We start from the raw sequence: 137,265 nt of genomic DNA on the forward strand, positions 1-137,265 counted from the left end.
GACACGACGCGGCGTGCTTCAGAGGGGGTTGGTCCAACGACATCTGAAAACAAAAACCTAAAGCTGTGTCGTGCCAGCTTAACAGGTTAGCAACCTCGAGGAAATCCTCCACATAACGCTCCAAGCTCCGGCCGCCTTGCCGCAAACGCGTCACAGCCTCCTCAGCGTTCATGCTGCTTTGTGGTCGGTGATTTCTGTCAGGCTGTCGAGGAACGATCTGATTGGCTGGCAGGTGTGCAGTAAAACTGTTTATTGCACAGGTAGTTCCAAGTCAGTCAATAACCGTTTTATATTAATGCACTGCTTTAATGAGTGTGCACCAAGCAACAACCTCCCACTCTCTCTATCGAAACCAACACAGAACTGACTTAAACTGCAATTCATTGACTGGCCTCTAGAGACTGGCGCCAAAAGGAAGTCAATCCCATAGACTCCCCATGTTAAAATGCCCAGCTTTACAGCAGAAAAAAAATATGTTTACAGCCTGGTACAAAAAGTGGTTTTGGTCTATATAGCTAATTTTGCCCTTCATGTCAACTGTGAGGGGGGTGAATTTTTTTATAACTCATCCGTTTAAATTATATCAAGCCTTAAAGTTCTGCATAATTTTGGACGTGGCCGCTTGAGTGACAGGTGGATTGCCGCTGCTGTCACCACCATCACGCTAAGCGGGCATGGTTTCAGCAACCAGCTCCACCCACGTCCTGCCTCTTTGCCCATTTTCAATTATTCGGGAGTGACATGCAGTGACGCGATTCCAAGATGGTGACGGCCGACTCCCGCCCACTAAGAGCTTCAAAAATGCTCTTCAGAACCCTATGGGGGACGTCACAGACACTACGTCCATATTTTTTACAGTCTATGCTTTGCACACAAAGGTGCACACTCACACACACCTACAGAGAGGGAGAGGTCTGAGATCGCATTACGCTGCATACATACATAAACTTGTCAACTCTTCCCTGCAATTCTTATTAATAAAACAGCCTTGATACTAGATCGCTACATTATATTCCTCGGCAACGAGATGGTAAAATTGCAGTTTTTGAATTAATTTGTTGTTTGTAGAGAGAGATGTGCAGACGCAGCTTGGGATTCCACTACGCTATTTTGAACCCTATCTCACAGGCAGGTCTTTCAGGGTGGCCTGGGGAGGGGAGGTATCCAAAGCATATCAGCTGGTCACTGGGGTTTCTCAGGGATCAGTTCTTAGACCCCTCCTCTTCTACATATACTGTACACTACATCATTGGGACCCATCATACAGGCACATGGCTTCTCCTGCAGTTGCAGTGCTGATGACACACAGCTCTATCTTTCATTTCAATGAGAAGATCTAACAGTAGCTGCACGGATCTCAGGCTGCCTGGCAGACATCTCAGCGTGAATGAAAGAACATCCCCTACAGCTCAACCTGGCAAAGACTGAGCTCCACACTGCAAAAACTGCTTAATCTCGCAGGTTTGCATTTCACAACATCAGAAAGATCAGGCCCTTCCTACCGGAGCATGCTGCGCAACTTCATGTCCAGGCCCTGGTCAATTCTAGCCCAGACTACAGCAGTGGTCTTCTAGCTGGACTTCAATCATGCACAATTCAATCTCTACAACTGATTCAGAATGCAGCAGCACGACTGGTCTTCAACAAGCCCAAAAGGGCCCATGTCTCACCTCTCTTTATCTCCCTGCACTGGTTGCCGGTTGCAGCTCACATCAAGTCCAAGACACTAATGCTTGCATGTAGAACAGCCACAGGCTCAGCGCCCGCCTACCTCCACTCACTGCTACCAATCTACACTCCCTCCAGAAGTCTGAGATTTACTAGTGAGCGACGCATCATTGTACCATCACAGAGAGGCACAAAATCACTTTCCAGAACATTTTCTTTAATCAATACTGGCTGGTGGAATGATCTTCCCACCAGCTTCCCACTCATAAAACATGGCATTATGAGCACTTCCTGTGTTTATTTACTAGGGATGTGACGAGACCAATCGGATCTCGCAAGATCTCATGATGAAATCTTTGTAAAACATTTTGCAGTATTTCTATTAAAGCTGCACGATTAATCCTTAAAATATGGAGATCTTGATTCAAACATCCATGTGATCTTATTCCTGAATGACAACGATGTAGCTATGTCTATTAGGACTGTTTCACATCGGGAGTGTCAGTGGAGCGTGAGAAGCAGGTTTTGTCGCTGCCCATGTGAATGAATCAGAGGCATTATTTCTGAGTTACAGACATTTAAATAACAGAAGTGCTGGGATAAAAGTTTATAGTTTACGTAGAAACACGTATTGTCTACAGTAGCGATCAAAACGAAGCTATCTTGTATGTATAGTAACACTTATCCTCTTCCACCAGAAGGTGGCGACAATTGCCCATTTAAAAAAAGTATGTCATTGAATCATTCTTTCAGGAGATTTCAATAGTCAAACAAGTCTTGAAGTGAGAAATTAATTGAGACACTGACTCCTTCATTGAATGCTTTTTGTTTGTTTGTTTGTTTTTTGTTTAAATGAATATAATTTTTAAGAGACTTAAACAATAACCAGTTTGTCAGAACCACTAGTAAATTGTTATTTTAATTAGTTTCTAATCTTTTTTCTCCAGAATCGTGAGAGAATCGTGAGCTCCAATTTATTAATTCTCAATTTATCCAGAATCGTGAAGCTCTTGTTTAAATGTTGTGTATTACTGCATATGATTCATTAAAATGGAAGGTTAATTTCATAAAGTTCAAAATGTACCTACATTTTTTGGGATTTTGTCTCATGTCTCGTCTCGTGGGATAGTGTCTCGTCACACCCCTACTATTTACCTCTTTAAGATGAATCACTTGATGTATGGATATAAGCATCTGCTAAATGAATTAATGTAAAATGTAAATGTAACAACCACTGACTCTACACCAATATGCCTAGACTCACTAGTTGAGATTTATGTGCCCCCCAGAACTTGTCTTGTGCAAGTGAATACTGCCTCGTGGTGCCAATCCCAACGTCACAAAATCATTCTTCTGCCTATCTCATTTCAATCAGCTTAAGCCATTCTCAAAAAACACAACATATTTTCTAGAGGTGCAGTGCTATGTGTATTCATACCGAACGGTTTACAGTTGAAACTCCAAATGGAAGTGATCATCCCTGTGCCCTACTCCCTTCAAAATGCAGAGCTCTTGGAGTTTAGACTTTGGATTAGCAGTGCACATTTGTGCCATTTTGTAGACGTTTGAAATGCACTTGGCAAAGGGAGCGACATAATTTCCTCATTATCTTCAGCTGGCATGTTCCCGTGACAACACAGCATGGTGTCCGTCAGCAGTTGTCACTGTTTTAATGGCATAACTTAAGCATAACGCATAACTGTTGCAAATAAACATACATTTTATATTTTAAAAAGTTTTATATTCAATTTTATGTATCATATAACATATTTTAAAACCTTTTTAAAATATAAAATGTATGTTTATTTGCAACAGTTATGCGTTACAGTTACAAGTATATATAACTGCAAACCAGAAATCTCCAAAAATGGGCAGAACCTCCAAAATGGGACGGGGTGTCGTCACGCAAAGACTTTCCCCATTGGCTCTGGGTTTCAGCCTATTGCTATTGACTTACATTTCAAAATTACTACAAATTAAACATTGTTTGTAGTTCATCGCAAATAAAATAAGCTATACTATATAAATAAATACGCTCAGCGAGAGCAGAGCCCCGTGGGAATCACCCACGAAATCTCCCATGAGCCGCGAACCAATCAATTCTTTAAAATCAGCTGTGGGGCGGAGTTTGCACTGAAGTGGATTGGGGGAAAAATTGCACTTGCGTGTCATGTGCCTGTCTGTCAAAAGAAGGAAGCCACACCCTATTTTGGAGTGCCCACCCCAAGTTCCCACCCCCCATCTGGAGATCTCCAGGCTGCAGTTATATACCCCTCATTCTTTAAGCTTAAGTGCCCTGCTCACTCCAAAGTCTAAACTCTCTCAAAGGGAGTAGGGCATAAGGATGATTATTTACAGTTACAGGAATTTACCCTGTGAACCATTCGGTATGAATACAAGTATCGGTGCACCCCTAATATATTGCCCTTGGGGTGCCATCTCAAAGAGGCACAAAATCACTCTCACAAACCTTTTCCTGGACTGTTGTCAGCTGGTGAAACGACCTGCCTATCTCATTTCAACCAGCTTTAGCCATTAAAAAAAAAAAAAAAAACGTCTAAAGACAAACCTTTTGTCAGCACTGGACCAATTCATACTAGCACTTCTATTCTATTCTATTCTATTCTATTTATAAAAATAATATCTTGCTATGTGTACTGTACTAGACTGAGACTTGCTACTGGTCTTTTATATTGTTGCCCTCTTGTTGATTTGATTGCTTCTATTGTTCTATTGTGCTTCATTTGCAAATCGCTTTGGATAAAAGCATCTGCTAAATTATTAAATCTAAATCTAAATGCAAACAGTTGATAGTAACCATTGACTTCCACAGTATTTTCTTCCTACATTTTTCAAAATTTCTAATGCAGTGGTTCTCAACTCCAGACCTCGTGTACCACCACTCTGCACATTTTGTATCTCTTAGTCTTATCACTTCAGATGCTTGTTCTATTTGACTGTAAGTGTCCTGCAAAGTGGACATCACAGGATATTGCATCATGATTCCAGTTCGAAGGGAGGGTACATCTTCCATTCAAAGGGCTTTAAATGATCCTAATAATAAGAGAGACATGCAAAATATGCAGAGCAGTAGTACGTTAGGACTGGAATTGAGAAGTGTTCAACAAAAGAAATAAACTCAAACAGGTTTGAAACTACTTAAGGGTACGTAAATGTGAGATTTTTTTTTTCTTTTTTGAGTGAACTATCCCTTTAATGGAACAAGTTGTCTCAAATAGGCTTCAGCAAGTAGTTTATTACCATTCATTGGGGAAAGTGTTGTGAATTTTTTTCTTAGAGACCAGGAGATATTTTTGAATATCTTGAAGCAGAAGTTTCTCTTTATTCAGATACTCGCTGCTTGGCACTGCAGTCATCAAAAAGTCTTCTTCTCAAAGCTCAGCACAGCAGAGTATATACAGTAGGTTTTGTTAGGGGAAATACAGTTAAAACCCAAAGTGTAGGTGTGTGGTAATGAAGGCCAGGAGTCAGCGATGTAGTCAATCGAAGAAAATTTTACTGAAGAAGATAGTTTGCAGTTTCATCAGCAGAAGCCAGCTTCAACACTCTCGACGGAGTTCGTAGGCCGCTCTGCGTACATGTTAAAATCACCAGTAGTTATACTCTAACACAAGTTGCTAACTACGCAAATACATAGGTCAGGAAGATTCTGATTGGTTCGAATCCAGATAAACTTAGTAAATCTCCACATATGGACGTCAAACTCAACGCATATCTATACATGATTATCTAAGCGACAACCGAACCCGGATCAGACGCAACAGGTCGTTCCCGAGACCTATTTCTGAACAGGATGCCAATGTAGTCAGCTCTGCTGTGTTCCTAGACAAAGACACAGAGACAGATACACACACACATACAATCAAACTCTTATCCATCTTCCAAGGTTGGCTAGTCCTGGCAGGGATCTTATCAGTATGGTTGGATACACATCCCACTATGCGAACAGCATCAAGGAAAAGGCATACAAAATGAACTAAAGTTTACTTTAATATATGGTTAAAACTCTCAGATCTTTGTAACAGTTGTTCCGGTCACTCATGGATCTCCTAGGTCAGGGGTCCTCCTTGACCCCCCCTCCACTTACATCGTGACAACTTGACCCTAGGAGAAAATAGAACTCAGCAGGAAAAAGACACACACACTCTATTTGATCAAAGAAGGGTGAATGGGACAGATTACTTGTAGTCTCTTATTAACATCAAATCAACCGTATTAAAATCAAGCATATTATTAATCTTCAATAATGATTAGACAAATATTAATATAATTATGAAGGTCCAGATGGATTCAGGCAACCACTCCTTCAGTTTGAAGGGGGAGGAGTACATAGAGGTGGAAGCAATCTAAACAAAGCATGCAAATGTGGTACAGGAAAACAGCTCAGTTAAAGATTTTTCCCAGCCTTGATCTATTTAGCATACAAGTGTCATTCAAATGCATAGGTGCTTAAACAAAAGGCACAGTTGTACCTTGAGATTAGAATTCACACTTAACTTGGGAAAACCTGCCAGATGTTCAGGAATTGAAAGGTTACTGTCTCAGGGCCTGGGCTGCCTGCTCTTAGACTGTCACAATATACATAACTTTTTCAGTTCATGTTGTTATATTGGAACCTATAACAAATATGCATAGGATCAGCATATTTTAAACAGATTCTTAAATTTGTAATCCTTCAGTCCCCCCTTTGAGAGTTCTAATAACTCTCACATAATACAAATTTAAACCTCCATAAATCCCTTCTATAGCATATGTTTGTTAACATTAAGCCACATCTTCCATTCATGTAACTTGAAATAGTTACAGGCACATATATCTTATTCCGTGCCTTGTCCTAGATTTAATTAGGTGTAATAGTTCTTTTCAGAACCATAACTGTTGACACATACGACATGGATGGTAACATGTTGTACAAGCTACATGTTGACACAGAAAACCATGTAGCGTAAGAGTGGAAGTCCTGATGTCCATGGCACCTGAATAGCTGTGTAGTCTGTAGTTTTCTGTAGTCCATTTCCCACGTAGATTCACTCAGATGACTCTTTGTCCTCATGAAGCTTGTTCATGGATGTCTGAGGTGATGCTTTACTCCAGGATGCTGCTTTTGAAGACATCATGGCATGTACACATACCTGCAACACAAGAAAACAGAGAAACAGCAGACCAGCAGTATTCATGCACAGACATTTTTAGACTTCTGTTGATCATATAGTGGTTTTAAGTCTGGTGATCGTATAGTGTTTTGTTGACCTAGTCTTAAGTCATTTGACACCTATGGACCAGTGAGGTGGGGACAAACTGATGAGGGGAAAAACCTATGAGGAAATCTTCACCACAGGGTTGGCACCCGAGGCCTGTTGCACTTCGGTTCTTCCCTGGGCTCCTCACTGGCCTGTGTGTCCTAGTCTGTCCCTGTAGTTAGTGTGCGAACTTAACTGTGCAATCACTTCATCCTCTAATGAAACATCAGTCATAGCAAACATCATAACCCATAGAGGATAGGTGACTGTAGTGTACTGTAATATTGTTTTTGGCTGTGAGTGTACTTAACCAGAGTCCCCCAGTGGGAGTAAGTCAACTTCCTTTTGTTCTATTTACAAAGAATCTTTTCATCTTTGTTGTAGATTACTGGGGTAATTAAGAACTCACAGCCTTAACAGTTAAGCTGCCCCACGAGTTTGGTGTAGTAGCGAGGGTCTGCTTCAGAGTTGCAAGCAGACTGAGTAAGAGCTGATTTATACTGTTCATTTCTCTTACATCATTCTCTTACATTTCTCTTGGTTAAATATTCTTACTGTCAGTTAACAAATTTACAATAGAATTTAGCTTTGCTTCCCAGATAGTAACAGGGTCTGGGCCAAATCTGGCTTACATTTGGCACTTGTTTTTTATTCACAGTATTGTATTCATGAAATCAATTACTATCTTTAAAAAATAGCAGTAAATTAAAGTGCTGTTTTTGTGCGGTCTGTCATATTTCAGTAGCTATTTACAGCAAAACTACAGCACTTCCATTAGGCTATTTTTTTACGAAGCTGTCAACGCTGTAAACTCTGATGGCATGCAATCAGTTGACAAACACCCATTCATATATAGATTATGTTATTTAATTTTATGTATAAATTATTTTATTTAAAAATTTCGTGTTTTCCTTGTTTTATTCATTCAACATTCTGAAACAGGTGCCATTGTTTTTTAAAAAAATGTTTTTCAAGAAAGAATTCAACCCCCCTAACCCCCCAAAATATGAGATAAACCCAGCCCTGTACATTATACTGATTTTTGTTGCCAAATTGGTTTGGAAGAGTGGTTGAATAAACAATTAAACTGGACTTTTATGCCTGTATGACTGACAATTTAATTGATCACTGAGAGAGCATTGACTTGGTATGATGTTGGTTCAATAGAAAAATGAAAATGTAAAAAATAGCTAAGATGTAGTAAACTACTTTTGCCATGTTGCTGTAGCTTAGCTTGCTACATTACCCAAGGCTGTAGCTTTAGTGTAGTTAAGCTTCATTTAATGAAGAGTAACTGTTAGCTTAGCTCACTACATTTTCCAAGTAGCTTGCCCAACACTGTGAATGATGTGTAAACTAGCCAATCAAACAACGATACGTCACGGGCGGATGACGTCATCGACCAGGAATCATAAAAGCATGTGCGACGCTGCCGGCGTCAGCTTTTGTGGATGAAGCGAGCGCTCAGCAGGGATGCCGGAAGGATGGACCGTATTGGGACACCAGACATAAGAGCTTTTGAAGTGGCCATAGCACGGGTAGAGTGAGCCCAGAGGTGAGGGGAGGTCAGAGGACTCGTAAGCCATAAATATAGCATCTACAATCCATCTACTCAGAGTTTCTTTCGAAGCAGGATACCCCTTCTTAGCGGGGCCATAACAGACGAACAACTGTTCTGATTTACGCCACAGGGCAGCTCTGTGGACATAGGCATCCAAGGCACGTACGGGACACATACAATTTAGCTTCTGCTGGTCGGGCTCCCGAAAGGGAGGAGGACAAAAAGCCTGGAGCACAACTGGCTGTGGTGTATTAGTGGGGACCTTAGGAACATACCCTGGCCTGGGGTAAAGGAAGGCTTTGATCATGCCGGGAGAAAACTCTAAATGAGAAGGGGCCACCGAAAGGGCCTGCAGGTCCCCAACCCGCTTGAGGGAGGTAAGAGCTAGCAGTAGCACTGTCTTAATAGTGAGGAATCGATCCGGAATCTCTTCTATAGGCTCGAATGGCAGCCTACAGAGAGCCTCAAGCACCACAGCCAGGTCCCATGTAGGGACACGGGGTCGTGTCGGAGGCCTCAGCCTCAGCACACCGAGGAGGAAATGTACAACCAGGGGGCTTTTACCCACTGGCATGCCACCAAGAGGGGCGTGGTAGGCCGAGATTGCCACCACGTAGACCTTCAGGGTAGAGTGGGCTAACCCTGTGGAGAAACGAGCCTGCAAAAACTCCAGTACTGTACCGACTGGGCAGTTAGCTGGGTCTTGCTGGCGTTCTCCACACCACACCATGAAGTAAACAGCTTCCACTTCAGGGCATACAGTTTCCTCGTAGAGGGAGCTCTGGATTGGAGGATGGTCTCAACAACCTCAGTTGAGAGACCGGAAGCTATGAGTTGTGCCCCCTCAGGGGCCACACCCACAGCTTCCACAGCTCCGGGCGGGGGTGAAGAATGGTGCACACATTTCTTGGCGTTTAGTCTTAACCCCAACGTTTTCATGTGCACGAGAACGACATCTCGATGTGGAGCCGCTAAACTCTCGGACGCTGCTAGGATCAGCCAGTCGTTGATGTAGTTCAGTATGCGAATGCCCTGGAGTCGAAGAGGGACCAGGGCAGCATCTATGCATTTCGTAAACATGCGGGGTGAGAGTGCTAAGCCGAAGGGAAGAACACGATACTGGTAAGCTTCGCCCCTGAAAGTGAACCTCAGGAACTTCCTGTGTTGAGGAAGGATGGAGACATGAAAGTAAGCGCCTTTCACATCTATTGTCACAAACCAGTCCTCGGACCTGATTTGTGACACTACTTGCTTGACTGTAAGCATCTTGAACTTCAGTTTCATAATTGAGGCGGCGGAGATCTATGATGGGCCGCAGCCCTCCATCCTTCTTTGGAACAATGAAGTACCGACTGTAGAACCCGGATTCTCTTTCGTGAGGAGGGACCACCTTGATGGCCTCCTTCCTCAGAAGGGTCTCTACTTCCTGCTCCATGACCAGAGCCTGCTTGGGGCCCACCAGAGTGGGAAAAACCCTGTCGAAAGGTGGCGGCAGCGGAGCGCCAAACTGAATAGTATAGCCTTTTTCTACAGTGCGCAGAACCCATACAGACACGTTTGGCAGTAGCTTCCACGCTGCTAAATAGTCTACTAAGGGAACCAGCCTCTCGAGGCTGGCCTCTGGTGTTGACTGAACTACTGGCTCGGAGACCTGTAACGGCGGACCGGCAGGAGACTGCCGAGCTAACTGTTCTAGAGACCCCCGAGGGGGTGACGAGCGCCCAGTTCCGTTACGTTCTCGGGAAAAATCCAGGACATAAGTTTGCTGGAGGTCGTTGTGCCCTGTATCACTGGCAGAGACAACAGACTGACCTCCCGAGGGCACCGAGGAGAGACGGACACCGTGTAATGTGGTGCTACCCGCTCTCTACTCCGCAGCGGACCTGCCGGGTAAGGAAGGAGATAGGGGTCACCCGTCTCCATTTCCTCCAACAGGTTCATCTGCGAACCCCAAGAGTGTAGCGCCTGCTCCGCCTTGGCGGAAACAGGGCCAGCACCCTGGGGAATGCTAGTGAAGGCTCCCTCCTCAAAGAGAGCCTTCCAGGAGCGGAGCACCCACAAAGGAAGCGATTAACAATGCGGGCAGTCAGCCCCCTCAAGGGCTGACATAGCGTGCTCCCAAGCAGACCACGCACATGCTGTGTGAATCCCCGCTTGTGATATAGTGTTTACAAGGGGGAACACACAGCCTGAAACGTGGCCCGCTCTCTCCACTCTTAACTAATTGCTTTTCTTTATGGCTTTGAGACATTATCCTCAAAAAGAAAGCTGTGCTAACTTGCACAAAAAAGGAGGATAACAAAGACACAAACACACAGAGTGCTCCGCTGAAAGACAGAAGCTGACGCCGGCAGCGTCGCACATGCTTTTATGCTTCCTGGTCGATGACCGCCCGTGACGTATCGTTGTTTGATTGGCTAGTTTACACATCATTCAGAGCATGGTTCCGCCAAAGGCGTTCCCAAAGCGTCTCCGGATGCAGCTCGAGTTCCTGAAGGGGAACTGTTGTTAACCTTCTCTGGCAAAGCAGAGGAAAACCTAGTTAATACACATCATGTATTCAACCTTCTCTGGCAAAGCAGAGGATTCCTGAACATAAACTACTAGCACTTTACGCTAATCTTCTCTGCCTAAAACAGAGGATAACAGATATTAGCACATAATGCTAATCTTCTCTACCTGAATAGAGGAAAACTAGTCTGTTAACCAAACCCTGCAGCTGTTTGTTAACACTTCTCTGGCGGAGCAGAGGCTAACCACATGTACTGGTCTGTAGTGGTTCTTTGAATAGAGTAACACTCACCAAATCGTTGTTGAGCTGAAAAAAAGTTTCTGGAATTTAGTCTGGAACAATGTCTGGCGAGAAGCTCTATCCGGGTCACGGCACCAAAACTGTTGTGAATTTTTTTCTTAGAGACCAGGAGACGTTTTTGGATATCTTGAAGCAGAAGTTTCTCTTTATTCAGATACTCGCTGCTTGGCACTGCAGTCATCAAAAAGTCTTCTTCTCAAAATTTGTAATCCTTCAATACTCACATGGTCAAAATCCAGTATCCAGAAACCTTTGTGTAGTAAAGCAGCTCTTCAGCAGTTCTTTTGTCAAGCCATTCTTTTTTTGTTTTGTCTCTCACTACTAAACCCTCCTAGACCCTCACTTTCCACAACCCCCCCACCTATATCCTGGAACTAAAAGACCATCAGGAACAGGTCCAACATAATGTTGCATTCTTAAAGCTTTACAGGGTAACTCAACAGTACTGATTTTTTCAATCTCTGATAACCTTCTTATTATCTGTGCAAATTCTGGCTTTCTCACAAACTTCTTCAGTGTACAAAGGTAATTTTCATATGGAAACGCTGAGATGGAGTCTAAAAAACCATGCAGTTTGGCATCACCTGACAGGTGGACCAAGGGACTGAGGACTGACAAGGATGCACATACCTGTATAAAATAACAAAGTTATTATACAAAGCACAATCTAAGTATGGTGCCAGAGCAACAGAACTAGTATACAACAGAAACTGTCTAAGTTCGGTAACTTTCCAATGGTCCAGTTCTCTCAAAGATCTTGGCTTTCTTGCAAAGTCAACTGGTATGTATACACGCATCTGAGACAGACTTTGAGAAATACGGTCTACACTACCGGAGGACAAGCGGAATTTCAAAGGACCTTTCAGCCAAAACTGTAACAACTTGCGCATGACACCTAAACATGCAAGGTGCATGTAATCTAGAGGGAATCTGGTCACCATGTCCACATCTAGACCAGAAAACCCATGTGGTCCGTCATGATGATGGTCCTCGACAGCTCTCTCTGCAAATGATACATCAGTCCGTAACACAAAGTAATTCTGGGGGTTTGTCATTCTGTTGTTCAAATAAACACCTGGCTGGCAACACTTGTCACACCCATAACCATTGTGAGCCTTTGTGTTTTTTACAAAAGCTCTAGCAGGGGTATCACATACAACAGAATCCAGTTCAAAGAAAAACGTTTTTTCTTTAAAACAGACTCCTTCCTGCTGCTGCTTTAACTCGTGGGTAAAGTCTCTCAAAACATTGGGTTTTTTTGTACCACAAAAGAGCCCGATAACAACAGGTTCTTTCATTGGGACATTTACCAAAAGTCCTAAAATGGCCCATAACTGTAAAATTGTACTCTTAAACAATGGCAAGCCATCAATATTTATCTGCAATTAGAAGGTAAAGCCATCTGCAACCTTTTCAATTAGCTGGGTTAGGGTGTTACCGATAGCTGTCAGGATACCTCTATAATGATACATGCCACCACATTTTTGTTGGACTTTATATTCAGTTTTTGTTTTAAGGATGGTTCGAGCATCCTTTAGGAGTTCTTCGTGGTACACTCTCAACAAACTAAGGAGGGCTGTGAGGGCAACTAAACACCAAACTGTATAGACCAGTTGGCTATACTTTCAACCAGGCTGACTGGCTCATCTGCAACCTCTGATTCAGATTCAGAGTCAGGCTCTGAAACATTTTGTGTTTCAGTCAATCCTCCAACATCATCTGTGCAAACAGATTCTAAATGCTCATCTGTCCGAAAGAGTCTTGAGTCATTGTCATAGTTGGCTCTGGCTGTAAGTCTTTTGCAATGTTAAGCAGTCGTTTTTCACTCGAGCTCTCCGTCTGACTCCAGAGCTTGTTAAAGGCAGTTCCCTCCTTTTCATTGTCTCTAAAAAAGATTATGACCAAAAAAATTTTCACAGTGTTTGATACTTTACAGTGTTTGACAATCAGCAAATTTATTTACCTGTTATTTCACACATACAGTCTATACTGGTAAATTGCCATTAAGAGATCATGTGTGAACAGGATGTTTCTGACAATTTACTGAAATGAGAAGTTGTAACATTACCAGTAAATTACCAGTAATCTCCTCTGCAAGAATGCAAAATTAGATTACCGGTATGAGCATGTACTTGTTCAGAACACGGTGACTCAAGACATCTACATTAGGCCAATCATAACAATATGAAGCAGATACATTTATGCATTTACTGACGCTGTGTAGTTCGGTTTGTGGTTGTCTAAAACAGTGTTTCCCAATCAGGGGCGACGGCACTCTGGGGTCCCATCTGTCGAGAGAAGGGGTGCCGTGCAAAAATCCTTTAAGATTTTTAAATTGCTAAAGTGATCAAAAAATTATCTATTGTATAATACCCATGTCTGATGTCACAAAATATTAGCGATCCTCCGAAATTCTGGTTGCCGAAAATGAGTTCACTTTCACGTGGTGTGACGCTCTGCATAGGCTATGATCCCACTCATATGGCATTCATTTTCATCAGAACAGCAAAGTCCACTCAGTCCAAATGAGCCAACAGGAAACATATATGTATATGGACAACTCAGGTACTGCTGCCATCTCATTCATTGATCTGCTAATCTCTACATTATGTTCACGTGTTCGGATAATAATAGCTTTCTAGGACTTAACATTATTTGTATAATTGGCAAAAAACAAAACAAAAACAAAACAAACAAAAAAACAACAACTGTATAGCAGTATATTCTGCAGTTCTATACTTTTCAAGGTATTAGGGCTACACAAATTAATCAAATTTCTAATTGTGAATTAAAATTGTGAATAAAATTACAGACGCCACAATTATAAATAGTTCAAAGGAACAATTACAAAAAGAATAAATAAATAAAAGTCCAGTTACATTATTCTGCTTTCTTAACTGTGTGTGTGTGTGTGTGAGAGAGAGAGAGAGAGTGTATTTTTCTTACAGGTTATCTTAAGGGTTTTATTTCTGTTTCATTTTTTTATATTTAAACAAGAAACTTAAAATATGGCATGCGGTTGCTTCCAACAATAGTATAAAACTATTTAAAACATCATTCAATGTAAATTGTAATATAGTAATATATAATATATTATATATTGTAATATTTTATTTTTCCATTTTAATTTTTCCTTTTTAATGGTTAAATTCAATTGTATTAATCAAAGAGCATGTCTAATTATTTGAATGCATACTTAATTTATTCAAATTTATTCTTAAAATAGCCTTATGAAAGATTTTTTTACCCTCAAAAATTCTGTGTTGTGTATTTAAAGTGTTCTGGTTATCAAATGAAGGCATAAAACATTAATTTCATTTATCTTTAATTACTGAAATTTAAGCAAACTTTTTTTTTGCCAAACAAAGGGGAATTTACCATTAAATGAAAACATGGAAGAAATGTTGTGTGATTATAACCTAACGATGACTTCAAGTTAAACCGGACTTTTATTTTGACAGATTGCTGTCTACCTTTACATTTCTGTGTGTATATGATATAATGCTAGTTTTTCTAAAATGGAATGGTCAAATGCTCATGAAGTAGACACTGTCTCAGCAGACACTGTTCATGTATTTATGTCCTCATTTAGTGAGACAACAGACGCTGAAATCATCGTGTGCGTCACAAACTCTTCAGTGTGTGTAATAAACAAAACCGTTCGTCTGCTCCATTCATTAAAACAGAGACACACAGAACATGTAGGATTCACATTTAAATGGTATTTTTGCGGCATAATATTTACAGATACTAGTCCATATTGCGGTTTGATTTAAGTGTGATGACCTACTTTTGATTAATTCATTCAAACTTTGACAAATTCCTAACAATCCGCGTTATTCAGGATATTCGGTTTTTATGACTGGATTCCACGATTCCGTCCGCGTTTTCCGCATCACGGAAATCATAGGGCCCTACGTTAGTAAACAAGATGCTTTCGCTCTGAAACCACCTGCAAGTTACATTCTTAGCGACTCACAAAACAAACCACCAGCATATAAAAGAAACTACTCTCTCTCTTAGCTTATTACATAAAGTATGTAAACAAACTTACACCACCGTTTCAATCCAGCCGGCCAGCTAAGTGGGGTTTTGAGCCACACTGACCGCTTTTACCAATCGTTGATACCACAGGGCCCCACCTAATCCCATCAGCAGAATCCCTGTTTTCAAAGTTCCGAATAAATAAATATCTTCAATATCCTCCAGGGACACACCACTTCTCCCACCCATCCATCATCTATCCAGCTGCAAACGTTCCTGCAGGACAGTTGGGTTCCCCCGAACCCAGGCTTCTCGTGGAGAAAATGGTGTCAGTTGAGTTCAGAGACCAGTTGATCAAATCCATAATTCCTTTTTTGTTTTGAGAGCAGGGCAAAGAGAGTCTCAGAGATAGAAACTAACAAGACGAGACAAGAGGAGCCAGCAAGGAGAGATAGGGGAGGGAGAGGAAAAAGGATGCAACCGCCTTCGCCGAGAGCAAAGTAAAGTAAAAGTTAAAAAGCCCATTCACACCAACGATGATGTCTATAATGAAACAATAAAGATATAATTCTAAAAATGTCAAAAAAAAAAAAAAGTTCAGACAGCTATAACGATATAGAGAAACAATATAATTGGGATCACTTTTACATTTTTTCCAGCTGCTACATGATCAAACATTGACATTTGAATTAATTCGCATATTTAAAGCAGCAGAAAACATTGCAGAAAAGCTCTTTGTCACCACTGGTTATACCATCAGAATGAATGGTAAAAGTGTTAATGGAGATAAGATCATTATGCCAGTCTAGAAAATAGTATAATTAAACATAGCATCTCAGGGAACCAGCACTAGTTTCAACATTTTTGTCTTGTCTCCTTTAAAGTTGCAGTGAAAAGAACACAACACAACATTATTTCCATTCCACTACATTGACTAAGTTAGCAAAACTGACTGCTGGATTGGATAGATTCACAGTTTGGATGCAATAAAAACGTAGCATGCTGAGGACATCGGCTGGTTACATCAATGTAAATGCAACAGCAGGAAATGAAATCTGATGCAACACTAAGAATAATGCTGAATTCTCCCACATCCTCTCATCTACTCATAAGCACAGTTTTTTTTTTACCAATGGTGTCTCAATGAAACATAAAGCAGCTGCAGATCACATCCACTTTGAAACTGCAGCACACAGGCTTAGAATAAGCACATTGTTATAGTTCTGCTTATAGTTCTCCTTCTTGGAGCAAATGGGCCTTCAGTCTTTAGCAAGCTTTTGTTATTGGGGATGCTGGTATGCTGTTCACCACAGTGATCACGGACATGTTTTCCATGACACATCAGTCACACACTATCTTTAATCAGTAGCTTGAGTTGATAAATTGCTTGTGCTTAAATGACACATACACTGCTAGATAGTGATCAACCGATATTGATTTTTATTACCGATACCAATTTTTTGCATAATTTTGTGCCCGATAACCGATATGCAGAACCGATATTTATTTACTGTTATAAAGTAAATCAGTGAATTAAGTCCATACTTCACTTTGGTTTTTCCTCCTTTAAGTCACCTTAAAAAGTGTTGAAAATTAGCATATACCAAACAAATATAACAAACAAAACATCATATTTTGTTGTATTTCTCAACTGGTATGTTATATCAGAATTACTAATATTGTTTTCGTCGTTCTATTCTGAAATGCCTATTTAGAACCTATTAAATATGTATTTCTACATATTTAGAAGTGTATTAGAAAAATAATGGTTATATAGTAAATGTTAATATAATTGAGGCAGTGGCGATTTCTTTAAGACTGCAAGGGAAGCTCAGCTTCCCCTATAATGTCACAAAATTAATGGTCAAATTATGTACTATTGTATTAACATTTTATTGACTAAAAATGCGTTAGAAAACGTTCATCTCAAAGACGAGTTCGTTCAGAATCAGTTAGATATAGCAGGTCGGCTGACTTGATTTTCTTCTCATACATTCCCGTAGCGTCACAGTGCATTTCCCCGTTGAAGCCCAGCGTCCATTGACTTCAATGCGGCTGCTTTGAACGTTTTTTTTCAGTGCTTTGAAACTAGACGGTCATTGGATAAACGCTGCGATTATGTCCCGCCCACGGACGCTCAGCGTCTCTGGGGGTGAATGAGGAGCAAATGAGGAGTGGGCTGGCCTGGACGCCGAGCTTCTGCGTGATGATTGGAGGGTCTGTCGAAAGATTGCATCTCCTTTTGACTGACAGCGGTTTTGTACTATAAGGAATCGCTGAAGCTATTCGCGCTCAGTCACATCGCGGATTTCTCAAGTTCAGTCGAAATAAAAACTGCTGCAACCTATTTCTTTATATTTGCTTGGCGAAATTGCTTGATTTTCATCATACATTTCACACAATTATACACCACATTCCTTGTTTCACTTTTACAGAGATACCTAGCGTAATAGCCGAAAATGAGCTTCCCCTATTTGACAGACCAGTAGCCGCCACTGAATTGAGGGTGTTTTAAACAAGTGAATCTTGTTAAAAGTTACATGCCGTAGCTATCAGAGCATCAACCCATGAGTGAATGTAACCTGCATTTCACCCCGAGCCTGATGGGCCCCGACTTTTTTACGTCCCCATAGGGCCGGGCTTCGGCCAATATTCACGTCATACCTCAGACGCGGGCCGGGCTTCGGGTCTGTTTCATGCTTTTTCTTATTTTTATACTTTTGACATCCACAATTAATGGTGATGAAAAATTTCCGCGCTGGTGGAAACAACACAAAACTTCACTTCCACTTTCACTTTTGAGACCGGCTCGGAAGACGTTTAGCATCTCCATCAGCAGCAGCAGCAGCAGCGAGCGCCATCAACGCAGAGGGAATTAAGAGATCAGCGTTCAAGCACGCAATAGGCTAAAGCTTGCTGCAAAGCAGTGGCAAAAGTAATTATTACTATGAATGTGTTGAGGGGATTTTTTTAATTATTTATTAATAAACTAGTGTTTTGATTTGCCGATCCGGACTCGCCATCTTCTCTTTGGACGCGCCGTTACAAAGAAAAGCATCATTACAGAGTACATAATGAAAGAGTTTTTGTTTTCGATTTGATTTATTTCGTTAAGTAATGACTTACTTTCTATAGGTATATTTATCATGTCTGTGTGGTTTGTATTCGCTGAGTTTCGGTTTATTTTTGTGAAGCTCCTGTTGAGACAACAGAAAGCACATAATGATTGTTTTATTAAAGCACCGTTTGCAGCGTTTTGTTGATATTGTGAGTACACACAAATAAAAGTATACCCTTTACAGTTCCAAATGATGTATTACACTACCTTTATGAGCAAAAATGACGAAATAATTAAATTGTTTCCACTGAAAGAAATGTGATTAGAGATCGCGCTGGTGCTTAGCTTCCACTCTCCCCACAAAGCATTGAGTATGTGCCTAATAGCGCACATTTATCCAAGTTTAACATTGAAACTAACATTGCTTTATACTTTAACTCTTTTAGGCCTATATCTATAGATTTTATTTAAGGCAAGGATTATTAAATGAGTTCGAGCTATTTCTTATGACGGTGTGCTTATGTGTGACTTCATAAGATTAATGAACATACAACAGAGAGAGAATTAAATTCAGCGCTTTAATTTACAACATGTGCTCATTCATGGCTGTACATTATTTAATTCAGGCAAAGTTATGTTTATTGGGACTTGAATTAATTTACATGACTGTAAGTTTGTCTCTATTTCTTAGAGGCAAGCTGCATAAACTAGTTAAATATCAGACATTTATGTATCACATCTAATATGAGGATTAATGGCTGTTATATTAAATAAAGTTGACTAATTATAGCAAAGCAAGAAAGTACGCTATGCTTTACCTTTACACTGGGGTGTCTCGGTTGTCTGGTCTCCCCTCAGGCGTGCTGCATGCACGCAATTCTCAAAACACCCACAAGATGGCGGCGTTTATCGGTGAACCCGATATTACAAAACCAATAACCGATTATGGTAAATCCTCAAATATCAGAAAAATATCGGTAAATCAATATATCGGTCGATCTCTACTGCTAGATGACACTGTCAAGACAGGTATACTGTTAAGGATGCTTAGTGTGAAGTTGGTTTAATGAGCATTTCTCCAGAAAAACTGCAACCCTTAATCGAGCCCTAACAAACAGCATGTTTTGAACAGCACTAGCTGTAATTTTATCAGACACTCATTATTATCAATATTTAATTATACAAAGCCACATTCATATAGTTTGAATTACTCAACTAAATTAAAAAAAAAAAAACAAAGAGACTTACCCTACTATTTAGAGTCCTGGTTCTCTGGTGGAAATCTGAAATGGAGACACATTGTTATAGGGTGTTACTGGACAATTTCTCAATTAAGTCGTTGTTTACTATCTAGCCAACCATGCTGAATTTCACTCTCAATGCGTAAGTCAATCATCTCAGTTAATCGTAATCTCACAAACTTCAAAATTAACACAGCTTCAACCACATCAAATTATCTGTTATCACATTATCATATCTTTTAAAGCAGTGGTTCTTCACTAAATTAAATATAAATTAATGTTAAAACACAATGGGCTGGTTTCACAGACAGGTCTTAGATTAAGCCAGGATTAGACCATCGTCCAATTCAATCATCGTGTCTTATAAAAGATATTACTGGTGTGCATCTTGAGATGAAACAAGGCAACTAACGTACAGTATTTCAGGATCAATCAGTGCAGGTTTTTTCAGTTGAAACGGCTAAGACTTGCATTTTAGTCTGGGAATAGGCTTAGGCCTTGTCTTTAAAACTGGTGAAATACATTTTAGTGTAATCTTTATTTGAGTCAAGTGTTTGTTTATTTATTGTTCTACATTTAAGTACAGTATTTTATTTTATTTAATATTTAATATTAATATTTACATTTTTATGTAACTTTTAGTTAAACACATTTGAATTTAATCATTATTTAAGTTTTATTTTTGATTATTTGTTTGTAAGCACAGTGCAGTGTTAATATTCAAACTGCTAAAGTAGCTGACAACAAAAAAATATTCTTATCATTAATAAAACTGCCTCATTTTTTAACTGTGAAGAGCTGTAGCTGAATAGTTAGGCATACTACTGTCAGAACTGTGTGTACCGTTTGGACTGTTTGGTGTGTTGTTTTCCCCATGTTTGCCCATATTTGGTCTTCCTGTTCCTGTTCTAGTTAATTACGACATACGTCTCTTTGTCTTACCCTGATTGGTTCCTTTTGTGTATTTAAGGTTTGGTTTTGTTAGTCAAGTTTGTCGGTGATTGTATTGTCTTTCCTTGCTGTTTGTCCAAGTTTATGTTTGTTTGGATTACCCCGCCGTTCCTGTCTGTTCCTGCCTCCTATGTGGATTTAATAAATAAAGTGTGTGCATTGGACTCTTTCGTATGCCGAAAGAAATCAGAAATCACCGACCCTAACAAGAACAACATGAATGCTGAGGAGGCTGTGACGCGTTTGCGGCAAGGTGGCCAGAGCTTGGAGCGGTATATGAAGGATTTCCTCGAGATAGCTAACCAACTAAGCTGGCACAACGCGGCTTTAGGTTTTTGTTTTCAGACGGGGTTGGATGAAGACATAATTCGTTGCGATCTTCCCGTTTGTAATTATCCCCTGATCGAACTGATTAATGTGGTCCTTTAAACGGATCTGATTTTGAAGTTGAGGAGTGCCACATGTCTAATCGTCCAACCCCCTTTAAAATATGCCGCGTCGTGTCAGACAATGACACCTCAGGAACCCCCGCATGCCGCGCCAAGGGTTCGGCTAGCCAGCCCCGCCACAAACCAACCCCCCTGGTTCAAACCACCATTCACCTCCTCAGCCCAGAACCGCCGACCATGGGCAACACTTGGACGCCGCCCACGGCTCACAAGAAGGTGGCAAAGAGAAGGCGCCGAAAGGGCTTAGTTACGGCAGCGGTTCCTGAATTAAGTCAAGTTGCAGCCGTGTTTACAGAGTCAAGTGAAGTTGCAGCTGCGCTTTCCGAGTCAAGTCAAGTTTCCGCTGCATGCACGGAGTCCAGTCACGTTGCAGCTGTGTTTACTGAGTCGAGTCAAGTTACGGCTGCACTCCCTGAGTCAAGTCATGTTGCAGCTGCGTGTACTAAGTCTAGTCAAGTGACGGCTGCGTTTTCTGAGGCTAGTCAAGTTGCAGCTGCATCTCCTGAGTCAAGTCAATTTCCAGGTGCGTCTTCTAAGTCAAGTGTCGGCTGCATTTCCCGAGACAAGTCAAGTCGCAGCTGCGGTTCCTGAGTTAAGTCAAGTTTCTGAGTCCAGTCAAGTTGCAGTTGCGTTGCCTGAGTCAAGTCAAGTTTCTGAGTCCAGTCAGGTCGCAGCTGTGTTTCTCGAGTCAAGTCAAGCTACCGCTGCTGTTTCAGTGTCAAGTCAAGTTAGAGATGTGTTTCCTGCGTCAAGTCAAGTCAGAGCTGCTTTTCCTAAGGCAAGTCAAGTTAAAGCTGTGTTTCCTGTGTCAAGTCAAGTCAGAACTGTTGTGTCTGTGTCTAGTCAAATTACAGCCATCGCTCCTGTCTCAAGTCAAGTTACAGCCGTCTTTCCTGAGCCAAGCACTGTCAAGATGGCCGCCACGCCAGAGCCTTTCCCATTCACTGAAATTCACTGCAGTCCTGTATCCAGATACACAGCCCTACTAGCAACCACACCATGTACCCTAGCAACCACCTTGTGTACCTTGGCCCTAGCAACCATATAGCAACACTCTAGCAACTACACAGAACGTATTATCAACCACACAGCAAGTAACTTAGCAACCATATAGCAACAGCCTAGCAAGCACCTTAGCAACTACATAGAAACACTCTAGAAACCACCCAGAATATCCTAGACACTACATAGTAACACCCCAGAAACCACATTGAGTGTCTTAGCAACTGCATAGCAACCACCCAAGTACCTTGACAACTACATGGCAACTCCCTAGCAACCACCCTGAGTACATTGGCAACTGCATAGCAACCACCCAAGTACCTTGACAACTACATGGTAACTCCCTAGCAACCACCCTGAGTACATTGGCAACTGCATAGCAACCATCCAAGTACCTTGACAACTACATAGCAACTCCCTAGCAACCACCCTGTATACATTAGCAACTGCATAACAACAGTTTGTTGACTGTCTGAATGTGTGTGTGTGTGTGTGTGTTTTCTAGTGTGGATCATGGAGGACAATCCAGGATTACAGCAGGACTGAAGAAATGTACGTCTACAAACACACACACACACACACACACACACACACAAACACATGTTGTGTTTACATGTTTTATGGGGACATTCCTTAGGCGTAATGGTTTTTACTGTACAAACCATATTTTCTATCACCCTACACCTACCCTACACCTAAACCTAGCCCTCACAGGAGACTGTGCACACTTTTACTTTCTCAAAAAAACTCATTCTGTACGATTTATAAGCCTGTTTCCTCACAAATGTCCCCACAAGGTCAAAATTTACTGGTATTACTATCCTTGTGGGGACATTTGGTCCCCACACACACACACACACACACACACACACACATACACACAGCTGTAGTGATTGTTGTTGTGTTATAAATGTGTCTGTTTTTGTGTTCAGATGCCTGTTTTCTCACACTGGATCCAAACACAGCAAACGAATATCTCATTCTGTCTGAGGAGAACAGAAAGGTGACACGTGTGTTTGAGATACAGTCATATCCTGATCATCCAGACAGATTTGATGTTGTGTGTCAGGTGTTGTGTAGAGAGAGTGTGTGTGGACGCTGTTACTGGGAGATTGAGTGGAGTGGAGATGAGGGTGTGTGTATATCAGTGTCATATAAGAGCATCAGCAGGAAGGGACGGGGTGTTGAGTGTTTGTTTGGATATAATGATCAGTCCTGGAGTTTGATCTGCTCTCACTCCAGTTACTCAGTCATACACAATAAGATGAAGACTGATCTCCCTGTAAAGTCCATCATCAGTCAGTAGTGAGTGATGTGATGATATCTATAGAATAGGAGTGTATGTGGATGTGAGTGCAGGAACTCTGTCCTTCTACAGCGTCTCTGACACAATGAGTCTCATCCACACAGAACAGACCACATTCACTCAGCCGCTCTATCCTGGGTTTTGGGTTTATTATGGATCATCAGTGAAACTGTGTTGATGAATGAGAATAGACTGATGAGAGATTCTACCCATAATGCTTTGAGCTGATGATGAATCAGTAAGAGTGAGATGTTATTGAGTCTCTTCATGACATTAATACTGCAGCTCAACTTCTGTCACTCAAATAACAGAATAAATGTGTCAGAAATCACCATATAGACAGAAACATCAGTGTGTGTATATTTGTGATTTTTTTATTGTTGTGTCTCATCAATCATTTGTTTTATTACAAAGTGTCAAAATGTCACAATCATGATTGATGAAGAACATGTTAATTAATTTCTCTATTTTTTTGTACAGAAATAATAAAACAATGAAAAATCAACTTGAGATTTTAATTGATGTTTGTATCATGAATATAATCGATTCCTCACAAGACTGAAATGAGTTTCTGACATTATAAAATATGACATTAATCACAGCATTTAATAAAATATATTATTGTAACTACAGTAAAGCTGTAATAAATGATTATAAGATTTTTTTAATAAGTGAAAGAAGCTGTCAGAATATATTTTAAAATATTTTCTGAGATTCATGTTTTAATCACAGTATATTTATAGACAAAAATCATATTTTTTATTTACTGTTTTTTTTTACTTTTTGTATATTGAATTGATATGAACAAGTATTATATTATAGATATAATGCAAACATTACTTCAGCTGACATATTTGTATCAACACTTTTTATTAATTTTAATTATTTCAAATTCAATTATTGCAATTATAACAAATCAATAAAAATGTTCTGGTTATAATAATACTCCTGTGCTCTTAAATAAATAGTATGTATGTAATAATGCATTTATTAATAATAATAACATTAATAATAAAATAATAACAATAATAAATATTAATTTTATATAAATAAAAACTGTAATACTATGAATATTACAATAATCATATATCATTAAAAGTCAGCATTTTAATAATAAAATAAAATTATTTTGTATAATGTAAATTATAATAAATATTATAATAAAAAAAGTAATAAAATAATAATAAAAAAGCAATAAACATAACAAATTTATCAGTAAAATTAATTATAATTCAATTATTCAAATTACAAAGACAAAACTTAATGCAACAATACTACTTCAATATTTTCTTTAATGAAAAGTCAATAGATATCTTCTTTTTTATTCAGTAAAAGCCAAAATATTATTTAATATAAGATGATAATAAAATAAAGCTGTTGTAATTGCAATAATAATATTGTAATATAAAAAAGTAAAAACTCAATATTCATTAATAATAATAATAATAATAATAATAATAAGAATTTAAATACAGATTTTTTTTTTTTTTTTTTTTTTTTTTTTTTACTTACAACTACAAATTTTATGGATTTGTTATCATTTAAATAGTATTTAGCAAAGCTCTATTATTATTATTATTATTATTATTGTTGTTGTTGTTGTTGTTTTTGTTGATTTGTTTGTTATATTAAAGAAAAACAGTTTTACAATACTATTTTAGATATTATTATTACATTATTAAATACTCCCTTTTTATTTTACAGAACAGTTGGATTATTGCAATTGTATTTTTTTTTCTCATTTGTTAAATTGATTAAAATAAAAAGTTTAGTTATTATTATTTTTGTTATTATTATTATTATTATTATTATTAAATACTGAAATTTTATTTTACAGTGCAATATGTAACAGTAATTTAAGAGTTTTTATTTTTATTTTGCATAATTGGTATATTTACAATAAAGTAAAATAATATTTTAATAATTACTATAAAATAATAATAATGATAATAATAATAATAATAATGATGTTGATGTACAAATTGCAATTACAAAATAATGTTTATCTATAACAATAATAAAATTATTATAAATTTAATAAATTATATTTTATTTAATAATAAAATAATAATAATAATAATAATAAAATAATATTTATATTTTTGTATTTTTGCTTAATATTATAACAATTACAATGAATAATAATTATAATAATAATAGTTGATATTAATGTACATATTTAAATTCCAACATAATTTGTTATCTTTTGATAATAAAATAAAATTAAATAAATAACAATAAATAATAATAATAATAATAATAATAAATATTGATGTACATCCATCATATTTGTTATTTTCTTATTATAGCATTTAATTGTATTTTTCCTTAATATAATAAAACTGACTAAATAATATGCAATAAGATTTTTTATATTAATTATATTTTTGAATTTAAATACAAAAACAATATAATTTATTTTTAAAATTTTTTTTAATTAAATAAATTAATATTTTGTTTATTATTAATAAATATATTTGTTATTATTTAAATTAATAATATTAGCAATAAGAACTTTTATTGATTTGTTAATTTTTGTAATTTAAATAATAATAATAATAATAATAATAATAATATAATTTAATTTAATTAATGTTATGATTGCAGTAATCCTATCACACTGTAAAATAAAAAGGAAGTATTTAATGATAACAAAAATATTAATTATATATTTTAATTATTTAAATTATAACATTTACTATTACAATATTCTTGTTACACTGTAAAATAAAGTCAGTATTATTATTATTATTTTATTTATTTATTTTTTTACTGACGTTTTCTTTACAGTACAATGTAATTCTTGCAGTAACTTTTTATTGTTTAAATATCATTTAAAAATAAAGTTAAATTATATTTTGTTGTTATAATTAACAAATTATTATTTAAAATATACCAATAAACAAATCAATAAAAACCTTGATATTGCAGTAATCATACTGCACTTAAAAAAATAGTATTTAACAACAACAACAATAATAATGTATTATTATTAAATTAAATTAAATTAAAATGGTACAATTGCTGTAAAATAAAGTCAGTATTTTAATTCTACTATTATTGTTATTATTAATGCATATTAATATTTTCTTTTTTATATTTTAATAATATTATTGCATTTTTAACATCTTTATGCTATCATCTTATAATAAAATAAAATTAGTTATTAATACAGATTTTTAATTGAATAAATATTACAATAATATTATTGCAATAATAACAGTTTTGATAGATTTTTTAAATAGTTGTAATTTAAATAATAAAGTTATAATTAATTATTATATTGTTGATATTTTTGTTATGACTTGCAATCATAACATATTTCTATATTTCAATATTTATATATTTGTTATAATTTAAATGACAATAATACCTAAAAATATGAATTTTATTTTATTGTTAAATACTATTACAATAATCATATTGCACTGTGAAATAAAATGTCAGTATGTAATAATAATAATAATAATAATAATAATAATAACAAAATAATTATTTTATTTTGTTTTATTATAACAATAAAGAAATGTTATGATTGCAGTAATCCTATCATACTGTAAAATAAAAAGTATTTTTAAAAAAAACAAAATATTAATTATATTTTATTAATTAAATTATAAATTACTATTACAATAATCCTGTTGCACTGTAAAATAATATCAGTGTTAATATTACTATTATTATTATTATTATTTTTATTATTGTCTACTGACTTTCTATTTACAGTACAATGATTTAAGTGATAAAATTAAAACAGTAAAATTAATATTAAACTTTTTCAACAGATTTATAAACGCTTCTCATTACAAATGTGGAGATATGGTTTATATAATAATAATAATAATAATAATAATAATAATAATAATGACAAAAATAATTTTATTTTATTATGACACTGTAAGATAAAGAAGTAATTAATAATAACCAACATATTAACTATGTACATTTCATTTAAATTATAACTACTATTACTATTAAAATAATTCTGCTGCACTCTAAAATAAAGTCAGTATGTATTATTATTATTATTATTACTACTATATACTGATCTTCTATTTACAGTACAATGATTTCTTTAAGTAATAAAATTAACACAAAGTAAAATTAATATTTGTTAATAATAAAAACAGTTTTGTGTTCAACAGATTTATAAACACTTCTCATTACAGATGTGTGAAGATGGTTGATGTGTGTTGTGTTTTAAATGTATGTTATAAACGACTCAAACTCTGTTCATTCATTGAATAAATCGATTTGAAATTTATTTGAAAAACACAGCATGTTTTCCTCTGTTTGATTTGTGAAGATTATTTGTATTTGTAGAGTTTTTATTCACACATGTTGATCAGGACATTTGAATCACTGAGAAAAATCTTTTCAGATTTGCAAACTTGTAGATTTATTTGTGTCTCACAAACACAAGAGTTTCATCTTGTCAAACTCTTCACTGCAGGAGCACAAATCCTGTTCTGTCAATCACAAATCAACAAACTCAATTGGAAGGGTTGTTTAAACAATTGCAGATTCCAAAGAAACTGTTCGTAGCCTCCATATAAAAACAAAATTAAATGTTATAGAAAGACCAATTACTAAGATCTGTATGTTGGTGGAAAACCCTGTATGATGATTCAGTGAAATTGCTTACGTTTCTTATCTAGAATATGTTTGGACTTGTATACAAACCATTTGAATGAACTTTGACTAATTGACAATCTGCATTATAATTTGAATATGAATTATATTATGAGTTGTGTGTATACAGTGGGGCAAAAAAGTATTTAGTCAGCCACCAATTGTGCAAGTTCTCCCACTTAAAAAGATGAGAGAGGCCTGTAATTTTCATCATAGGTATACCTCAACTATGAGAGACAAAATGAGAAAAAAAAAAAAAATCCAGAAAATCACATTGTCTGATTTTTAAAGAATTTATTTGCAAATTATGGTGGAAAATAAGTATTTGGTCAATAACAAAAGTTCATCTCAATACTTTGTTATATACCCTTTGTTGGCAATGACAGAGGTCAAACGTCTTCACAAGGTTTTCACACACTGTTGCTGGTATTTTGGCCCATTCCTCCGTGCAGATCTCCTCTAGAGCAGTGATGTTTTGGGGCTGTCGCTGGGCAACACAGACTTTCAACTCCTTCCAAAGATTTTCTATGGGGTTGAGATCTGGAGACTGGCTAGACCACTCCAGGACCTTGAAATACTTCTTACGAAGCCACTCCTTCGTTACCCGGGTGGTGTGTTTGGGATCATTGTCATGCTGAAAGACCCAGCCACGTTTCATCTTCAGTGCCCTTGCTGATGGAAGGTTTTCACTCAAAATCTGACGATACATGGCCCCATTCTTTTCTTTACACGGATCAGTTGTCCTTGTCCCTTTGCAGAAAAACAGCCACAAAGCATGATGTTTCCACCCCCATGCTTCACAGTAGGTATGGTGTTCTTTGGATGCAACTCAGCTTTCTTTCTCCTCCAAACACGACGAGTAGAGTTTTTACCAAAAAGTTCTATTTTGGTTTCATCTGACCATATGACATTCTCCCAATCCTCTTCTGGATCATCCAAATGCTCTCTAGCAAACTTCAGATGGGCCTGGACAAGTACTGGCTTAAGCAGGGGGACACGTCTGGCACTGCAGGATTTGAGTCCCTGGCGGCGTAATGTGTTACTGATGGTAGCCTTTGTTACTTTGGTCCCAGCTCTCTGCAGGTCATTCACTAGGTCCCCCCCTGTGGTTCTGGGATTTTTGCTCACCATTCTTGTGATCTTTTTGATCCCACGGGGTGAGATCTTGTGTGGAGCCCCAGATCGAGGGAGATTATCAGTGTTCTTGTATTTCTTCCATTTTCTAATAATTGCTCCCACAGTTGATTTCTTCACACCAAGCTGCTTACCTATTGCAGATTCAGTTTTCCCAGCCTGGTGCAGGTCTACAATTTTGTTTCTGGTGTCCTTTAACAGCTCTCTGGTCTCGGCCATAGTGGAGTTTGGAGTGTGACTGTTTGAGGTTGTGGACAGGTGTCTTTTATAGTGATAAGTTCAAACAGGTGCCATTAATACAGGTAATGAGTGGAGGACAGAGGAGCCTCTTACAGAAGAAGTTACAGGTCTGTGAGAGCCAGAAATCTTGCTTGTTTTTATTGACCAAATACTTATTTTCCACCATAATTTGCAAATAAATACTTTAAAAATCAGGCAATGTGATTTTCTGAATTTTTTTTCTCATTTTGTCTCTCATAGTTGAGGTATAACTATGATGAAAATTACAGGCCTCTCTCATCTTTTTAAGTGGGAGAACTTGCACAATTGGTGGCTGACTAAATACTTTTTTGCCCCACTGTATGTCACGGCGTGTAAAAGAAGACAACTTGATGAAGAGTCCAACACAAAGTTTAATCACAATAATCCACATAAGCGGTAATCCAAACAAGCAGAGAAACTCACATCAATGTAGACGGTGACTGAACAAAGACTGTTTCTGATAGTGCAACACAACACAAGTCCATATAGTGTGACAGATCATCCCCCCCCGGAAGGCTCAACCTCGTGGAAAGGGTCAGGAGAAATTAAATCCTTTTATAACTGTGTGTTATTTTTTAATTAAAGTATTTGACAAAACATTCAGGCAATCAAATGGACACTAGACAAATTTTAAACACATGAAGAAGCCTAAGTTGTACAAATTAACTCTGCGGTGTAAATAATATAAAGTTGTAGTAAAGCTACCAGCATGGGTGATTCTCCCATGATCAGTTAAAGACCACTTTCATATTGGGCAGTGCAAACTTACTGTAACTGTTGCACAAGGAAAAAGAATCGACAATGTAAAGATTTATGTAGCGGTCACAGAAAAAGTTGTGTTTCTTTTAAGTATTTCAGTCATTTATTTTGTAAAAAGGTATTCAGTTCACAAATTGTGTGTAATGTATTATGAAAGCTCATTTGGAAATTGTATTTGAGTATTATAAATCTGGGTAACAGTGACACCTACAGGTGATCTAGCTAGCCATGTTAGTATCAGATCCACAAAGAAATGCACACATGCTGAGAGCTGTCTGATTGTAAGATCATTTGTCAGAAGGAATGCCTACATAAATGTCTCCTATTGTCTCCTGGATTTCTGATTAGAAAGCTCACACGGTGAGTTGTTTATTCTTTAGGTTTCATCTGTTAATTTGCAATAATGTACTGTGTGTAATTGATGTTGGTTCAGTAAGAAACAAACTTGGTTAAACTGTGGTAAAAACAGGAACACACTCACATTATGTATCTGAATGTTATTTTGTTTCAGTTTTTCATGGTGTCATGACGTCAAGATGTTAATCATATCCAAAGGGTGTCAAAATGTTCAAGTGGTGTCGAAATACAGTCAAGATGGCGTTGACGATGATGCTTATACTCTTATACTCTTTGCAAAGTAAATAAGAAATATCCTAAACATGCAACACCACAATATGAGCAGCAGATGGATGGGAGGGAAACAAAAGTACTTATCTTCAAAGAAGAGTTCACCTTATGTATAACTCTTTTAGTCTATAGCAAGGGTGCCCAACCCTGTTCCTGGAGATTGGCTTTCCTGCAGAGTTTAGTTCCAACCCAATCAAACACACCTGTCTGTAATTATCAAGTGCTCCTTGAGATCCTAATTAGCTGGTTCAGATGTGTTTGGTCAGGGTTAGAGCTGAACTCTGCAGGAAAGTCGATCTCCAGAACCAGGGTTGAGCACCCCTGGTCTATAGTATACCTAACCACGGGGAAGCTGTCAATGTCCGGACAGACACAAAATCTATGGACATGACCAGGTATCATATACCATGCTCATTAATTGAACATAGTGGTAAGTTTATTTATTTGCAATCAAACTCACTTTTACCTTTTAAAGTCATTGCTGGGGACTTGTATGATGGTTGGTTGAGGTCCTTTTGGTGTTTCAACAGCACATACTAGGCACTTCTTTAAAGGGGACATCGGATGCCCATTTTCCACAACTTGGTATGATTCTTTAGGGTCTACATGAAATGTGTATAACATACTTTAAAACAACAGCCTCAGTGGCTCAGATGTTGGGACACACACGATCTATGCATTATGTGTCTTGGTGAGGAGCATGTGCATTCAGTGCTCGAGGTCTAAATTTGTGATAAATTTTCAGTCAGTTCTGTTTGCATTTGTCTCTCTTCTCAAAGGGTGAGGGACAAGCACCTGCATTTCACGATTTGGGTCCCGCAGGCACAACGTAGACTACATGGGGTGGAGAGTGATGTAACTAGTTTATTATATTTATGAAGCAGTCATAGCTACAGAGTTTTTTAATGGCACACACTGGCACAAATCAAGCACAAACAAATGACATCATTTGGAGCAATTTGGAATGCATAGGGTGGAGTGACATCACACAACCAAAAAATAGTGTTCTATAGACCAAACATCAAACCAGCACAAACTTTTGTTTTTGCGGCACAGATGAACGGCAAAGTTTTGGTGAATTTCATGGGTGCCAACTTCTCTGAAATCAATCGAACATCTAAAAACATGAAAATGGCTGTTCACCAACACTCCCCAATTAAACTGAGCCTGAGAGGACATAACAGAAATCAGTGTATATATATATATATATATTCCACTAATCCAGGAGTGTAAATCTCATTGAATCATACTAAATAAAGATGATGCTGTTATTACTGCAGAAAGGTGCTTCAACAAAGTACTGAGTTAAGGATCTTAATATTTATATCAGTGGGTTTTGATGGGAATGGGAAAAATCTAATTATGTAGCTTTTATTCCACAGATATGCATTTTCTGGTGCCTGTTTAATTTAAGAAAGGACAAAAACAGGGTCTTACACATGACTTTTTGTGTCTGTGTGTGTGATGGCAAAATTATATATATATATATTTATTTATTTATTTTTACACTTATCACAGTCAAAGATAACTTCCTCTGGAGTGAATGTACAGGTGATTTCTGCAATCACAAATGACTTTTGATGTGTAAAAACTGAAGACATGTGAAAGGCCTCTCTCCAGACAGGGGCACTTTTGTTCCAGAAGGTTCCAGAGAGAAGAAGGTGTGGAAATGTTGTTATTCTGTGTGAAGCCTTATCAATGTGAAGCCTCATGTGAACCTCAGTTTCCTTTAAGTGTGAAACTCTTTCCACACTGTCGGACATGACGGTTCACTCCAGTGTCAATGTTTACATGATGTTTCCTGCTGATGTTCTTTCATCACTGATGACATAAAACACTTGAGTAAATCCTCATGTGGTGATTAAGAAATACTGTAAATCTTAAACTCTTTCCTCGCTGTCCATACAGACGGCTTTCTTATGCGTGTGTTGTTTGTATTGTTATGTATTTGTCCACATTGAGCACATATGTTGGCAGGTGAATTCACTCTCAGTGTCAATTCTCACGTGGGCATTAAGAATTTCTTTACGTGAGAATTTCTTGCCACACAGTTTGCAGGTGAAAGGAATCTCTCTAGCGTGACTTCTTATGTGGGTATAAAGATTTTTGTTATTCCTGAAACTCTGTCCGCACTGATGGCATGTGTAAGGTTTCTCTCCAGTGTGAACTCTCATGTGAATCGCAAGGTTTTGTTTTTGGGTGAAACATTTTCCACACTGTTGGCATGTGAAAGTCTCTCCAGTGTGAATTCTCATGAGGTTTTGAAGGCTTCCTTTTAGAGTGAAAGTTTTTCCACACTGTTGGCAGGTGAAATAATGAACAGATTTGCTCTTGTGGGCCTTTTCATTGTCACTGGATTTTTCTTCATTCTTGAAATCATGATGATTCTTCTCATGGTGATATTTCTCTTCTATTTCATCTAGCACTTCCCTCTCCTCCTTCAGCACCATCAGGTCTTCAGCAAAATAAAAACAAAAACAATTTAACACCAGTTTAACAGCAAAGCAACAGACATCAAAACCAACAAAATGCTTGCTAGATCCTTTATTTACTGAGCTGGTGAAAGTGGAGCTGTTTCAGAATCTATCATTTCAACATTTCTTCTCAATATTGTTAACAGTTTGCTTAAGACAAAAGAAAGAAAAGCTGCTGGCAAACATAGTTGCTTTTTTTTTTTTTAAACTGTAAATTTGATGGGTTTATTTTTCACAGCGAACAAGTTAGCCAACTATGGTCGCAAGTTCTGTCATTACCAACATAGTTCAATGATTCTGTGTTTCCCGAAACCATAGGTCAAACGAAGTTGCAAATAGCTTCACAAACTTACGTGGTTGGATCTACAGCTCTTGATCTGTGGTTAGAAGCACAGTTCCTTGTTAATAAGAAATATGAGCTCAATAAATTATGCTCTTGGGCACAATAAGCAAGCTAACATGCAATACAATCTAAATATGAATGCATTTTAATTATGTATGTTTGCACATCCTCTGTAAGCGCTACATTAAGGGCTGCCTGAGAATAAGTGTGTACATTGCACATCAAATTATTTGTCATTGGTGTGATGTCTAATAAGCACACAAAGAAGAAGATCAAATCAGGTCTTTTAATAATTCCACAAGAAAGGTAACTCCACAGATGGGTAGACAGATGACACACAATCCACAATAGACATATATAAATACTGGACCAGGACACAGTGATTAGACTAGGGGGCTGTTTCATAAAACAAGTTTACCAAATAAGCGAGAAGGGTCTGGCTGCAGACATCTGCACCTGCACTCTCAGACACCTCCACTCTCAGACAACCGCACTTCCGGAAGTGACGTCACCTGCAGTCGATTTTATTTTTACTTTATATTAGTTATTTATTTATTTTTTTAATTGAATCTCTCAACATTTTACAACAGTAGCCAGGTGGTGAAAACAACAAAAAAGAAACTAAATTACAGTGTCACTCACAATCGCCACCTGCACTCTCAGCTACCTGCACGACGCTTGCAATCCACACAAATGGTGCATGTTGCCAGTGGAGACAAGACGCTGTGGTCGTTAAACAATTAGAACTAATTTAATAGCATAACGTACAGGGTCCTGCAAGTCATCTGCAGGAGATAAAAACAAGACCCACAAATCCGTGGCCACAGAACAGCAGAATATGAACACAATGCACAAAGTCGTTGTAGAAAACCATTAACACTTGATATGGCTTAATGTATTAAGATACATTAAATGCCATTAAATGATCAAATTTGTAATATAGTTTATTAATTTAATGTACTTCTATCAAGTATTTTAGTAATTTAGTTTCTTTTTTCTTGTCTTCACGACCTGGCTACTGTTGTAAAATGTTGAGAGATTCAATTAAAAAAATAAATAAATAACTAAAATGAAGTAAAAATAAAATCGACTGCAAGTGACGTCACTTCCGGAAGTGCAGGTGTCTGAGAGTGCAGGTGCAGATGTCTGCAGCCAGACCCTATTGAAATAAGCCAGGCTTATCTCAGTCTGACTTACTGTCACTTGATTTGTTTCAGAAAGCAAATTAACCATAGCTCAAGCTCGGCATCTCTCGCAACTTATGCTAGGAAACTAACCTGGTCCGGAGCAGGCTAACTGTCAGACTAAACTAAGGTCCTCTAACACTGACCAGTAGGAACACACTGATATTACCACCACTCACTCTCACATACAATTATTTGACTTTATTATCAGTCCAAAAATAAAGGTGTAAAGAAAATTCAACGTAACTATATATTATAAATAAAATAATATTAAATAATATTAAATTAAAATTAAGTAATTCATTTATTTCTTCAAAAAGATAATTGATTTCTGTAGAGCTGGACATTTTAGTAAGGATCAAATGAATGAGTTCAGCTTTGAGAATAAAAACTAACCTGTTTGTTCCTCAGTATCTTCATGTTTGACTCTGAATGTTTCTTCAATCTTCATGTCTTCACTCTCCTCTTTAATAAACGCCATCTTTATAATGTGTGTCGCGTGGATCTCGGTTGATTCAGAAGGAGTTTTTCCTGTGTGTTTGGACACTTTGTTTAGGAAGAGAACTTCAGTAGTCAGTGCACTGTTAAGGGAGTCAGTCAGAGTGAGAGCTAATAGGCTTAACTAAAATATATATACAAGTTATTCGTTCATGATTTATATTTGGTATTTAATTACTTGTACAAAAGATTTTATAGATTCCACTTTCATTAAAATTGCCGTTGGTTTAAAAAGTTTTCATTACACACGTTTGTGTTTTTTGTTCATTTTGTATTTACATTTGACCACTGTTTGTCGTCAGCGAGCGCTGATTCGAGCGCTTTGAATCACTGAATCATTTTGCGAATGATTTGGTTCAATTGACTCGTAGTTTCAAAAAACTCATTTCATTCAGAAATGTAAAATACACTATACACTTAAACTCTCTAGTAATGTAGTATTTGAAAAAAAAGACCACTGCTATAAAATAAAGTTTATACATCTGTAACAGAAAACATATATAACTCACTTTTTTGCACTAATATTTTGCAAAAAAATATGTATTACATCTATACAACTTCACCTTATGATAAACATTCCAAAAAATGTTGTATTTATTCTAATATTCAAGTTCTTCCAAATCCAAGTCTTTGTCATCAAAATATCTTGCACTTCTACACCCTCTTTCTCATCAGTAGCACGAACAACAACTGCTTCTGGCCTCACTCACTGACCATTCTTCAGCAACATCTACAAACTGTACATTCATGATCACTTGATCACACATGTCAATCTGTATTTTTTTTATCACTCAGTATTATGGAAATCAGTTCACTGGACTCATAACTACCATGTGTTTCCAAAGGCAAGAACTTGCAGAATATGTCATGATCCATGTGATTTTCTTGTTCTGTGGTCCAGTATCAGCTGTGATGTGGAAACACATATCTGACTATGACCTATAGGAACAGAACGCTGCAATGAATGTTCACAGACTAAATGCATAAAGATTTTTCATGAGACTGGCCTCTAATAAATCCACATTTAAAATGAAAAATGATTATATTGGTTATAGCACCTCTAACTCAGTGATGTTTCTTCATTTTCTCTCCTTTGTTTGTTAACAGCAGCTGAATAAACCCCAAAGGCTCTTATAAGAGCCATCCAAACACAGTGCATCTTAGCTTTGTAAGTATATTTTTATTGATTAATACTGACAGATTAATTAAAGTTACAGGATGCAGTAAGACAGAAATGTCTTGATAAACATATTACTGGCATATAGTCTTTTGAGAGCAGACTGACAGATAATGGTCCACAAAGTCAATGATAAAAGCTTAGAAGTTTCACCGACTGAAAAATGTTGCATCCAATTATGCATCCAATAATGTAAAATGGGAAAGTCCCATGTAACTTTATTTTGTGGATCACAAAATGTAAAATTTTTAATTCATGTATAACATCAAAGCAGTAGTAGATGCAGTACACAAAGTCAAGTACTTGAGGAAACATTCCCAAATGAAAAGATTCCCAAATCAAATATTACTCCAGTAAAATAAAGTATTCCTTTTCCATTTTACGTGCAGAAGTACTTGATTTAGAACCTTAATGTGATTGAAGTAATAAAAGTAAAAAGTACTGATTAATGAATGTTTATTTTCTTTCTGATATTGTATTTCAAAGTAGTCTTACATAGTTATCATATGACAACTTTAATGAAGTATTTATACACATCTGATGTATGCTGAGTACACAATTGCCTGGCAGAGATGTTTTAAATTTATGGTCAGTGCCCACTTGAGTACTCAATGGTTTCCGACAGTGTAGACTAAGTACCCGACTAATCTATGCAAGCCCATAAATATCTATATGCATGTTTAATGTATCTTTATTTTTATACACTTATCTCATCTACATTTATACGCATGCCGTTTAGCAATAAAGTAACTTTATTACCATTTCCATTTTTGGGTTAACTATTCCTTTAAGTTGCATGTTGTTAGCAAAAAAAAAAAATAAATAAATACATAAACAGGCAGATTTAAAATCAACGAACAGTATTTATAGATTGTTTGTGTTCTTTATTGTCCTTATAATTTACTGTTCTTATTTTTGTCTTTAATAAATACAAACACAACACATCACTTTAACACTAACACTAGCTTGTATAGAAACAATTTACCTGTAAAAATAGATCTGTATATAGCCCAATACATGTACAAAATACTGACAACAACACACATTTCACAATGTCTTACTGGACTAAAAGAAGAAAGACTTTAGCCAGTGTACAACAGATAGAAAAGCAGATTTTGGATGAATACAAAATACAAACAGAAAACACTGATGAATCTAGTGTTCATGCTCACAAGAGTCAAAACTCTGAAACTAGCGATCTCTCATCTTTTTGTAGTATAGTTTCCTCTCCTGCACCCCACCATGACAACTCATGTGATCTGGAAAAAAGCACTGATGCTGATTTTTCATTTGATTCTGAAACTCTCTCTGATCCTGGTAGTATCTCTGATACAGACCAACCAAATGCAGAATCTGACAGTAGTAGCAACAATTCACTTAATCAGTTGCAAACAAAACTGAAAACATGGGCATCAGCCTTTTGCATTCCTCTAGTAGCTCTAACAGCACTACTGGCAATCTTAAGATCAGAATTTCCTGATTTGCCCAAGGATGCAAGGACCCTTCTTGGTACACAGACAAAGGTACCCGTAACGAACATCTGCAATGGTGAATATTACCATTTTGGCCTGGCAAATGGCTTGCAAAACATATTAGGCCGTATCTCCAGTATCCCTAAAACTTTAACAACTCTTGCTGTGCAGTTTAGTATTGATGGCATTCCCCTGTTTAAAAGCTCCAGAACACAATTTTGGCCAATTCTTGCAACAGTCAACTGACAAAACACGATCTTCATTTATAATCGGTTTGTTTTGTGGAAATACTAAACCAAGCTCAGTCTGGGAATACTTGAGAGAATTCATTGCGGAACTAAAAGTGGTTCTACATGAAGGCATCGTCAAAAAAACGGTACTCGGTTCAAAGTTGTCGTCTCCTCCTTTATTTGTGACGCCCCCGCACCAGCATTTGTCAAAAATGTAAAGTCTCACAATGGCTACTTTGGCTGTGACAAATGTTCACAGTCTGGAGTATGGTCAAATAAAATGACGTATCCTGAAACTGATGCTCTACTACGTACGGACATTGATTATGAAATGATGAAAAACGAAGAACACCATCTGAGTGACAGCTTAAGCCCCTTGACCGGATTAGTTAAAATGGTAACACAATTCCCGGTAGATTATATGCATACTTGCTGTCTCGGAGTGACAAGGAAACTAATCCAAATGTGGATGAAAGGGAAACAACTTAGGACAAGGTTGCCATCTCAGCATATAGTACAGATTTCGGACAGACTTGCTGGTCTCCGTTCTTTCATACCCCAAGAGTTCACCAGGATGCCTCGTTCTTTGGCAGAGGTGGAAAGATGGAAGGCCACAGAGTTCCGCCAGTTCATGGTATGTACTGGTCCCGCTGTTTTAAGAGGATTTGTCGAGAGCAAAATTTATGACAACTTTCTTCTCTTCTCTGTTGGCATGTTTCTGCTGCTCAGTCCTGGCCTCTCTGCTTCAATGATTGAATTTGCCAACAAGGCTCTTTTGTCATTACAGCAGATTGTATGGCACAGACAAAGTTGTTTTCAATGTCCACCAGGTTATTCATCTCGCAGAGGAGTATAAAGCATTTGGTCCTCTGGATAATATATAAGCATTTCTATATGAAAATTACCTGGGAGGACTGAAACGACTTGTTAGAAAACCTGAGCGTCCTTTACAACAGGTTGTCAAAAGACTTTCAGAAATGCTTCCAAAAGAATCTCACCAATCAAATGAAGATTCACTTCTCTCATCAAGTTTAAAAGAGCTTAGGAAAGGTGCATTTCTCTGATTGCATTTTGTCACCTAAAGAGACAACTGCATTAAAATCAACACAGGCATTGCTGTAATTAAGGACATAATCAAACAGAATGAAAGTGTCCATTTAGTGTGTCAGAAGTTCAGAAAAACCGAATCATTCTACACTTACCCATGCGACTCCTGTGCAGTCGGATGTCACAGAGTCTCTGTCCTGCAAGAAGAGACCGAATTGGTACCTTTGTCCAGTGTGAAACAAAAATATGTCCTTCCTGAAAATGAAAACGCATTTTTTACAATACCCCTCCTCCACTGTAATTAGATAGCACAGTCAGAATTCGTTCAGCACAGTAAGCACATATGGTGGGTGTAGTGTCAGGCTTTTAGAGATGTTTTTAAATTTAAACAAACATAAAATATTGAAAAATCAGAACTAAAATCAGAAATGTGTTAAAAATGTGTGCGGTTTGATTACCTGACAATGAAATCGCTCCAAACCCATAAGACTTTCGTTCCTCTTAGAAACACATATTAAGATATATTTTTTAATGAAATCTGAAAGATTTCAGCACCTCTATTGACAGTCCAACTAGCAAAAATGTCATCTAAACACTGGAAAATGAATCCATATGGATCAAAAGGTTTAGTCCAAGTCTTCTGAAGTGACACAGTTGCATTAACTACTGGACAGATTTTACAATTACATCCAATTCATTGTAAATGTTGGTTAACAAACATACAGGAAGTGCTTCAATTTTGTAAAAGTAAATTCGGTAACACTTTAAGGTACACATATTCACTATTAGCTAATTGCTTATTAACATGATGATTATTACTAGCATATTGGCAGCTTATTAGTACTTATAAAGTACATATTAATGCCTTATTCATAAACATGTCAAAATAATGAGAAACGCTCTCATATTAATGACTTAATAGCTCCTAATAATGACTGGCTTCTCTCGTATCAGTGAGAAACTGTCTATTACTTCTTCGCATGTGCCAAGCAGCGGAGCAGAATGGAGCGGCACACTAGCGACACTCGCTGGACAAAGCTGTGTGATACGAGAGAAGTCAGTCATTATTATGAGCGATTAAGTCATTCATATGAGAGTGTTTCTCATTATTTTGATGTGCAGAATCATATTTTTTACATAACTGTGGTGGAAATGGGCCTCTGTACATCGCTCGAACGATAAGCCCTGATTAACATAGAATTTGCATACAAGTTGACTTTGAAAATGAAAACAAAAATGAAAACTGAAATAAAAGAGACAATAAAACGAAAAATAAAACTTTACATTTTATTTGAACTGTGTCACTATTATTGTGTGAGCATTAATAAAAAGCTTTGTAATGTAACGCCACGCCAGCAGAGGGAGCCCTCACCCATGGACTGTCTGTTACCGCTCCCTCTGCTGCTTCTACAGTTACTTCCTGTTTGGCAGCCATATAAGGCAGGCCATGCCAAACAGCCATCGTGAAGTATTGTTTTGCCTGTGCAGACTCTACTAAGCGTTTTCTCTATTTTCATTGCCTTGTTTTGTTATTGCCACGGTTTAGTTTCATTGTCATAGTTTTTCCTTGTTTCTTTGCCATAGTTTTGTCTGTTTATTTTGCTTCTTTGGACTGCTCACTTGGATTTTGACCTTCTGCCTGTTCTTTTGGATTTTGCTTTTGTCTTGCCCTACATTTTACTGTTTGTTTGGAGATTGACCCTGCCTGTCTTGACTATGTTGTGTTCAATAAAGCTTGCATCTGGATCTATCACGCTTCTCACGAGTCCTTGTTACATGTAAAAACTGGATTTGCATTTTCTTTTTCACATTTACCTTTTCATTTTAAGATTGGCAGCTTTGACTCGAGAGATTGCAGTGAAAATGAAATGTCAAATCACCAACTGCATTATATTTTCAATTTGTCAGGGAAATAATTTCATTTCATTTTCAATTTTGGCACATATTTTGCATATAGCTTTTTATAATGAAATTGTTAATCTGGTTTTCATTTTAATTTTTAGAATTAAATTGATTTATTTAAAATTGGCAGAAAATGCCTTCCATACCTATGAAGTGTTTTTATACAATGTAAAAACTGCTCACCTATAGATGAAATGCATCCATGTTTGAAGTGAAATATGAGAGTTCTCAAACATGGAGCCATGTCGGATGGACTTCACAAATGATTTTCCTTTGTGACTTGAATCTCTGCATATCCTGAAAATTAAGAATGAACAAAAACAGCTGTGTGATTTGTATTGTATTTTCTACTATTTTGCCAACCATAATATTGTGTAATTTATGATTACAAAGCATACTAACAGTACCAACCAAAGGGTTCAACTGTAGCTGAAAGGTTAGGGTAAGGGATATATAATATTGTAGCATCGCTGTCAGGTGGAAACCTTGCATTTCCCATTTGCATCAGCGATTAAATGAAAAAGGCGGATAGTGTTCTCTGTTGTGCTCTCCTCCGTTGAGCGGTGTCAGTCAGTGTTGCGGTGCATTACCTACATTGTCGGAGTGGGAACAAGAAATTTCTGCTGTGAACACGTGCTCTGACTTCCCCATTTGCTTTGGCAATTGAAGAGTGAAGAAGTTGGAAAAGGAGTGAACATTTTTGCAGCTAAAATGGTAAGTTATGTGCTAACCAAGCACTACCCTCGGAATTCATAAGAGGGCTGTGCTATATGACGATATAGACATATGTATAATATGTATATATACCATCTGTAAATGTCTTAATGGAATTTACTTAATTGAACAGTTGAGTGAAAATGGAGGGGAGCTCAATATACTGTACCTGCTACCTTCTTATCCACAGGTGTCAAACTCAGTTCATGGAGGGCTCAGCTAATCAAGTCCCTCAGGCTTAAGTTTAGTATGTTTGTTGGAGCAGGGTTGAAACTAAACTCTGCAGGACTGTGGCCCTCAAGGAACCGAGTTTGACACCCCCATTCTAATCGATCAACAAAAGACTTGAGAAAAATAACTCACTCCGCTTGACTGAAGAACTTTTTTAAACAACCTAAGGGAAAGAAGAAGACAGAAGCTGCCAAAGATGAGCCGATGATGAAGTTAACCAAAAATGATCCAAATGGTAATTTTATGTTTCATATACCTTGTACAATTTGTTTTTTAACATTTTAAGTTCTCTGTTCATGTGTTGAGTTTATGTTGTGTTATAGGTCCCGAAGATAAAAATATCCTTGCCCCCAAGTGGCAGCGGCAATGGCATCAGCAGCCTTGGATCAGGTAATGGTTTATATTGTTTTCTAGCTTTCCAAAATTCAGATATTGTATGCCTTATGAGAGAGAGAGACAGTGAAAGCAAGAATTGATAAAATATTTAAATATTATATAAGTTGCTTTGGATAAAAGTGTCTGCCAAATACGACTTTTGGTTGTATAGCTTTCTGATTAGGGATGTTACTGTGGATGGTGACATGATCTTTGAGTCCACACCAGTATTATTAGCCCCACACACAAATCACAAATATATCAGATTAGGTTGATGGCAGTGTGATATTGACTAAAAGTTATATCTCTATAATTACTGCAATTTTGTCAATAATAATAAATAAATGATATTTTCCTGAATGTGTTACTGTGCTGGTACCTTAAGGACTGATGTCAACCGCTGACTCCTAAAGATTTTGAAACACAGAAGATGCATCTGAAGTGGCATTTAGATGTATTTGCAGCTCACAGGGACTTGCATTTGCATTTAACAGTTACAAATGCATAAATAATATTTTGATATTTCAAACATAAAACATTGAATACTGACATTTGAAATGATTTTAAACAATGAAAAGATACTTTAAATGTGAAATAAAAACTGCCAGTAGGTGGCAGCATGTCACTGCCAATGAGTGAGTCATTGCGATTCAACCTTAACTTTTTGTTTATTACACTGTTTATCACATTTGTAATCATGCTGATTCTTAGAGAGGAAATGGCACTCTTCGTGAGATATTGATTAAATATATGAAATTATATAAATATATACATGTTTTGCCCACATATCTTGAATTTTGGCAGCATTCAAAATGCATTTTAATAGACTGAATCACGCAGTGAAATAATGCACTCTGAATGTGCACGTGCACTAATCTAACCTGCTACATCACATATAGTATGCGTGCGTGCTGTAGGTGTGTTTTGTTAGTTTTTTGCAATATTTTTTTGATAATGTTAAATTGCACATCATTAAAACAGCAATTACGATATTATCATAGCTAATATTTATTGCATAACCCTAGATGACAAGCAGTATAACTGATATTGACAGTGTCGATAGAGAAAAACCACTGCACCACTGTGACAACACTATTCTAGTTGTTAATGATATGTCAAAATACAGTTTATTATCTTTTGTCAGTTGTTGTTGTATGAGAGGGGAATTGGAGAATAGTGTGTTTTCCTTTCTCCATCCTTTGTCACTTTATGGCAAATCAAATCTCAAAATCTTTGTGGATCATCAAGTTAAGGCATATACCATATAATCACAATGACCTGGATTTAAATGTGGCTTATGACCTTTGATGCATGTAATCTTTTCTCTGTCTTTCTCTTGCTTCCTTTTTTTTTTGTTCAATAAGTTTTTTTTTTTTGGTAATTGTTCACAAATTGTCTTGATATAAATTGATTAAAAGCTGATAAGAAGTGTTATTATTGGTGAAAGTTGTTAAAATATTCTTTGAACAAAAGCTGTAGCAAAAGCACAGCTCTTTAGTTTTACGTTCTGAATCATTTACATTTTGACATTTTAGATTTTAAAATGTCCATTTTAAATATATTATGTATTGAATCCTTTGCAATAGGATATTTTCAGAGAGGCTAGCAGTAGCAAGCTAGTGCTTTCCAAAGACACACCTCCTCCAAAACACAGACATGAACTGCTCCGGTTTAAATGTCACGGGTCGCTTTAGTCTGTTATGGTAGTTATGGTGTGAACGCAGTATAAGCTCACTGTTTTGATTCAGTAGTTAGTGTAAAAGTTGGTTGCTGTTTGATTGAGGTGCTCAGTTACTGATGTCTGTCTATAACTCTGCATTGAATGAGACACGCTGATGATGTATGATGTCTGCGCGAACAGGGTGTGCAGAGGAATGCAAATGCAATCGTTGACAGGCAGATAGGACAGACTTTTTCTGTCAGACCGAATATAATGAGTGGACGAATATATTTTTGGTCCTGTACATTCCACAGGAGATATATATATTTTTAAAATTAAATTTAGGCCATTTAACATAGTTCCTCATGAAACTTTCCACCAGCATAATAAAAAATGTTTCCAGAGAGTATCTCCTATTGCACTTTTTCACCACATATTATGTTTTGAATGACATCAGTCCGTAAGCAGATTACCCCATGCCTAGAAAATATTTTTTTTCTTGACTTAAATGAGAAGTGGCAGTTGTTGCATCACAGTGTTATGGACAAATCTTACTAATTTGTAGAACTTAAAAAAATCTAATAAATAAATAAAATAAGAATAATGATACTACTACTACTACTAATAATAATACTCATAATACTTATATCTTACAGGTTCACTCATACTCTTCCATATGATTTCACAACATTCCAATGAGATTGCTTACATTTCTTTTTACTGTCAAACTTGCTTTACAACTCCATACCATAAAACACTACTTCCTCTTCCTGCCCCTCTCCTACTTGTAAAGTTTTCTAGGTGGTTAGGTTTAGGTTTATACTATGTGCAGAGAGCATTCACTCAATATTATTATCTCATTATTGACCGAGGTGGCCTTTAGAGGCTTTTGCACTAACACTCTTCATACAGATGTATATATGATAAAACATTTTTTTTTTTTTTTATTTTCAGTCAAAGGGCCAGCTGAGGTCATCCGTAGATATAAGAAAGTCCTGAAAACCTTCAGCCGTGTCCAAACAATGACAGAAGCCTTCAGGGTAAACGTGGATCGTGGAAACATTAAGATGACAATAGAGGACATGAAATTTCGAAGGCAACTTCTTCCCTTACTGATGAAGTATTTAAATGCTAACTTGCTGATTTGTTCGGTTCTGTTCTTCTACAAGTGTGAAATATTGAAAATGTGAGTTAAGTTACACAACAAGGCCATGTCCTGTGCATGTTTTATGTTTAGGGTCATTTAATACACACTGAAAATGTCTGTTGTAAAGTTTAAAACACCGTTTTATACAGAGTGCAGTACATACAGTACAGTAGATTAGCTACTAGTTCATATTGACCTGTACAGGTTTTATCTTGTGCAATTTTATTTTGGTAAGACATATTGGTACTATGTTGTTCATTGTATGGTATAATTATATACATGTTCAGATTAAAGGATATATTTGTACTTGTGCTGTGTTTGTGTGTTTGGTCTGCTACTGAATGGACATACAACCTGTGAACTCTAGTAGACACCAGTCACTCTGACACTGCCGGCAGCTTCCATATTGTTTCCCACGTTTCAGTGAACCAAGATTACATACGTAACCAGACACCTTTTTTTAGGTGCAGCCTTAAGACTAAGGTTCGTCATTTGTAGTAGTTGTGTGCTGTAATGGATTTATTAATTGTGAAGAGGAGGCAGCTTTAGTAATGAGCAAGACTTCACTTTAGAATGGGTAACATATTCAGACTTACAAAGTCTTCATTTAGAGTTAATTGGACACTATTAAGACTTGTAGTTATGTGTGTTGTTGCATAAGAATAGACTATATTTATTTAAGTGTTATTAAGAGAGAATGACTATTGTTCTGCTACTACCAGCATAAGTCTGATAATAAGCAAAGCATATTAAGATCATGATTCACATACAACAACCGCCTTACTCCCAACAGGCAGTAACTTTGAGTTTATTAAAGAAAAAACTCTGTTAGCGTAGAATATGGTCGTGCAGAAAAAGGCATTAATATGTACTTTATAACTACTAATAAGTGACCAAAATTTTAGTAATAATCATGTTAATAAGCAATTAGTTAATAGTGAATATGTATACCTTAATTTAAAGTGTTACCTAAAGTTTTTACAATATATTTAGTAGTAGCTTACAGTGGTGACTATGTCAAGTTGATTTACATATGGTAGAGATGTATGCTAAAGATCAATTAATGACGTAATCAAACAGACAAAGTACACCATAAATTAGTAGCAAAATTCGGTAGTGCTGTATGTTGTTTCAGGGTTGGCATCATCTGAAGTCCTCTGAGGGATTAGCATCATCTCTTAAGTGTTCTGGATCCACACTGGAGCTTGTGAATTCCTAGTTACCACGGGATGTCAATCCCATGGCAAAAACAGAGAACAAATAGGAACATAATTAGCATAGCTGCTGTTCAAAGCAAGCAAAGAAAGATTTGTTAAACCAGAGCTGAAAGATTAATAATGAACATTTGATCAGATATAACTGCAGGAAAAGTTTATAAGATGCATTATTTGAATGCTTGGCTTAAAAGATGTGTCTTTAATCTAGATTTAAACAGAGAGAGTGTGTCTGAACCCCGAACGTTATCAGGAAGGCTGTTCCAGAGTTTAGGAGCCAAATGCAAAAAAGCTCTACCTCCTTTAGTGGACTTTACTATCCTAGGTACTACCAACAGTCCAGAGTTTTGCAAGTTTAGGGAGCGTGATGGATTGTAGCGTGGTAGAATACTAGTTAGGTGCGCAGGAACTAAACCATTAAGTGCCTTTAAAATTGGGGTAATATGATCATATTTTCTTGACCTGGTGAGGACTCTAGCAGCTGCATTTTGGACTATCTGTAGCTTGTTAATTGAAGATGCAGGATAACCACCTAGTAGTGCATTACAATAGTCCAGTCTAGAGGTCATGAATGCATGAACTAGCTTTCTGCGTCAGAAACAGGTAACATGTTTCGCAGCTTGGCAATGTTTCTAAGATGGAAAAATGCTGTTTTTGTAACATGAGAAATATTTTCAAAAGACAAGTTGCAGTCTAATATAACACCCAGACTTTTGACTGTAGTTGAAGTAACAGTACATCCGTCTACACTGTAAACCCTAATAAGTTGAGAGTACTCAAATGATTTGAGGAAAGTGATTCCCTCAGTTCGTTTGAGTAATGGAAAATTGACAACTCGATTTATTGAGTTAACCAAATGTGGTCTCTTCATTGAATTAACCTAAATGTTTAAGTACAAATAACTTAAAAGGGCTAATAGACAAAACTTCCCAAATTTTCAGCTTATATATTCTTTACTTGTATTAAATAATTTATAAATCATTAAAACAAGTTGTTTTTTTTTCCCAAATCAACCACTTTATTAGGATTATACTGCATTTACATTTCATTGCTTATAACAGTAAGCCCACATTTTTAAAAGACATGAACAACAAAATCATGAGCTCATTTTAACAGCAAACTCCTATTTTCATCTGTAAGATCACATTCAGTCATTTTTAAGACATGAACAATATCATAAGCTCACATTTTTAGAAAACCTGAACTCATTTTTAACAGAAAAGGTATTTTTAAGTGCAAGCTCACATTTTTAAAAAATGCACAAACAACAAAATAGCAAATTTTTAACAGTAAACTCACATTTTAAAAGACATGAACATAAGCTATTGCTTTAATGGTAAACTGTTTTTAGATGTAAACCTATTATTTATTATAACATTTTAAAAGACACATTAACAACCAAATGGTAAGCTTATTTTTATCTAGACATTTTGTCACATTTTTAGAAGAGACAAAACTGTAAACTCATATTTTTGGTTTGAGATTTTCCAGTTCCTTGTGTGTTATAAATACCATGGTATTAATCTGGACCTACCACAGTGTTTTGTACGGTAGGTTTGTTGTCATTCCACAGAATCGTGCAACAAATGTGAGTGTCCTGTCATTGAATGTGAACAAACTACATTCTCTGCAAGTAAAAGGTTAGAGAAAAAGGAAAAAAGACAAGTTTCCACTTTGCTGGTAAAAGTCTTACTGACTGTTAACATTAAAATGTTTTTAATTTCCAATGTAAAGGTCTTTTTTTTTTTTTTTTTTTTTTAATCTCAGCTGACAAGAAAAGCACAAAACAGAAAGAGACCCCCCCCCTCCCATGCTGTATCTTAAGTGTTTTTTTTTTTATGAAAATGCATGTGCTGATCTTGTTTATCCATTTTAATGGAACAGCTGGTTAGCCAAGGATTGTATCTTAGGCTGCAGGTCTTTCTGCCCCATGGAAAGGAGAATGCGTTGAATAAATTCAAATGTGTACTTCAGTGACTTTGGGTAATTTAAGTGTAACGCATAAATTAGTCCAAACAGAAGGCACATTGATTCAGGAAGGTCACGTAGATTGTCCATCACCACTTTTCCCTCAATTACTATCCCAAATGAGGAGAGAGGCAAATGCAGAGAGTTGAGAGGCTGAAGAGTAGTCCCATCTTCAACTATTACAATCCCCACTGGAACGTCAAGATTCGAGCTGCGATCATCGGACATCTAGTGAAGATAAATAAACATTATCAAATTAAAGTTAATTCACATGGTTGCAAGCTCATGTACATTTCAAACAGTGCAACTTAAACTTAGGGACAGATCACCCAAAAATGAAAATTCTGTCATTACTCACCCTCATGTCGTTCCACACCCCTGACACCTTCGTTCATATTTCAAACTAGGGCTGCACGATTAATCGCACGATGTTTTGAGGCGCGCTTAGTCAATGAAGCCGGTACTTTGATTAGTAGTAAAACGCCATCACGTGCGTTCAGCTGGAGCGGCAAATAATACACAGAGCCGTACATCACTGACAAGCTACGCCAAATCGCCAAAACGAACAAAGCTTGTCAGTGATGTATGGCTCTGCGCAGGCCTTCATTATGGCACAGTCCACAGTCCCGCTGACCTGAAACAGCTCCGGAGACCTGCAGAGGACATTACGACACTTAATGCTGCTGTTGAATTGAATTATGAATGTTGGTCGACACAGCGGTAGTGACAAAAGCATTTTTTTAAATAGTTTTTATTGAAGTGCATAGACAGAATTATTGAAGAGACAAAGGTATATATATATATATATATATATATATATATATATATATATTTTTTTTTGAAAAAAAAATTCTACATGGAATACTTACCAAACATGTCTTGAAGAAAGCAGGGGAGTCATCTCCAAACACAAGAGGTAGTCCTTGGAGCACAAGAGTTCGGACCTCAGTTGGCTCTGACAACTTGTGTGGAGAAAAAATTTAAATTATATTAAATCCAACCACTTGCTATTAATACATTGTTTCTTTTATTAAATTCATAATAGTATTTAAATCAAACTCAATTGTTGGAGAGATGGAGCCCTGTAGAGTTAAGATGCAACCCTAATTAAACACACCTGATCCAACTAACCAAGTCCTTCAGGCATAATTGAAAACTGCCTAGTACTTGTTGGAACAGGGTTGGAACAAAACTTTGCAGGGCTCCGGCCCTCCAGGCACTGAGTTTGACACCCCTGATTTATATAGTTAAGTGCATTTACTCAGAGATCAACTATGGAGTGATGGTTTAATATCAATTTACTTTTAAATTACATCTATAATAAATGATTGGGACTTCTAACTAACCTTTGTTTGCTTCAGAAGGTCCATCAAGAGCTGACCAGCAACTCCCTTTTTGGCTCTGAAAATGTCCAAGAGGCATGTACTATGTCGATCAAGGGACTCATAAAATTCCTTTTTCAGGTTCTTACCAGCAATCCTGTTAAACTCCATGTAGATCTGAAAAAGAAAAATGTAAGAAGGGGCAGGTAATAGCATGCAGAAAAGATTTTTCAAAATAACATCAGATTTGTCCCAGTCGAAGTTGCACAAAATTTGTTGATCTAAAAGGAAAATTTTCATCAATTATTCACATTTAAAGGATTAGTTCACTTTCATAACAGTTTACAGATAATGCACTCACCCCCTTGTCATCCAAGATGTTCATGTCTTTCTTTCCTCAGTTGTGAAGAAATAGTTTTTTTGAGGAAAACATTTCAGGATTTCTCTCTATATAATGGCTATGTGTGGTGCCCAGAAGTTTGAACTTCCAAAATACAGTTTAAATGCAGCTTCAAAAGGCTCTAAACAATCCCAGCCGAGGAAGAAGCATCTGATAAGATGGTACAACAATCAGTTATTTTCAAAACAAATTGACAATTTATATACTTTTTAACCTCAAATGCTCATCTTGTCTCGTCTCTGCGATGCGCATGCGTAGTTTGTGATCCAGGTCAATACAGTTAGGGTACGTCGAAAAAGGCCCATCTCGTTTTCTTTTCTAACTTCAAAAATCGCCCTACAATGCTGCAGAAGTACCGACACAGTGTTTACAAAGTAAACACACAAAGAAGCTCAAATGCCCTTTACCAAAAATGGTAAAACAGCATTGTAGGACGATTTTGACATTGAAGACATAAACGAAATGGGAGTTTTTCGACATACCCTAACCGTATTGACCCGGATCACAGACTACGCATGCGCATGCGCATGCGCATGCGCATCGCAGAGACGAGACAAGACAAGCATTTGAGGTTAAAAAGTATATAAATTGGTCAATTTGTTTTAAAAATAACTGATTGTTTCACCAGGTAAGACGCTTCTTCCTCGGCTGGGATCGTTTAGAGCCTTTTGAAGCTGCATTTAAACTGCAGTTTGGAAGTTCAAACTTCGGGGCGCCATACGTATCCATTATATTGAGAGAAATCCTGAAATGTTTTCTTCAAAAAAAAATAAATAAAATAATAATAATTTCTTTACGACTGAGGAAATAAAGACATGAACATCTTGGATGACAAGGGGGTGAGTACATTTTCTGTAAATTATGAAAGTGAACTAATCCTTTAAAGTGCTAGTTCAGTAAAAACAGAAATTTTGCTGTTGATTCAGTTATCAGTTAATCGAAGATGTGATTTTTTTTCTTTTTAACCAAAACTATGGTTTATTAAAGTTGATTCATAATGCAAGTCAATGGTAACCATTCCTTTTAGAGTCCAAGAAAAAAAATGTAATAAATTATAACATTCATAGTTCCTGATACACTGGTGTCTTATGAAATGAAACGATCGGCCTATGCAAGAAAGTGAATATAAAACTTCAGGAATCTGTGAAAAGTCATTTTTTCATTTTTTAGATGTGCATGTGAATGCAATCTTACCTTTTACACAGGTTGCAGCATCCAGGATAGTTGTAGGTACCATGTTGATGAACAATAAATCAAATGCAACCTGCCCCTTAGTTGTAAACAAACCAGATCCATGTCATTATATGCGTCAGGATGTATGCGCTTCAGACTGGCATGATGAGAGGGAGGATGCATTTGATATATTTTTCATCAAAATGGTACTTGTGATTATTCTGGAAGCGGCAACCTGTATATAAAAACAAAACAAAAAAAAAGCAAGATTACATTCACATGCGCGACCTCACATAAGGAACATTGACTTTTCACAGATTACTGAAGTTTTATGCATTATTATGATTGCAATCCAGACTGTTGTGAATGCGTTCAGAGCAGTTTGCAGAGGCTGTGGATTCAGTTTCTTGCATAGACTGATCGTTTAATTTCATAAGATACCAGTGTATCATCAGGAGCCACAAATATTAATTGTTAAATGCGCTAAATTTTTGGTCAAAGCAATGGTTACCGTTGACTTGCATTATATGAATCCCCCCCAAAGAAGTTGCATGTAAAAAAAAAAAATTTCAAGATTCTACCATTTAAAAAAAAAACAAAAAAAAAAACAAAACAAAACCACACACAACCTACCTACATCTTGGATGGCCTGAGGATGAGTAAATTAGCAACAAATATTCATTCTGTTAGCATTTTTATTAATATAGTGCAGACCTTAAAGAATTAATTCACTTTTAGAACAAAAATGTAAAAGTTACTCACCCCATTGTCATTCAAGATGTTCATGTCTTTCTTACTTCAGTCATAAAGAAATAGTTTTTTGAGGAAAACATTTTAGGAATTTTTTCCATATAGTGGACTTCAATGGTGCCCCCTTTTTTAATGTTCAAAATGCAGTTTACATGCAGCTTCAAAGGGCTCGAAATAATCCCAGCCGAGAAAGAAGGGTCTTATCTAGCAAAACTAGCGTTGTTTCCTTAAATTTACAATTTATATTCTTATTAACCTCAAATGCTCGTCTTGTCTCTGCGATGCATATGTCATGTAGTCTCTGTAATCCCGGTCAATACAGTTAGGGTATGTCGAAAAACTCCCATCTCATTTTCTTCTTCAACTTCAAAATTGTCCTACATCGCTGTTTTACCTTTTTTGTTTCTTCACTTTGTAAACACTGGGTTGGTACTTCTGCAGCAATGTAGGACAATCCATTTTTATGGATTTGTAAAAAAATGCGGATAAGCATCAAAACAATCACCTACCGTATTGCAACGCACCAAAGCAGTCAATACAGCGCAGTCAATAACAACTTAAAGAGGTTGCCAATGTTTACTAAACTGTGGACCAGCTTTTGACTCTTGAATCTGGCGATGCTTCCTGTTTTAAGTGTCAGTTGACAGCCTTTCATTTTCAACCAAATGTGCACGCTGCTTCTCTGATTTTCCGTGTCTTTTTCCCGTATCACGTGACATGTATCCGTTTTGATTCGTTGTTACTAACGGTGGAACAAATTAAGAAAAAAAATTAACGATCAGGGCTGCCTTCTCCGATAACGTTGTCTCTTAGCGCGCTACGAAGACTCAAAAGGTACACCTTAACTACAGGTATACATTTCCTACGTGTGTTCTCCGAACTATACCTTAGGATGTTGCTTAAGGTAAACCTTCTTAAGTTCGACCTTAGCAGGTGCTGTCCATGGTGGAGGTGCTGAATAGATTGATATCGATGCCTCGGTGATCGATTGTGCGCTCTTTCCTTCACAGCGGTGTAGGTAAAGTATTGAGAAAACAATGTTCTTTATAAAGAAGCGTTTTAGAAATAGTACAAACTACATTTATCGGGGCTCATTGAAATATGTACATGCAGAAATAAATTTGAGTATGTGTTTATAATTTAGCAAGTGTGCAATCCTAAACCCTCACGGCCATAAGTGTGTTAATGTTCTCCACAATTATTGGCGTAAATCGCTCATTTGTCTAATTGGATGATTTCCTCAATCAAAGCGCAAACATGAGAGACATATCGACATTCACTATGTCGGGAAAAAAAGTCCGCAAAAAGAGATCGCCCAGCTTATCCGCTTCCGAAATGTCTATACTGCCGGATGAGGTGGAACACCACAAAGGTGTATTATTCGCTAGTTTCCGCACAACGGTCTCCAAAAAAAACAAACAAAAAAAAAAAAAAAAAAAAAAAAAAAATCTGGGAAAGCATAGCCATGAAATTGGCAGCGTCTGGTTCCTGCCCATTGAGACAGTGGGACGTGATCCGTAAAAAATGGCACGATTTTGCCATCGCTGCCATAGCTATAAAGTTTGTGTAAACTCATCTTTCTTTATATAGACTCCTAAGCCTTTTCTGTCAAATGGTTCACCAGCTGATGTGCCTTAGGATAGTAATTAAAAAAAGCTAACAACCATTAGTGTATGGAAACTTTATTAATGAAAACACTTCCATACACTGGGTGTAGGCTATAACAACTTAAGTATTTTATGTGTAAAATTTTAAAGTAAAGTAAAAATGTAATTTTTTTTCACAACATTGCAAAAACGTTTTTATAACATTTTTAAAACGTTGGAATAAGATACGTTGTGAAAAAACGTATTTATAACATACTTACCACGTCCAAACTGGTACTTCACATGCTGCCATCAAAATGTTTTCTTTACAGTGTTAAATCTGACTATTGATCCTAAAAGCACTTATTTACATTTCACCTTACCTTGTAGCATTGCTGACCTCGTCGGTTTTATAAGCCTAAGTTAACATATGTAGGCCTAATAATTTATACTACACAAAAATTGTCACTCATCGTATTTATTCACAAAATATGAAAAGTAATGTGATATGGGTAGTTCACAAAAGTAACTAAATAACCCAATAAACAAGACAAATGCATAAATACATACCAATAAAACAAAATGGTTTCAAATGAAGTACAACATGAAAATTATGCAATGCCTGGCAAATTTGAATATGATAAAGTCTTTGGTACAAAATTTCAATGCATATTTTAACAGAAAAAAGCAACATTTCATTTGTAAAATGTATTCAATTTCAGCTAGTTACAAATTATTTTATTGCAGTTATAATAATAATCACATTGCAGTCTTATTACTCGTTTGCACTAAAACTAATGATTATATTGTTAGAGATTTATTAGCACAAATTACAGGTATATGACATCCAATTTAAAACTTGTTCAAATAATATAGAATAAATACAGTTTATAATGGTTATTGTTGTTCAATTAATAATATTTTATATTACTGGAATACCTGAGATTTTGAAATGTATGTATGTATGTAGCGATTATTTAGTGCTTTCATTGTAGGTTACGTTGTTATGTCACTAGGTGGCAGCAAGAGACCGTCTTAATGACTTAGAAAACCATTCATTCAGTGCTGATTCATTCAGTTGCTGAATTCTGTGACCCACCAAATTATATGACTCTAGTGCCGAGGGTAGTTTATAAACATTTAAAATATTTTATGGTAACTACAAATTAAAAATTGTTTTGCTACAAAAACATAGCTTTAACTATGGTTATACAAATGGTAATCAATACGGGGAAAAAAAATGGTAGGACTACAGGGTTGGGTTTAGTAGTAGGTCACATTAGCACAATGCAGTGCCTAGGTTCACAAAATTAGGTGGGTCACAGAATTCAGTACAACCCCAAAAAGAAACAAGGTTGTAAAGAAGTGAATTATCTAAACCAGGGGTTTTCAACTCTGACTCGTGAGATCCACTTTCCTTTTTTAGCTCCAACCTTCATCAAACACACCTGCCTGTAGCTTTTTATTAGAACATAAAGACAATGATTACCTTGTTCAGGTGTGTTTGATTGGGGTTGCAACTGAATTGTGCAGGAAAGTGGATCACGCAGGCCAGAGTTGAGAACCCGTTATAAACTTTGAACAAAACCAAAAGACAATGCTACGTCTAATCTACACTTCATTTTTAGAAATCAATGGATTGACCAGAGCTGCCGCCTTCCATGTGAAATCACCTTAACCACTGAAAGAATACTTTGACAAATTGGTTACTGATTATACAACAAATGTGGGGGGAATTATGCTTCACACTGGTGTACTTAAATATATGCATCATAGAAAACAAGGTTTAACAAATCTCACACCTAACATACAGCATTATGGTCAGTTCACACTGGTTGAGTCAGTATGTTCCCCAAGTTGGGAGTACGGCAGTGTGAATTGGCTTATAGGTGCTCAGTATTTTTTTTAGTATTATTATCTGTGTCTTGTTTTCTCATTACATTGGGCCCCTCTGTAGGTTGCTGTATACCAAGTGTCCTCAATGAGTTAAACGAGATGGCCTTGTAGGACATAGAAGATAAAAAAGGATATTTAATTGATACATACTTTAGAAAAAACGTAATAAATGGTAATGTATGTTTGAGGGTTTACATTCTAGTCAGGTGGTTCATAGAATCTAATGTTAGAAACAAACAATTTGTCACAGAGCCAACAATATGTAATATACAAGGTCAGCATTATTAGAAATAAACAAACTGGAATATGTGAAATAGGTGAAATGCAGAAAATAATTCACATACAGTATCACATTACAGTTTGTTTGGAAGTCAAATCCTTCTTACATAATTCATAACTTACTGACGCTCCTGAAATCACAGTACAATTTTTATCAATATCTTTTTAGTGTGATCAAAACGTGTTTAAAATTATTTGAGCTAATTTTCAGGCTCCATGTAAGTGACGTCACCGATTAACAGTACAGCCCATACTTTTAGGTTAAATAGTTACTTCTGTTCATCCACTGACAAATTACCAGCAATATTTACAAAACTATTAAAAAAACTGTTTACACATTTAAAATTTAAAAACATATAAATTTACACATAATATGTGACTAAAAGTGAAAACTTTATGAAATAAGAGCTAAACTCTACAGTTAGCCTATTATAGTTAGCCTAACGGTTGAGATGCTAACAGACTTTTCCCGAAGACACTAAACCATTTCTATAAAGTAAATATTCAACAGAAACGTGTCTATTACATGTAAGAAAGTGTTAGGAACCGTTGTATGTATTATTTTTGTCTTATTAGGGACAAAACTTACCGTAAATCAGTGTGACAGACGGAGACTCGCCACTTGTCAGTTAAGCTGCTTCTTCGTTTCCATGGTAACTCTCTCTCCACTGCAGTTTAAATACAACTCGAATGTTCAAAGCGCGTGTCTGTTTAAAATGCAGCGTTTACATAAATACATACATGAACTACACCGTACAGATATGTCAGAATGACAGATACAATGTCCTGAAACTTGATAACGTAAGTGGATAGTGTAGGCCTAATGTAGGTAATCAAACTGTAAGTGGAATGAGAATATAAAAGCATATTAGCAGAGAATATAAAACTATTTTTGAAGTCAGTTTATAACAGGTTATAATATAATATAATATAATAATAGCTTTAGAAATGTTATTTATTTACTTATTTAGCTACCTAACGAAAAACATACCAGAAATTGTAAACAAAGTGTAGAATAAAAGTAATCTATCTATAGCAAAACACACTGAAAAACCAACATCACGTACAATGGGAGTTTTGGCACGGTTGCATACTGTCTTTACTTTGTAAAATTAAATAAATATTTTTTAACCAACCAATCATTTCTGTTCATCTGTTATACCTCTCTCCCACCTTTCCACAGACTGGTTTACACACTGAGCTGCTCGTGATATATGAATATACGGTATTATTAAATGAGCAAAGACAACTTAAAGTAAGGATTCACATATTACTTTTAAGTCCTTTTGATATTTCTCAGACTATCTGCTACTCAGTCACTGAATTGCGTTAATGTTAAAATATCACTGTTATTTTACTGATATTTTTACACAAACAGAACAGTTTTGCAAGGTTATATTTGGGTACTTTCATGACGTTTTTAAAACGTCTTATTCCAACGTGCATATTGTGTTATTTTAACACCTGAATAAAACATCCCCCGAAAGTTGTAGTTTGGTCTTGTAGCATCTGGACCAATCAGACATATATTAATTGTTACATTTAACAAATAGTCTTTAAACACAACAGGCCAGCTAAATGCTGGAGCTCTGGAGACAACCCCCCAAAAGCAACTAACACCCCAAAAGGGCTCAGTTGCCAGGACAACGATCTGATATCACAGGTTTTATTGGCTCAAGGAATGCAAACGGAGCACACTACATTTCTCTATAGGAAAGACACAATGCCTATAGAAATGGACTCTTTCCTATTCATTCACAGATAAACCTTTCTTTGACCTTCCTATCACACATAGCTCAGGTCATTGTGTACAGTATTACTTAGTGTTGGGTTCGAGTCCACCTAAGTCGAGTCCGAGTCGAGTCCGAGTCTTTTACCAATCGAGTCCGAGACGAGTCCGAGTCCAAAATGGGCCGAGTCGGACTCAAGTCCGAGTCCCAAAGGGCCGAGTCCGAGTCGAGTCCGTCCGAGTCCAAGTAAACACTACTGTTTGTCAGTATCTTAACATTGTTTTAACCCAGGGGTGCCCAAACGCAGTCTTGGAGGGAGGTGTCCTACAGATTTTAGCTCCAGACCCAATTACACACACATGAACCAGCTAATCAAGCTTATACTAGGCATACTAGAAACCCCCTGGCAGGTGTGTTGAGGCAAGTTGGAGCTAAACCAAGGACCAAGACTGAGTTTGGGCACCCCTGTTTTTAAACTTTACAACTAGAAAAATGCAATGTCAGTTGTAATGTAAGAAAAGCAAACCTCTAGTGGATCTTGCCATTTTGATTTTTGATTTCACAACATCTCATAATTAGTGTCCATGCTATGCTTAGCAAACTTCAAGTCATGTAACAGAAGTTATGGCTGATCTATGTAATGTGACATATTTTAGAGCGAAAAATTATAGGGCGGGACTTGACTTTATTCATTGATATAGTAAATGTATAAATTCAAGGGTGGGGGTAAAGGAGTAGGTATCTTGGTGAATGGGACCTTAAGAGAAAACATGTAGCCTCTTGCAGCACCTCTTTTATTTCTGATTGTGGCTGTGTGTGTTTTGGGTTTTATATGACTTTTTTTTCTTGAATGAAAATGAGGTTGTGATGGATAAACCTAGTGTTTACAATTACACACACTGTGTATAAAGCCCTACCTATACTTTCCATAAGTCACAGCAAACTCACACCTGTTTTATTTTTGAATGAATTTATAGTTACATTAATTATAATAAATTACATTATATAGGGAATAATTGATGATGGGCCATTTAATTATTAGAAAATCATGCACACCCAAGATGGTTTTGGACCTATAAAAACTGTTGCTGCAAAGATGTTAGAAAAAATATTTTTCTTTCAAGCTAGAAACTGCCACCATGTTTAACTAATAATAATTTCAATACAGAAAAAAATAATCAACTAATGTAAGTAAAACATTCTCGAGCTCAAGGCAAGTAAACACTCCAAGAATTACTTACAAGCAAACATATTAATACATTTATTAATCAAAAATACAAATGAAATAATATTTTTTAAAATATAATCTTTTTTAAAATAGAATTGTAGGGGTTTTTTTGTAAGTTTTTTTATGTAGGTCTATATAAAGGCTATTACAGAAATAGACTACAGACATTTCATGAAGTAATAAATGTTAAAATAAAACGCTGCAAAATCTTCACTGTATACATTAAAGATAATTCTTATTACAGTTAATAAGTGATTCAGTCAAGAACAGTGAGTGATTTTCTCTCTTTTCTTTTGTTGTTTGATTGATATTTATGATGTGGTCTGCTGCTGCAGGTTTACGCTGCTGTCGCTTTAAGATCTGACGCACAGATCAAATATTTTGGCGCATCAGTATTTCTCCCAGCTGTTCAGGTTTACTTAAGACAGAAAAAAAAGACATTCCAGATCAAGTTTGAAGGGAGTTACGCCTGTGTTAATGCTACTGAGTAGGGTAATATTTAGTGGTGTAGTGCAGTACCTGCAGATACCCATTTTTTAATCCGTAGGCTTTGTGTATACCCACTTCTAAATCCCCTCTGATTCGCATCATTCAGTAGTTTCCTGCATTAGCCAAAATCATGACAGGCCGCCATTTCTAATTCAATCGTATGTGAATAAATGCACATATTCGCTCAAAACACATAGTAAAGAATGTAGTAGGGAATATGGTGCCGGCTTCCTTTGAAATATGTTTTAAGATTGCGCCTGACATGCGCCCGCGCCAGCTCCGTCCGTGACAGCACGATTACTAATTTGAATCAGTACATTATAACGAAAACAATACTTTAAAAATGAAAAGAATTATATTTTTATGATCTGAAATTTCTTAAACTGGGTGAACCCCTGTAATCTTCAATGTTCAAGGATCCAGTAGACGTTCAAACACCCAACCGATTTCATCAGGGACTGCGGAGAGTCACGTCCAGATGTCAGTTAACGTTATTCTTTTTAGCTTGGCTTTGGCTTAAAAGCAGTGTGATTAAGCTTATAAGTGTGCAGCGATGTGCAGATCAGCTGAATCAATCTGCTGTTAAAAATGAACCATCCATTCATCATATCATCATGCAAAACTAAGAATTACAATAATCGTAAATGACGATCTGGTGCGGTTATCTAAATTAGAGAAAAATATAGGTGCGGGTTGGTGGTGGGTGGATAATTCATTTGAAGCTGCGGATTCGGGTGACGTTTGAGCTCATCCGCCATCTCTAGTGCGCACATAAAGCGTCGGCTTTCAAGTAGCTACTGGACAAGACTTTTGTGATAATGCATCGAGTCAGTGACATTTTCGTCAACTGTCTCTGGACTCGGACTCTGGATATTTTTCGAGTCCGAAATGCTTGAGTCCGAGTCAAGTCCGAGTAAAAATGCATCCGAGTCCGTGACAAGTCCGAGTCGCCTAAAAATTGTACTCGAGACCGGACTCGAGTCCGAGTACGAGTCCGAGTACCCCAACTCTAGTATTACTGCATTGTATTTTAATTTTGTTTGTTGTATTTGTATTTGTCTTTCTACTGTTTTATGCATGCGTTATGATAGATGACTAGTTGTATAGCCCAACTATGTCATGTTTGGACTCTTTTAATTCATATTTTGATGATCTAAAAGATAGTGTGAAATTAGATGTTGATACCTATGCAACATAGTGTTTTAAGAAACCTTAGTATTTTTTGCATTAACACCCAATTGAATTACATATGCAAAATACCATGCTCACAGACAAAGAGTCGTAAACTTTCCCTCCAAAGGTGAAAGTTACCATTGGTTCGCGGACCTCCTGGAGGCGCAGCCTCCAGAGAGCTTAAAGGCAAACGGTTGACCGCCCCCTCTGTTCTTCTTCTTCTTCCTCTTCTCTGTCTTCTTCGTCTGCAACATCTTCCGATTGCTGCCCATGTGGAGGAACCCACGGGGAGCCTGAGCCGGCACAGGGCATGCCCGGCGGGCCAGACAGTCCCAACATACAGAGCTGTGGCTCTCGACCACAAAGAGCCAGACAGTTCCACTCAACCCTGGAATTCATCTTCATGACTCGCCTCAGCCAGTCAGTGGTTCTTGGAGAACCTAAGATGAGATAGAACTCTTCAGGACTTCCCTAAGCACGCACCAGGCCTTGCAGCCTTGTCTTTCCATTCCCTAATGATCACAGGACTTCAGCTGAGTCCCTCTCAGCTCTTGGTTCTTCTTCACTTTTCACATGGGAAGAAACTCCCAGTCACCATCGAGTCAGAACATCTTTGGAAATCATCACTCTTCAGACCTGGAAGAACGTGATTGCAATTCCAAAACCACCACTGCTCCAAACCATCAAGACTTTCAGAGACTGCATTCGGACACTTGTTCAACGACCAAGGCAATGCAAGTATTGTACACTTAACCAAACAAACAGAGGTTTAGTATAAGCTGTAGACAGCACTGATGGTTTCACAGCAGGTGGTTAACTGACTCTTTTCATAGCTTCATTTCCTTGTCTCTCTCTAACTGCTTCTCACTGACCATTCCCCCATGTATGAGTGATTTTATGTTTGTTTGTTTAGATTAGTTATGTGTTAGTCCTTCGTTAATAAACTATTGTGCACAAATGACATGAGTTTTGATTCTGATTCTGCCTTGCAAATGAATGTCCCTTTACGATTCCGATTCGAGCTACATGCTCTAATGCAACAGTACTTTAAGAAAGTTATTTTCTGTGGCCAAGAAAATATCATTTCTTAGTGTTGATGATAAATTATGCTGAATGTTCGCTGGGCGAACAGATTAGTTGATGGAAAATTGATTCTGCTACAGTCACTACTGGCAGCTGATATAAATAATTGTAATTAATCATAATTAATTGTAATTATTTATATACATTTTCCTTTGAGCTAAATCACGACAGTCTGGTTTCATTTTCGTAGTAGACGAACGTGATATTTACGTTTTTTTGAAAACTTAAAGAAAACGTTCCAGGTTGGTATTTTCTAAAACGTTTTATTTTGGTTACATATTTTTAAACGTTTTTAAAATGTACTACAACCATTACCTAATTGCAATCAAAATACAACGTTGTGATAAGTTTTTGTGAAAAACGTTTTGTGTTTGCTGGAAGCAAACAGGCATATATGGAGCGAGACACAAGAATAGTCTGAGAGGCAGGCATGGGTCGATCCGGGGCGAACGTAATCCGTGGGGGGCAAGGTGAGGAAATAATCCGTGGAACAAGCGAGAGTCCAGAAGGCAGGCGGCAAGACAGATGAGACGAGATGGTCAGGTGAGAAAGCTAAACACAGGGAACTAGGGAACTAGGGGAAACATGCCTGAAACAGCCATAGAAATAAGTACAACAAACCACAATACTCCGTAAGATACAGGGGAAAAGTCCGGGGCTTATATATCGGGGTGCAATGCAACAGTCTGTGTGATATGATCGAGCAAGAGCGACATCTGGTGGTGAGCGGACCGAAGGTCACCAACCAGCTTCATGACAGTCAGAAACTCATTTCAGTCTTGTGAGGAATTGATTATATTCATGATACAAACATCAGTTAAAATCTCAAGGTGATTTTTCATTGTTTTATTATTTCTGTACAAAAAATTGAGAAATTAATTACACGTTCTTCATCAATCATGATTGTGACATTTTTACATTTTGACACTAAAGCAAATGATTGATGAGACATAACAATAAAAACACAAATATAGACACACTGATGTTTCTGTCTATATGGTGATTTCTGACACGTTTATTGTGTTATTTGAGTGACAGAAGTTGAGCTGCAGTATTAATGTCATGAAGAGACTCCATAACATCTCACTCTTACTGATTCATCATCAGCTCGAAGCATTATGGGTAGAATCTCTCATCAGTCTATTCTGATTCATCAACACAGTTTCACTGATGATTTATAACCAACATAAAACCCAGGATAGAACGGCTGAGTGAATGTGGTCTGTTCTGTGTGGATGAGACTCACTGTGTTTCTGTAGATGCTGTAGAAGGACAGAGTTCCTGCACTCACATCCACATACACTCCTATTCTATAGATATTACCATACACTCCTATTCTACGACTGCTGATGGGCTTCACAGTGAGATCAGTCTGTATCGTATTGTGTCTGAATGAGTAACTGTCAGGAAAGCAGCTCAAACTCCAGGACTGATCATTATATCCAAACAAACACTCATCACCCCATCCCTTCCTGCTGATGCTCTTATATGACACTGATATAGACACACCATAATCTCCACTCCACTCAATCTCCCAGTAACAGCGTCCACACACACTCTCTCTACACAACACCTGATACCACTCATTAAATCTGTCTGGATGATCAGGATACCACTGATAACCACGTGTCACCTTTCTGTTCTCCTCAGACAGAATGAGTCGAGTGTTTACTGTGTTTGGATCCAGTGTGAGAAAACAGGCATCTGAACACAAGAACAGACACATTTATAACACAACAACAATCACTACAGCTGTGTGTGTGTGTGTGTACTTGTTTTTGCTACATTGTGGGGACCAAATGTCCCCACAAGGATAGTAAAACCTGAAATTTTTGACATTGTGGGGACTGGCTTGAGGTCCCCATGGGTACAAAAGCTTATAAATCATACAGAATGAGATTTTTTGAGAAAGAAAATGCAGAAAGTTTTCTGTAAGGGTTAGGTTTAGGGGTAGGGTTAGGGTAAGGGGATAGAAAATACAGTGTGGACAGTATACAAACCATTGCGCCTATGGAGAGTCCCCACAAAGATAATGAACCAGACATGTGTGTGTGTGTGTGTGTGTGTGTGTGTGTGTTTGTTTGTAGACGTACATTTCTTCAGTCCTGCTGTAATCCTGGATTCTCCTCCATGATCCACACTAGAAAACACACACACACATTCAGTCACTCAATAAACTGTTGCTATGCAGTTGCCAATGTACTCAGGGTGGTTGCTATGCAGTTGCTAAGACACTCAATGTGGTTTCTGGGGTGTTACTATGTAGTGTCTAGGATGTTCTGGGTGGTTTCTAGAGTGTTTCTATGTAGTTGCTAAGGTGGTTGCTAGGCTGTTGCTATATGGTTGCTAAGTTACTTGCCTTGTGGTTGATAATACGTTCTGGGTAGTTGCTAGGGTGTTGCTATATGGTTGCTAGGGTAATTGGAGTGGTGGCTAGGCTGTTGCTATGTGGTTGCCAAAGTACACAAGGTGGTTGCTAGGGTACATGGTGTGGTTGCTAGTAGGGCTGTGTATCTGGATATGGGACTGCAGTGAATTTCAGCAGAATTGAGTGAAACAGCTGTTTATTACACACTGAATACTGTAAGATCATTGATAACTACAGACAGTTGAGCTCATATATTCATAAAATCATCTTTACATTGCTGGTAGGTGACACTGCACAAATGATAACAGAATCTCTACCTTAAAAAATAAAAACAAATAAAAAAGAGAAGTGTTGTAAACTAATGCACTGTCTTTACTGTAGTTCACACACACATTCAGACACAGAAACTTCAGCACTGACCTGCAAATTTTACCAATAAAATATTTTAAGTGCTGAAGAGCTGCATGATCTTTCTCTGCAAGGAGATAATATTAGTAACAGCATATATTTCAATATTACAAATGTGAAGCTCTGTTTCAGTGAATACTTCTTTTTATATCAGGCAACCTCAGTTGTGTTCCTCTGTGGCCAGATTCAACTTTGTAGTAGCCTATTGTAACTCCACGCCAGCAGAGGGAGCCCTCTACCATAGACTGTCTGTTACCGCTCCCTCTGCTGCTTCTACAGTAACTTCCTGATTGGCAGCCATAAAAGGCAGGCCATGCCAAACTAACCCCTGCAAAGTGATCTTTACCACACATCTCTACCATATGTACATCAAGCTACTACTACATATATTGTAAAAATGTCAATTTGGTGTAAAGCTGCTTTGCAACGATATGTATCGTGAAAAGCGCTATACAAATAAATTTGAATTGAATTGAAAAAGTATTGTTTTGCTGTGCAGACTCTACTAAGCGTTTTCTCCTATTTCATTGCCCTGTTTTGTTATATTCCTTGGGTATTTTGACCCATTGCCTGTTCTATTGGATTTACGCTCTTGCCTTGCCCAGGATATTACTGTTTGTTTGGTTTTCGATCCTGCCTGTCTTGACTACGCTGTGTTTAAATAAAGCTCGCACTTGGATCTTACACGCTTCCTACGAGTCCGTGTTACACCTATAATGTACTCTATTCACTGCTTTTCTGTTTTATTCAAATTAAGTGCGCTCCACTGCTGTGCACCTGCTGTGAACTGATACAGAAACAGTTGCATCATCAAGTACATTGTCATATGTATTGAACACAGCCCTAGTTTCTAGGGTCTTGCTATGCTGTTGTAAAAAATAAATAAATATAATGAAATAAATTGTGAAATATTATTACAATTTAAAACAACTTTGCATCAGAGGAATAATTTTATTTTTAAAGTATTTTAAAATAGAAACTTATTTTATATTGCAATTATATTTCATTATATAACTGTTTTATCTTTATTTTTGATCAAATAAATGCAGCCTTGATGAGAAACTTTTTAAAAAACATCAGAATCTTACTGATCCCAAAATGCATAAATCATTTTGTCAATTGATTAAAAAAATAATAGTCACACTTTTTTTTCTGAAATGTATTGCAATTAATCCAACCCAAAATTAATGTTTTTAAATATACTTTTATTTTGCAATAATTTTGTATTCAATTTTCAAATGAATGTATGAACAGCATATACAGTATCTTTTTGATATTTGTTTAATGGCATCCTTGTTTTTTTGTAACATTGAATTGTCAATGTTAATGATATTGAATTAATATAACTATTTTTCCTGCTATTAATGTTAAAACATTTTTGAAATTTCAACAAACCACCGTTGTTGTGATCAGAATTTTCTTTAGTTGGACTCTTGACTCTTTGTACTTTAATGTTAGATTTTCTTTGTCTTTTATAACATTGTGCTAAAATGTTTGAGACAATGAAAACTATGATCCACTGGGATCTGATGATGATGACTGTAATCATTGTGTAATCATCATATAAATAATTGCTCACAAGTGTGTTGGGTTTTTTTAATAATATGTGATACTGCAATGTGAGATTAAAGCAGATGTACAGCTATCATACTACTTCGAGTCAACAGATAATAATAAAAAAAAAAATCTTTAAATGGCTGAATCAATTAGACATCAAGAATCAGCATGTGAAACTCAACAATGGTGACAATCAGCAAAAGAAAAGTTCATGCAGAAATGCATGCTGGGTATGCATTGCAGTTGATCTTTTTATCTGAATTAGTCTAGCGAGATCTGGTGCACAATCTAAGATGGTGGCACCCCGCTGCTATACAAACAAACTTAATTCACCCCCCCTTTCCCCATTCCCTCATCTTTTCTTTTTTTCCCCCCGCATTTTGCTTTTTGTTTCTCCCATTTCACAAACCGGACTATAACGCGTTGCAACCTGGATCACCTTGAGGAATATATAGACACGCATTACAACAAACTTTACAGCACCACGAACAAGGACAAACCAGAAAACAACAAAAAAAGTAAAGGCAACCTCACACCAAACTCCAAAAGACCCCGTCCTGATTCACTTACCAGCACAGGTAGAACACCATCCACATCACCTAAATCACCGTGCTGCACTGAGTTAAGCGACATCCTACTCTCCATTGAAAATAAACTTTCTGGACTTGATGCAAGGATCACGCTAATAGAAGTTATACATCAGGCTTTTCAAAAACTACGGCACAGCTTAGAATTCAGCCAGGAACAGATAGACACTCTCACCAGGGAAAATAACAATTTAAAGGACTCCGTTCACACTCTTACTGCTCAACTCACCACCTCTGTTTTCACAGGCATCCCGGAACAAACCCCAGATGATCCCGAGAAATCAGTTAAGGACTTCATGATTAAGCAACTCAAATTACCAGCCGAAACCGTACAGAACATCACCTTTCATCACGTGAATCGGATCAGATCTCAAAACAATAACAATCGCCCACGTCCAATCATTGCAAAATTTGAACATTTTAAACAAAAAGAACTGGTTCAGAGGCAAGGCAGACAACTCAAAGGCACAAACTATGGACTAAATGATCAATACACAAAGGGCATTCTGGAACGTAGAAAACAACTCTTCCCAATCTGAAAACAAATGATAAATGAAGGGAAAAAGGCAACCATCTCTGTGGACAAACTTTACATAAATGGACAGTTATATCATGATAGAGACATTACTCTCTGGCTTTTCCGATCTTTTCACCCCCATTCTCGAATCAGTAAGTTGAAATTATAAAAAGACGATCCTTATCTCACTCCCCAGTACCCCTCTCTCTCCTTCCTTCGCCTTCTTTCTCTCTCCACCTTTCTTTCTACATTTTAAGTCATGAAATAAGCTCTTATGTTGCACCTAGATCTCACGCCTCCCAACCTGTTAACCTTGTTTCACACTATGTCTAGACTTAATGATCCTTGCATTGTTGTTGCTGCTGCTGCTGTTGTTGTTGTTGTTGTTGTTATTGTTGTTTTCATACGTACACACTGTTATTTGGGCTTCTTCAGCTATGTTAGTCTGCCAACAACATCAAAATATTATGCACACACATGTACACATGGTCAATACTCCATAGATATGTGCACACACACCTATACTCAGCACTTATACATTCTTACAGCAATATAAATTTTACTTTCATGTCTTCTATCAATTTTCTAACCTGGAATGTTCGTGGAATTGGTTCTCATGCGAAGAAGGTCAAAGTTTTGAATCATTTAAATAAACTACAAGTTGACATATGCCTTTTGCAAGAAACACATCTATTAGACTAAGAAGATAAAGATAAATTCATTTATCAAGATAAATTTAAATCATCAGATTACAATCATTTATTCTCAGCTCAGTACAATGCAAAACAAAGAGGAGTATGCGTTTTAATAAATAAAAAATACCATTTGTTCATAATTCTACCGCTATAGACCCTGAGGGACGTTTTATTATCATAAACATTTCAATTAAAAACAGCCCAGTTACAATTGGTAATACAGACCAAACACAGACGACTCATCCTTTTTTCAAAAATTATTTTCCTCCATTTCAAATTTTTCTAACTGTCCGGTCATAATAGCAGGTGATTTCAATACAGTTCTCAACCCAGCAATAGATAGATCTAATAGTTCAAGTAATAGACGCGTTTGGCAATATGCAGAAACCATAAAACAGTTCATGATGATTTTGGTCTTGGCGATAGTTGGGGATTACAACATCCAAATGCTAAAGAATATATGTTTTTTTTTCACCAGTCCATCACTCATATTCGCATTGATTTCTTTCTCACTAGTAATTCTATCATATTAAATATTTCGGAATCAAAGATCCATCCTATTGTCATTAGCGAACATGCTCCAGTAACATTAAAATGGAATATAAGTGAACCTACTACCAGATGGCGTTTTAACATTTCTCTTTTAAAAGATCCAGATTTTAACAGCTATTTTAAAAGAGAGTAGGCATTCTTTCTAGAAATGAATGACACCCCAGAATCGTCCCCCTCTCTTCTGTGGGAAACAGGAAAAGCAGTACAGAGGGAAAATAATTTCATATTCCATTTACAAAAAAAAAAGAAGGAAAAAGAAGAAGAAGCAGAATTGGAATAACAAATCAAACAACTTCCAGACATCAATATAAATAATCCAACAGAAGAAACGCAAAACAAATTAAGAGAATACAAATTAAAACTAAATACAATAATTAACAAACATACTCAATTCCTGATTCATAGGCACAGACAAGAAGAATTTCATCATAGTAACAAATCTGGTAAATATTTGGCGAATTAAATTAAACAAAACAAGGAAAAAGCAACAATTTCAGTTATAACAGATTCAGCAGGGAAATCCGCCAACTCACCGGTAGAAATTAACCAAATCTTTCAAAATTTCTACAGCAAATTACATACAGCAGAAAAAGACCCAAATCAGAATGACATCAACTCTTTTCTCAATAGTATCAATTTGCCACAATTTCACTCCATTACTCAAAAAAATAATTGACGATCTTCAGCGTTGGACGAACTTACCACTATCCATTATGGGCATAATATCAGTAATTAAAATGACTAGACTCCTTAAACTAAACTACTTATTTTCAATGATTCCAATACAACCCACCCTCACCTGGTTTAAATCTGTAGACTCAATCTTCACCAAATTTTACTGGAAAAATATGACCCCAAGAACAAAACTGACTACCCTACAGAAACAAAAAACACAAGGAGGATTGAAAGCACCATACTTCTACCACTACTTTCTGGCTAATCAGCATCAATATATATACAATTGAATTCACCCAAACGCATCAGTAAACATATGGCTAGACATTAAACAAACAATTTGCAAGGACATTCGAACTTCAGATCTACCATTTTGTAGTCAGACAGTCAAAAAACACTCCTGTTTTAAAGCACCAACTATAGCAGCAGCTCTGACAGCCTGGTGGAAATTTCACCGAATCATAAACACTCCTCTCGCACCGACTAAATACACCCCTATTTGGAATAACCCAGATTTTACAATTAATAAGAAACCACTTAACTTACACACATGGGCTGAAAAGGGCATTGCACACCTTCAACACATCTTTCATAGTAATAATCTGGCCTCATTTTCATACTTGATCCAGAAATACGGCATCAGGAGTAATAGTTCCATTTTGAGGAACTCGAACTGCGTCCTCTAGAGGTCGCTAATGGGGAACGTCTCCTACGTGACCCGTGTCTGAAGCTATATACAAAAACTACAAGGTACTGGCCGGCGACAGACTATGACGTCACTGCCGGCGTGACTCGTCACTGCTGGCGCGTCATACCAGCGCGACCGCATAGTACAAAAGGGCGCCGGTCGAACACAACATCCTTCGTTTGAAGGCTTCGTTTGAAGCCTGCAAATTCTACGGGTAAGCGATTTATATTGTTTGCCATGGCCACTACTAGCAAGACGTTTAAGAAGTGTGCGGATCCGTGTCCCAGATATCTGACACCAGATGATACACACGAACTTTGCGTCATGTGTTTGGGCGAAGAGCACGCACGCGACGTACTTGAGGGGACGATTTGAGTGCATTGGGAGCGTCTTCCTATTAAAATGCTTCACTCTCGTTTGTCAACAAACAAACAAAGAGGGAGCATTCTGCTCCCCGCGGTTCGGGTCCTGCCGTTGCTGAGGCATGGAGGAAACTGAGCTTGTGGGGGTCTCAGGTGGATTTGGCTGACAAGCTGGATAAGGGGCTTTCCCTGTCCCGCTCGTCAGCCGGGGACGAGAGTGAGCTGTTGGATGATGACGATGTGATTTCCCTCACATCGTCTGACCCGGCAGCTAGTGCTCTTCTGGGTTCCACCCAGGAAGAGCAGGAGCTTTTTGATGAGGAAATGCAATCCGAGCCTTCTCAAAGCTCCTGCCCTGCATATGAAGAACTGCTGGAGGTTATGGAACGCGCTACAGCTAGGCTGGATCTCCCGTGGAAGCGCATGAAAAAGGCAACGCCACGGGGCTGCCTAGACGAGCGCTTCCTTTCAGACCATAACCCCCCGGCTCAGGTTAGCCTTCCATTTCTTCTCGACCTCCATACCGAGGTTGTGAAGGGATGGAATAAGCCATTTTCTTCGCGCATTCATAGGTTCCAACACACCAGTTATGCGAATATTGAGGGAATGCGCGAAAATGGCTATGAGAAAATGCCCCCTATTGAAGAGACGCTTGCGAGCTGTCTCTCTTTGGGTGAAGCATCTTCTCTTAAGGCTCCCTCCCTGTCAACCAAGCCTCTTCAGAGAACATCTAGCTTGAATGGCAGGGCATACTCAGCAGCTGGTCAGGCTGTGGCCTCGATGCACACCATGGCAGTGCTTCAGGGCTAGCAGGCCGATCTGCTGAAGGACCTGGATAAAGGTCAGGGGCTTTCCCCTGATGAGGTGGCGGAGCTCCGCTGCACCATGGATTTGGCTCTCCGTGCTACCAAGCAGGCTGCTACTTCTATGGGCAGGTCTATGGCGGCCATGGTGGTTACGGAGAGACATCTCTGGGTGAACCTGGCCGACCTCAGAAGGAAAGAGAAGAGCTTTCTTCTTGACGCGCCAGTTTCGCCTTCTGAACTTTTTAGTCGAGACGGTTATCGAGAAGTTTAAGGAGGCGAAGGCACGCTCCGCTGCCTTCAAAACCTTCATACCTCAAAGGACCAGGTCCGAGCCCGAACACCAGAGGGGTCCTGGCCCGTCCCGGTCTGAGGATCGCAGACAGGCACAGAAGGCTAGTGTGGCGGCTCGCGCCCCTCCTCCGCCTGCGGGTGGCTCCAGGAGAGGACGTGGGCCGAGGGGAGGCCGCCAGGATCTGAGAGAGGTGGTTCAGGCGAGGCGTTCTCAACGCTCTCGTCAGGACCAGAGCAAATAACATCTGCTTGCATCTCTCTAGGGGTGGCGCACCTCCCCTCTCTAATTCCCCTGCTACATAGAACTACAGTCTACTACTGGACCATATGATGTGCTGGGTTCGTTCTATCTCATATAGAACAACTGTACTGATGGTTCGGACTCTACGTAGAGTCATGGAGCCATAGGATCTTCGTCATGGGTGAGTATGATCCTTTTTCCTTTCTGGGAATATGAAGCTTATTGTGTTGCAGTATGTGTGTTTGGGTTGCCATGTTCCTCCTATTTTTCAGGTCAGGACGCTTCCCCTCCATGAATGGGACCCCTGGAGACTGCTGACATCTCTGCTGCAGAAGCATCTCTACATGCTACAAGGTAGCTCTAATAATCTGGGTCCCTCGCCACATTACTGCAATCCTCAGGGATTGTCGATCGCTATTCAGGTAACCTTTTTCTGGTTTTTATCCCTGATCACCTTCTTTTTCCAGGACTCTTCTTGTTGTCCTTTTCTTGGCAGGTTCTCGGTAGTCTCTTCACGAGATACCCCCTGATGTCTATGGCTGGGTACGTCACTCTCTTCCCATGCCTCGCCCTGAGGGGCTTTCTGCTGCCTAGCTATCCACCCATTTCTCATGCTTTAGACGTTTCTGCGGAAACCTCTTCTCGGTGCTGCCTCTGAGGAGCGGCATCCTGTTTGTAAGCGTGTTTAGGCCTCTGTTCGTGCATACCTGCGGGTTGGCTGAACAGGGCCTACGCTCCCCTTTGAGAAGGGCGTGAAGTGTTCAGGTGGATATAGCTAAAATTCTTGGCAAAAGGTGAGGATCTCCCTTTCTAACCATCTAGCCGCCCGTTGTGATTGGTCCCCCACCACATTGTGTGTTTTTATTTGATATGTAACCCCTCTTGGATGGGGTTTGCTGCATCGTGGAGCCCTATGCAGTCAGTGATTCGGGTCTTTTGGGTCATTCGAGCAAGCTTTCCTGGGCAGAATGAGTAGGCCCTTTTTCCTCTCAGTAGGTTAAGTGCCTACCCCTTCAACTACTGTGCGTCCCATCACCGTTGGATTAGTCGACCGCGTGCTGTCGCTCAACGTGTTTTTGGTTTCGGTCGCGTTTACGCGCACAGGAACCGTGTCACTCCATCTAAGGCTATGTCCCTTCGGCAGTACAGGTCACGGCCTCGTTTCTGCTCTGAGAAGAGCATGGCAGTGCCTCCCTCTTTGGGATGCTTAGGTACGTCATGCAGAGGTTTCTTCCTCTCGTCACAGAGTATCTATCCTGTGGCTGCTATATGCTTGGACCGTTAATCTTGACCTTTCACCATCAATTTTAGAGTTCATTAATATATCATCCTCAAAAAAGCTTCTTTCCAAAATATACAAAATAATAATAAAATTAGACAACACAACAAGTTTACCATATGCTAAATGGAAATCAGACCTATCTATTGCCCAGATGCTGATTTGGACACAGATGCTGATGCTGATTGGACACAGATCTGCAAAAATATCTATTCCATGACAAAAAATGCCAACCTACAACTTATACAGTATAAGGTACTTCACAGATTTAATCTAACTGGACAGAAATTGTTTAAATGGGATTCATTTTAAAAACATGTTCACATTGCACCCAAAATAACCCAGACACATATGCTCACGTCCTTTGGTATTGCACTCCAATTAAATTTTTTTGGGAAAATGTCATTGAATCACTATCCGTCACTATGGGTTGTCACATCCCAATTTCTCCATCACTTTGTTTGGTAGGTGATATATCCATAATCAACTTAGACAATATAAACAGTCAGTTACTTCTAGTGGCACTAGCTATCGCCAAGAAAACTATCCTCATGAACTTGAAATCAAGAAATTCCATACATATTGCAAGAATCTAGTAATTGACTTTATCACAATGGAAAGTCTATCCAGTTCAGTTAATAGTAATACAGTAGAATCACACCCCTTCTGGTTATCTCTAATAACCTTCCAGCAGTCATAATCTACTGACCTTCTTTGTCTGAGACCAACCACAATGCATCTGCACCTAAACTACTATATGTATTCATTTGAATAATATTTGAGAAGTTTTTGGGAAGGGTGGAGGATAACACTGATAAGTAGCGATGCACCGATACCACTTTTTTCAGTACTCGCCCAATACCAATACTTTTATTTTTGGTACTTGCCGATTCCGAGTACCGATACAGATATTTTAAAATTTACAGGTAGATTTGTAAAATATAGGGTACAGAAACTAAAAGAATATGTATAATGTTAGTTGGTCAACTTTATTTATCAAATACAGTCAAACCAAAATGTATTTAGAACACATTATCAGAAACTGTGTCCTGCACCCACTAGTAAAAAAAAAATAATAAAAATAAATATATATACAAAAATTGTCAAAAGATGGTGTATATCTGCTGTCTGAATAATATTTGGGTTGACTATATATCCCTTAATTATTTTTATTTTTACACTTAATTATGCCCATTAAAATGTGTTTTGTTACTTTCACTGTTTGTTTGTTTTTTTCTTGCTCTATGGTACATCATCTTCAATTTAATAGCATTAAACTGCTCAATTGCAGCGGCTCAGTACTGTACTCACGCCAACCACTCATTATGAATCTCCTAACTCTGATATTTTCAGAATTTTAAGTCACGTTTTTTTATCTGAAATATGCTGCTATTTGGGCTACAATCCAAAGCGACACAAATAATGCAGAATCACTCGTGAAGCAAAACATCGCATCACATTTCACACAGGCTGCTATAGTTTCACTTTCGCCGGATGTTCGTGTATGCTTAAGGTTGAAAAAAAAACAATGTTTATAGCGAATGCCCCTACATATATATATTTTTTTATATCTACGAATTTGTTTTAATCCAAAAGATGCGTGTGCTAAATATGCGAACATCAATGAAGATCACGCAATAGCGCGCGCTCTCTCTCTTTCTCTGTCTCGCACTTTTTCTCTCTCTCCCTCTCTCTATACCGTTAAATAACTTGTGCATTGATTTACTTAAATTGTTTTTGACGTATCTCACAGAACTACAAACTTTCCAGTGATGTCAAGGCGGGAAATTAACTCGACAAGCCCGCACACCTTCGCCACCGCGTGCTCAATCCAATCTGCGTGCTTTGCCTATCAGTTGACGCGCAGCAGCTATACAAGCTTAATACTGAATGTTTAACATTATATTACTTACATACACATACTTCGTAGACATCCTTATACTCTAATGACTCCATTCTGCTGCCTGTTGTTTTGTTGTCGGTGTTTATTTGCCTGCATACGCACTTGTCACATGATGTGGTATCGGCGTTTGGTATCGGGGCATTTTAACAAGTACGAGTACAGGAGCTTCCGGTATCGGTATCGGTGCATCCCTACTGATAAGTAAACACTTAATACAAGGTTTAAGTAAAGGAGGGTAAAACAAAATGTTAATGCTTATTTATATGCTTAAGGGTTTCTTTTTTCTTTTTTCTTTTTCTTTTTTTTCTCTCTCTCTCTCTATTTCTTCTCATCTTACTTTAAAACAGTGGTTCTCAAACCTTTTATACCAAGTACCACCTCAGAAAATATTTCTCTCCAAGTAACGTTACCACCATAATGACCAACATTAAAATACAGTTGCGTGGTGTGCCTAACTATTCAGCTACAACTCTTCACAGTTAAAAAATGAGGCAGTTTTATTCCTAATAAGAATATTTTTTGTTGTCAGCCACTTTAATAGTTTGAATATTAACACTGTATTGTGCTTACAAACAAATAAATAAAAAAAAAACTTAAATAATGATTCAATTAAAATGTGTTTAACTAAAAATTAAATAAAGACTTAAATGTTAATATTAAATATTAAATAAAAATAAAATACTGTACTTAAATGTACAACAATAAATAAATAAAGATTACACTAAAATGTATTTCACCAGTTTTACAGACAAGGCCTAAGCCTATTCCCAGACTAAAATGCAAGTCTTAGCTATTTCAACTGTGTTACAAGCAGTGAGGGACGAGAGGCGAGCGGATCCACATGCGAGCTTTTATTAATGGGACGAGACAGATACATGGTCAATGCAGGCAGGGTAGACAACAAGCAAACAGGAACAACGAAGGCTAAGCACAGTGGGAGTCCGTGAAGCAGGCGTGAGTAGAACCAGGGACGAACGGTATCCGAAACGGGGCAATCCAAGAGAATAATCCAAAAATCTGAGCGATAGTCTGAAAGGTAGGCGGCAGACAAACGTAAACGAGATGGCCAGGCAGGAACGTAAACACAGGGAACTAGAATACTAGGAAACTTGGAAATACTAACAAAACAACCACAACAATCCGTGACCTGCATGGGGAAGGACCGGGGCTTTTATAGCGCCGCTGATTGGTCACAGATGCTGATGCAATCAGCGCGATGGATATTGGGAGATGTAGTCTGGGGTGTAATGCAACAGTCAGTGAGTGATAAGGTGAGAGTGACATCTGGTGGTGAGCGGACAGCGGGACACCGACCAGATTCGTGACAAACTGAAAAAAAAAAACTGCACTGATTGATCCTGAAATACTGTACGTTAGTGGCCTTGTTTCATCTCAAGATGCACACCAGTAATATCTTTTATAAGGCACATTTATAAAAATTACTTTAATGTCCTAATTGAACGATGGTCTAATCCTGGCTTAATCTAAAGCCCTGTCTGTAAAACCATCCCATTGTGTTTAAACATTAATTTTTATTTTATTTAAAGAAGAACCACTGCTTTAAAAGATATGATAATGTGATAACAGATAATTTGATGTGGATGAAGCTGTGATAATTTTGAAGTTTGTAAGATTATGATTAACTGAGATGATTGACTTATGCATTGAGTGTGAAATTCAGCATGGTTGGCTAGACAGTATACAATGACTTAATTGAGAAATTGTCCAGCAACACTGTATAACAATGTGTATCCATTTCAGATTTCCACCAGAGAACCAGGACTCTAAATTTTTTTTGTTGTTGTTGTTTGTTTGTTTGTTTTTAAAGTTTAGTTGTCCGCTTTGTATAATTAAATATTGATAATAATGAGTGTCTGATAAAATTACAGCTGGTGCTCTTCAAAACATGCTGTTTGTTAGGGCTGATTATGGGTTGCAGCTTTTCTGGAGAAATGCTCATTAAAGAATGTTGGTGTTATTTAACTGAAATTTAATTTTTTACAGTAATTAATTATTAATTAAATTTGATAACAGTAATTTTAACAGATTACATGTATATGTTGTTCCTTGTGCATGTGTAATTTTAAATCTTTTGCAGGAAAAGGCAAGTTGGTAATGCTGGTAATAACAGAATTGATCAAAGAATGCAAATATATGGAATGAAGGACAATGTTAAAGAAGTGTTTTCAATGTTGTATATCATATGGATCTTCTTTTAAAATATGTAACAATTTCTGCAACAACTTCTTTTTCAGATGTTTTTAGTTGTCGAATTTATGGAATCAAAGACTGTCAACATTATATCAGAATCATGGTTTGAGGATGGTGTCACTTCATGGCCAAACTATAGAAGTGATGAACGCATAAACAGGGCTGTTCAAAAATGTGAGCAGCCAGGAGCAGACTGGAAAAAATATGATGTTCGTGTCCTCTCAAGAGCTGGTAAGGATCTGCTTTAGAAACAAATTTATTTGTGTTATGAAATACACTGTAAAAAAAAAAAAGTAATTTTATGGAAAATAACTGATTTTTTTCAGGTTGTTTTCTTTTATTTTGAATTGCAGTCAAAATTCTGTAAAATTATCTCTAAATTGAAAACTTGGCTGTTATCTTAAGTATTATGACATTAATTACAAATTACAGTAAGTAACTTTTTTATACTGAAAAACTGCTGTATTTTTATGCAGTATGTTTCCTGTTTTCTTAAATTACAAACAAATAATGTAAAATAAGTTGACAAACACTGTTATTTTACAAGTATTTCCTGAATTTAATGATCAAGCACCTTGACTGTAAAACAAAAGGCAAAAAACGGTCAAATGACTGGCAGCACAGGGTGCCAAACAAAAACCTTAAAATTAAAGTCAAATCTCTTTATATAAATAAGCTAACAACACTGTTAATTTACAGGCATTCCCTAAATTATTACTAACAAACACCTTCACTGTAAAATTAACTCATTACCTAATTAATTAGGTTAATTAGGTAATGACTTTATTTCTTTCATACAAAACTTCTTATTGAGAATTAACAGATGTCTATATGTTAATGTTTTTTTTTTTTTTTTTTTTTGAAAATAATAAAGTTTGAAGTCACCATTGTGGAGATAAGCATTTGCTTTAGTTGGGCTCTTGACCCTTGACTTTAGAACTTCAGTTTTTCATTGGTTGCTGTAACTGTGCTGGTTATTCATGGATGATAACTTATTCACCCTAATAGCTTGACTAACTGAGCATATCAGGAGTGTTATTGCTGCATATGTTAGTTTTACGTTCTGTAGTCTTACAGTGTTCAATCATAACTATTTTTTTTGCACTTTTTTTAATCATATATTGTTAAGTGTTTGTTGCACACAAACATCTAGAATCAACACATGAATCTCAAAAATGGTGACAATCAACAAAAAGCTTATTTTGTGATGTTTAGGGCTAATATTAATATTTTGTTGATCGTCACCATTGTTGAGATTCATATACAGATTCTTGATGTCTGTGACTCTACGTCGTCTTGACTAAATAATTTTCTCAGAAAGACATTACTTTCAAAGTAGCAAAGCGGGATTGGATTTGAATTCTAAGACTACAAAAAGAAAATAATAACCTTAATTATCATGCGAAGAGATTAGCAAATCAAGCCACTATACAACAACAAGATCACCCATAGTGCATAGCCAACTTCATCTCATCAAACTCTTTCTTGTTGGTTTTTCCGTAACGCATGTACTTTAGAAACGCACAGTTACAACAACCAGTAAAAAAAAAAAAGTTATTAAGAAAGACAAGGGTCAAGAGCCCAACTAAAGCAAATGTTTATCTCCACAATGGTGACTTCAAACTTTATTAATTTCAATTAAACATCAACATCTAAACCTCAGTTAATTCTCAATAAGAAGTTTTGAATGAAAGAAACAAAGTCAGACTGGTTTGTATTAAGTGAAGATGCTGAAATCTAGAGAGATTTGTTAGTGTTTAATGTTCTTTTGGGATTTAAAGGGTTCCTGTTGTCTGAGTTTTGAAGTTACCATTGTGCTGAAGAGTAGAGCATGTGCTTTAGTCCAGAAGAAGAAAATAAAGTGCTCATGGTATACTGCATGTGATTTTTTTTTTATTATTAAAAGCTGTGATTGTGGAGATTATGATGTAGTGATAGTTAAAATAGTTAGTTATTGTATGTGTGCTGCTGCTAGCTAGTGGTTAACTACAAAAAAAAAAAAAAAAAAATTCATAGAGAATGTTTCATGATGATATTCCAGACAATAAAGTAACATTTTTCAAAAAGAAAAAAGCATTCAAGAAAATGTAGGATAGTTGACATTGATTTTACAGTTTTTGTTTGTTTGGAAGCTCATTCTGCCAGTCATTGACCGTTTTTTAAAAAAGGTCTTCAACCATTATTTCCATTAATGGTAAACGTTTGGCACCCTGTGCTGACATGCATTTCACAATACTATTATCTATTAGCACAAACCTAAACTGTGTTTGTCTGAATTGGCCGCAGTTAGAGGAAATAACCGCGATCAGATAGTTATTTAATAATCGCAACAGGCCTAGTTGTGAGTGGGGTGTCTAACCCTATTCCTGCCCCTGCGTTAATTGTGTTAAATATTTTTAATATGTTAAGCTGAAAAAATGAATCGCTACATATATATATATGTATGTATGTATGTATACATTGGGGCAAAATGTAGTCAGCCACCAATTGTGCAAGTTCTCCCACTCAAAAAGATGAGAGAGGCCTGTAATTTTCATCATAGGTATACCTCAACTATGAGAGACAAAATGAGAAAAAAAATCCATAAAATCACATTGTCTGATTTTTAAAAATTTATTTGCAAATTATGGTGGAAAATAAGTATTTGGTCACCTACAAACAAGCTGGATTTCTGGCTCTCACAGACCTGTAACTTCTTCTGTAAGAGGCTCCTCTGTCCTCTGTTTGAACTCATTATCAGTATAAAAGACACCTGTCCACAACCTCAAACAGTCACACTCCAAACTCCACTATGGCCAAGACCAGAGAGCTGTCAAAGGACACCAGAAACAAAATTGTAGACCTGCACCAGGCTGGGAAGACTGAATCTGCAATAGGTAAGCAGCTTGGTGTGAAGAAATCAACTGTGGGAGCAATTATTAGAAAATGGAAGACATACAAGACCACTGATAATCTCCCTCGATCTGGGGCTCCACACAAGATCTCACCCCGTGGGGTCAAAATGATCACAAGAACGGTGAGCAAAAATCCCAGAACCACACGGGGGGGCCTAGTGAATGACCTGCAGAGAGCTGGGACCAAAGTAACAAAGGCTACGCCTCCAGGGACTCAAATCCTGCAGTGCCAGACGTGTCCCCTTGCTTAAGCCAGTACATGTCCAGGCCCGTCTGAAGTTTGCTAGAGAGCATTTGGATGATCCAGAAGAGGACTGGGAGAATGTCATAAGGTCAGATGAAACCAAAATAGAACTTTTTGGTAAAAACTCTACTCGTCGTGTTTGGAGGAGAAAGAATGCTGAGTTGCATCCAAAGAACACGATACCTACTGTGAAGCATGGAGGTGGAAACATCAGGCTTTGGGGCTGTTTTTCTGCAAAGGGACCAGGACGACTGATCTGTGTAAAGGAAAGGATGAATGGGGCCATGTATCATCAGATTTTGAGTGAAAATATCCTGACTAAATACTTTTTTGCCCGACTGTATGTATATATATATATATATATATATATATATATATATATACATATATATATAGTGTGACACGTCTCCCGAGCTCTCGTCAGCGTCGCCCTGGCAACGGATTCACCACACCTGCAACACGCCATCACACGCCGATCAGGCACAGCTGCAGCCACTTACCTGGCCAGATAAGAAGAGCTGCTGGAAGCACAGAGGGGGAGATCGCTCTCCTCATGGTGACAGACACTAACGCTCTTTCTCCCTTGTACCCACAGACAGCAGCTCGTGACCTGATCGGCCTCACCCCCACTGAGACAAGCACCGAGCACAGAGAGCACTGCAGCACGCACAGGGGAAAGGCAACAGAGTTTATTGCATGTTTTTGTTTGAACTGCCAATAAAATCCACCCTCCGGGGCTTGCACTGTCATCACCTGGTTGTGTAATTCTTCACCGTGCGACATCTGGTGGAGAATGACTGATTTTTTTTTCCCCGTATTTGTTAATTTTTTCAGTGCACCGGAAAACCGGACAGTGCTCCTCCCCAAGCATGGAGGAAATCTTAAAGTGTCTCACCGAAGTCAGCGTACGACAACAGCAAATAATGGAGCACATTGCTAGCCGCCAGGGGGCGACGGAGGAAGGACTCGCTGCCCTCCGCCTCTCCGACGCTCAGCACGCTCCGCTACCCGACCCACGGGTTAAGGTGACCCAACTTATGCAAAAGTTAACAAGTCATGATGATGTAGAACTTTATCTGCAGATGTTTGAGACGATTGCCGTCCGGGAAGGATGGGACAAAGAGGAATGGGCGCGGTTGCTGGGTCCGCTGCTCACGGGCGAGGCGCAGAGGGCTTACTTCGCACTACCCGCTGACTCTATAGAGAATAACGACGACCTGAAGCGAGAAATTCTCGGCCGCCTAGGTCTCTCCCCTATTTCTGCCGCCCAACAGTTTCAAGACTGGGAGTACAAAGCTCGCCGCCCAGCCCGCGCCCAAGCTGCCGAACTTGCCCAACTCGCCCATCACTGGTTGTTGACTGGAAACCCCACCGTCATCCAGGTAGCGGAGCGTGTCATCATTGACCGGTTCCTCAGAGCTCTCCCCCCTGCCGCAAGAAGAGCGGTGAGCATGAGGAACCCTTCCACCGTCGCAGAGTTGGTTGAATCCATCGAGTTGGCGGAGGCAGTGCATCACCGTGACCCAGGGGAGCGAGCACTGTCCTTCCCTCGGAGGGTGGTCCAGGAGCGGCGCACGCCCGAGGGCACCTCGCGACACGTGCACAGGCCCGCGGCTCCCGGTCCTGCCGATGAACCCATGCCCACCGAGGAACCTCTACCACCTGCACGAGCTTGGCTGGCTGGCTGTATTGTTCATCGAGAGCCACCACGAGGTGCACCGCGAGCGAAGGTCAAGCTGAACGGACGCCCAGTCATCGTCCTCCTAGACTCCGGCAGCACCATCAGTCTCGCCCAAGCCGCCATCCTGCAACCCCACCAAAACTCTAAAGCGTTATTACCCATCACGTGTGTCCACGGTGACACCCGCCATGTCCCAGCGCGGCATGTCAACATAGCTGCAGCCACCGGCTCCTGGCCTGTAGAACTGGGGATCATTGAGGACCTACCGGTCCCCTTACTGCTTGGAAGAGACTGGCCCGGCTTTGATCAGCTTCTCCGCTGCAGCACCCAGCCAGCCCGCTCGACCGGGAGCCGCCAGCAGCGCCGAGTCGGAAGGAAACCACCACGCCCGGCCCTGTTAGCTTCGGACAGCGGGAGAGATGGTGAGTCCCCCTCCCAAAATTCTAACGTGTTCTTTGACGTGTTCCAGCAGGTAACAGGAGGGGGCTCTTTTGCCAAGGCACAAAGAGAAGATGATCGACTTAAAAACTGCTGGAACCAAGTGCGTGTACTTGAAGGCCAGGAACATCAGCCTGCACCCCATCCTCTCCCGCATTTCATCGTCCAAAACGGCCTGTTGTACTGTGTCGCAGAGCGGAGGGGGGAGAGGAAACAGCTGCTAGTAGTCCCGAAGAGCAAAACGGAAGTGGTAATGGAGTTGGCACACGCGCATCCAATGGCCGGGCATCTGGGAGCAGCCAACACCGTCCAGCGTCTCCGTGATCGTTTTCACTGGCCCGGCCTCGATGGAGATGTCAAAAGATTCTGTCAAGCGTGCCCAACCTGCCAACGAACAGCACCCCGAATGCCTCCCCCCAGCCCGCTGATTCCGCTACCCATCATTGAGGTGCCCTTCGAGCGGATTGGAATGGATCTGGTAGGACCGCTGCCAAAGTCTGCCCGGGGCCACGAGCACATCCTAGTGGTGGTGGATTACGCAACCAGGTTTCCCGAAGCCATCCCCCTACGGAAAGCCACCGCTAAGAACATCGCACAAGAGCTGTTTCTCCTCTGCACCCGTGTCGGCATCCCCTCCGAGATACTGACTGACCAAGGGACCCCCTTCATGTCAAGACTCATGGCTGACCTCTGCCGGCTGCTGCGGGTAAAACAGCTCAGGACCACGGTATACCACCCTCAAACGGACGGCCTGGTCGAACGTTTTAATCAGACCCTTAAACAGATGCTAAAGAGAGTGGCTGCTGAAGATAGAAAGGATTGGGACCTGCTGATTCCGTATGTTCTATTTGGAATCCGCGAAGTTCCCCAAGCCTCCACCAGGTTCACCCCATTTGAACTCCTCTTCGGCAGGCAGCCTAGAGGGCTCCTGGATGTCACCAAGGAGGCATGGGAGCAGCAGCAGCCGGCACCTCTCCGCTCGGCGATCGAACACGTCAGAGAGATGCGCGAGCGGATCGAGAGGGTCATGCCATTGGTCAAGGAACATCTGACGAAGGCGCAGCAGTCCCAACAACGCCGGTAAGACCGGGCGGCGCAACCACGGGAGTTCCATCCTGGTGACCGGGTAATGGTACTGGTTCCCACCAGCGCATGTAAGTTCCTCGCAAACTGGCAGGGGCCATACACCATCACGGAAAGAATTGGACCGGTAACTTACCGTCTGCGCCAACCTGGAAGACGAAGAGAGGAACAGATTTATCACATCAACCTACTAAAGCGTTGGGTGGGAACCAGGGACCAGCTTGCCGCACTCGCCGTCACCGACCCCGTGGTTGTCGACATGGGAGGAGAACTTTCGGCCGCCCAACGTACCGAGCTACAACATCTGGTCAGTCAGTTCTCCGATGTGTTCTCGACTCGCCCTGGGCGGACCTCCATCATCGAGCATGATATCCGCACACCACCCGGGGTCATTGTCAGGCAGCGGCCCTATCGGGTCCCTGAGGCTCGGAGACAGGCCATTGAGGATGAGATCCAAGAGATGCTGAAGTTAGGAATAATAGAGCCATCTCGCAGCGCCTGGTCCAGCCCCATCGTAATGGTACCTAAGCCCGACGGCTCCCTCCGCTTTTGTAATGATTTCCGCCGTCTCAACGAGGTCTCCGAGTTTGACAGCTACCCCATGCCCCATGTGGATGAGTTGCTGGAACGCCTGGGGAGGGCCCGGTTCATTTCAACACTCGATCTCACAAAGGGGTACTGGCAAGTAACACTCACTAAATCCGCTAAACCTAAAACTGCTTTTTCCACCCCTAGTGGCCACTGGCAATACCGGACCCTCCCCTTTGGCCTCCACGGGGCGCCAGCGACCTTCCAACGCATGATGGACGTCCTGCTCCGCCCCCACCAGTCCTATGCTGCGGCGTACCTTGACGACGTCGTCATACACTCGGAGACCTGGGAGGAACATCTGGGATGGCTGCGGAGGGTGCTGACGGAACTACGCCGGGCTGGGCTTACCGCCAACCCCCGCAAATGCCATCTTGCCCTCGCAGAAGCTCAGTACCTGGGGTTCCAAGTCGGCCGGGGGCTGATCCGGCCTCAGCAGCGGAAAGTGGAGGCCATCCTCAACACCCCCCTTCCTAGGACCAAGACCCAGGTGCGAGCTTTCTTGGGGTTGGCGGGGTACTACCACTGCTTTATTCCTAACTTCTCTACGCTAGCATCTCCCCTGACAGACCTGACAAGGAAGGGGCAGCCGGAGAAGGTGCAGTGGAACGCAGCACGTGAAGAGACATTCCGGAGGGTCAAGGCCGCCCTCACCTCCGAGCCGGTCCTCCGAGCTCGGGATTTCAGCTGCCCCTTCCTGCTGCAAACCGACGCTTCCGACACGGGCCTGGGCGCGGTCCTCTCCCAGGTCCAAGAGGGCGAGGAACATCCAGTCGTGTACATCAGCAGGAAGCTGACCACAGCAGAGTCCAAGTATGCCGCCGTGGAGAAGGAAGCCCTGGCCATCAAGTGGGCAGTCCTGGAGCTGCGTTACTACCTGCTGGGCCGCCGCTTCACTCTGTTGACAGACCACGCCCCCCTACAGTGGATGTCCCGAGCTAAAGACACCAACGCCAGAGTGACGCGGTGGTTCCTTGCGCTCCAGGACTTCAACTTCACAGTGAAACACCGGGCCGGGGCCGACAACGCAAACGCAGACGGACTCTCCAGGCTGTGGTCAGCTTTTGCAGGTCTGTCAGGGCGCACTCCCCGCCCCCCCCTATATTCCCCATACTACGCTAACGTCTCTCGTTGCAGGACCAGCTCGACGCTTAGGGGGGGGGGAGTGTGACACATCTCCCGAGCTCTCGTCAGCGTCGCCCTGGCAACGGATTCACCACACCTGCAACACGCCATCACACGCCGATCAGGCACAGCTGCAGCCACTTACCTGGCCAGATAAGAAGAGCTGCTGGAAGCACAGAGGGGGAGATCGCTCTCCTCATGGTGACAGACACTAACGCTCTTTCTCCCTTGTACCCACAGACAGCAGCTCGTGACCTGATCGGCCTCACCCCCACTGAGACAAGCACCGAGCACAGAGAGCACTGCAGCACGCACAGGGGAAAGGCAACAGAGTTTATTGCACGTTTTTGTTTGAACTGCCAATAAAATCCACCCTCCAGGGCTTGCACTGTCATCACCTGGTTGTGTAATTCTTCATCGTGCGACTATATATATATATATATAAATATATAAATAGACATACATACATATATATGTGTGTGTGTGTGTGTGTGTGTGTGTGTGTGTATATATATATATATATATATATATATATAATGGTTTACTGTCAGTTATTTGTGTCTTATTTCTATCATCTATCTCTATTAATTGTGGAGCACTGGCTGTTTGTCAGACTCCTTGTGCAAACAAAAATGGATTATTACAATCAATGGCAAAATGAATGTTTGGAATGTAAACTGATATTTTCTACTGACACTACAGCAGAAGATAGAAATAACAGATTAAACAATTTTTTAGCTGGTGAAACTACTAGTAGCCTAAGACTTCCACACAGTATATAAATATGTATGTGTGTGTGTGTGTGTGTGTGTAAAATATGTAAATATGAGTATAGGTGTACAGTGCATATATATAGCACATAGTCACTGAGGAGTTAAAATAGAGAAGTCTAAAATCTTCCTGGTAGACATACTTGAGTTTGTCCAGTGAGCAGGTTGAATTCAACAGTTTTTCAGTGAGTAGTTTGACTCCTGAGTCTCCTGGGTGATTGTAACTCAGATCCAGCTCTTTCAGGTGTGAGGGGTTTGAACTCAGAGCTGAAGACACATAACAACAGCCTTTCTCTGTCACCATACAGCCAGACAATCTGAAAACACAGCAATAGTTCACGTGACAATCAGACAAATCTCTCACACATTTTAGCCATTAATTATTCCTATAGGGTTGTGTTATGAACAAATGTATATGGAAAAAATATTAAATGTCATGTACACATTATAAATCATATGATGGAAATGCTGTCCAATGGAGTTGTGTCACCAGTGTTACTGGGAAAACATCACTAAAAAAAAAAATAGTTTAACGTAAAAAACAGGGACTAATAGGTGAAGAGTGAAATTGGCTTTTGTGTATTATTTCCACCCATTACTGAAGAAACCAGCTTCTGTTTGTTACTAAAGGGATAGTTCACCAAAAATGAAAATTTGATGTTTATCTGCTTACCCCCAGGGCATCCAAGATGTAGGTGACTTTGTTTCTTCAGTAGAACACAAACAAAGATTTTTATCTCAAACCATTGCAGTCTGTCAGTCATATAATGGCAGTCAAAGGCTACCAAATCTTTGAGAGTTAAAAAAACATACACAAACAAAACCAAATTAAACCCTGCGACTCGTGATGATACACTGATGTCCTATAACACAAAACGATCAGTGCGTGAGAAACTGAACAGTATTTAAATCATTTTTTATTTTACCTCTAATTCACCGGCTTCAGTTTCTCACACAAACTCATCGTTTCGTGTCTTAGGACATCAGTGTATCATCACAAGTTTAATTTACAGGGTTTAATTTGGTTTTTTACTCTCAAAGATTTGGTAGCCTTTGACTGCCATTATATGACTGACAGACTGCAACGGTTTGAGATAAAAATCATAGTTTGTGTTCTACTGAAGAAACAAAGTCACCTACATCTTGGATGCCCTGGGGGTAAGCAGATAAACATCGAATTTTCATTTTTGGGTGAACTATCCCTTTAAAGGCTGACTTATTTCAAAATAACTATTTCTGACAAGAAAATGCAACCAATGCATATTATTTACATGTAGCATGTCAGGTCTATGTAGTATGTAAGACACTTTTAGCACATTTTGGAGCATTAGGTAATGTATCACAGACATTTCTCATATATCTCATATCTCATTCCTTGAACACAGTGTTAATCAGAATCCACTCACTGCTCAAAACACCAGAGTTTTGTTTAGTGCTGAGTTATGCCAGCTTACAAATCCTCTCATTATAACAAACTAAGTGTAGACATGGTGCACATAAGAGATTCATTGTGCAGTGTAGGGAGCTTCTGTAAGTCAGAAATATACAGGGGCATTACTTTGCTGTAAGCATCCACTGTAGATAGTATATTTAATGGGTTCTACATTGTCTTTTGTCGAGTAGTGTTCGCCGTGGCTTTTGTCAGCTTATTGAATTAAGTTACCGAATTAAAATAATTTTTTAACGTTTATCTTATATTAACATAAGGTTAACTATTGTGAAATTTTGTTCAGGTGTTAGTATAATGTTGGCCAGTAGCCAACAGGTTGTAGGTTTGGCAGATGGCTGTGTATTCTTTGGCTGCATGTTTTTTTCTCCATTATGTTTCTGTTGCCAATAGATTGTTTGTGAGGATAAATCCAGTCGATACAACATAATGCACTGCAAAACATCCTAAGACAGGAGAAACGGTGAAGATGCACTGTTCCAGCAGTGGAAGACTGTATTTTTACAGTCTTCCACTTATCATGTATTATTATGTATAAGTGTTATACATGCATTGTTTTAAATAAAGTATTAGATATTTTGTAATTATTGTGTCTGTTTTAATTGAATGCCAGTAGTACCTATGTAGAGTAAAATAAAATAAATTTAAATAAATTCAATATAAAAATGATAAAATCTACTTAAATCTATATTAAAAATTAATGTATTACAGTAGTACACTGATGAATTTGACTTTTTTAATAATATTTGGCTGTTAGTATTTTACAGTTTGCAACTGTAAAACCTAATTATAGTAACTTACTGGCAACAGTGTTTCCAGTAAGTTACTGTAAAAACCCTTTGAATTGTCTAACAGTGTGGCCTTAACACTATTGCCTGATTTTGCTCTATTTCGGTAACGAAAATAGTTTTAAACAAAGTCACAGCTAAGCTGCTACACATCTCCAAGCGAACAACGTACATATATATATATATATGTATATGTATATAAAGCAGCTCCTTGTCTTTAGAATGTATGAACATGGAGTTGGAACATGACCTGAATGTATGTGTATATATATATATATATATAGTCTTTAGGAGCTGCTTGTACACATGTAACATAAAACCTGAATGTGCTCATGGAATTGCATTCATGGTCATTTCTTGTCTTTTTTGTTTTCTCTAGTGATGAGATGCTGATGATAATAATAATAATAATAATAAAGATAATAATAATATCTAGTGATTAGGTGATTAGGATGGACAATAAAAAAATATATATATTTAAAATAAACAGATGTTTGATGCATGTTGCATTTTCAAATTCAGAGAGACACTAAAAACACTGGATTATGAGCTGCTTGCATGCTAATTAACATAGGCTTTACAGTTTAAGCACTACATATTTTGTTAATGAGTCATTCCATGAAAATGGCACAATTTGAGTCCCTCTCACCTCTTATGGTGTATTTCATCTATTGGGTCACCAAACTTTATATTTAAACAGCTTTACATATATATTGAAATGCACCCTTTAATACAGTGTAAAAAAACGGAACAAATTTTTATCTTTTTATGAGAAATAATACAGTTTTTTCATTTGACACCACCTATTTTGTCATGTCCCTCATGGCCTTGATGAAAGTTTACTTTGTAAATACCAAATAATACTATTTAAAAAGTCAATAAATTTTGATATCAACCTAAACATCTATTTGTGCTCTTTTGCTGGTAATGTTTCTTTTTTTTTAATTTAATTGTTAATTATTCATTAAAATTACACAATTATTTCTCTACCTGAGTAACCCCTCAACCCCGTTACACGAATGATCCCACCCCCATAAATACAATGGTGTGATCCAGAATTCCATATACATCAGGAAGTGACATCACTGAAGTCTTTTGGACAACAGGACCACAGAAACAGGCAAGTTGCTCCCATTTTTTCCTTTATTTTAGTCATTTATCTTGTGATACTGTGGTCGTCAAACTCAATGACTCAACACCGTAACATGAAAAAAAGATATAAAACTATTACTTATGAAAAAGTTTTTTGTTATTTCATGAATATATGGTGATTTTGAATTTCATGCATGCCATGTGCTCTCTGTCTGGTATTCACTACATTGAGCAGCGGCCATTTTGTGCAAAAATCTCAACCCCGTCACACTCAACCCCGTTATGTTTTTGATTGTTTTTGATTGTAACGGGGTTGTAAGATTGTGATGGGGTTGAGATTTTAATACTTTGGTTGTTATTGGATGATATCCTCTGGTACCTGTTTGATGATGTCCTTGAACTCATTCCACCCCCACAGACTGTGACAAAGCGCCATGTGGAAGTCTTGAAAGAGGTGTGGAACCGACTCAAAAGATGAATTCATGAAACAAAAGGCACATTTATGCATATATACAGACACACACACTGATGCAGGCACACACATGCAAAAACACTCTGACATGGACACAGACACAGGCGCTGATACAGACACATTGAAATCGTTAACTGATTGTTATTGTTATTAGTTCAACCAGTTCATCAAGTTTAATTGTATGTTATCAGAGCAAGGATGAGGTGACTTTTAGCACACCTCATGAGGCGCTCTTATGCCTAGACACACACACACACACACACACATTATGTTACATTTGATCAATTCACTTTACAATGTTTGTTAGTTGTTAATATGCTGTTGTGGTTGTTTTTACTTTAGATTAATAAAACTTAATTCTACTGCAATTTGTATCTGGTATCCTTCCTATGGTTACAAAATGAGATATAATGCTAATGGAAAGTCCTATACATTGAATTTGAGAGTAAACAACTGTTTATATGTAAAGCTGTATTTGTCTCTTCAACCCCGTTACCATCTTCAACCCTGTTATGCTAGTCTCCCTACATTTTCATATATTATTTTCTTAAAATGTTGAAAAAATAATTTAATGTTTGCTGATTTGTGTCTAAAATATTGAGCGCTATCATATGATCATTGATTTTGATTACAATTCTTAGTTAAACAAAATTTTTGATGAAAAATGACAAGATTGCTTTCACTTATTAGTTACATTTCAGGATTTAAGAGAGTAAAAATGTGTGATTTTATGTCATTTTTCTATTTAAAATTATTGAATTAGTATGGGGGACATCTGATTAATGTAAACATATTGATTTCTTTAGAAATATATTTTATGATAATATTCAGAGAGCCTCCAAAGTGTCCATAACGGGGTTGAAGAATTACAGTCACCACATCTTGAAAATATGATCAATAATAAAAGAAAACTAATGCCTGAGATGGGAAAATGCATTTTTCTGATAGTTAAATATATCCTTAATGATGTGGGATATACATACACCAAGTCTACTGGGTGAAAACAGTCTATGACGTCATTAACGGAACACCATATGTTTAACCTCCTGGGGTTTTTCATGACACGAGCAAAAAGAACCTAAAATGCTCCCTCATTTTTGATCGTACATATAAAAGTAATACATCATTTAAATCTGTAGAGGATCTACTTTTATTTGAGTACACTCACAATATCAACAAAACATTATGCTTTTGCAAAACAAGGAAAATAAAAGGTGCGCATTCAGCATTCTCCGTCTCCACACGTAAGGTTTTTAAATGCCTCATTAAAATGAACCAAAACTCAGCGAATACGTGACGCACACACATGAGAGATATATCTATAGAAAGCTTGATATTTTTACTTTTAGATGAAGCCCTTCTTGCTGAAAACAAATATTCTCTGATGAAGTAATTCGCATGAAACCAACTCGATGTTCAATCTCTCCCTCTGCTTCATTATTTTTAATTAGATCACGCCCAGGAGATGCTTTTGCTTTCATAGTGTAATCGCCACGTGAGGGCGCGCGACAAACGGAACCGCCCACATCACTGTAAACAAAGCGCCGAGACCTTTTCTTACCCAAGTACATCTGGGCTACTTGTCGTTTCTGTAAGAAGATGTGTTGGAACAAGAATTCAGAGGAAGAACAACATGTGACACACGGCGCGATCCATCAGAGGAGATATTTACATGAGTAAGTCTTTCTTTTATTAGTCTGCTTGCGTTAGTTGTTACTGTGCTACTGTGACAGAACTTGTACACATTTTATTAGTTAGACTTTTTTTTCAAACTATAATTCATGACTACAGCAAGTGAAACATCATGAAGTACGTTTAATTTCATTGTATCAAAATGTCTCACGACGGCAGGATGTTTTTTTAATGTTCTGTAGAATAGAAAACGATGCGATATAAAGGTAATAGTGTTTACACTTACGCTTAACAATAATAATATAGTTTCCCAAATATAAAACGTTTTTGTATTGTATAATACATACAAAGCATGCTTATGTTTATGACTTAAAGATCATATTATTTAGTTATTTATTTGTCGTATAACAATAGGATGTAATATGAGTGTTTACATTGAGTGTATGTTTAGACCATGTTTATCAATACTCTGCTCTCGAATAGATGTTTAACGTGAAAAAACAATAATTATTACTTATATATAGATATAAAATGTTGTTTTACGTTAGTACAAATGCACGAGTCTATGGCTACAAACTCATACACTATATATATATATATATATATATATATATATATTACAGATGCTCCTGATATTAACATGCTCACAGATGTTTTTTTTACATTGTTTGTTTTTTAGTGAGCTGATACCTGCACAACAGATGAATCCTGCTGTATTTCAAACTGAGAGCGTTGTACTAACATCAGGTGTTCAACTACACATATTGTAGTTCCTTGACTACTGATGATGAGTTTAGAGATATCAGGTAAGATTTACTTTGTTCATTTGTTGAACAGAATTCAGAAAACAGTTTTCAGAAACTACACAAAGTCTGTTCACATCTCTGTGGTTAGATCAGGGTGTTCAGTTGTGTGTATTTGACCTTCATTATGTATATTTTGATGATACTGTGTTGTAAATAAAATACAAACAATCTAAAACTCCATTCTTTGAATCTCTCATTGTTTCTATCTGACAGTCACAGTGTCATTGATGGGCCATTAGGGAGGGCTCTTTGTCTCTCACGTGTGAATTGCTAAATATTCATGGGTCATTGCCACTCCTTCGCATATTCCCTTTTGATCACAAAACATGTCTTAGAAAATTTACATCAATATATTGTTTTCTCTGTGAACGAGATGATTTTCACATCATTTTGTTGAAAAAACTTTAGCCTACCACATCCAGTTCTCAAAAGCCTTGTGAACTAATGTTCTGAATGTGTTTCATGGCCTTATTTCAGTGACTTAAAGATTTTAGTTTTTCACTAACCACGCATAAATGTTGTTTTCTCAAAAACACAAACATGTACATTGATGTTGCTTACATATTATTGAAGCCCAGTTTGTGCTGATTACAGTGTAACCAGACTTTAGCCATGAATATGTTTTTAAGATACTGAAAAAAGCACAGATGTGAGGGGATGTCAAAACTTCTCCAGGGCCCCAAAACACCCTCAGACCCCAGAGGATTAAAAGTGCACCTGCAATATATGTGATGAGTTTTTTGTCCTCAGGAGCTGCTTGTCTGTATACACATGTAACATAAACCCTTAATTAGGGTGACCATAATTCCTCTTTTCAGTGGACATGTCATCTTTTTGGACCTAAAAAAAATGTGTCCGGCCAGGACTTCTAAATTGCCCAAAATGTCCGGGATTCAGCTTTTGCTTTCTACAGGCATTATACATTGTGTGCGTTTTTGTATAAAACCCTCACAAGTGACTGTTTTCTTAATCCTGCTCCCGCAAACATTTTAATATTGATGATAATTTGTGTGCATCAAGAAGTTGCTATCAATATGCAGCATTTAAAAATATTTAAAACACTTTGGATGCAGCTCATGTTCGATGTAGGGTTGTCAAATCTACATTTTTTTTTTCCACGGAACTGGGCTGATTTTAAACTGTTGCGGTGGGTTGATTTTATACCATGGGTTAAAGGTTCAAATATTGCATAAATTACATTTGATTGAAATGCTTGTATTGAAATATTTTGCATTCTACCTATGATAAAACGGTAGATATACATTTTGTGAATCTGTGTTTATGATTTTAGCTGTGTTTTTAGCTGTGTTTATGATCAACCTGTATTGTCATCATCTGCATTTATGATCAATCTGCATAAATTCAACATAGGCTTGACAGTTTTATAAACACTAAATATTTTGTTAATTGATTTGATTGAAAACCATGTACCTCAGTATCTCCAGCTGACAGTTTGGACTTTTCAGTCCATCAGTAAGAAGTTTCACTCCAGAATCCTGCAGGTCATTGTTACTCAGGTCCAGCTCTCTCAGGACAGAGTTTGAGGATTGTAAAACCGATGATAAACTTTCACATGACTGAGTGTTAAGATTACATCCACATAACCTGTTTAAAGAACAAAACAAAGAACTATGATGAAAACAAGTAAATGAATGTTTCAGTAACTAAATTTTTCATAAAACATCTGTTACAGCAATGCATGGAAGGAAAAGTTGGTCCAATGGCAGCAAGTGCATTTTTGGCAAGATACTTTCACCTGGCTGTTGTGAAGTGTCTACAAGAATTAAGCATTGCTAATCGAGACATTATTGTGTTTGACACTGATAACGCTGCCTACATGAAGAAGGCTTTTGTTGCTGCACTTCAGTCATTATTCCCAAACTCCTTGCAAATTAAATGCATGGCCCACATCATGAACCTCATCGGGACTCTACAGAGGAGTTCATAGAGTTGGACATGGAGGTAGGCCTGAATCAAATACAAATCTCTGTACAAGAGTAAGTATAAGTAAAATTATTCTTTGTTGACCTGTCAGACTTCCTTCCAATTCAAAATATCATAGATCAAACAATATCACAGCCTAGTTGTGTACTTTTTTTTTCTTAATTTTAAGAATTTTAATTACATGTAATGTATTGGTGTGAACACTGTATGCTTGGCCTCATTTTGACTTTCATTTTTCATCCCCAGATGTGTGGCAGATGTTCACTGCCATCGGTGGTAAAGGTTCATGAGACACTTAAGAGACACTTCAAGGTCATCCTCCAGCCTCTCAACATCTTCCATAGTGGATGTCCAGTGACCACCAACATATTCAGTTATCTGGAAGATCTGCATGTCAGCTTTGCTGCCAATAAGGAGTTCAGTAAAAAGCATGTACACAATACTTTGCAAACCGTGTACTCCCATTTGCAATTAAGACATCTCTTAGTGCGCAAGAAGACCACCTTTGGTACAAAGCCCGGGAAGGACAGAACTTCCTATTGGTCAAAATGCAGTTTGTGCCCTTCACCCACCTTAAGACTGATTCCTAATGGTTTGGCTTGTGACCGACCATAAAAATTCCTTAGGACCTCCAGATGCAGCAGCAGTGGGTGAAACTAAGAGAGATCATGGAGATCAATCCAAATCCATTCATAACTGTTTTCAAACCTTAAATCTGATGCACACTACAACACACACATTTTATACTTATTCAGAGAAATAAGTATTCCTTGTGACAGCAATGTGTAGTGCAACATCTTACACAAACTGTTAATGGACAAATGAATGCATGCATGACAGTTCAATCTTTTCCCATCATGTTTGGACTTAATGTGTTCGTAACATTGCTAAATGCATTCTGGTTATGGTTTGGAAAGTGATAAATGCACCAGTAAAACTTTAGTGACACTTTTCTAACTTTGTGTTTGGACTAGGCAAATAAATTCCACAGGAGAAAAGAAGGGTGGGCAACCACGTGTCCCCCCCACTCTGATGGAACCAGCCAATCACAGCACAGAAATGGAAAAACGCCAAATTGCAATTACCTCCCCATTGGAAAGGGATAAATGTACCCTTCCAAAAGATACTCCTACGTTCTGAGTCTGCTACTTGTAAAGAAGTGACACTAACAGGACAATCCCAAAGTTCTGAGTCTGAGTCCTGTGAAGGAAAAGACACAGACAGAACAAACCCAAGTTCTGAGTCTCCGGCACGTCCAGGGGACGTTAACAGATACACAAAGTTCTGAGTCTGCTACCCGCGAGGGAGGGACAAACAGAATACCTCGTTCTGAGTCTGAGTCCTGTGAAGGAAAAGGCACAAACAGGACAACCTCCGTTCTGAGTCTGAGTCCCATAGGGGAAAGACACCAACAGAGCAACAAAGTTCTGAGTCTGCTACCCGCGAGGGAAGGGACTAGCAGGTTACACAGTTCTGAGTCTGCGGCCTGCTACAGGGAAGGCAGCAACAGATCAACCATCATTCTGAGTTAGTGTTGTTTTTGGCAGCCTGTTTTAATTTTGATGACATTTAGTCTAATTTTAGTCAATGAAAATTTTATTGTAGTCTGACAAAAGTTGCTACAGTATTTGGCCAACAAGGGATGCTTAGCAGTGTTAGATTACTTACAAAATGTACTACATTATATATTAATCGTTACTGTCTTTTAAAAATAATTCATTACATTACAATATTACTGTCTCTGAATTGTAAAGCCTTACACTACTTTTGAGTTACTCTTACCAAAATATCCATAGAAGTATGACTAGGTGTTATAAAATACCAAAATGTAGTTACTGCAGCTCATTATGCATCCAGTGGAGGGTAATGTAGGTCTATATAGCATAAAATTATAAAATCATATTTAGATAGGCTACCAGTATGTAGGTCTAAATTAACGTTATAGTTTAGGTTAAACACAGATAAGCACAAAATTGTTAATTTTTTTTAATAATGCCGGTAAATAAAGACAAATGTTATAATGTACAAACAATACCTAGCCTATAGACTATTTTGAATGGTTTTCGGAACAAAACAATAATAAAATATATAAGTTGCTAAACAAGCCAAAAGAAATTAGGCTAATTTAATGCGAAACTGAAAGCAAACGCATTGTTCTCACGCAGCCTACCTCTCTCATTCGGCATGAGCTCAATTAAATGTGTCCATATTCCTTTTGCAGGCCCTGCATCGATTATAGAGGTCTGAATAATGTCACGATAAAGTTCCGTTACCCACTCCCCCTAGTACCACCTGCTTTAGAACAGTTACGTGAAGCCACCATATATACCAAATTGGACCTAAGAAGTGCATATAACCTGATCCGAATTCGTGAAGGGGATTAATGGAAGACCGCCTTCCTCACCACTAGGGGGCACTATGAGTACCGGGTAATGCCCTATGGGATGGCTAACTCTCCAGCTGTGTTTCAATCCTTCATCAACGAAATCTTCAAGGACCTCCTCAACAAATTTGTCATCGCCTACATCGACGATATTCTCATTTATTCCAAAACGATGGAGGACCATGTTAATCATGTACGCACCATATTGTCAAGACTCCTTCAGCACCAACTATATGTAAAGGCAGAGAAATGTGAGTTCCACGTTCACCAGACTTCGTTCCTGGGTTATCATATCAGCCATCAAGGGGTTAAGATGGACACCACCAAGGTCCAGGCAGTCACGGAATGGCCACAGCCCACCACGGTGAAGGAGTTGCAGCGCTTCCTGGGTTTTGCGAACTTCTACCGGAGGTTCATTCGCAACTATAGCACAGTCGCAGCCCCGTTAACCTCACTCCTCAAGGGGAAACCCGCGAAACTAGCATGGACCGAACTGGCCAGCCAAGCCTTTGCCGCCCTAAAGGAGAAGTTCACTTCGGCTCCTATCCTGAAGCACCCTGACCCCAGCCTACCATTCATTGTGGAGGTGGACGCTTCGGATTGCGGGATAGGAGCAGTCCTATCACAAAGACACGGTCAACCAGGCAAATTGTTTCCATGTGCCTTTTTCTCCAGGAAACTCACCCAAGCAGAACGAAACTATGATGTAGGAAACAAGGAACTTCTATCTATGAAAGCAGCAATTGAAGAATGGCGACATTGGCTCGAGGGCGCTACTCACCCCTTTCAAGTCATCACTGATCACAAGAATCTGGAGTATATCAAGGGAGCTAAACGCTTAAACCCCAGACAAGCCCGTTGGGCACTTTTCTTCACACGGTTCCAGTTCACTGTTACTTACAGACCGGGCAGCAAGAATAGTAAAGCTGATGCCCTCTCACGACGACACGATCCTCCCCTCGAACAACAACCCCCGGAACCAATTCTTCCACCCACAGTCGTCCTCGCCCCAATCTCCTGGGATATCATGGAAGAAATCCAGCGTGAACAACAGCATGAACCTCCACCCACTACATGTCCCCAGAACAAGCAGTACGTACCCAGCAATCTACGAAACCGTGTAATGCAATGGGTCCATTCTTCGCTCAGTGCAGGACATCCCGGCATCTCCAGAACCCTCAAACTCACCCAGAACACATTCTGGTGGCCCTCCATGCAAAGGGATGTTACATCATTTGTCAAATCATGCTCTCTCTGTGCTCAATCTAAGACCCCCAAGGAATTACTCTCCGGTCTCCTCCAGCCACTTCCCATTCCCCAACGCCCATGGTCCCATCTTTCCATTGATTTCATTACCGACTTACCACCATCTAACGAATTCACCACTATTCTAGTCACTATTGATCGTTTTTCTAAGTCCTGCCGACTCATCCCTCTAAAGGGCCTACCCACCGCCATGGAAACGGCACTCGCCCTGTTTAACAATGTCTTCCGCATCTATGGCATCCCCGAAGACATAGTAAGTGACAGAGGTACACAGTTCACGTCCCAGGTTTGGAGAGCATTCTGCAAACAACTAGATATCAACGTAAGTTTAACCTCTGGATATCACCCTCAGGCCAATGGTCAGGTGGAACGCCTGAACCAGGAGATCGGACGTTATCTGAGAACTTACTGCAACCGTGAACAGCACAGATGGGCAGAATTCCTCCCATGGGCCGAATATGCCCAAAACTCCCTAACTCATGCATCTACAGGTCTCACCCCCTTTCAGTGTGTCCTGGGGTTTCAGCCGCCGATGTTCCCGTGGTCTGGCGAACCATCTTCGGTTCCTGCGGTCGATGACTGGATCAGGCGTAGTGAGAGGGTGTGGGACAGCGCTCACGTTCGTCTCCAGCGGGCTATCAGAACACAGGAACTGCAAGCCAACAGACGACGTCGCCCACACCCCTCCTACCAACCTGGACAACGGGTCTGGCTCTCCACTCGGGACATCAAACTGCGGCTGCCCAGCAGGAAGCTCTCCCCAAGGTATGTAGGTCCTTTCAAAATCCTACGTAGAATTAATGAAGTTACCTATCAGTTAGAGCTTCCTGCTAACTATCGTATTTCTCCCTCCTTCCATGTCTCCCTCCTGAAACCGGTCCACCCGGACGCTGACCCCGGCCATGAAGCCCCAGAACCACCACCACCCTTGGATATTGACGGGACTCCCGCTTATCAGGTGAATGAGTTGCTGGACTCGCGCCGTCGAGGGGGTCAGCTCCAATATTTGGTGGACTGGGAGGGGTATGGACCTGAGGAGAGATCGTGGGTAGCCGCCCGCGACATCCTGGACCCGTCCCTTATCGAGGAATTTCATCGAGCCAGACCCGATCGACCTGCACCACGACCGCGGGGACGTCCACGCCGAGCTCCGGGAGTCGCTCCTAGGGGGAGGGATTCTGTAACGCCACGCCAGCAGAGGGAGCCCTCACCCGAATACTAACCGCATGCTCCCTCTGCTGCTTCTACTTCCACTTCCTGTTTGGCGCTACTTAAGCGATCACCATGTGCTGCCTCAGTGCGAAGTATTGCCAGTTTACCCTGCCTTACCGAGCGTTTATATCACATCTGTCTGATTGCCTGTTGCCAACCTACTCTGTTCTGGATATCGAGTTTACGGATTACCCCTGTTTGGATTGTTTGACCGAGTGGACTGCTTTCAAGGTTTGACCCTGTATCTGTCTCTGAACTATCGCTACCTGGAAATCCCCTTACTGTTTCGTTTGCCCTGTTTGGACTGTCTCTTCGGTATTGACCCATTGCCTGCTGCTTCGTTTACGATTGAGCTGTGTGTATTCGTTGGACTGTCTCACCGGTATTCGACCCACTGCCTGCTCAATCTCTCTACTACTCGGATTACGATTGTGTTTGGTTTGTACTATTGGACTGTCTTACCGGTACTCGACCCACTGCTCGCTCACTCTCTCTGCCACTCGGATTACGATTGTGTTTGGTGCATACTATTGGACTGCCTTTTTGATATTGACACTCTGACTGTTTTTCTGTATCCCGTTTATTCAAATAAACTACTGCACATGGATTCTACTCCTGCCTCAGCGTCCACTTTACATGGTCATACAGATCATTCGAAACTGCAGTGTGTTTACTTTTATTTCTGTCATCTCCTTTTTCTTTCCGTGAACTTTCAACGAGCGCCACGCCACGCTCTTTTCCTTTCGTTTTGTTAATCTGTTAATTAGGCTATTTAAGTTCAAATATATTTCCCTTATTCATTCATTTTATATATAGACTATGATTTGATAAAAAACTGATTTTGTAATTTTTAGTTTAACTTATTTTTTGTTGCGTCCGCCACATTATTTCTCTTCTCTCCAGCAAAAAGTATACTACTGTAATATTATTACATTTGTAATGCGGTACTCCCAACACTGATGCTTAGTGCACATGTCAGTCAGTCAGGTAACTTAACTTGTTTGTTGTCATCTTCTAAATAATGCCGCGAGTGGGGCTTGAGAAAGTGACGTCGCCTGTGTCTGCGCAGTACGACCTGATGCAGCCCACTTCAGAAATACTGTGAAATAGTATTAATAATAACATGACTAAACAAAACGAAATAACATTATAACATTTCGTTTCATCTCGTTTTGGTCAACGAAAATGAAGAGACATTTTAGCATAGTTTTTATTTTGTAAACCACATTTAGTCTACTTTTTATTCGTCAACAATATTGCATTATACATTTAGTTATAGTCATCATCACATGACCAGCATTTACGTTGCATCTCGTCTTGTTTCCGTCAGTTGATAAAGGTTCGTTGACGATGATATTTAGTCATAATTTTCGTTGACAAAAGCAACACTATTCTGAGTCTGAGTTCTGAAAGGGAAAGGACTGCAACAGATCACCTTCGTTCTGAGTCTCTGGCCTACAAAGTTGAGACAGCAACAGATACAAAGCCCGAGTCTCCAGCTTTTGAGGCAGCAACAGATATGACCACATTCCGAGCCTCCAGCGAGGAAAGAGATAATCTACATTCAGAGTCTTCGTCCAGCGAGACAACAACAGATGCCGCATCCTGAGTCTCCATCCTAGAGAGACAAAGTGGATTGACCAAGTTCTGAGTCTCTAGCCCAGAGAGGCAGAAGACACACAGACATATGCAACAAGGTTAAGCTCCAGCGAGCAAACCTTCACTTCAGGTACTTTTGCTTCAGCACCTACTTCAGGGCCACATCTTAGGACCCTTTGGTGCTTCAGGAGATCAGCATCCTACAGCGCTTCATCTCAAGGCTGTTGAAACAGATTCCTGCTCCTTTACCCAATGTACTGCCACCAGCGCAACCAGTGGAAGAAGTCGCCGCCACCGGACTGCTCACGCAACCACAGCGAACGTAAATATCACTTCCAAACCTCTTCCAGAGACCTTGGCATTGTTGTATACTATCAGTATATGATTTTCTAACATTAGACACTATATAGCTGACGGCAGTTGATAACAAATCTTACACGTATTTGTTTGATGCATAATAAGGTTCTTCACCTTATTTGTTTCAGAGTAACAACAGTTTATCTTTCCAGATAACGTAGCTCTGACATAGCAACATCCAACATAATCACTTGCATTTTATGCATCTTATGCACTTTATTCCTTTCTCATTCATGGTATTCATTTAGTAGTTGTTGATTGCTCTTGTCTATCTTTTGTTAATAAAATTAACAAAAGATAAGATTACACCAATCTTTCTTATGTGATGTACTCATAACCATACATTAACTGACGCGATCCAAGAATCATAACGTCAGCTGTGACATGAGTACCCATCACTACCCTATTTCACCAAAGTTAAATTCACTACCTTAATTGGCATTCCTAGGTTGGCGAAAGCGAAATTTACTACACCATCTACAAGCTGGTTTTGTCAAGCTGAAGGAGGTCAATTACTAACATCTAGGTTACATACGTAACCCTCGTTCCCTGAAGGAGGGAACGGAGACGTTACATATGGGAACTCGCTTGAGAGTCCAATCATCTCTGAGCCTTATTCAAAAGGCCAATGAATATTGGCGAGTGGTATTTGCATGTCGAGCCACTCCCCCGTACATACGGGTATATAAGATGGCGGCATGCAATCACTCATTCAGGTTTTCGCTGAGGAGCCGAGTCGCAACCTGGCGTCAGCGCGACGTGGGGTCATGGCAGGGGATGTAACGTCTCCGTTTCCTCCTTCAGGGAATGAGGGTTACGCACATAACCTAGACGTTCCCCTTCAGTCGTTTCACTACGACGTTACATATGGGAACAGACCCATGGAACAGGCCACGACCCTGATGCCACGTTACGCACAGACCCACGTGCTGACAGGCGGACGTGTCAGCGGACGGATATGAACGTAACCTTCCCAACGCCCTGAGCGCCAATAGTAACACAGGGATGCCAGTTGTTACTGAAGCAGAAGTTGGGGGGGCAGAGCACATGAGATCTCTACATGTGGAATGAAAATAATTCAATATATCTGTAGCTTCTAGAGATCCCAGCCGGAGCACAGTCAGGCACTACTCCGCAGCTAGGCCTGACTGTGGGGCATGGAGGACCCAGGGTTCACCGGAGGGAACAACTGAGGGATATAGCGCACGGATCCATTAGGAGTGGCGCAGCAAGCTGACACCAGCCGGTCTCCCGCTTACCTGATGTCTTATGTTAAGACACGGGAGGACACGGCCTCAACGCAAAGGTTGTAGAAACTAGCGAAGGTATTAGGTGTCGCCCAGCCCGCAGCTCTACAGATATCTGCTAGTGAGGCGCCATGAGCCAACGCATAGGATGAGGCAACACTCCTTGTGGAGTGGGCATGAACACCTAAGGGGCATGGCTCTCCCTGGTTTTGATATGACGGAGATGGCATCTACCACCCAATGGGCCAACCTCTGTTTGGAGACAGCATTGCCTTTCTGCTGACCTCCATATCAGACAAAGAACTGCTTGGTGTAGACCCTGGAGGGTGACGGCGAGATCCCAAGAGGGTATAAGGTGCGGTCTAGGGGGATTAACTCTTCTCGCACCTCTAAGGAACCTCAGGACCAGTTGGTGCTTACCAAGGGATGCTCCATCCACTGCATTGTGATACACTGCGATGGCAGCAACGTACACTTTGAGAGTCGAAGGGGACAGCCTGCGCTCCAACTTCTCCTGCAGGAAGGAAAGCACTACTGCAATCGGACATCTCTGGCCATGGCGTGCAGGGCAGTGGCAGCCTGTCCAGCGGCGTGGTAAGCCCTGCCCGCGAGAGCAGACGAAAGTTTACACTCCCTGGAGATGGGGCCGATCCCGCCAGGTGGCGGCGCCCCGCGGGCATAAATGCACCGCGACAGCGTACTCAACCTGAGGGACCGCCACATAACCCTTGGCTGCCCCGCCGTCGAGGGTGGCGAGGGGAGAGGAGCTGGGGCGTGGGCGAGATGAATATGGAGCCCGCCACGTCCTCACCAGCTCCTCGTGCACCTCCGGGAAGAAAGGTACTGGGGGGGAGCGCGGCGGTGCCGCGGGTGACCTCCCCAGAAACCAATCATCCAGCCTCGAAGGATCGGCCGGAGGTGTCTTAGGCACCTCCAGACCAATCTCCTTGGCAGCTCGGAGGAGCATAGCCGAAAGTTCGGCGTCAGAGGGGCGCTGACCCGCCGGGACGTCCGCCTCACCTTCTGACTCCCTCTCTGATGCTGAAGCAGACATCTCTACCTCCTGAGGAGCACCAAAGGAGACACTCGGCCCGTCATGCGGGGAAGTGAACTGCTCTGGCCACTCAACGGGACCGCACGGTGATGCAGAAGTCCGCGGGGCTTTGCTGGCCGGCGGAACGTTCTGCACAATCACCTGCAAGTCCCCCAAGTGCCTCGCCGCGGCAGCCGAAAAACCTTGACGGCTTAACGACTTACCACGGGAAGGCAACGAGGGGAGCCTTCTCGCGAACGAGCGGTGGGACTTTAACCTGGCCATGCGTTCGCAATGAATGCATGAACCATCCGTGAACGCTGCCTCAGCGTGCTCTCGGCCCAGGCACGTGAGGCAGTGATCATGTCCGTCCAGCGAGGCGAGGAAACTGGCGCATGCAGAAGCGCACGGCTGGAGAGACATCCCGGGAAAAATGCCCTCGACAGCCGTGAGAAATTAGCTCTTTTAGATCCCGGTTTGCCCAGGGAGGACCGCGGCACAACTGTGCACTCAAACGGGGAAGCTCGCTGGATCGCAAGGTGGCTCTTCTTGCCGTGACAACGGCAGCCCGCAGGATCTCGCTGGCGGCTGCCAAATGCTCTTTTAGATTAAGCTCTTTTAATGTTGGCAGCACGCCAGCAGAGCGAGAGCACAAACTCTTTTACAGGAACTCTTCTTTTTTCTTGTCTTCTAGACTCGAGACGAGGCTCTGAAGCGAAAATCTGAATGAGTGGTTGCATGCCACCATCTTATATACCCGTATGTACGGGGGAGTGGCTCGACATGCAAATACTACTCGCCAATGTTCATTGGCCTTTCGAATAAGGCTCAGAGATGATTGGACTCTCAAGCGAGTTTCCATATGTAACATCGTAGTGAAACGACTGAAGGGGAACCAAAATCTCAGGGCCTTTATTTTCATGCACCAAACCAATGGCTCATCAGTGGAGTTTTTGAGAAAGAAGAAACTGAGGATGATTCAGTAGATTTTGATCTTATTTGATCAAATGCAAAATGTAGTCAACTACATGTAATAATATCAGTTTTACATGCAAATATTAATATTTGCACAATTTTTAAACTCAAAATAAATAAAAAGGGGACTGTGTACAGGGGGCCCAGAGGCCAGGAGGGGCCTATAAGGCTCTTCCCAAGGGCCTCTGGCCCTGGAATGCGATTTCTACTGAGGGGGATCCACTCATCTTGATGCGACTTATAATCCCCAAACACCCCCCTCCACAACCCTCAGAGAGATTTTTTTTTTTTTATCAAGGGGTTCTGCTTATATTTTCTGTGATTACTGTGTATTTTCTGTGATTTTTAGGCCCCCCGCCATCCCCCATAACCACCAAGGGGGAACACCAAACCCCCTAAAAACACCCCACCCCACACGACCCCTCATGCACTCACCAAGCCACACCACCCCAGTAACTAGAACAGGGGGAACAGTTTACCTTGTGACACCATTCATTGTCAACATTGAGGATAATCCTGTTTTTATACCCTAATCTGGCAACAAATCTTAGGGGATATTCACATTTCAAAACATAAACAACATGAACAACATATGACTGAATTTTCTTTTTCAACATCTCAAGACAATGGTTAAAATTAATACAGTATTAATACAGTATTGCATCTGCTGAAAAAAACTTAAGATTTATATACGCCTACTGTCTACATTTTCTAAATGTCCAGTCTCATTGATGTACATGTTGGCTTTAGGTCAAACTGACAAAACTACCACAGAAAATGTCACATGACCCCCATACTCCAAACAACCTCAACTATGATAATACTAACAGTATTGGATGAAAATTTCTTCCTCACGTCTCCTACAAGAGACTAAAGATCATGAATCCTGTGGTGCGCGTTGCCTGTTTAAGGGTTAACAAACTATTAACTAACTGCCTCAATAAACTCCTAATTTGCTGCTTATTAATAGTTAGTAAGGTAGTTGTTAAGTTTAGGTATTTGGTAGGATTAGGGATGTAGAATATGGTAATGCAGAATATGTGCTTTATAAGTACTAATAAAGAGCCAGTAAGTTATTAATAGGCATGCTAATAAGCAACTATTTAATAGTGAGAATTGGTTCCTATACTAAAGTGTTACCATTGACTGTTTGTTACTTTAAATAATTATTTAATTAGTTTTATTTAATTAGTTTTATAATTAATGCATTGTTTGCACATTAACAATGTGTAAAAAAGTGTTTATATGGTCACATTATGGCAAGCCGTTTTAACATTTAATCTAAAAGCAGTACTAGTATCTATTTTCATGCTACTAGTACTTATTTTTTAGTTACTAGTATATTTTCCATTAAGTACTAGTACTTATTCATTAGCTACTAGTGCTTATTCTTTAGCTACTAGTGCTTGTTGTTTAGCTACTAGTACCTTTGTAAAAGATACTAGTACTTATTCATTAGATACTAGTTCTTATTTTTTAGATACTAGTACTTAATTAATACATACTAGTACTTATTCATTAGATACTAGTATCTATTAAATAGATACTAGTACTTATTTATTAGATACTAGTACTTATTTCAATAGTGACTAGTAACTATTCTGTTGTTACTAGTAAAATATTTTACATTTTACCATTGATTTCTATGTGATCTGTCAATGAGATATCAACTTTTCAGTTTTGACTAGTACATAATTTTTATGTACTAGTAGTTCAACATTAGATACTAGTACCTATTATTGGATACTAGTACTTAATCATTACATACTAGTATTTATTTATTAGATACTCTAACCTATTAAATAGATACTAGTTCTTAATTATTACATACTAGTATTTATTCATTATATACTAGTTATTATTTATTTGATACTAGTACTTATTTAATAGGTACTAGTACCTTGTAATTAGATACTAGTTCTTATTTGTTACTTACTAGTACTTATTGATTAGCAACAAGTATTTATTCAAAAGATAGTAGTACAAATTTATTAGATACTAGTACTTATTTGAAATGTTACTAGTAAGATTTTTTATTTTACTAGTAAAATGTTTAATTGAACTCTACTGTGGCCATTCAGACTTGTAACCGGGAATGAGAGGCGAGAGGCGAGCGGATCCATACGCAAGCTTTTATTGAAGGGGCGAGACAAAGACATGTTCGTACAGGCAGGGTAGAAGCAGGAGCAGACAGGAATATCACAGGCAATCGTAGAGAATATTCCAATAACGAGAGATAGTCCAAAAAGGCAGGCGGCTAGACAGACAAAATGAGATAACCAGGTGGGAAAAACAAAAACACTGGGAACTAGGAACTCGGAACAAGAAACTAGGAAACGCTAACAATGGGAATAGAACAATACAACAATCCGTGACTAGCATGGGGAAAGACCGGGGCTTTTATGGTGCTGCTGATTGGTCACATGTGCTGACGCAATCAGCGTGATGCATGACGGGAGATGTAGTCCGGGGTGTGGTACAAGAGTCAGAGTGTGATGATGGGATGAGAGTGACATCTGGTGGTGAGCGGACAGCGGGACACCGACCAGATTCGTGACAAGACTAGTCATAACTTAAGACTAGTAAAAAAGCAGATCTGACTAGTAAGATAAAAAATTGTTTCTAGTAATAATTATGAAAGATACTAGTGTTTAATAAGTAAGTACTAGTACCTAATGAATAACTACTAGTATCCATTAAATAGTTAGTAGTATCTAATGAATTAGTACTAGTATCTATTAAATAAGTACTAGTATCTAATGAATGCTTACTAGTAATATTTAAATAGATACTAGTCACTATTGCAATAATTACTAGTCAGAAATGAAACAATGATATCAAAAACAGAATAACTACCCTTCCCTGTTCATTTGGAGATATCTTTAACCTACTAGTAAGAATGTCTTCAGAGATATCTTCTTTTAAAAAGATCATTACATAAACATGAGTACCTCTCCACTGTCCAATCAGAGTCCACAACAATACAAAAATCAGAGTAATACAATACATTAATATGCTGAATTAATTTGATTGCTAAGTAGGGCTAACTGGCTAACTGGCTTTGTACAAGGAAAGATTACAAACATGTTGTCCAACAAATGTATAATGATATGTTTAGCCCAAATACACATCACAACATCAGTCGAGACTTTGAAATAACTTATTTTTGTGATCTGACATGGTTTTATTAAACAGAATGAGGCAGAAATCATGCCACTTTATATTATTCTAAAAAGTGATAAAAGCTATGTTGGTTAGCATTGCATTTTAAATTTACTTTATTCTTATAAAAGTGCCTGAGATGTCTTGAAGAACACAGAAAGCCATATATTGTTGCAGTAATTGTTTATTTTATTCATGTTTTATAATTAAAACCTCTATATGCATGTTATTTGGCTACTAGGCTACATCTACAGCAAAAGCTGAATGAATGCCTTTATCCATTGAAGGGATTTCCTGGAACGTCATCAGTGAGTCTCATTTGTGGAGGGCGCCCTCCAGCGATGAGTATGAATGAAAAAGAAAATTACTTTAATTGAGTACTCATTATTGCTCACAAAATCCTGATTTGGGTAAAAATTGCAAAGATAATTAAGAACTTTGAGGTAAACGCAAATCCTTTCTCCACTGTAGAAAATTGTACTTTTTTTTTTACTTTTCTTGCAGCTATATTAATTGTATTTATTCTTAAATGCTTAAATGTTTTTTTTTTTTTTGTTGTTGTTGTTGCTGTTGTTGTTTTTATGTGTAGCCCTACAAATACAGCACACCTGGTGTGTGTGTGTTTTAATAAATATTTTTTGGGCCTTTTTTTTCAAATAAAGAAAATGTTTGTATGAAAATGATAAGGGTTAGGATTTTGTATACCCTGTACAGAATATTTATGTAAAAAACATTCAATGTCTTTAGCACCAGTGCTATATACAAGTCAATGTACAGCCCTAATATGATATTTATTGTTTTTACTGGAGGAAAATGTGGAAATTAATAGATGATAAAAATTGGTCTTTTCTCCATTCTGCCACCAGATGGCACCCGATGAAAAAAAAAAAAACCCGTTAGGCTACTATGTTTACGAAATTACATTGTCTACAAAACTGCCAAAAATGTTTTCTATGTGATTGAGTACAAACTATTGTTTTTTCTATGTTGTTTCCTCAAAAAAGTACATCTGTTTCCTCGCTATTCTCTATCCTATATGTTGCTGTTTCATTAATATTCAACATACAATTACCATACTGCCAGAAATGCAAATTCAGAAAGTACTAGTATCTATTAAGTCCAGGATATCTTTGGTCTAAAAAGTTACTAGTAACTAAAAATAAGTACTAGTTCTATCTTTTCTTAACAGGAAGATTGTAATTAAATACTAGTCACCACTGGAATAAGTACTAGTATCTAAAACATAAGAACTAGTATCTAATGAATAAGTACTAGTAACTTTACAAAAGACACTAGTAGCTAAAGAATAAACACTAGCACCTAAAGAATAAGCACTAGTAGCTACTGACTAAATACTAGTACTTAATGGAAAAGAGACTAGTATCTAAAAAATAAGTACTAGTAGCATGAAAATAGATACTAGTACGGCTTTTAGATTAAATGTTAAAATGGCTTGCGATAGTCACATATATGTGGTCAAGTTTTTAAAGTGGAGTGATTGTTTTGATTGTTTTTAGTGTTGCTTACCGAACTGATCTGGATTCTTTAACCACAGGTAACAAATACTGAAGAACTTCATCTGCTGTATGTTTTTTTCCAATAAACTGTTTCAGATCAAAAACATCCATCTTCTGCTCTGATGTCAGCAACACAAAAACCAGAGCTGACCACTGTGAAGAAGAGAGTTTGGTTTCTCTTATTTCTCCAGATTTCAGATAATCTTGGATCTCCTGCATCAGTGAATCATCACCCAGTTCATTCAGACAGTGAAACAGATTGATTGATTTCTCTGGAGAGCTATTATTTGTGATCTTCAATTTGATGTATGGAACTGTTTCATTTTTGCTATAGGAGCAGCTTCCTGTCTGTGTCAGTAGTTTTCGTAAGAGAGTCTGATTGGACTCCTCTGAGAGACCCAGAAGAAAACGCAGGAAAAGATCCAGATGCCCATTCTTACTCTGTAAAGCCTCATTCACAGCTCTCTGATGCAGCTTAGATATTGACCTGAAGTCCCTAGAGTAAATATTTTTTTTGGTTTGGTCAAACACATTGATGTTGTTGGTCGTAAAGGAGAGGTGTGCATATAGAGCTGCTAGATGTTCCTGAAGGCTCAGATGAACAAAGCAGAAGACTTTCCCCTGATACAAACCCAACTCTTCTCTGAAGATCTGAGTGCACAATCCTGAGTACACTGATGCTTCTGTCACATTAATGCCACACTCTCTCAGGTCTTCATCATAGAAGATCAGATTGCCTTTCACAAGCTGCTGAAAAGCCAGTTTCCCCAGTTTGAGAATCATGTCTTCATCCTTCACTTTCTTCTCATAGTCCTTGTCATGTTTGATGTTGGTCTGAAGGATCAGGAAGTGTGTGTACATTTGAGTGAGAGTCTTGGGAATCTCTCCACTCTCTGCTTGACTCAACATCTTCTCTAGAACAGCGGCTGAGATCCAGCAGAACACTGGGATGTGACACATGATGTAGAGGCTCCTTGATGACTTCAGGTGTGAGATGATCCTGTTGGCCAGACTCTGATCACTGATTCTCTTCCTGAAATATTCCTCCTTCTGTGGCTCACTGAAGCCTCGTACCTCTGTCACTCGATGGACAAACTCAGAGGGAATGAGATCAGCTGCTGCTGGTCTGGAGGTGATCCAGATGAGAGCAGAGGGAAGCAGATTCCCCACAATGAGGTTCATCAGTAGCACGTCCACTGAGACTGATTCAGATATATTACACACTTTCACTTCGCTCTTAAAGTCCAGAGACAGACGACACTCATCCAGACCATCAAAGATGAACAACACTTTATATTCTTCACTAGATATTTCCATTTCCTTTGTTTCGGGGAAAAAGAAATTAAGAAGATCTGAAAGACTGAGTTTTTTTTCCTTCATGAAGTTGATTTCTCTGAAAGGAAGTGGAAATATGAGCTGGATGTCCTGATTGTCTTTCCCTTCAGCCCAGTCCATAATGAACTTCTGCACAGAGACTGTTTTTCCAATGCCAGCGACACCTTTTGTCAGCACAGTTCTGATGGGTTTGTCTTGTCCAGGTAAAGGTCTAAAGATGTCATGGCACTTGATGGCTGTGTCCTCTGTTGCTGCTCTCCTGGATTGTGTCTCAATCTGTCTCACCTCATGCTCATTATTGATCTCTCCACTCTCACTCTCTGTGATGTAGAGCTCTGTGTAGATCTCATTCAGCAGTGTTGGGTTTCCCTGTATTGCTGTTCCCTCATACAGACACTCAAACTTCTTCAGCAGATTTGTTTTAAATGTGTTGTAGACATCATGACTGTAAAATAAATATTCCACATGACCACATTAGCTAATGAGCACAATGTCTTATATATTCTGTCTCATATTTTCAGATCATATCTTTTACAGAAATGTAATACCTGAGATCAGGCTGTGTATCTCCATTCTTAAAATCTAATGGTTGAATCACAGAACCGTCACTCTTCATAGACACACAGCTGGACTTCGCTCTTGATGGACTAAAACTGAGAGAGATTAATGTTTATCCTTTAAATGGCTGTATGCAACAAATCAACTATACATTTATCAAATTCACTTGAAGTTGCACTTTATAATTATTTCATACACTGTGTTTATACAAAACCTGTGAACTGAACTGTGATAATATGATAATATAAAATGTTGTGCAATATACGGAAATTCTAAGCGGCCATGCATTTTAATTTTTTTCGTCTTGTTTTCTCGGGATCACGTCTTAATTTTCTTGTGATCTCGACATAAATAGTTGTTTTCTCGTGATCCCGATATAACAAAAGTTGTTTTCTCGTTATCACGACTTAGTTTTCTCGTTTTCTCGACATAACAAAAGATGTTTTCTCGTTATCACGACTTTTCTCTGCGTATCCTGCATAAGAACATCAGGCAGCATCATTGCAGCATCATGGATGATCGTATTCGCTTTTATTTTGATCAGGGACTCACTCATACTGAAATAGATCTGTGTCTGTCAGTCATTGACAACTTACACACAAGTGTTCGACACTTGAGAAGAAGGCTGGCCCGTCTGCAACTTCATTGTCGAAGACAATATAGCGACCCTGAACGTGTAGTCAATTTCATTGCCAGTCAGCGTGATGGATCATGTTATTTTAAATGCAGTTTAATGTAATGGTATCAGTTGCAGACCAATCTGTCTACAATATAATCCAATAACTGCACTCAGACCCAGAGGATATGACTCGTTTAAGATGATCAGATCAAAACGGTTATTGTTGAATAGTCGATTCAAATCGAAATATTCGGAAAGAGATAAAAGAAAAATGACAAAAATTAGTTTGATTGTATTATGATGATGATAAAAATAATAATAATAATAATTATTACTATTATTATTTCATTCAGTTTGAAAAATGGACAAACGAAAATTAAGCTAGATTTGTGAAAGAGCGCTTTTTATTTGTGCGTGGGCGGGCCTGTAAATCTTTTTTTTGGATTCTGTCTTTACTGTCTGTCCCCATCGTGCAGAATAAGAGTTCATCCGATGTCCCCCTTTGCAAATTAGTCACAATTAAGTTTCTGAAGGTTTGGCTGTTGCATAGGCTATTTCTTGCAAATATGTCATAAACGCAACACTGCACTTCTCGGGTCGGCGGCGCCGGCGCGATCCCTATAGCAGAGGAAAGAAATATAAATGTCTGCTTTATTTTGTGTACTTCCACAATAACAACAAAACGTTGCAAACTGCTTGTGCAAAATAACTAGGAATCGAAAACAAAATTTGTGTTTATTTAATTTGTATAAATCCAACAAGAGGTAGTGTAGCTACAGTCTTCCCCATCTGAGCTCATTATCTGTACTACTGTGCTCACTCCCAGGCGCAGCGCAGCCTATTCCTTTAAGACTGCGGTCAAGCCAGCCGCGATTGATTTTATCGTACGCGCATATTACAGTGATTACGGTAGTTTCAGGAACAACACAGAGAGAACGCGCTTGCAGAGCGTGTTTCATTTAGACTAACAGGACTGAGAGATAATACAAAATGCTCGTGAATTTTTACTTGCTTATTTATTTGCATTTCTGCTTTAATATCCGTGTTATTTATCGGTGACTTTGACGGTTGTCTGTTACAATATTTTTCTTAATTATTCACCTTTCAAATAATTGTTTTATGTAGATGAGTTACAGCAGAATTCGTAGAAAACAGACAAAATAATGTATTTAGTCTTTCTAAATACCAGAATTGATTTTTAATTGGTTTTCCTGTTCAAAAGTAACAGTTATTCTTCAATGAATGTTTTCTATAATGAGGTTTGACGTCTGCTTTGAAAGAGAGGGCAAATAAAAAAATGTTCACAATGGAAAAAAAAGTTAAACAACATGCCTTTATTTCACTCCAGAGACCTATGAAAAATAAATTCTAGTAAGTATAAAACGCCATGGTCAGTTTTTATCCCATATAATGTGCACACATTATATGAATTAAAAAAAAAAAAACTTTTTTGAGATATAAGATATTACTGCACTTTAGAGGGGTATAAAGACCCCATTTCTAATAAGTAGAAAAAAACAATGATCAATTCTTATTCAGGACGTTCCATACTATATACACACCACGTTTGAAACTATTTTACTGCAGCATTTTTTTATATATTGGACATTATTACACTTTAGAGGGGTATAAAGACCCCATTTCTAATGAGTAGAAAAAAACAACCACGAGTTGTTATTCAGGATGTCCCATACTATACGCACACCACATATGAAACTATTTTACTGTATCATTTTTGAGATATGGGGCATTATTACATTTTAAAGGGGTATAAAGACCCCGTTTCTAATAAGTATAAAAAAACAATGATCAGTTCTTATTCAGGACATCCCATACTATATACACACCTCATATGAAACTATTTTACTGTATCATTTTTGAGATATGGGGCATTATTACATTTTAAAGGGGTATAAAGACCCCATTTCTAATAAGTAGAAAAAAACAATGATCAGTTCTTATTCAGGACGTCCCATACTATACGCACACCACATATGAATCTATTTTACTGCAGCATTTATGAGATTTTGGATATTATTACACTTTAGAGGGGCATAAAGACCCCATTTTTAATAAGGCATTTTAAGGGTAATAATGTCACATATCTATAAAATGCTGCAGTGAAATAGTTTGAGATAATGTGTGCATATATTGTGGGATGTCCCCTATAAGAATTGCCCATTATATTTTTCAGCTTATTAGAAATTAGGTCTCTATAGGGCTCTGAAGTGTAATAATGTCCTATATCTCCAAAACACTGCAGTAAAATGGTTTGATATGAGGTGTGGATATCGTGTGAGACGTCCCCTATGAGAACTGTTATTATTTTGTTCTACATATTAAAAATTTGGTGTTTATAGGCTGCTAAATTTTAATAATGTCCCATATCTCCAAAACGCTACAGTAAAATGGTTTGATATGAGGTGTGGATATACTGTGAGACGTCCCCTATGAGAATTGACCATTGTTTTTTCCTACTTATTAGAAATGGGGTCTTTATAGGCCTTTAAAGTGTAATAATTTCCTGTAACTCCAAAACACTGCAGTAAAATGGTTTGAAATGAGGTGCAAGTATAGTATGGGACGTCCCGTATAAGAACTGACCATTGTTTTTTTCTACTTATTAGAAATGGGGTCTTTATAGGTCTTTAAAGTGTAATAATGTCCCATATCTCAGAAATGCTGCAGTAAAATAGTTTCATATGTCGTGTAATTATAGTATGGGACATCCCGTATAAGAACTGACCATTGTTTTTTTCTACTTATTAGAAAAGGGGTCTTTATAGGCCTTTAAAGTGTTATATGTCCCGTATGTCCAAAACACTGCAGTAAAATGGTTTGATATGAGGTGTAAGTATAGTATGGGACGTCCCATGTAAGAACTGACCATTGTTTTTTTCTGCTTATTAGAAATGGGGTCTTTATACCCCTTTAAAATGTAATAATGACCCATATCTCAAAAATGATACAGTAAAATAGTTTCATATGTGGTGTGCATATAGTATGGGATGTCCTGAATAAGAACTGGTGGTTGTTTTTTTCTACTTATTAGAAATGGGGCCTTTATACCCCTCTAAAGTGTAATAATGTCAAATATCTCATAAATGCTGCAGTAAAATAGCTTCATATGTGGTGTGCGTATAGTATGGGACGTCCTGAATAAGAACTGATCATTGTTTTTTTCCTACTTATTAGAAATGGGGTCTTTATACCCCTCTAAAGTGTAATAATGTCAAATATCTCATAAATACTGCAGTAAAATAGTTCCATATGAGGTGTGCGTATAGTATGGGACGTCCTGAATAAGAACTGGTGGTTGTTTTTTTCTACTTATTAGAAATGGGGTTTTTATATCCCTCTAAAATGTAATAATGCCCCATATCTCAAAAACGATACAGTAAAATAGTTCCATGTGTCGTGTGCGTATAGTATGGGTGTCCTGAATAAGAACTGATCATTGTTTTTTTCTACTTATTAGAAATGGGGTCTTTATACCCCTTTAAAATGTAATAATGCCCCACATCTCAAAAATGCTGCAGTAAAATAGTTTCATATGTGGTGTGCGTATAGTATGGGACGTCCTGAATAAGAACTGGTGGTTGTTTTTTTCTGCTTATTAGAAATGGGGTCTTTATACCCCTTTAAAATGTAATAATTCCCCATATCTAAAAAAATGCTGCAGTAAAATAGTTTCATATGTGGTGTGCGTATAGAATGGGATGTCCTGAATAATAATTGATCATTGTTTTTTTCTACTTATTAGAAATGGGTTCTTTATACCCCTTTAAATTGTAATAAAGCCCCACATCTCAAAAATGATACAGTAAAATAGTTTCATATGAGGTGTGTATATAGTATGGGACGTCCTGAATAAGAACTGATCATTGTTTTTTTCTACTTATTAGAAATGGGGTCTTTATACCCCTTTAAAATGTAATAACGCCCCATATCTAAAAAATGCTGCAGTAAAATAGTTTCATATGTGGTGTGTATATAGTATGGGACGTCCTGAATAAGAACTGGTGGTTGTTTTTTTCTACTTATTAGAAATGGGGCCTTTATACCCCTCTAAAGTGTAATAATGTCAAATATCTCATAAATGCTGCAGTAAAATAGTTTCAAACGTGGTGTGTATATAGTATGGAACGTCCTGAATAAGAACTGATCATTGTTTTTTTCTACTTATTAGAAATGGGGTCTTTATACCCCTCTAAAGTGCAGTAATATCTTATATCTCAAAAAAGTTTTTTTTTTTTTTAATTCATATAATGTGTGCACGTTATATGGGATAAAAACTGACCATGGCGTTTTATACTTACTAGAATTTATTTTTCATAGGTCTCTGGAGTGAAATAAAGGCATGTTGTTTAACTTTTTTTTCCATTGTGAACATTTTTTTTATTTGCCCTCTCTTTCAAAGCAGACGTCAAACCTCATTATAGAAAACATTCATTGAAGAATAACTGTTACTTTTGAACAGGAAAACCAATTAAAAATCAATTCTGGTATTTAGAAAGACTAAATACATTATTTTGTCTGTTTTCTACGAATTCTGCTGTAACTCATCTACATAAAACAATTATTTGAAAGGTGAATATTTAAGAAAAATATTGTAACAGACAACCGTCAAAGACACCGATAAATAACACGGATATTAAAGCAGAAATTCAAATAAATAAGCAAGTAAAAATTCACGAGCATTTTGTATTATCTCTCAGTCCTGTTAGTCTAAATGAAACACGCTCTGCAAGCGCGTTCTCTCTGTGTTGTTCCTGAAACTACCGTCATCACTGTAATATGCGCGTACGATAATTGCATTGTATCAGATGATTAATTTTAAATGTTGGTACACGGTAGTTAAAGAAATTTTAAATAAAGTGGGTCCATTAATCCTTGTAATTGTTACAAGCGAGCCTCCCGCAGCATCTCTCCCACACCACCGGAGGGAGCCTTCACCTGAATATTAACCATTGATTCGGACTCCAATTCCCATGTGCCCCATACCTGGGTTTGACCCTTCACCTTTGCCCCGCTTTCCCTTCCTATAAAATGGCGTCCTTCCTGTTGTCACTCGCGAAGTCTTGATTTGCCACGGTGATCATTTCTGAGCGTTTTTCCCTTGTTCACTCTAGTTATCGTTTGGACTGTCTCCTCGTGTTTGATTCTAGCTGCCTGCCCTGACCCTCTCGCCTGATTTACGGACTCTGTTTCCAGCCGCCTGCCCCGATCTGCCTGCCTGTCCCCGGATTACGATTACCGCTGCTTGTTGTTTGGATCCATTTGCAGGCAGTTTATTGACAAGACGTACAAACAAATTTGTACGTCTTGTCAATAAACTGCCTGCAAATGGATCCGCACGCCTCTGAGTCATTGTTACAGAAATTGCTGTTTATCAAGAAATCAACTAGATTTATTATTATCAAATTCACTGTAAAGGGCATTTTATAATAATTTCATACACTGTTCATAAAAAATTATGAACTGAACTGTTATATGATTATTTAAAAGGCCATGCTATAATCATTTTTATACAATTTTTTTACCTGAGACCAAACTGTGAATCTCCACTGTTAAATGTTATTGGCTCTTTCATAGACCTGTCACTCTTCACAGACACACAGCTGGGCTCTGCTTCTGATCTCTTCTGATGAACTGAACTAAAACACAACAGATTTAATCCTTTATGATGAGAAAAATAATAAGCTTAATATACTTAATATACATCTTAATATAGGTAATATATTTTTATGAATAACTCTTGTGGAGGCTTTATGGTCTTATTTAAATACACAACTTTAAATACAAAACATACACTTTTTTATAACACAAAAGGTAGTTTGATGTATTACTCAGAGTGCCTGTATCTTGGGAAAACATCTTCATCTCCAGATGTTTCATCCATGATGGATTTCAACACTCTGATCTCCACCACTGACTCTAGATGAAGAGACAAACAACACCAAAAAACTACAGTAATTTAACAGCTTTATTCTGGATTGTGAAGAATTGATTCTGTCTGTATAAAATGGAAAAACATAAAGTCTATACATTTACATTCACTTCTGTACAATTCTTATCATTCAACTCAATCTTAAACCAAATTCACACAGTGGAGATTAAATTGCTACAGTTCATTCAGCTGATGGATCAGCAACACAGTCAGAACAATAACAGACACTGATGGACTCAATCTGTGGTTGAACAGTATGAACAGGTCTAATGACTGCACTGTTCTGCTGCTGTCCACATGCTGATGGTGTCATATGCAGACAAGTAAAACTCCTGTGGTCTGCTCACACTTATTTCAGACAATTGTATTTACACTGCAAAAATAAGTAGTTATATGTTCTGTTTCCAGTAAAAATATGTAAACATCCTAAAATATAAGTTTACTTTAGGCAAACCTTTCTATACATTTAAATATTTAAATCTATTATTTTTTTCTTCTTTTTTAGATGTATTTATATCTAAAATGAAAAATATAGTTTCTACTATGTGGTTTCGAAAACCAACAGACAAAAATACATTACTTTCTTCTGAGAGATATGACACAGTACCTTGTAAATTGTAAAAATTATAATAATTGTAAAAATTGTTGTTAATCCAGTACATCACACATGTTAGAAAATAAAACCTGACTGCTTTCGATTACTTTTGATCTATTTTTGACCTACTTAAATAGGATAATCTTGCACCATATTGATATAAAAATGCAAAGAAAAAGAATATATGTTCCATTTGTTGTTATTTACAGCATGAAACATAGACCAATTAACCAATGTCAGAGAATAGCATGTGAACATGCATGTGATATTAATTTAACCCCTTAAAATCTCAGGGGTACTTAAAGTAAATATATTAGGTGAAAGAGGTTTGGCTGATAAAAAAAAAGTGAATCCCTGCATTACATGCAAATTAGAAATAATGTGATTTTAATTTTAATTTATGAAAAAGAAGAATTTGTGAGAATCAATAAATTTTGAATTGTTTATTGCTATTATGTGAATAATATGTAATCAATAAAAAGTAACTGTAATCTCATTTAGACTAGAGTATTTTAAAATGTATTATGAGGATAACCACAGATTTGGTTTCAATCAGTGTTTGAGGAAGTGAAGAAATGAAAGAGAATTCAATGAATAAATAATGATCAAAGAAAATGAAAAGAAACATTTTAATTTATGTTCTCCCTTATACCAAGAATAGTTATCAGATGAAATTCATTGTGAATAAATTTAGGTTTATCAAATATCCACAGATGTTCATTTATAAAAGATTTGGCAACCAGATCAGATGCTGCACTTGATGACCAAAAACAGACATATAATGTCCATGTCCGCTGATGTATGTTGGAAAGACTCAAGATTATTGAGGATTAGAGTGAGTGAACATAAATCAGCCATTGTTACCTCTCTGATAGGGCTCTAGAGTGCGACTAAATTTCTCAATGGTGCGACCAGCCGTTCGAGGGAAAGAAAAAAAAAATTCTCCACAACTGTGGTTCAACAGACACACATTAGGTCCATATCGTGGTCTAAACCAATCAGAGATAGTGAAGGGAGTGTGGGAAGACCATGACTGGTGTTGTGCCCATTTTCAACCCCCGCCAAATTATTACCCCCTCTCCCTGATTGCTTAATCCTAACCCCACCCCTAATCCTAACCCCTCCCTCACACCTAACCCTAACCCCAAACTAGGGGGGTAGTAATCTGGCGGGGGTCAGAATTGGGCACAACACCGGCAATTAGTGATGCGCGGATAGCGGTTATGTCCGCCGGCGCTGCGGATAATCCGCGGGTCGGTGGGTCGGGTAATAAAAAATGCATTCTGATTATTTGCGGGTGGGTCGCGGGTGGATGAGATAAATCAGTAATGATGCAAATATTAAATACATTTTCTAAAATGTGAACCAGTTTTAAAACACTTTTTCATCAGGCAATTTCATTTGTGTGTGTGTGTGTTTATGTGTCTGTTCGCCTGTTCGAGAAGTTGTGACAGAAAAGGTGACATTCCAGATCAAGTTTGAAGGGAGTTACGCCTGTGTTAATGCTATAGAGTAGGGTAATATGCAGTGGTGTAGTGCAGAACCTGCTTATACCCATTTCTTTATCAGTCGGCTTTGCATATACCCACTTCTAAATCCCCTCTGATGCGCATCATTCAGTGTCCTGCATTAGCCAAAATCATGACAGGCCACCATTTCTAATTGTGTGAATAATGTGAATAAATTATAACGAAAACAATACATTAAAATGTACATAATTTGACTTTTACAATTAGAATTGGGTGAACCCCTGTAAACTTTTGTCCAAGGATCCAGTAGATGTTCAAACACATAACTGATTTCATCAGAGATTGCGTAGAGTCGCGTCCAGATTTCAGTTAACGTTATTTTTAGCGTGGACTTGGCTTAAAAGCACAAGTGATTATAAGCGTATATAAGTGTGCAGGAATGTGCAGATCAGCGGAATCTGCTATTAAAATGAACCATCCATTCATCATATCATCATGCAAAAAAAATAATTAGAATAATTGTAAATGGCAATTAAATGCGATGCGCCTGGTGCACCTAAGAAAAAGTTAGGCACACCAGTGCAACCAGTGCAAAAAGTTAGTCTAGAGCCCTCTCTGATTGCTGACAGTTTATTGATTGTAATTGTGATATTAAACAACTTATATGTAACTACATTGAGAAAGTGATGACTTCCCTTTCTCAATCATAAAGGTGAAATATTCTGCTTATATTAAGAAAGGCCATGCATGAGTTATATATATAAAATACATTTATTATATTTCATTTTACCTACAGTGTAAAAAACAAACTCATTTCAAGCTTTAACAACTGTGGAATACGTTGTAGCAACAGTAGGTTACTTTCATTTACACTGACCATTATATCAACAATATAAAAGTAAAAAACAAACAAACATGAGCATAAAATGTTAAAATGTTATAATCCCTTTTTGTCCATATTTAATCATATTTTTTTGAGTGTTTCATGATTGAGTTAGTATTTTGTGCTTACTTACATTAATAAGGAAGTGCCTTTGTGCTCCACAGCTGAAGACTTTGATAAAAATGTTCGGCTACTAGACAAGATCTTAAAATGTCCTTGGTTTCACATTACATACATGTAAATTTACACATGAACAAACAAAAAAACATTTGATGATCAGTTTGTCAGAATGAAAAAAAGAAAGAAAGAAAGAAAATGTTCCCTTCAGGAGTAAACACTGCATGCAAAACCATCTGCTTTCACTTTCATTTTGTCAACAAGGTTGCCAAATATGTTTGAAAAAAAAAGAAAAAAAAAAGGAGTAAGCAGGAAGTAAGAATAAAACATTGTATCATATTTGACACTTTATAATAATGATGTTATGTCATTTGAAAGCGTTCGTTAATGATTAACTAGTCTTTTACTCAATACATGCTTACTTTATATACATTTATAGATGATTATTAAGTCATCATACATGCCACAAATGGTTTACACAAATGATAGTAACTAATTTCACAGACTTGATGCCCAAACAGTCATAACATTAAACTGCTCCAACATTTTATTGTGGCATTGACATGAAGCTTATTGATGTTGAAATTGATTTGTGAAAATCAACACTGCAGAACAGACTTTCTTAATTGTGTTAATCAAAAATAATATATTCAAGCTGCACTACAGATCTTACAGAGTTTGTGGCTTAAAAATGTAAGGAACACATTGTTCTGTCATTTTAGATGAAGGAATGTATAATAGATGAAAGAAGAGCTTTAAATTCAATTAAATCCATGTGTTGCACACTTTAATGCTCGCTGAGTGGCTTTTCTTAAAGAATACTAAAGACTTTACAGTTTTTGAACTGTAATCAGGGCGGAATATTTGTTAATTTTTTTTTTTAAATTTAACTGCCATCTAATTAACTATATTGTTTCAGGGCGGAATATTTCAAGTTCACAGGGCACTTACTTTTGAAAAGAACAGACATCTGAGATACACACAAAATGTGCAGAGCACTGGTTCCCCTAGTGTGTTTATTTTATTTGGCAGATATGTCAGTGCCATCTAGTTATTAAAAACTGCAAAAGAGAAATTAATTTGGTCCTGTGTGTGTTACGATATGGAAGGCGTCCGTATGATTTCTGTGAGTGTGTATGTGTTGTGTTCTGGCCACACAACTGAGTGCTTGAATGAACACAATGGATTCAAATATTAGTACATTTATTCTAAGCAAGTGCAAGCAGCTCTTAAAAATATTATCCCAAATGCAGTCGTTTTTCCTCTAGTGATTTGTCTTCATTGTCATTGTACGCTATTTAGCGTGTCCCAAAACATGGTGGCGACTACCCAGAATGCAATGCGCAGTATATATGTAATGTGCTGAATGTAAAGTAAGAAGCAATAACCCAGCTTAAAAGTAGTAGCTGATTTTGTCCACATTAAGAAAAACTAACTTCTTTTAAAAACCCATCCACATTCTTTTACATGGATTTTTGATCTGTTCTTTCAGGCACAACAACAGTCTTGCTTATGTTAAAATATATTGTCATATGTCTTACAGTACATTTGAAATATGATCTGGACGGTGAGCTGCGTGGGACCGGGACACTATGGCCATGTCAGAATGGCTGTTCGAAAATCTGATGGCCAGAAGGTAGACAGCACTTTGTTTCCTGAATGCACTGACTGCAGATCGGTGTTGATCTGTGTCCACTGTTTAAAACAGTTCAACAGAATACATGTTTTGTTGTTGTATACAACAAGCTGACCTATGCTCTCCATCTTTTTGAAACCACAGGTCGCCATCAAATTTATTCGGAAAAGTGGAAGTGAAATCGAGGATTACCTTGTAAGTGTTAAAAACAGTGTATGTATATTTTGTATATTTGATACACCAAAAGGCAGAGCTGTGTCCACAACAATATAGATAATGTCTAAATACAAATGACATTATTATGTAGATTATTATCCAGCTAACTTGAGTTGAACACTTTTTCTCTAGCCTGGCTATCACTACAAGCTCCCATTAGAAGTGGTCCTGATGAGTCTGGTGAAAGATATAAATATTAATATTATAGAGCTGTTTGAAGACCCAGAAACAATTGTTCTGGTTATGGAGTACCTTGAGACCTTTGTAACACTGCAGAGCTCAATAGTGGACAGCTACAAGAGAGTGTTGTGCGGACACTAATGGTTCAGATCGTCCAGTCCACAAAGGAGTGTATAGACCATGGGGTTTGCCATGGAGACATACATATGAATAACGTTATGGTCGATACAGCATCCTTGAAGATCAAGCTGATTGACTTTGGATGTGGACAACAAATTATTCGATTATTTTATTAGTGTTTTTGCACATATTATTGACTGACTCATAAGTAGAGAAAGACTAGAAGACAAGTGCAGAGAGAAGAAGTAACAAACCTCTTCTCCATTGAATGTGATTGACTGCTGAACTGTTTCACTAAACATTTCTTGCTTATAGAACCAGAAGAGTACCCAGATCCTGAAACCAAGATACCTTTACGAGAGGCCCTCATAGATATGATTGACTCTCTCGGCTTTCTTCTGGGCTGAATGATGTATTCAACTGACAACTGTGTACCCAAAGGTAAGATGGCACTAACAACACTATGACAGTAACATTGTTGATAATCTTTGATTATTGCAGTCCTCGAAACATTAATTGAGGATTATTTGAAATAATAATTTACGGTTGTTAGTTTACACTACCTTCGATTAACTATATTGTTCAAAGCTGTATTTCAGCTCAACTGTGTGATCATGACTAACCAGCTTTGTAACCAGCTCTGTGAAACTTATACAGAATGCCAGGAACTTATGAACTGGTGCAAAGACATTAATCATGTAAGCCAGCCTTGTCTTGAGGATATGTTAAAGCACCCTTGGTTACAAGAGCAGTCAGCCTCAAGAATAGCAGAAGGACCAGATTCAAACAATGGTTTAGAGACAGGAGCCAGTGAGCCAGACAAGAAGAGCACATATAATGCTGAGACAGACAAGACAATCAGCTCAGGATGAATCCAGCTTAGAATCTAGCTGAGAAGTAGACATCTGGAGCAGGAATGTACACAAATTGACCCTTGGAAAAATTTCAGTGATCCTTTTTGCAAAACATCTTAGTTTTTAATTAAATTTGGCCCACGGCATCCATTCTCTTAAATGCAGTGAACACGCTTAAGTTCTGATTCTGTGAATGTGCACAAGCCCCTGGCAGTCCCTTTTTTTTGGTGTCACCACAGGTAATGCACACAAATTGAGCACCCTGTGGTTCACTAAACAATAAGTTCATCTTTATAAATGCAGGGCTCAACACTTTTGAAAGATTTTTTATTACTGGGCCAGGTGGGACAGTTCTGATTTTTATTTAATAACATTTTCACTGGCCCTGCAACAACAACAAATTAGCTTAAATGACAAAATTTGAGATGCCAGTTATTTATTTATTTTTTTGAACAAAAATTACTTGCCTAAATAGAAAAATGTAAACATTATTACAGATTAGTAAACAGTCAGTAATAAAATTAAGATAAGCAAATTATGATAAAAAATTAAATAAAGAAAATTTTATAATAAAATAAATAAATAGAAATTAAATAAATATAAATGAATGATTCACATTAAGAATACATACTCCAAAATTTTAGATGCCAGTTAAATTTTACAATTCTTGATTCCAATTTCGATACCACAGCATAAATTACTAGCCCAACAAATGTAAAGTTTAAACATCACTAATGAATAGTAGTTCCTCAATAATAAAGTGACAAATTAAATAAACAAATTACAAGCAATAGCATAAATAAATAAACAGAACAAAGATGAAAATTAAACAATGCTATAAGTTGTTCATGTTTGTAGTTGTGTGAATGATTTATTTCTTCTTGTTTTTGATTCACATTAAAAATATAGACAGCAGCTGGTAAATTAAGCTGCAGCCATTTTAATGACATGGTGAAACACATCTGATTTCCTTCTCAGCTGTTTATGTTCACTGAAGACAAAATCAGCTTTTTGAAGCATGCTTGCCAGGATAGTATTTTGAGGCAATTTTGTATGTAATTGTCCTGTAAAGAAAATGCGAAAGAGAACTCAGTTCAATGTTCTGAACAGTCTTAATTTTGATAGCAAATGTAGCCTTAGTCATAGTATTCTGATGTCATATTTTAGTCATCTGTCTAGTTTTAGTCCACTAAGTATCATGATTTTAGTTGACTAAATCTACAGTAGTTACAATCCATTTGTAGTGTACTCCATTTATTAAACATTTCTCTAAAATTACCAAACTCATTATATAGGTTGATATTAAGTTTTTTTTAGACACAGATTTAACTGCAGTGACACACAACATGCTTTTATGTTAAAATTAAATTAAACCTCTCATAAAGTTCTCATAAAGAACATGGTCTTCTTTTCAATGAAATACCAGTGTTTATGTAGGCTAATTATGTATTCTTTATAAAAACTTGTTTACCACAGTCTTCATTCTTTCAAGCAGACATATTAATTTATATAAATAAATTTAAATTCATCTTTATTAGGGCTACTGAAGTGAGTGAGTGATTTTCTGTCTTTCTTTGGTTGCTTTATTAACATCAATGCCACAGACAGCAACTAAATTAGCTGCTTGGTACAATAATAACTACATCATGACAATATCTTTGCTGAATTTTTTAATACTGAACATGTTATTGCATTTTCATAGTTATATTTTTCTTTTACCAAAATTAACCTTTTTTTTTTTTTTTTTTTGGCAGATTAATTTACTACAAATAATTTTACTACAAATAGGGAGATTCAGGTATAGTTGTTGGCATTCGATCTTCGCTGGCAACCCATCACTCCACTGCACTAACCTCACGCTTGTCCATTTAGATGCAAAAATGTCACTCTTCTGTAGAGACGTTACTCAATACAGTGACAACTTGGACATAATTCTTAATATCAAGTTTTAAACTGGATACTTTGGCAGGATTAAAGATTTGGAGGGTTTTGAATAGTTCAGTGCAAGGATGTCTCTCCATCACTGCTTGTAGCTTGGTGGAACATTCTGCCATTGTTTCTTAAAACAGCTTTGAACGAGTGCACCTCTCATTGTCATTTAATTCTTTCAGTTGCTCTCTAGCTTTGGGACGCCAATCCTTAACCTCTGCGGTGCGGCCATACTCAAACAGCATGCTGAGGTTTCTTCCAGATTGATCAAGGCTGATTTATACTTCTGTGTTGGACAAACACTATAGCTATGCCGTAGCCTGATGTACACCTCTCCGCCAACCGCAAGCACTGTGATTGGTCTTCTAGAATCCCTCCCTCTGTATGCATTTGAGTTTTGTGTTTTTTGCACTTTAATATTATTTTAATGTTATACCTTCTTATGTAAAATAAAACAAAGCAAAGAACAAGTGTCTTATCATTAATTATAAAATGTAGCATTATACATCACTTTATTGTCTGCAACAAACAATGTTGTTCTGCTTCATATCCTCTAAATACTGAGGAAATAATTGTGGAAGGTAATCAGATTGTAGGTGAGACAGGACTGGAACTGACCCTCCCTGTTTGCAGTACTTCTGTAAAACAGGGAAGATCAGGCTAACTCTAGAGATTGAGCTCTTGTTTATGAAACTTCAGGCTTTCCATCACATCTTCATGTGTATACGAGAGTTTTTGATAAATCTGAAAAGGGTTTGATTTATCTATGGGTTATTGGAAGTAACTTAGGTGAACAATTTCAAATGCATTTTTATCTTTAAAAGGTAGACAAATATTGACAAAAAATGTTGTGTGACTTCAGGAGTACAGAAATACAGGTGAACTGAAGAATCCCATGAAATAACTTAACATGAAATAGCCTTCCTGATAATGTTCAGGGCTTAGGCACAATATTTTAGTTTAAATTAGATTAAAATACACAGTATTCACATAACACATCTCATAACATTGCATTCCAGTTATAGGTGATGAAATAAATAATCTTTTGTCTGAAATAATATAAACAGCTGCTGTGCTAATCTCTCTCAGTTTTTTGTCCTGTTTCTATCTCAGGATGCTCATCCGAAGGGTACAAGAGTTCACACCAGTTCCAGTTTGGATCCAGCCTCACTTGTGAAGACTTTAGATGACGGCAACACTCAACAAGACTTTAGATGATGGCAGCTGTAGATGCTTTGTATTATTGCAATGTTTCTAATATCTGTAAATGAACAATATTTACTCTTTACCTGAGTTATGTGGACCTATATTTCCCCTTTAATTTATAAGCAACACTCTGCAGGATGACGCAAAATAAAATGACAAGCTTTGACAAAATGACAAAAACACACTTTATGCATCATCAAAATGACAAAATGCTGTGTTTTGCATCTTGCAGCATAGTTTTGCTGATAAATAAACCTGGTACCTCTGATAAAGAAAAAACAATGTTCTTTTTACATATATTACCAATTTTGTAACAATACAAAGTGGATTGAAAACTGTTGAACTTACCCTTTAATAATGTTAAAGGATAGTGTTTAACTGAACACATGAATAGACACTTTAATAAGATTGTATTAGAAAAGATTTTAGAATTTTTATCATATAATTTTAAACATTTTAACTGCTGTAATGATTGTTTGCTTGTTTTTTTTTTATTTTGAGGGTTTATTTAACTCTTGTATTATTGTAACTTTTTAGTCGTATGAAGATAGTCGTAGATTCTGTCGTGGCAATAAAAATAGATAAGTACTGGTACTGAACACATGACTTCAATTATCTTTGAGCTGCTGTCATATGGACATTACTTTGTTGCCAGAAGATGGTCTTCCCCAGTAAGTCTCAGTCACCCTCTGGCTGATTAAAGGATATTTTTAAATTGTAACCTTAAAAAAACATTTGGGGGTGTGTTGGTGATTCTCCACTCAAGTTGGTAGCTTTAAATATTAGTCAAAGACCACTTTCATATTAGCCAGTGCAACCTTACTGTAACTGTGCAGAGAGAAAAAAATAATCAACAATGTAAAGATTTACTTTTTGTAAGTAGTAGTAATAATAGATAGGCATTTATTATGATTTATCTTGGCTCTCAAATATTAAATATATTGTATGTTTTAAAATAAATAAATAAATTAAAAATAAGAAATTTCCTACACATGCAACACCACAATATGAGCAGCAGATGGATGGGAGCAATTGTGGGGTCTTATTTTTAAAGTAGGGAAACAAAGTATTTATCTTCAATGAAGAGTTTACCTTATGTAAAACAATGCATAACTTTTTATGCAGTGACGCCACACAGACAGTCATCTGAGAATGGCTCGAAAGAGGATATTATTTTTACAGATTAATTAAAAACCCCTGCATGGATTTTTATTATAAAAGTGTAGATGTGTACATACACTGCCATATTCAAGTATATATTTATAGTATTTGTTTATTTATTTTTGCTTGTTTGTTGTTGTTTTTTTTACACCGATCACAGTCAAATGATAACTTCCACTGGAGTGAATGTGCAGGTGATTTCTGCAATTGCTGCTTTTTTTATATATATAATCTTATCACACTCAGAACATTGTAATTTCCTCTTAGAATGAGTTTGCAAATGACATCTGATGTGTGAAACTCTTCTCACACTGAAGACATGTGAAAGGCCTCTCTCCAGACAGGGACACTTTTGTTCCAGAGGTTTCCAGAAGGAAGAAGGTGTGGAGTCTCCCTCTGTGAAAATTTTGTTCTGTGTGAAGCCTCATCAATTTGAAGCCTCATGTGAACCTCAGTTTCCTTTAAGTGAAACTCTTTCCACACTGTTGGACATGATGGTTCACTCCAGTGTCAATGTTTACATGATATTTCCTGTTGATGTTCTTTCATCACTGATGACATAAAACACAATCTTGAGTGAATCCTCATGTGGTGATTAAGAAATACTGTAAATCTCAAAATCTTTCCTCGCTGTCCATACAGATGGCTTTCTTATGCGTGTGTTAAGTTTGTATTTTTATGTGTTTGTCCACATTGAGCACATATGTTGGCAGGTGAATTCACTCTCAGTGTCAATTCTTACGTGGGCATTAAGAATTTCTTTACATGAGAATTTCTTGCCACACAGTTTGCAGGTGAAAGGAATCTCTCTAGCGTGACTTCTTATGTGGGTATAAAGATTTTTGTTATGCCTGAAACTCTGTCCACACTGATGGCATGTGTAAGGTTTCTCTCCAGTGTGAACTCTCATGTGAATCGCAAGGTTTAGTTTTTGGGTGAAACATTTTCCACACTGTTGGCATGTGAAAGTCTCTCCAGTGTGAATTCTCATGTGGTTTTGAAGGCTTCATTTTAGAGTGAAAGTTTTTCCACACTGTTGGCAGGTGAAATAATGAACAGAGTTGCTCTTCTGGGCCATTTCATTGTCACTGGATTTTTTTCTTCATTCTTAAAATCATGATGATTCTTCTCATGGTGATATTTCTCTTCCATTTCATCTAAAACTTCTGTCTCCACCTTCAGCACCATCAGGTCTACAGCAAAATAAAAACAAAAACAATTTAACACCAGTTTAACAGAAAAGCAACAGACAATAAACCCAACAAAATGCTTGCTAGATCCTATATGCACTGAGCTGGTGAAAGTTTCAGAATCTGTCATTTCAAAATTTCTTCTCAATATTGTTCACAGTTTGCTTTAAGACAATAGAGAGAAAAAACTGCTGGCAAACACAGTTGCTTTTTTTTTTTTTTTTTGATGGGTTTATTTTTTTACAGAGTGGGAACCTGAAAGAGGCCTGTTCCATAAAGCAAATTTACCATCTCAAGCTCAGTCACTGTGGCAGCTTATGCTGAGAAACTAACCAGGGGTGCGTTTCCCAAAAGCATCGTTAGCCAACTATGGTCGCAAGTTCTGTCATTACCAACAAAGTTCAATGATTCTGTGTTTCCCGAAACCATAGTTAAAACGAAGTCGCAAATAGTGTCACAAACTTACGTGGTTGGATCTACAGCTCTTGACCTGTGGTTAGAATCATTATTCCTTGTTAGTAAAACATATGAGCTCAATAAATTATGCCTTATCTTGGTCACAATAAGCAGTACTATCTAAATATAATTATTTATTTTTGCGCGTCCTCTGTAAGCGCTATTTTTAAATAGTATGCATGTGCAGGGAAACCTGTAGTATGACGTAAGAGGGAACCCGTGATGAATCAAACATCAAATAAATTGAAATGACAGGGAACAAAAAATATTAAATTAGTCATCAGGTGCCATGATCAATATAGCTGCATTTAGAGATCTCTAATCAGTTAAACAGCAGAAGTTATTACTCCACCACAGCGTGTGACATCATTAACAACAGCCCTATATTGCTGAACTAATGTGGTTCAAACGACAGAGATGAGACCGTGTTCGGGAAACAGTCGTGACTAGCTAATTCATTTCCACAATAATGCATCATACTATGGAGGTTAATCAGAGTTACGTCTTACAGGAAACGCACCCCTGGTCTGGGGTTAGGCTAAGTTTCTCTAACACTGACAAATAGGAATGCATTGGTATTATTTACCACAGACTTTCTCACATACAATTATTTGGCTTTATTATCAGTCCAAAAATAAAAGTATATATTGTGTCCAAGATTTAATGACATTGTTTTAAGATACATAAAAACATTTTAACATGCAACCTTTCCCACTGGTTTTATGACAGCTGTGCCTTTTATGGTTATTAGTAAAACATTAAAATAAAAACTTTCTAACATTTATAGATGAAGAACATAACTGTAACTGCACTATGGAAAACACAACGTCTCAAATGCACTGAACAGCACAAATTTATTGGCTGTTTGCCATGGTGGATCGATTTGATCTATAATCAACACTAAGTGCTGCCTAAGAATAAGTGTGTACATCACATATCAAATTATGTGTCATGGGTGTGATGTCTAATAAGCACACAAAGAAAAAGATCAAGTAAAATGGTCTTTTAATAATTCCACAAGAAAGGTAACTCCACAGATGGTTAGACACATGACACACAATCCACAGTAGACATTTATAAATTCTGGACCAAGACACCTGGGCTGTTTCATAAAACAAGTTTACCAAATAAGCCAGGTTTATCTCAGTTAGTCTGACTTACTGTCACTTGATTTGGCTTCAGAAAGCAAATTTACCATAGCTCAAGTTCAGCATCTCTCGCAACTTATGCTAGGAAACTAAACTGGTCCAGAGCAGGCAAACTGTCAGACTAAGCTAAGTTCCTCTAACACTGACCACTAGGAACACACTGATATTACCACCACTGACTCTCACATACAATTATTTGACTTTATTATCAGTCCAAAAATAAAGGTGTAAAGAAAATTCAATGTAACTATATATTATACATAAAATAATATTAAATAATATTAAATTAAAATTAAATAATCAATTTATTTAACAAGAAATATGTCATTCTTCAAAAAGATCATTCATTTCTGTAGTGCTGGACATTTTAGTAAGGATCAAATGAGTGAGTTCAGCTTTGAGAATGAAAACCAACCTGTTTGTGTCTCAGTATCTTCATGTTTGACTCTGAATGTTTCTTCAATCTTCATGTCTTCACTCTCCTCTTTAACCCTTTCACGCGTACGATCACACGAACGTTCAGCACATCACGTGATCAACCGCTGAATTCAAATCTGCTTTGTCTGGCGCTGAGCCAGATCAGACGCGCTGAGCGCTTGTCATATTATCGCAACTATTCCGTGTTTTCAACCATATAATGCTTATTTTAGGTTCCAGACATTTACATACACATAAGTCCTAGTAAAACGATGCATTTATATTTAGCAAAATACACGCCGATGTCTATGGCAGCGGCAATAATGATCCTTACAAAAGTTATCTGACGACATGTTTTATTGATATCATATACACATTGTGCAGGTAACTATAAAGTTTACTCTGCTCTTCTCCCAGTTCACCAGAGATTTACTTTAATGTTTTTCGGGAGGAGAGGATGAATTTGCGTTTTGTAAATCCCACAGCTCGGATTCAGCGCGAACTAAAATGGCGGAATATTTTAAACTCACCAGTGAGAGGGTTAATAAACACCATCTTTACAATAGTGTGTGACCTGGATCTCGGTTGATTCAGAAGGAGTTTTTCCTGTGTGTTTGGACACTTTGTTTAGGAAGAGAATAATAACAGAAATAAAAATAACTGTAAACTAAATCTCTTGGTGCGTCTCAATCTGCTCCCTACTTCAGTAGTCAGTGCACTGTTAAGGGAGTCAGTAAGAGTTTGAGTTAATAGTTACACGTTCACTTTCATTAAAAATTGCCATTGGTTTAAAAAGTTAAAGTTACACACGTTTGTGTTTGTTGTTCATTTTGTATTTACATTTGACCACTGTTTGTCATCAGCAAGCGCTGATTCGAGCGCTTCGAATCGCTGAATCATTTTACGAATGATTTGGTTCAGTTGACACGTAGATTCAAAAAACTCTTGCTGCGTCCAAAATCGCATACTGCTTAAGTAGGTACTATATTTAAATATGAACGTACTACCCGACCGTTAAAAAGTACTTTCTATATAGTATGAATGAAATTCGGACGTACTACATCCGCCATGTTGATGTTGTCACGTGTCATGCGTCGTCACAACAGCGCGAAAATTTAAAGAGACCGCTCCACTGCAAGAACACACCCAGATAGCACACACACGTCGCGGAGACGTCTATGCGACGTCATCTTTTTCATCTGGCAGATGTCTGGCAGAGGGCGTTTGCTCATCTGGCATGTTAGATGTTAGAACGACGCTTAGCCTACCTATTTAAGACCTAAATGTATTAAAACGTCCCTGATCCGCTCTTTAGACGATGTTAATCAGATGTTCATACATCTGCCAAATGTCTGATTCATGTCGGATAGACGTCGTTTTATTAAAACACCCCCCTCATTATTTTAATTAAATACCCTCCGCACCTCTATAATGCTCCCTAATGCATGTTACAATGACCAAATATGATAATAAATAAATAAACCACACTCTCAACTAATAATAAAACACAGATTCGTTGATTTTTATAAAAAATACATTTAATAACAAGCAAACATTTGATTAATTTATACAAAAACGAGAAAACGAGATAACAAACTATACAGACAAAACAATACACTTTATATTTATAACATATATACATGCATAACAAATAACAAAAAATTACATCCTCCCTGGGGCCAAGCGAAGGAAATCTTTGATGAATTTTTCAGCATCTGATTCTGTCGGAGACTGAAGGATTGGATTCCTCATAGCTGAAGCTGTAAATTAAAAGAAACAATTACAATAATTTAATAAATATAAACCAATCTTTTCCCACTTACACTTAACTAACGTCAGATATTTTTTTCTTCATGTAGTTCTTCTGAATAAACCTATGGAAGCCCGTTTCCGCCACTAAATAAAATATATATATATATATATATATATATATATATATATATATATATATATATATATATATATATATTGCGACTTTTTATCTCACAATTCTGACTTTTTTTCTCAGAATTGCGAGTTATAAAGTCAGAATTGCGAGATATAAAGTCGCAATTGCGAGAAAAAAGTCCGCGCAAAGATTGTCCGCGCTGCCTTCGCCACAGTCCTGACATAAAGGAGGATCTGCACGTTGCTGAAGTTATAGAAATACACTGTTTTAAGTATTTTAATGTAATGCTTTCAATTGTAGCGGTGTATTTATTAGGATTAATCTGTCTACAATAACTGCACTGGGACCCAGACGATATGTCTCATTTAAGGTGATCAGATCAAAAATGTTATTTCTGAATAATCGACTCTGGACTTGGGATATTATTTGGATGGCATAAGTTTGATTTAACAGCAAATCGAAATACTAACAGAAAGAAATAAAAGAAAAATGAAAACGGTTTGATTATATTATGATGGTGATGATGACGATTTCGTTCTGTTTGAAAAATGAAAAAAAACAAAAAAACAAAACAAAATTAACCCAGATTTTTCCTATTTTTTGATCATGGGTAAAAAGAGAGTGCATGCTTTAATATTTGTGCGTGGACGGTCCTGAAAAGCCACTTTTCAACTTAACCTGACTTTACTGTCTGTCCCATCATGCAGAATAAATGTTCGGCTGATGTACCGCTCTGCAAATTAGTCACAATAACGTTTCTTCATAATGGCTGGCTGTTACATAGGCTATGTTTCTTGCAAACATACATCTCGTATAAAGCGCAACACTGCATTTCTCGGGTCGGCGGCACCGGCCCATTACATTGTGATAATATAAATGTCTGCTTTATTTTATGTACGTCCACAGTAAACAACAACAACAACAACAACGTTACAAATTGCTTTTATAAAAATACAGGGGTGCTTTCGCAACTTATGTCTATAGACATAAACAAAACGAAATAATAATAATAATTATAATAATAGGCTAATCATACTACTACTACTACTACTACTACTACTACTATTATTATTATTATTATTATTATTATTATTTTTATTATAAAATCTCATTCAAGATTATCAACATTTCGGAAAAATCGACATGGGCTTGGAATATTTATTTGGAACACTTAAGTTTGATGTCGAAATACCAGCTGAAAGAAATAAAGATATTTTTATAATAATAATAATAATAATAATAATAGCTTATTATTATTGTTGTTGTTGTTGTTTCGTTTTGTTTGAGAAACGGAAAAACGAAAATTAACATTTTTGTTCGTGGGTAAAACAATTATTGCTTTAATGTTTGTTTAACATGCGTGGGTGGCCTTGATACTTAGTGTGGTTATATATAAATTATATGTTATTTATTATATATTACTAAATTATATCTTTAGCTGAATCAAGCCGCGCATCGGGTTGTTCTTCTGGGTTGAATTCCAGACTTTATACTGTGGGAATAGACTGCGCTGGGTCTGGGTGTAAGCACAATAGGTTACAGATAATGAACTTACACGAGAAAGACTGTACACTACCTCTAGTTTGATTTATACGAATTAAATAAACACAATTTTGTTTTCCATTGTTTCATTGAAGTAGACCTTTCAAGCTGTCTATAGACATAAGTTGCGAAAGCACACTCTGTATTTTTATAAAAGCAATTTGTAACGTAAAATCAGTTGAAAAGTGGCTTTTTAGGACCGCCCACGCACAAATATTAAAGCATGCACTCTCTTTTTACCCATGATCAAAAAATAGGAAAAATCTGGCTTAATTTCTTTTTTTTCCATTTTTCAAACAGAACGAAATCATCATTATCATCATTGTTACGTCCCTCGTTATTATCTAGGAGATTTATTTGACGCACCAATAGTTGCGTGTATGTTTTGTAAAACGGTGAGAAAAATCTTTACAACAGGGAAAAAAAACAAAACAAACAAACAGAGCCACCGACAACCACGCTAGTCACAATTGTTTTTACTTGTGCAATAAAGTGAAATAGGGTGTTTAAAAAACAGTGACAAGATACAACATTCGGTTTAAAAACAATGACAAGATACAACGTTCGGTTTCAGCGGAACTTCGGGCGGAGAGGAAGGAGCGAAAGAGAGGTGCCAAAGAAAAAAACTTAACAAAACCAAAAAAAGAACCCCAACTAACTAAAGTATTAAACCAGCATAAGCTAGCTATCAACAAAAGATACAAAACAAAACATCTTCAGCGCACAAGACGCCATAACTAAACTGTACTTACTATCAGACGAAAAAGATACATAAGCACCGTCTCTCTAAGCCTAGTGTGTCTATACAATAAAACACTACGTGATGAAAACATGTAGGTCGCGACCTGCTTACCTGGCTCACAACCCCTCCCGCCAGTACAAGATGTTTTACACAATTGTTTACCAGAAGCGGCGCTTGGTTTTAAGTATAGCAAACACACTAAGACAAAAAGAAACCGTCACCAAAGTGACCGACATGAGCTTCCAACAATGAGCAGTCCACAAGCTGAAAGTGCAGCAACTACAAAGACATCACAGAGTCTCTCAGACTGGCTTCTCGCAAGAGAAAACCATCTTCACAGAGCAAAGCAATCCTCAGCTGATTCTTCTTCTTCTTCTTCTTCTGGTGTTTTATGGCGGTTGGCAAACCAGCTTAATGGTGCATTACCGCCACCGACTGGACTGGAGTGTGGATCGGGATGTATGTATTTATTAATATGATGGGTAGAGAAGGGAAAGACCATAGGGACAACAAACCAAAAAAAAAAAAAAAAAAAAAAAAGAAAAAAAAAAAAAAAAAAAAAAAAAATCTTAACAAAAAATATAACAAACTAACAAAAAACAAATTTATATTAAAATTAATAAATTATGCATTATGTATATTCTATATTACTTTACTTAATTCACATTCTTGTATAAACTTAATAATATCATCATATATCTTATTAGCTGTTTTCCCCAATAAACCAGATAAAGAAAAGTCATGATGATTTGCCTTTTTCATTGACTGAAAGAGACGATATCTCTCATTACTGTATTTGGTACATTGAAGTAGAACGTGTTCAACTGTTTCTTGTTGATTACAGTGTCTACACTCCCCAGTCGGGTGCTTGCCAATTCTATATAATGTACTGTTAAGTCCAGTGTGTCCAATTCTAAGGCGTGTAATAATATTTTCTTCCCTTCGATTCCTACTCCCTATTCTCCCGGCATCTACTGATTTTTGTATATTGTATAAATGTCTGCCTGTTTCATGGTCATCCCAATACATCTGCCAAACGGATTGTGTATATTTCCTGATGTATACTTTCGCTTCGGCTTTACTTAACGGAATACATAGATCTATTTCCTTTATTCTTAGAGATTGTTTAGCCAGAATATCCACCTTCTCATTTCCCTCCACTCCAGTATGAGCAGGAACCCAAATGAATTGTGTAGATATGCCCTTAACTTTCAAATCGTACATTTTGCAAAATATATTATAGACAATATCCATCCTAGCTGATGACCTGCCAGATTTTATACTTTCAAGTGCTGAAAAACTGTCAGATGCAATGACACTATTATTTATTTCCATTTCTTCTATCCAATTTAGGGCCAATATTATTGCCAGTAACTCTGTAGTGTATACTGAGAGATGGTTGGTTACTCTTTTCTTGATATAGAACTCACACATTGGAACATACACTGCTGCACCAGCACATCCTGTTTCAGGATCTTTGGATCCATCTGTAAATATAACCTGTGACTGTGGGAAATGTTCCTCAAAATACTTCTGCACTATATACCATATTGGAATGTTATTAGAATTGTCTTTTAGTTCCTGCTGTATTCTAAGATCTACTGCTGGCAAAGGAAATAACCAGGGAGGAATGGGAGAAAGTGGGACTGTATTACTATACTGCAATTGATGTAGACCTACGTTTCTTGCTTTTGCATCGCCTATCCACCCAAAACTTGTGTAATTTGTTTCATTGTGTTCCCAGCACTCTTTTAATATACTTTTGACAGGATGTTTTCCATTTTGTCCTTGGAGACTGACCCAATATGCCATCATTAATTTTATCCTTCTGATTCTTAATGGCATTTCTCCCATCTCCACTTGCATTGATGATACCGGGGATGATTTAAACGCCCCACTGCATATTCTCAGGGCCTGGGCTTGCAATACATCTAATTCCCTGAGGTTTGATTCTGCTGCTGACATGTAAGCTATACACCCATAGTCAAGAACAGATCTCATAAGTGCCCAATATATACTTTGTAGAGATGTTCTACTTGCTCCCCATTCTTGCCCTGATAGGCACCGAAGCATATTGATGACCTTTTTACACTTGTCCTTAACTTTATTCAAATGCACCTTCCATGTCAATTTTTCATCAAACCAAACCCCAAGGAACCTAACAACTTTTACTTGCTCCAGTTGTTGTCTATAAAGATACAAGGAAAGGGGTGAAATTTTGTGTCGCCTAGAGAAACAAATAACCTGTGTTTTTGCAATAGATAATTTAAATCCCCATTTATTAGTCCACTTTTCCACTTCATCAATTGCAGCTTGCATTTTCTTATTGATATATGGTATATTCCGGCCTCTAATCCACAAAGCCCCATCATCAGCATATAAAGATTTTCCTATATTTTGTTCGACCTGAGAGAATATATCATTAATCATTATATTAAATAATAATGGACTACACACACTACCTTGTGGAGTACCATTCTCTACAGTATATACTCTGGAATATTCTTCCCTCAGCTGATTCGAACAGGTGTGTAACTTTTCTTTATGAACAGTGATTGGTGGCGCGATCCCGTACGTCGCTGTCTTGCGTCACCGGATTGACAGGCAGTTCCTCCAATCAGGTTGCACACCTAAAACAAACAGTACACACAAACACACAGCTAGAGATATGCAATAATATCCAGAAAACACTTACGTAGCAGCGCATA

The 137,265-nt window shown here is 37.9% G+C and overlaps 3 protein-coding genes and 1 long non-coding RNA gene across 5 annotated transcripts in view; 1 reads left to right on the forward strand and 3 right to left on the reverse strand.

The window, feature by feature from the left end:
- The window catches only part of LOC127157701 (NACHT, LRR and PYD domains-containing protein 12), a 77,037-nt gene extending 53,744 nt beyond the window's left edge, over positions 1–23,293 (forward strand). Inside the window, exons 11-12 of the mRNA XM_051100961.1 lie at positions 22,493–22,539; positions 22,920–23,293. Of these exons, the coding sequence (XP_050956918.1) occupies positions 22,493–22,539; positions 22,920–23,293 (421 nt within the window). The remainder of the gene's footprint in view (positions 1–22,492; positions 22,540–22,919) is intronic.
- A 24,926-nt stretch (positions 23,294–48,219) lies between these two features.
- On the reverse strand, positions 48,220–50,120 carry LOC127157699 (uncharacterized). Of its 2 annotated transcripts, XM_051100960.1 has the most exons (4): positions 50,026–50,120; positions 49,689–49,841; positions 49,212–49,304; positions 48,220–48,570 (listed from the first exon to the last, which is right to left on the reverse strand). In XM_051100960.1, the coding sequence occupies exons 1-4, from the start codon at positions 50,047–50,049 to the stop codon at positions 48,247–48,249; spliced, it is 594 nt and encodes a 197-aa protein (XP_050956917.1). In that variant the 5' UTR covers positions 50,050–50,120; the 3' UTR covers positions 48,220–48,246. The 2 variants fall into 2 exon arrangements, with proteins under 2 accessions (XP_050956917.1, XP_050956916.1); XM_051100959.1 differs by lacking the exon at positions 50,026–50,120 and having other exon boundaries at positions 49,689–49,898.
- Positions 50,121–62,282: 12,162 nt separating this feature from the next.
- LOC127157703 (NACHT, LRR and PYD domains-containing protein 3) lies at positions 62,283–110,885 on the reverse strand. The gene is made up of 7 exons (XM_051100962.1): positions 110,836–110,885; positions 110,230–110,334; positions 108,357–110,126; positions 93,083–93,256; positions 85,558–85,731; positions 63,545–63,591; positions 62,283–63,155 (listed from the first exon to the last, which is right to left on the reverse strand). Exons 1-7 carry the CDS (start codon positions 110,883–110,885, stop codon positions 62,605–62,607), a joined length of 2,871 nt encoding a protein of 956 aa, XP_050956919.1. The 3' UTR covers positions 62,283–62,604.
- A 5,537-nt stretch (positions 110,886–116,422) lies between these two features.
- On the reverse strand, positions 116,423–120,096 carry LOC127157700 (uncharacterized). The gene is made up of 3 exons (XR_007825974.1): positions 119,889–120,096; positions 116,708–116,795; positions 116,423–116,515 (listed from the first exon to the last, which is right to left on the reverse strand). It is a non-coding gene; the product is annotated as an uncharacterized LOC127157700 (long non-coding RNA).
- Between the last annotated feature and the right edge of the window lie 17,169 nt (positions 120,097–137,265).

The sequence above is a fragment of the Labeo rohita genome, unplaced genomic scaffold (assembly GCF_022985175.1).
Source record: "Labeo rohita strain BAU-BD-2019 unplaced genomic scaffold, IGBB_LRoh.1.0 scaffold_117, whole genome shotgun sequence".
Lineage (NCBI taxonomy): Eukaryota > Metazoa > Chordata > Actinopteri > Cypriniformes > Cyprinidae > Labeo > Labeo rohita.

Coding starts and splice junctions, on each gene's coding strand:
- LOC127157699 (XM_051100959.1), bottom strand. CDS start 49,880: ATGCTATTACCTGCCCCTTCTTACATTTTTCTTTTTCAGATCTACATG. Junction 49,305..49,688: donor ACCTTCTGAAGCAAACAAAG/GTTAGTTAGAAG, acceptor TCTCCACACAAG/TTGTCAGAGCCAACTGAGGT. Junction 48,571..49,211: donor CTTTCTTCAAGACATGTTTG/GTAAGTATTCCA, acceptor TATCTTCACTAG/ATGTCCGATGATCGCAGCTC.
- LOC127157703 (XM_051100962.1), bottom strand. CDS start 110,885: ATGAAGTTGCAGACGGGCCAGCCTTCTTCTCAAGTGTCGAACACTTGT. Junction 110,127..110,229: donor GATACACAGCCTGATCTCAG/GTATTACATTTC, acceptor TTTATTTTACAG/TCATGATGTCTACAACACAT. Junction 93,257..108,356: donor AAAGAATCCAGATCAGTTCG/GTAAGCAACACT, acceptor TTCTTTAAACAG/GTTATGTGGATGTAATCTTA.